The 144179-nt window shown below is 32.5% G+C and overlaps 11 protein-coding genes across 17 annotated transcripts; 5 read left to right on the forward strand and 6 right to left on the reverse strand.

Moving 5' to 3' along the window:
- Positions 1 to 944: 944 nt before the first annotated feature.
- LOC143348969 (uncharacterized) lies at positions 945 to 14426 on the forward strand. 2 transcript variants are annotated; one of them, XM_076779772.1, is made up of 2 exons: positions 945 to 1142; positions 10806 to 14426. In XM_076779772.1, exon 2 carries the CDS (start codon positions 10806 to 10808, stop codon positions 11034 to 11036), a length of 231 nt encoding a protein of 76 aa, XP_076635887.1. In that variant the 5' UTR covers positions 945 to 1142; the 3' UTR covers positions 11037 to 14426. The 2 variants fall into 2 exon arrangements, with proteins under 2 accessions (XP_076635887.1, XP_076635895.1); XM_076779780.1 differs by lacking the exon at positions 945 to 1142 and adding an exon at positions 5342 to 5449.
- Positions 14427 to 15594: 1168 nt separating this feature from the next.
- LOC143348706 (uncharacterized) lies at positions 15595 to 77085 on the reverse strand. Of its 2 annotated transcripts, none has more exons than XM_076779265.1 (8): positions 76290 to 77083; positions 45483 to 45707; positions 43511 to 44088; positions 27094 to 27274; positions 25317 to 25451; positions 22786 to 23269; positions 21404 to 21659; positions 15595 to 19333 (listed from the first exon to the last, which is right to left on the reverse strand). In XM_076779265.1, the coding sequence occupies exons 2-8, from the start codon at positions 45703 to 45705 to the stop codon at positions 18974 to 18976; spliced, it is 2217 nt and encodes a 738-aa protein (XP_076635380.1). In that variant the 5' UTR covers positions 45706 to 45707; positions 76290 to 77083; the 3' UTR covers positions 15595 to 18973. The 2 variants fall into 2 exon arrangements, with proteins under 2 accessions (XP_076635380.1, XP_076635390.1); XM_076779275.1 differs by having other exon boundaries at positions 19156 to 19333; positions 21418 to 21659; positions 76290 to 77085.
- A 22541-nt stretch (positions 77086 to 99626) lies between these two features.
- On the forward strand, positions 99627 to 101477 carry LOC143351500 (methionine aminopeptidase 1D, mitochondrial). Of its 2 annotated transcripts, none has more exons than XM_076783047.1 (6): positions 99627 to 99953; positions 100279 to 100518; positions 100586 to 100777; positions 100887 to 101037; positions 101103 to 101213; positions 101287 to 101477. In XM_076783047.1, the coding sequence occupies exons 2-6, from the start codon at positions 100351 to 100353 to the stop codon at positions 101475 to 101477; spliced, it is 813 nt and encodes a 270-aa protein (XP_076639162.1). In that variant the 5' UTR covers positions 99627 to 99953; positions 100279 to 100350. The 2 variants fall into 2 exon arrangements, with proteins under 2 accessions (XP_076639162.1, XP_076639161.1); XM_076783046.1 differs by lacking the exon at positions 99627 to 99953 and adding an exon at positions 99974 to 100210.
- A 97-nt stretch (positions 101478 to 101574) lies between these two features.
- Positions 101575 to 103075, reverse strand: Prosbeta7 (proteasome subunit beta type-4). The gene is made up of 5 exons (XM_076783048.1): positions 102881 to 103075; positions 102276 to 102482; positions 102061 to 102207; positions 101793 to 101991; positions 101575 to 101723 (listed from the first exon to the last, which is right to left on the reverse strand). Exons 1-5 carry the CDS (start codon positions 103009 to 103011, stop codon positions 101634 to 101636), a joined length of 774 nt encoding a protein of 257 aa, XP_076639163.1. The 5' UTR covers positions 103012 to 103075; the 3' UTR covers positions 101575 to 101633.
- Positions 103076 to 104461: 1386 nt separating this feature from the next.
- Positions 104462 to 106563, forward strand: LOC143348087 (uncharacterized). Of its 2 annotated transcripts, none has more exons than XM_076777918.1 (2): positions 104462 to 104552; positions 104757 to 106563. In XM_076777918.1, the coding sequence occupies exon 2, from the start codon at positions 104961 to 104963 to the stop codon at positions 106470 to 106472; it is 1512 nt and encodes a 503-aa protein (XP_076634033.1). In that variant the 5' UTR covers positions 104462 to 104552; positions 104757 to 104960; the 3' UTR covers positions 106473 to 106563. The 2 variants fall into 2 exon arrangements, with proteins under 2 accessions (XP_076634033.1, XP_076634042.1); XM_076777927.1 differs by lacking the exon at positions 104462 to 104552 and adding an exon at positions 104581 to 104649.
- Positions 106564 to 110315: 3752 nt separating this feature from the next.
- Positions 110316 to 120144, reverse strand: LOC143348820 (putative chitinase 2). Its single transcript, XM_076779466.1, has 8 exons — positions 119915 to 120144; positions 116227 to 116424; positions 114973 to 115132; positions 114803 to 114899; positions 113546 to 113752; positions 113271 to 113468; positions 110926 to 111054; positions 110316 to 110852 (listed from the first exon to the last, which is right to left on the reverse strand). The coding sequence occupies exons 1-8, from the start codon at positions 119976 to 119978 to the stop codon at positions 110592 to 110594; spliced, it is 1314 nt and encodes a 437-aa protein (XP_076635581.1). The 5' UTR covers positions 119979 to 120144; the 3' UTR covers positions 110316 to 110591.
- Positions 120145 to 122159: 2015 nt separating this feature from the next.
- On the forward strand, positions 122160 to 123384 carry LOC143351492 (protein KTI12 homolog). Its single transcript, XM_076783032.1, has 5 exons — positions 122160 to 122358; positions 122445 to 122706; positions 122777 to 122915; positions 122994 to 123056; positions 123185 to 123384. Exons 1-5 carry the CDS (start codon positions 122196 to 122198, stop codon positions 123380 to 123382), a joined length of 825 nt encoding a protein of 274 aa, XP_076639147.1. The 5' UTR covers positions 122160 to 122195; the 3' UTR covers positions 123383 to 123384.
- LOC143351491 (carnosine N-methyltransferase) lies at positions 122909 to 126935 on the reverse strand. Of its 2 annotated transcripts, none has more exons than XM_076783030.1 (7): positions 126700 to 126935; positions 125955 to 126180; positions 125426 to 125583; positions 125144 to 125284; positions 124904 to 125066; positions 124607 to 124840; positions 122909 to 124537 (listed from the first exon to the last, which is right to left on the reverse strand). In XM_076783030.1, the coding sequence occupies exons 1-7, from the start codon at positions 126804 to 126806 to the stop codon at positions 124367 to 124369; spliced, it is 1200 nt and encodes a 399-aa protein (XP_076639145.1). In that variant the 5' UTR covers positions 126807 to 126935; the 3' UTR covers positions 122909 to 124366. The 2 variants fall into 2 exon arrangements, with proteins under 2 accessions (XP_076639145.1, XP_076639146.1); XM_076783031.1 differs by having other exon boundaries at positions 125973 to 126180; positions 126700 to 126933.
- Positions 126936 to 129368: 2433 nt separating this feature from the next.
- Positions 129369 to 137196, forward strand: Pip4k (phosphatidylinositol 5-phosphate 4-kinase). Of its 2 annotated transcripts, XM_076779978.1 has the most exons (9): positions 129369 to 129784; positions 130733 to 130830; positions 131288 to 131398; positions 132342 to 132524; positions 133099 to 133237; positions 133301 to 133600; positions 133666 to 133841; positions 133914 to 134056; positions 134125 to 137196. In XM_076779978.1, the coding sequence occupies exons 1-9, from the start codon at positions 129647 to 129649 to the stop codon at positions 134310 to 134312; spliced, it is 1476 nt and encodes a 491-aa protein (XP_076636093.1). In that variant the 5' UTR covers positions 129369 to 129646; the 3' UTR covers positions 134313 to 137196. The 2 variants fall into 2 exon arrangements, with proteins under 2 accessions (XP_076636093.1, XP_076636103.1); XM_076779988.1 differs by lacking the exon at positions 132342 to 132524 and having other exon boundaries at positions 129374 to 129784.
- A 185-nt stretch (positions 137197 to 137381) lies between these two features.
- Positions 137382 to 142795, reverse strand: LOC143349063 (kinesin-like protein KIF23). The gene is made up of 15 exons (XM_076779963.1): positions 142549 to 142795; positions 141785 to 142354; positions 140826 to 140996; positions 140560 to 140758; positions 140362 to 140500; positions 140100 to 140299; positions 139917 to 140021; positions 139756 to 139841; positions 139551 to 139681; positions 138864 to 138967; positions 138702 to 138806; positions 138480 to 138626; positions 138149 to 138418; positions 137828 to 138064; positions 137382 to 137749 (listed from the first exon to the last, which is right to left on the reverse strand). Exons 1-15 carry the CDS (start codon positions 142557 to 142559, stop codon positions 137561 to 137563), a joined length of 2664 nt encoding a protein of 887 aa, XP_076636078.1. The 5' UTR covers positions 142560 to 142795; the 3' UTR covers positions 137382 to 137560.
- Positions 142796 to 142910: 115 nt separating this feature from the next.
- On the reverse strand, positions 142911 to 143703 carry LOC143349852 (uncharacterized). The gene is made up of 2 exons (XM_076781442.1): positions 143548 to 143703; positions 142911 to 143322 (listed from the first exon to the last, which is right to left on the reverse strand). The coding sequence occupies exons 1-2, from the start codon at positions 143632 to 143634 to the stop codon at positions 142963 to 142965; spliced, it is 447 nt and encodes a 148-aa protein (XP_076637557.1). The 5' UTR covers positions 143635 to 143703; the 3' UTR covers positions 142911 to 142962.
- Positions 143704 to 144179: the final 476 nt, after the last annotated feature.

Below are 144179 nucleotides of genomic sequence, written 5' to 3' on the forward strand. Positions count from 1 at the left end.
CAATCCGTAAGTTTTACTTTCTAATTAGAATAATTTCGCCAAAGAAGGAAAATCTAGGACGTCGAGTTATTAAATAAAATTGAAATTGAACCCCCAAACACATTTTATAAGAAATTCTCCAATTTATATCAATATACTGTACAATAATACAATTTATAAAATTAAATAACCTGTACATTTTACTTTCTAATATCAATAATTTCTCCCATAAAGTAGAAACATGGACATTGACCTATTACATAAAATCGAAATTCAACCCCCAAACACATTTTATAAGAAATGTTTCAATTTACACCATTAAATTATACAGTATTACAATTTATAAAATGAAACAATCCGTAAGTTTTACTTTCTAATTAGAATAATTTCGCCAAAGAAGGAAAATTGCGGACGTCGAGTTATTGAATAAAATTGAAATTCAACCCCTAAACACATTTTACAAGAAATTCTTCAATTTACACCATTAAATTATACAGTATTACAATTTATAAAATGAAACAATCTGTAAGTTTTACTTTCTAATTAGAATAATTTCGCCAAAGAAGGAAAATCTAGGACGTCGAGTTATTAAATAAAATTGAATTCGAACCCCTAAACAGAATTTTAATAGAAATTGTCTTTTGCGAGTAAACAGTGCGAAACGAATCTAGCACGTGCGCGTGGGGGTCGTGTAACACGCGAGGGAAGCGAATCGTTGGAGCTTTAAAAATTGTTGGCACGCGATCAGTGGCCGGAAGCGAACCCTCGGTTCGAGGGAGTCTCCCGGGGGTCACGAGGGTACGGAACGAAAGAGGTGGGTTCCCCGGTTGTCTACCGAGCCCTCCACTAACGTTTTTCCCCCCCATATGGTCGACACATGTGGGTTCCTGGCCTAGAGGAAGGGAAGGGGGCTGGGGGACGGTGTAATCGGGGAAACCAGCTGATGGTCGGCGTTTGTTGGCCTTCTTCAGTTACTCTTGGACCGTGCTGTGCTTCGAATCCGCTTTCGCGGCGTTCCATCGATCCAGCTCCGATTTCCCCGATACGTTCCTCGGCGAACCACCGTGAGAAACGGCCTTAACCCGTTGGTTAATTGGATCAGGACCGTGGAACGATAAGAAGGAGGTAAGAAGAGGGAGAAGAGGACGCTGCCGATCGCAAAGGTGAGTTCTCTGCTCTCACAATATTTCTTACGGCGACGGAGACCATACGCGTTACGATTTTTCCCGATATAAAAATCATATCGTACGAGGATTTCTATAACACTAGACAGATAGGTCGGACAGAACATTTCAATTCAATATAGAATCTTTGTAAAGGTGTGGCGATTAAATTACTAAAAATATGGAAGAACAGAAAACTGAAGCTTTTGTTAACTTCTAACGCTCGAGAAAGGTGAAATCTTTTTAACAGTGTGGAGACTGGATTATTAAAATATAATACAACAGAGGAGTGAAGCTTCTGAAGCAGAGTTCGGATTTATTCACGAATAACGATTCTTACAAGTTTTCTTAAAGATATTGGTTTAAAAAAGTCCTTTAACGAATTCTAATTTACGAATTTTACAGATGGGACATAAAGGGATGCTAGTTTATAGATTAATCAGATATTCTCATTCTTTATTCGTGAATAAAATTCGCTCAACTCTGTTTTGAGGAATATCAAAATATATACTTCTTTATGTAAAGTAGAACTGTAAATAATGTTGCTTACGGTTAATTGTGCCTCTTTACTGCGATGTAGCGACAGTTTTCCGTTTTTAGCAGATAAAAGCCAACAATGCATTATACTTCTACACGCGCCATTATAGGAAGAACGATCGAAGGAAAAGTCCTGAAATATTATTTTCTATGCGAACTTTTTCCTAAAATATACTATTATATATCAAATAAAATAACTCCAATATGTACACGAAATATTAAGTTATTAATGGAATACATCAAATCTTCATAAATCAATCAATCAATACATCAAACTTTCATACAGTACATACTTTAATATTTAATTATTCATTAGGATACATAAACAGAAATTCTGAGTAAGCACAAGAATCGATAAGAAGAAAGTATTCCTATATCTTTTTTCAAATAAATATACGATATTAATAGCAATTAATATTTTGTAGGACAAATATTATTTATAATGACTTGGAATCGTCTAAGAAAATATCTAAATTCTTTGATGGACAATATACTTATCTATATAAAAATTTCGAACAACGAATAGGAGAAGAATGAATTCTTATCTGTTCGTCGAATAAAAATTATTATTTAAATTATAGATTGGAATATTTCACAGTAAATAAGTGAAAATTATGCGATCGTTTCAGTTATTCCCATGCATGTTAATGAAATTGATCTGTGGAGGCTGTGGAGGAGTTTACGAGACATATGGTGTATTATATAATAACCATTCTCTAACTCAGTGGTTCTCAAACTGGAGTCTGTGCACTCCTGGAGGTCCACGAATGTGTTGGTAAAAAGAAAGCATACTATGATGGAATAAGAAAAATATTTGGTGTAGTAATTTATTATTATTAAGCTCTTCTAACTTAAAGCACTAAAACATTTGATTCTTCTGTAGGAATTTTTTACTCGAACATTAGTATTATCAAAATTTGCATAATTATTTACATACTCATCAAGAATACACTTTTTTTAAAATAATGAATTATTAATGTATTGGAAAAATATGTTAACCGAAGGACTTTGTTGAAAAATATACCTGTTGATACGATAGAAACAATTGACATAGTTTCGCAGCATCATCCATCTCATTAAATTTATGTTTGTACAATTTTTTTATAATTTGTTACAATATTCAACTCTTTTTACTATGCTTTTATGAAAAATAATAATACATTTCTCATCTTTAAGGAGACAATTTGAACTAAAAACCAAGTAATATTAACTTTTTTAATTACTATTCAATAACTTTATTTATTTGTTAGGCTATAACGAAAAAATAGATAATTATTTTGAAGGTTTTTGTTTGCGTTCAATTGTTGCGACATCTTTAATATATTCTAACCAAATTCGTTTCTTTTTTATGTCATTTTCTTTTAAAATTGGATACAAAATTAGATAACGGGAAAATAAATAATTATTTTGAAGTTTTTTGTTTGCATCCGATTATTCTGACATTTTCAATATTTTCTAACCAAACTCGTTTCTTTTTTATGTTAATTTTCTTTTAAAATTGGATAATGGGAAAATAAATAATTATTTTGAAGTTTTTTGTTTGCGTTCGATTATTGCGACATCTTCAATATATTCTAACCAAAGTCCTTTCGTTTTTATGTTAATTTTCTTTTAAAATTGGATGCATAAATGAAATGTCGCGCAAAATGACAGAAAAGAATAACATTTCACGTTTCCTCAACCATTCGATTACTTAGCCATCTTGATTACCTTCGAAACTTACAATGAAATTCTAGATATTCGTAGAATCATTTGAAAACCACTTTTAAACGACCTTGTTTTTCTCTTCAATATTCCGTGATCGATGTGCAATGAAAAAGAAATAAAAAAAAAGTTGCTCGAAGTATAATAAGTTCGTATAAGTAGCGAAAGACCGATGAAATTGATGTTCCATTTCCATTTTTACGCGATATTTCGAACCATCTAAACTTCTCGAATACAAGTTTTTGAGCCGGCCAATCTAACGCGTCCGCGTCCGCGAATTTTCGAAGAAGATAAATGTTTATCGCGGTACGGAACGGAAACGGAAAAAGTTAAAGTGCCTCCCGAGTCTTTCAAACTTTCAGCCGGCGCTCAAACTTCCCTAACATAAATAGAAGATGGTAACTGGAACTTTTTTCCAGCCATAAAAGTACGAGATCGTCAGAATCATTGTTCCCTCGAACGACGAAAAGAAACTCGGTCAATATTTCCAGTGTAAAGCAGGCAATTCTAGAGGACATAAAATTCATCTAAGAAACTTTTCCCATGAAATACAATTCTCCCAAACTGCCATCCTGTTAACTTAGCTTTCTTCCAAGTAATTACGACACGTCCATTTGATAAATACAATCTTGAAGTATAAAGCTTTCAAATCGATTCGACCGAAAATACTTCTGCATTGATTCTCTATTTTCTTTTTCAAATAAAATGAATGTCTCTTAAAATCGTTCACTCTACGGTGCAAGAATAATTTTATTTATTTTAAAATGAAGATTTAATCAACAATTTTTTTTTATGAATCAGTATAATTTGAAGGGGGGACAGAATTCAATTTTATTTATTTTATAATAGAATTTAAATGTAATAATAATTTGACTATATTTTAGTTTGATTTGAAAGGAACTGAGTTTTATTTTATTTATTTTGTAATAGAGTTTTAATATAATAAGATAAATTAGAATTATTCTATAAATCAATTGAACTCCTATTTGTAAGTATTATATTTTCACTGTAAAGAATTTACTCGATATATTTCTGTCTGTAAAATGTAACAATCAAAACAGTAGATTGAAATTGATATACGAGCAACTGAAAATATTTAATATACAGACTGAGAGCTATATATTTAATACTATCAAAAATAGAAGAAAATATCATAGAACAATTGTTAATGCAACTGCACTCATTATTAAAACGGCTTTATATTATTTTTCTTGCATATCATCGTAAAATTAAACAATTTACGAAATGCTTCAATTTCCTTAATAATACATACACTTAAGCTTTTATTGTCCCCACGATCTCATCAAACATTTGTAATCATATTACCATAACACTTTTACATGTAGAATCTATATCTCTAACTATAGGAAACATTCGATTCAAACGATTCCCAATTTTCTTATTGATATTCGAAATAAAAAATAAAGTAGTTTCAGTATTCAAAATCTCTATTATTTAAAAATGTATTTTAAAAGTCCCCTTTCCAAATAATAAGATAAAATAACTTGTTCTACTTCGAATAACGAACCCACCGATTATTTCTTATTTTCATTTCAAAGAAAGTTTGCTCAGGCCTGCGTGTATCGAACGATTCGATCTAAAGTCGTACTTGGTTCTTTCTTATCTGGTATTCGCAGTATTGATGTGGTATTTGGTTAGCGACTGAAGGTAATAGTAAGTGGTGTTGGCGTTAGTTTCGTCAAAGTGTAATGCAAAGGCCGTATTTTGGCCATTGAACCCTCGAGGCCGCGGCTGGCACAGGGGTTGAATCTGGCGAACGAGGGATGGGAATCCTTACTAACAGTGTAATGCCGAGTATTGATTTCGGGGACTGGCTTTAGGCTTGTGTTACATGTGTATACATGCCGTCCTACAAACATCGGTCAACCTGAGCAAACGTTTCGAGATCGAGGCCCGTGATTAAACTACGGGCGTCTCCATCGTGTCGAGCAAATTACAGTCGCGCGAGGGATTGCTTACCAATTAGTCGGATAAGTGAAAAAATTAGAAAGGCTCGTTGTGATTTGTTCCGTAATTAACTATACTTTCGCATCGAGTGGGACAAGGTTTGAGAATTTTACAATTTTCGTATACTCCGAAGGTAGAATACCGAAGACATTTTCGAATAATATACTCAAACACATGTTAAATTTTAATCCATTACAATCTACGTTCAAATATAATCCAAGTGGAACAGGACTTAAAAATAGAATTGTCTGCTTGAAGAATTTTACAATTCCTTTGCACTTTGTTTCGTAGAATGATGAAAGTACTTTCGGATAATATCGTTGTATACATGTTAAATTTTAATCCATTACAATCTACATTCAAATATAATCCAAGTGGAACAGGACTTAAAAATAGAATTGTCTGTTTGAAGAATTTTACAATTCCTTCGCACTTCGTTTCGTAGAATGATAAAAGTACTTTCGAATAATATCGTTGTATACATGTTAAATTTTAATCCATAACAATATACGTTCAATTTTAATCCAATCTTTAATTATAATCAATGTAGAACAAGACCTAAAATAGAATGATCTGCTCGAAGAATTTTATAGAATAATAGACATGCTTTCCGAAGAACGAAGTTATACAGGGTGTTCGGCCATTTCTGGGAAAAATTTTAATAGAGGATTCTACAGGCCATAATAAGACGAAAATCAAGAATATCAATTTGTTGATTGACACTTCGTTAAAAAGTTATTAAAAAATTAAATTCAAAAATTTCAAATCATACTGAAAAAATTATTTTTAGTTGCAGGGGTCAATTACAATCATTTTTCGTGAATAGACATACCCCCGAAATACTACGTACTTTCGACAAAAAAATTCAATAGGTGGAGAAATTTTTTGGGAAAATTAAAAAATTTCGAATCATTCTGGAAAAAATATTTTAAGTTGCGAAGGTCGATTACAATCATTTTTGGTAAATAGACATACCCTCGTAATCCTACGCATTTTTGAGAAAAAAATTCCTTACCGAAAATCTAATCTGAGGCCAGAAATGCTACCCTGAAATTTCATGTGTATGTATTAAACGTCATAACTTTTGAACGGATTGGACAATTTTAATGTTTCAAACGGCAAACAACGCGTATTTTGATGAAGAATATGTAGAAATTCTAACAATATTGAGAAAGTCGTTCCTTGATCCCGTGAAATTGAAAAAACTCCATAAAAATGGTCCACTATTCAAACAGCCATAACTCCTGCAATAGTGAATATATTTAAATGAAACTTTTCCCCAAAGTAGAGCTCATAGGTGCCTACAAAAAAGTATTAGACAATTTTTCTTTCGGGCATCAAACAAAATTATTAAAAATCAAAAACGGTCGGTGCTTAAATGTTTCAGTAAAAAAAAAAATTTCGAATTGTTATGGAAAAATTATTTTCAGTTACAGGAGTCAATTAGAATCATTCCGAACACCCTGTATATACATATATAGGATATTCAATTGTAAATTCAATTTTATTTGTTTTAAGAATTTTACAATTCTGTTGTATTTCGATTGTAGAATGCTAGGGATTATATGGTAACATTGTAGCTAATTTTATCAGGGATTAAATGATGTACTAATATTGATTATTCAGCATATCAGTGTGTCACTTAACTTCTAATAAAGTTAACGAAATGTTAGATAAATTGCAACTAGGTTCATCAAGAATCAAATGACACACTAATATATGATGATTAATTGCAGCTATTTTCATTAGGAATCAAATGACATATTGATGTTAATCAATTGCAGCTAAATGGACCAGGAATCAAATGACACACTGATAATGATCTATTGTTGCTAACTTCATTAGGAATCAATCGAAGTATTGAAACGATTCATGAACATCAGTACACCATTTTATTCTTGATGAATCTAGCTGCAATTGATCATTATCAGAATGTCATTTGATTCCTGATCTGTCTAACTGTAATTTGTCAATATCAGTGTATCATTTGAATCCTAATGGAGCTGTAATGTTTACGAATTTGTGGAACAATTTCCCTCAGTGACACAACTGATTACTAATTAACTGTTGTGCGAAAAGTTTTTTTTATTAATTTAGCGGATCATTTGAGTATAGGTAACATTTTTTCTATATTTTAAAAAAATAAACTATAAAATATATAAAAAAAAACAAATTTCTATCTCTTGAATATATTAAAAAAACATTGTTTATTAAGTTGACGTTAAATTGAAGTTCAATGTGCCCTAAATTAATATTCAAAAAATCACGAAGATATATTTTGGTATTTTTTTTTTAACACAATTCAAAGTTGACAAATATTTAACATACAAAATTGGGACGAATTGTTAATATTGTAAACAAATTAGTTTGCACTTTGAAAGGTACTATGTTACTAAATATAACTTATAAAAATCAAATTAAAAACTCAAAGATTTGGAAAATGATACACGTTAAAAAAAAAAGCGTTGAACAATTGAAGAATGTATTTTTAACCTACTTTTACGGGAGGAATTGTCTTCTCCTCGATCAATTTTAATTTAGAAACGAGCTCTATTGCGATACAATGTTCACGTTTGACCAAGAGCACATATCGTCTTGTAAAATTGGTGTGAAAGTGAATTTTAATGGAACTCGGGGCTACAAAAAGCAGTTGGGGCGATTTAGATTCTCTTTTTGATCCGACGATGCGTGACTAGAAAGCTTAAGAGCTTGCACTCGCGGGGTTTAGCGAACAAGTTATATCGCGTGAAATTGGACACTTTCAAATACCATTTCGGAAACGAAACATGGATATTTTGTAGCCTTTAGTGATGTTTAAACGTATCTCGAAAACCTATTAAAATGTTAACAATTGTTGATTTTATAGGTATTTGAAACATAGTGCCAATTTTTCTTCGGTAAATTATAACTGTTGAACTAAGAAACTAATCAGATTATGATCTTTTTGTAATCCCACTAAAACAGTCAATTACATCATACAAAATTTTTCTTCACAATTTTATTCTATCTTTTCTTATTAAAACAAGTCTATAATCAAGTCCAATTAGTAAAATTACTCTGCAGCAGGGCTTGAATGGAACTGTTAAAATTTTCAATTATTTATCATTTTTTCACTTTTAACTTTACGGTTCTAAAAAACCTGTTTCATATCCAATGAAACTTATATTTTATATATGTAAATGCACATAGGCAAAAAATTTTTATTTTTTCGAAAATGGGAGAAAGTTTTAGTTAAACAGTAACAGTTCTGCTTTGAAAAGGTTCAAGTTCTTTGAAACTTTATCGTTGAGTATTACAAAAGTAAAACACATTCTAAATAGAATTCTTGTTGTGTACAGTCATTGCTGTTCGGCCACCCGTGGAAAAAATTCTAATGGGAGATTCTAGAGGTCAAAATAAGACGAAAATCAAGGATACTAGTTTGTTGATTGAGGCTTCGTTAAAAAGTTATAGAAACATTTCCGGCCACACAGTATATTTTCGGAAAACAATTTTTTTCTCGAAAGTGCGTAGGATTTCGGGGGCATGTCTATTGACCAAAAATGATTGCAATTGACCCCTCCAACCGAAAATAATTTTTCCAGAATGATTTAAAATTTTTGTTTTTCGTCGAAAAATTTCAGTAGAATATTCCTGGTCAAAAATTATATTTTCAGTAATGAATTTTTTTCTCGAAACTGAGTAGGATTTCAGGGGTGTATCTATTGACCAAAAATGATTGTAATTGACCCCTGCAACCGAAAATAATTTTTCCACAACGATTCGAAATTTTTTTTTTTACCGAAAAATTTAAGCATCTACCTCTTGTCGATTTTTCTTAAAAATTCGTTTTTGATTTTTAATAATTTTGTTTACCGCTCTACAGAAAAGTGGTCTAATACTTTTTTGTAGGCACTCATGAGCTCTACTTCAGAAAAAAGTTTCATTGAAATATAGTCACTATTGCAGGAGTTACGGCTGCTTGACAATTGAACCATTTTTATAGGGTTTTCCTCATTTTACGAGATCAAGGAACAACTTTTTCAATGTTGTTAGAATTTCTACATATTCTTCATCAAAATACGCGTTGTTTGGCGTCCGAAACATTAAAATTGTCCAATCCGTTCGGAAATTATGACGTTTAATACATACGCGTGAAATTTCAGGGTAGCATTTCTGGAGTCAGATTAGATTTTCGGTAAAGAATTTTTTTCTCGAAAATTCGTAGGATTTCGGGGGTATGTGTAATGACCAAAAATGATTGTAATTGACCCCTGCAACCGAAAATAATTTTTCCACAACGATTTGAAATTTTTTTTTTTACCGAAAAATTTCAGCAGCTACCCCCTTGTCGATTTTTTTTTAAAATTCGTTTTCCATTTTTCATAAATTTGTTTGACGCTGTACAGAGAAGTTGTTTAATACTTTTTTGTAGATGCCCATGAGCTCTACTTCCATACTAAATTTCAATGAGATCCATCGACTATTGTAGGAGTTATGGCAGTTTGAAAATTGGATCATTTTTATGGGGGTTTCCTCACTTTACGGGGTTAAGGATCAACTTTTCGAATATTTTTGGAATTTCTACATATTCTCCACCAAAATATGCGTCGTTTGTACTTTGAAACATTAAAATCCTTCAATTCGTTCAGAAGTTATGGCATTTTAAAGATACGCATGAAATTTTGGGGAGACATATCTGACCAGAAATTACATTTTCGGTGAGGAATTTTTTTGTCGAAAGTGCGTTGGAATTCGGGGGTATGTGTATTCACCAAAAATGATTGTAATTGACTCCTGCAACAAAAAATAATTTTTTTAGAACGATTTGAAATTTTTAATTTCGTCGTAAAACTGCACCTACTTGAATTTCTTTCTCAAAAGTGTGTAGAATTTCGGGGGTATGTCTATTCACCAAAAATGATTATAATTGGCCCCTGCAACCGAAAATAATTTTTCCGTGAATGATTTAAAATTTCTTAATAACGAAGTCTCAATCAACAAATTGATATTCTTGATTTTTCCGTGTTATTTTGGCCTCTAGAATCTTCGATTAAAATTTTTTCCAGAGATAGCCAAACACCCTGTATATATACATATAGTAATCAAATTTTTAATGATTCAAATTGGCTCAGACCGTAAATCTACTTTTCGCGCGATGTGTAAGTCGGAATTATGAAAGACCTTTCTTTGGCCTCAGCTAACAAATAAAATAACAAGTTTGAACATGAATGTTTACGCATTAGGTGTTTTTAGAATTCTAATAAGAACTTTCTTCATGAAAATCATAAATTTTATGTGTTTAAAACAATTAACTGTTAAATCATTTTATGTGTTAAATTGGCTCAGTTCGTAAATCTAGTGTTAAGTGGATATCTATGGTCCCCATAAATGCATAAACATCCGCAGTCTAATTATGACAGTGAATATGAAATTTTTGACTTGTTTGTAAAAGTGTACCGCGTAAAATTACAGATGATACCAGACACGGAAAGCGTTTGTCAGACTTCGGAAGCTGCGGTCAGGAGTACGGACGTGTATCAGAAGATTAAGAACACGCCGGAAGGGGAAGCGGCCTCGGTGACCGCTTGGAAGCGATATCAGCAACTGGTGGCGATCGTCGAGACCAGGGGCGGAAAGTTCAACCGGAAGTCGATGATCGAGGCAATCTTTCGCGGCAGCGACCTCGTCTACGCGAGTCACTGATCTCAACGACCAACAATCCATGCAATTTTTCTTTACCAAAGCTAACAGAATGTCTTATTTGTACAGTGGCGTAGGAACATTGATTATTTAATTATCCAGCGGTATGCACTATTATTTTATATTTAACTACCGCTGTGAAAGAGAACGACGGAAACACGTTAGGTCAGACTCGACTGTTTAATTACCAATGGTATTAATTATTATTGTAAGTTCGAGTCATTATTGACGCCGTGCTAGGAAATTTCTATCGAAAGACAATGACGGAAATATGTATTCTTAAATTAGATTGTTTGTTCTGGCACGCAGCAGCGGAAGAAAATCGAAACGCAAGGCTAAATGGTACCAAAGTAAGTATTTCTCGTGCGACAGTCTCCGAGGGGAGGCCTCTGGAGAAGAAAAAGAAGCTTTTAATTCACGGTGGTAACCGCGTCTTAATTTTTAAGCGATTACATTCAAGCAGAAAAAAAGATTCGAAACAAAAGTGTTTACGATCGATTCAATAGATCTTGTGTACTATTGAATCATAGTGACAAATTGAACGAAATAGAGATACACACTTGAAATTAACCCTAAATCGATAGGGTGTTTATATTTCGCAAGAAGGGTAAGATAGCGCCATGTATATGTTACTAATAATATAATTTCCAGGTAAAACAAACATATATTAATTAAATTCATTGTAATAATTATTAATCGAATAATTATAGCAACGAATTAAACTTCAACGATGGTTTCACAGTCGGTTTAGAAGGCATTGCGAAATTATTGAGGTCACTAATGACGCCATCTTACTTTTTTAGAGTAAATGATGTGTTCAGAATGTAGTCTGAATCGCTTCGAATGTACGATACAAGTTTGAAATATTATTTAACTCTATTTCTACCGCGGTGTTACGAATACCTATTGCCTTTGGGTGTAAATGACTCTAGAAATAATTGTTAAAAGAAATATTTTCATAAAGTCAAAAGGTCAATGAGGCAAAAATGAGTAAACTTAGGAAATAATTTCAACTTAACATTTTAAAAGATGTCTCTTGATACCTTTGGTAGAAATAGCATCCAAATCAGAATTTCTTGAAGGTCTTAAAAATATTGAAAATTTTAAACAATTTTATAATTCTAATATATTGTGGACTGATTGATCGTCCGAATATGTATAATGTTTAAACAGTGTAATGTGGACTATAGAGCAAATATCCCAGCCAGAATCCGACAAATTTTATTCATGAATAACAAATACAAATTTTAAATTCGATATTTGCAAAGGTGATGATTTATAAAATCATTAGAATAGATTTAGAAATAGGACATAAACAGTTGTTAATTCAGGAATGAATCTAATCTATTCATTATTCACGAATAAAATTTGTCGAACTCTAATCTCAGGCATATAAATATTTCCTCATCTGAATAATAATCCTCGATTATGCGACCTGATGTTTTTAAAGTATCAATGAACTTATTATGTCACGAGATCTTTTATCTAAGCTTGTATTACATAATCTATATATTGACCTAGAAACGTTATTACGATATGTTATTTACATTTATACAGCAATATTATTATTATCGTTTAAACAAGAATTACAATTTATTTATTTACTTACTTGTTGCTCTAAGATAATCTAAAATCACACATTAGGTCGGACAATCGAGGGACCACGGTATTCGAATAATGATATTAAAATACTTATAAAATATTCGAATTGTTGCTGCTGTACACATAATTTATGAACGACGAAAGCAAAAAGTTAATCAAATGTATGTTCTTCGTCTCTGGCGTAGAGTGTAGATCAGGGACAGGCAACATTTTTATTCAAATGAACGTCAATCCGATACTGGCAAAATGAATATAAAAATTTTCAGATATACAGGGTGTTTCAGATTTGAATGGCCAGACTTGAGGTACGAAAAACCATGAAACAAACAACACTTTTCCTCTGAAAGTATTTAGAATTTATTGTCTTCTAATTACAAGACTTAGAAACGAATAAATTCAAAATATCTCTGATTTCATAATCAAACTTATATTCAATTTAATGCTGAAGAAGAATGTTATCATTATTAAATTTGTTTTTGGTGCTCCGTTTACAGTGCAAATTAATAAACATACTAGTACGTTTCTAAACCAACAATGTATAGAAACAGAGATATTTCGATATTAATCGCTTTTAAATCTTATAACTTTAGAAAACAATGTATCCTAAACGGAGCCATTTAATTACAAGATCTCATAAATATCTCAAAAAGGAATAAATTGTAAATTTATTTCTAAAGACTAAAATTCCTTTAACAATAATAATTTTGATATTTTAAGGAACATTTTAAATTGCAAATTTAAAAATATTAATTGTTATTAATTTGAAATGAATATAATATCTGTATTCTAATAAAATTATAATATTTGATAATTTCAAGTTATAATAATTACAAATATATAACTTATAATTGTTTTATAGTTCTATATTCGTGTCTCGGCTCTGGTCATTTAAATCTACCCCGTAGAACAAAATGGTCGACAACGAATAAATGAAACTCGAATCGTTCGATCGGATATAATCCACGAATAATTGTTGTTGCACGTTCAAAAAAAGTTTTGCCTGTCACTGACGTGGACCGAACAATTGCAACATCCGTTGGAGCAACAATTAATATGTTTCTTTTTTGTATCGAATCGAAAGCATTCCATCGCTCATAGTGTCGTTGCGCAACGAACAGCTACCTCTAAGTTTTTTTATCACCGATCCGTTTCTACGTCACTGATGAACGTAATTAGAGATACGATTAACGATGCCAAACCGTGTATTGCTAGTCAACGCGAGCGTAATAAAACGCAGTGTACAATTTAATTAGATAATTAAGCGACGATTAGGGGCTATCGAAGGGCGTGCACGTAATCTCTGCTCCATCGAGCTCGTGTCGATTAATGTTTCGAGCTCGTGTCTGTCGGGAAAAAATACCGATACTCTCTGTACACGTAATACGTAATAATTATAGTCCGTTGGATGCGCGAGGAAGTTTTACGATCGCCTTTGAACGCGATTCTAGTTAACTGAAAATAATTAACTGCGCCGAAGGCCGATCGAGATTCGTTATTTTTACGACGAATATGTTTTTACTTTAAGAAGAAGCGATTATTATAACCGATTCAGTTCGAACGAGCGCAATCCATTTTCGATCAACGTATCGGACCTTCAATGTAACAGAATTATGATAATTTGTATGATACATAATATATGCAACAATTTACCGGAGTAAATGTACCAATAATAAGTGGCCAGGCTGAGACAGCAGGTCATTATATTATAAATACTATGCATAAAATTTATGTTATTCTAAGTTTTTTGCACGCAACAAGTAGATTGTATTATTTTTTATTAAAAAAAAGTTTTGCAGTATACTATTTTTGCTTTTATTACGCGTAAACCGAACAAAAATTTCGATAGATACGTTTGCACCAATACGTTAAAGTTAACTTTCGTAGCCTATGGTTAATAAAATTTTTGAAAGGTTGATAAAACGTTTGATAAAAGGATGGAAAGAAAAATAAATTACTTAAAAACTATTTGCCATGTAAATAAGTAAGTAACTTTTTCGCTTGATGTATTATTTAAGTCTATTGCATTGTAACTTGATGGAAAAAATATTATTTAACATACAGGGTGTTCGGCCACCCTGAGAAAAATTTTAGTGGGAGGTTCTAGAGGCCAAAATAAGACGAAAATCAAGAATACTAATTTGTTGATGTAGATTTCGTTAAAAAGTTATTAACGTTTAAAGTTCCGCCCGTACTGAATTTTTTTCTAGAAAGTGGGTAGGATTTCGGGGGTAGGTCTATTCATCAAAAATTATTGTAATTGACCCCCGCAAACGAAAATAATTTTTCCAAAACGATTTGAAATTTTTTAATTTTGTCGAAAAATTTCAGCACCTACCCCCTGTCGATTTTTCTTAAAAATTCGTTTTTGATTTTTAGTAATTTTATTTGACGCCCTACAGAAAAGTTGCGAAATACTTTTTTATAGGTACCCATGAGCTCTACTTCAGAAAAAAGTTTCATTGAAATATATTCAATATTGTAGGAATATTGGCTGTTTGAAAATTTGACCATTTTTATATGTTTTTTCTCATTTTACGGGATCAAAGAACAACTTTTACATTATTGTTAATATTTCTACATATTCTACACCAAAATACGCGTTGTTTGCCTTTTTAAACATTAAAATCGTTCAATCCGTTCAGAAGTTATGGTGTTTTAAAGATGCGCATGAAATTTCGGGGAACGATTTCTGGCCTGAAATTAGATTTTCGGTAAGGAATTTTTTTCTCGAAAATGCGTAGGATTTCGGGGGTATGTGTAACGATCAAAAATAATTGTAATTGACCCCCGCAAACGAAAATAATTTTTCGAGAGCGATTTGAAAGTTTTTAATTTAATTGTTAATAACTTTTTAACGAAGCCTCCATCAACAAATTGGTATTCTTGATTTTCGTCTTATTTTAGCCTCTAGAATGCCCCATTAAAATTTTTCCCAGAGGTGGCCGAACACCCTGTATACATCTAACTTTGGTCACTTTCATAATAATTGACACAATTTTTTGCCATCTTTTTTACAACTTTGCAATAGTAGCATTTAGGACACTGAATTTTAAGGACCAAAAACGAGTTTTGGTGACCTCGAAAATAGTACATTCGTTATTAAAATGGTTACCTGCTTCTTCTTTTGTAGAAAAATCTAATTTTTTGACCTATTAACACACTCTTCTTTATTATTCCACAGCTATAAGGGATTAATACATAAGGGATTAATGGGATCCACCTGTTGCCACGTACACATATATTTAATGAATTAAATATTACCATACAAATATACAAGGTATATACAAAACGATCTCCATACAATACCGGGTGGGCGTTTCTAAAGACTATGTTACGTAACAGATCGCAAAAACAATGAGGGCATATTTTACAAATATTTTACACGCATTTGCATTTTCCGTTTCGACTCGCGTTCAATATTTCTTCTCAATAAAAGGCTATTTGTTCGCAAATCTTTCTCTTTTCCCGAGATACTATTTCTTCGGAAAATTCCATTTTACGAGAACGATAATGAAATTTATTCGATTAGTAGCAAATAGTACAAAATTAATTTTCAACCAGCATACGAATTCCCGAGAAATTAAATTTGAATTCTACGTTTCTCGGGAAATAAAAATTGTCGCGAAATCAGAAACGCGTTCCTTTCGACTAACACCTTCTCGGCAACGCACAGTAAATACATCTACCATGACCATGCTACGTCGAAACGTCATTATAGATTGTCCAGCTTAACACTATTTCTATCAAAGGTGTCGAAACACACCTTTCGAAATTGTAATTTAAAATTGTTTTCTAAGCTTAATTATTTGTCCTTTATAAAATGATACTAAAAATAATTTTCATTAGCAATTATCAGTCAAAAGATACCATTTGGTCGAATAAAACCGCAGTAGAAATAGCGTTAAACACGAAATCAACGGTATTTATAAATAAAATTTCATCGATTTATTTATTTAATTCGTAGCTTGACGTTCGACGAAAATCTCGCACAATTGTCTTCGACGAACTGCAGATGATCGTGCAAGTATGTATTTTTCATTGAAAATAATTAGAAGTTTAACAATTTAAGAACTTCAAACACACGTAATACATATTTTTTTAAATCCAAGAAAAATATCCCAGTGAGCCATAATTTTAAACAAGCAGTAAAATACATGCGGAGAATTCTGCTGGTCTAGGAAAATCGATCTTCCAAATTAAAAAATTTCAAGACACATTCTACGTGTTTTTGAAAATAAAAAATAGAAAAAATATATCTAGAAATTATTTGTTAAGTTTAATAATTTGTCCTCGATTGACTTTCTGATTTTTTCTACAATGATTATTAAATTAATTTTATTGTTTTTCAAACATTTCCACAGCTATTTGGGTCAAAATGCATTTTAAAGAAATAGCTATGCATAAAGTCACGAAAGAAACAGTGAAACTACTTAATTTTTTCAAATAAAATTTGTATTCTACTTTCTGCTATTTCAACGCTATGGCGCGTCCTAATATGGACAACTTGAAGATGTTTTTGTAAGAATTGTTTTTGATATACATCGACAATTTGTACGGACTAAACAGAAACAGTATTTCTTGTGCATTCCTTGCATAAACATCCGCAGTTTAATCATAGCTTTCATCGCATTAGCGCGAGCTTCAAAGAAGCGATTCATATCGGACGAACGCAGAAAAAGGAAAGAAACTCGATTAATTAATGACTTCTTCAGCTCGACCCGTTGCGCTCGCTAACTTTCCAATTCAACTACTTCCGCGTGGCAGTTATATAATTTTCTAGATCTCCGCCATAGAGGAACTGCAGGAGATTAGCTCAGATTTCTATCGAGGTTATATCCTTGCTTTCCTAACAACAAGCTTCCTTAATTTACGAGAACACTGCACAGTCTTTCCGTCGAAATTCTACGAGTCTCGACAAACGCTATTCCGCCTAAAATTAGATCCACAAGTTATTCTTTCGGATTAATAATATTCTTACAAGGTCGATCATAATTTTTCTATGAAAAGAAATTTACAAATATACTTTGTACAGAGCTATCGTTATTCCGATAGTTCCAATAGTTTATTCGCTTCATCTTTTAATCAATCGTCGTACGACTCTTTTGACAAAAGAAACTTTTTCAATTTAAAAAAAAACCACTAAATACAGTCTTTCCATTATTCCATAGAAATACTACAAAATTTGTCAAGTTACTCCTAGATACAAGTCCAACAATTGATTCATTTGTTTTTTAAATTTAACAATATTCGAACAGGGTAGATTTTGAATTTTCTAAGAAAAGAAGCTTTCTTAATCTACAAATACAGGGTGTTCGGCCACTACTGGGAAAAATTTTAATGGGAGATTCTAGAGGCCAAAATAAGACGAAAAATCAAGAATACTAATTTGTTGATAGAGGCTTCGTTAAAAAGTTATTAAGGTTTAAAGTTCCGACCATACTGAATTTTTTTCTAGGAACTGGGTAAGATTTCGAGGGTAGGTCTATTCATCAAAAATTATTGTAATTGACCCCCGCAAACGAAAATAATTTTTCCAGAACGATTTGAAATTTTTTTTTTCCGTCTAAAAATTTCACACATTCTCGATTTTTTTTCTCGTAAGTGGATAGGATTTCGAAGGTATGTGTATTCACCAAAAATGATTGTAATTGAGCCCCGTAACCGAAAATAATTTTTGCAGAACGATTTGAAATTTTTGAATTTAATTGTTAACTTTTTAACGAAGCCTCCATCAACAAATTGGTATTCTTGATTTTCGTCTTATTTTGGCCTCTAGAATCCCCCATTAAAATTTTTCCCACGGGTGGCCGAACACCTTGTATACTTTATACAGACCTTCCATTGTTACTCCATGCAAATTCTACGAGTCTTTGCAAACTACACCATCTAATTATGGATCCAGTAATTAATTCTCTTCGTCTTCTAGTCGATCAACGTTCTTACGACTCTTTTAACAAAAGAAATTTTCTTAATTCGTAAGAAAATTCTATACAGTCCCTCCAAAACCTGTCCACGACCAGACGTAGGCCCAACAATCGATTCACTTTGTTCTTTCAGCAATGTTTTCACAAGATCAGCGTTAACTCTTTCAACAAAAGAAGCTTTCTCAATTTACAAAAAAACTCTTTCTTCGCGCAACCAACATTTTTACAGAATCGATGCCAACTGTTCTAACAGAAGGTACCTCCTTACTTTACATGAACACTTTGTACAGTCTTCTCGATGCAATTTACTCGAATATACAGCCAGGATATAAATCGCGAGCGGTTCGTATAGACTCGGAATCGACAAATGTGCTCTACGATACGCATGGGTATTGAAAAATGTTAATGGTCGCATCATATGAACTCCGTGACGAAAATCTTTTTGAAATCGGGCGCAGAACCGCCGATGTCGTGCCTGCAGATGTCCCCATTGTCCAGGTAACTGACTCCCGAATTGGTAAGGATGCTCTTCAGGCTCTCTATCGACAGATCGGGCAGTTTACCGTCCACGGTCAGCTTATCCAAGTCGTTCATCGAGTAGCCAGGCCCTATCCTTTTCTGCTTTAGGTGATAGGATTGTATGCTCGGCTTCGTGTCGTCCGTCTTGCTCCTCCTCTCGTCGCGGTCGTTCGTCCCGTTCTCGATGATCCTCGGCGTGAAAGATCGCATGTTGACCTTTACCTCACTGGCTCTCTTCGAGGGCAACAGCTCCACCTGCAAAACAGGACGTTCTCACGATCCTCGTTGTGCAACTGCTCACCCGACGAAAGGCCAATAAAGTGCTCGACCGAGTAATTCCTAAGTTCTTCGCGCCTTTCAGGATAAATACACGAGTAACGGGAGGATCGAACCGATTTACAGGCTGACTGGAAAGTGTGCATCTAGGAGATGCGTGTTTTTATACTGGAACGAATGTGACGGTAACCCGGTGCACAGGAAAATAGCTGGGAAGATCTTTGTACAGCAGTTTTTGTAGCCTTGATCTCTGCTTAATCCATTTATATCATTCACACACAGTTCACCTTTAAAGAAACGTTCGCAGGAGGTTCAATTCCACACAAAACGAGCATGGTAAATTAGTATTTATGTCTACGTTTTCGTGGTAATTGTCTAAACATTGTATTTTCTACTATTTTAGAAGTCTGAAATTGTTACTTTAAGTATAAATGGGCTGAAACGAGTTTTATCTACTTAAAGGAAGCTAATGGCATCGGATACACAGTATTCAAGTATTATTTCACGCAAAATGAGTCGACGAAATTTTGTGGATAAAGTAAATTAGTATTTCTGTCTACGTTTTCGTGGAAATTATCTAAACATTGTATTTTCTAATATTTTAGAAGTCTGAAATTTTTACTTGGAGTTTAAATGGGTTGAAACGAGTGTCATCTAATTAATTTTGGAAGTTAGTATGATTAGATGCACAGTATTCAAGTATTATTTCACGCAAAACGAATCGACGAAATGTTGTGAATAAAGTAAATTAGTATTTATGTCTATGTTTTCGTGGAAATTGTCCAAATATTGTAATTTCTACTGTTTCAGAAGTCTGAAATTTTTACTTTGAGTATAAATGAGCTGAAACAATTGTCATCTAATTAATTTAGGAAGCTAATGGCATCAGATCCACAGTATTCAAGAAGCAGGAAATTATAGCAGGATAAGTAATCGCCCAGGTATTGTAATTTCTAATATTCGTGAGGTTTCGAAATTTTAATTTCGGCATAAATGTATCGGAATACGTGTCGTCTAGACGATCCAGGAATTAGATGTGCAGTATTTAGTCACGAGATCCTGTAATTATTCCCATTACACGGATAGGATCGTGAAATTCCTTAATGATGCATTGTGATGCGATCGGTTCTAAGTTTCGTGTACATAATATCTCATTAATTCAGTTTTGGAGCGAGTGTACATGGACGGAGTATTCTGTTCGACAAGATTACGAGGTAAATTGAGGAATTTATTATTCAAGTATTGCACAGTACTTGGCAAGCATAGATAGCTTGAAGATTAATCGAAAGATAAATGAAACGCTTAGATAGTTAGACTACCTGTTAACTCTTGACAATATTCAGGAATCCATAGTTAAAATTTCAATTCTAATTCCGTGAGAATCTTAATTTTTCAATGAGAAAATTGCCATTTAAATTGTAATTCCGTCAGAACCTTGACTTTTCAGTGAAAAAATTACTATTTAGTAGACTTTACGAACCTACGTTTTATGAGAAGGAAGACGATGACAGTTTAAATTATAATTTTATCAGAACTTTAATTAAAAATTACCATTTCGTAGAGATTTCGCAAATTCACGTATCATAACAAGAAAGATGATTATTGCTTTAATTTCATCAAAATCTTAATTTTTTGTGAAAAATTGTCATTTCGTAAAGGCTTTGCCAATTTGCATACTATAAAAAGAAGAATAATAGTAGTTTAAATTGTAATTCCATTAAAACCTTGACTTTTCAGTGAAAAAATTGCTATTTAGTAGACTTTACGAATCTACTGTTTATAAGAAGGAAGTCGATGACAGTTTGAACTGTAATTTTGTCAGAACTTCAATTCTTCAGTGAAAAAATTGTCATTTTGTAGAGACTCTACGAATCTACGTTTCACAAGAAGAAAGACTACTATAGTTTAAATATTAATTCTATCAGAATCTCAATTCTTTAGTGAGAAGGATGCCATTTGGTAGAAATTTCGCGAATTTACATAGTCTAAGAAGGAAGAGATGATTACAGGTAAACTTCGTGACACAGAGAAGAGCATCAGGAATGTTACCTTAGTTCCCTTACGTTGGAAATATTCAAAATCGTCGTTTGCCACGGTGGTGACGGAGCAACAGCTTCTGCTTCGACTTCTGCAAGAGCTCATTGTGTCAAAGTCCCCGTTTTCCATATCGCAGCTCTCGTCGTCGGAGGTTTCGTATCCGTCTGCACCTCCCTGGACCTCTTGTTTTTGCGCAGTCTGTTGCTCTTTCCTCTGATCCTGCTTCTTCAAATCGTACGACCTTGAGTCGAGGATTGGTCGATGATACCTAAGAACGTGATCAATCTTGTCAAAACGAAGCGATTCCCTCTCGTGAACCGCAACGGCTGAGTTACGTTAGCTTCAAACGATAGAATCTCGAATTTTCTTTCAAAGAAGAAGTTGGATAGTAGTTTCTAACGTAGTGATTATAATTTTACGAAGTTCGAAACGTGGGACCAACTAATTCAAAGCTTTCTGTCAGGCGTGTAAGGCGTTATTTATAAAGTAATGAACTTGCAGGGTAGAAGTAGTAAGAATTAGAATCGAAAAAACTGATTATTAAAGTAACATGACACGGACTTTGAAAGTAAAAAACGAAGGGAATTTTATTTAATACAGTCGAGTATCGGTTTAAAAGTTTATGAAAGAAATATTAGGAGAGATTCGTAAGTGCTTTAGTCATAGTATTTCTGCATTATTTAAAGGGAACCTAAAAAAAGTTATACTAACAAAGTGTGATGACCTTGATAAAAACACATTAAAATTGTCCAAAACTGGTGACTCAATTTTAATTAAAGAAGATCTTCAAAGTACTGCTTTGTCATTTCTCACAATAACTATCACTTTTGCTTTTTACATACAACACTGGCACATCTAGAGGAGCTCAAAAAAGGGGGGGGAGGGTTGATGATTATTCAACATTAAACGATTTCAAATAAACGACAACCAAATATCAGAATTCTTTCTCATATCCACTATTGATATTAATATATCTCACATTCGATACTTCAATTTTTACACAAAAAAAAAAAATTTTTACTTTTCGATACCATATATAATATGTTACAGGGACACGATCGGCTAAAGCAGCGATTCTCAACCAGGGCGATAAATTTTTACAAATCAACATAGTTTTGCGTATATTAGTTTTTCTCGTTTTAAATTCGAAAAATAAAGAAAAATAAGGCTTCGAATCTAATGAAAGGAATCGCCAGGAATTAACACTGTCTCGATATTGTGTCTCATCGGTAGATCGTTGTTATTTCCATAACAAACACAAGGATTATATTAAATAAACAAGGTATGTGAAATTAATTTACGAAAGGATCGTAGACAAGAGATTAAGAGAAGAAAGCAATCGAGGAAGAAAGGTTGAGAATCGCTGGGCTAAGGACTCGTAGACGTGTGCTCACGATTGGCATCTAGCATGATCGAAGCTCTGATTTCTCCGCAGGGCGATTCTAGGGTAGCGCTGCTGCTGTTCCAGGTTATTATCCAATCCCACGATTAAATTCTCCAAACCCAGCACGCTCCTCGCGTGTCTTCTCGGCGGTTCCTCTCGTATCTCGTCCAGACTTTTGGTAAACTTATGTTTGCTGCAGGGATCCTCCAGCTGGACAAGGTTCTCCATGTTCTGTCCAAAGACGTCCGTGCTACCGATTTTCCGGCGACAGATAGGCAGCTCCTGGAAACTCTCGTTCGGTCTTGGACGCTTGCTTTGTTGTTCGATCGTGATTTTTTTCGGTGCTTCGACCGTGTTCGCGTCCTGACGCGGCTCGAAAGTTGAACTGGTGATGGACGACAGCTCAGCGGGAAGAGAAGCGTAATTGCTATCCTCGTTTAGGGACTGCGTTCTGGGATAATGCTGTATGCCCATTGTGATGGTTCCAGTCTTTCCTGCAAAACAATTTTCCTTTAGGACCCACGTATTTGCAACGATAAAGGAAAAGATAGGAACGTGAGACTAGACACATGGGCGAATTTATTTCAAATAGTAATTTAAAAATAATCGTTTCGAATAATGTTAATTAGTATTTTATATCATTAGCCAATGATCCTTCTTCGACAAAATTTGCAGAGGACAAAGTATTTTCAGCATTATCGTTATTGTTTTGATCTGGAACAAAACTTCCTTTCAAACACAGCATTCATCTTTAAAAAATCATGAAACTCTGAATAAATCGTGTTGATGGAAACCATGTAACTAAAATATGTAGATTATTAAACGGTCGAAAACCCAGTCAGATGCAAATAAAATTAATTTACAGTATTGTAAAATCTTTAAACGAAAATTCTGTTTATAATTATAAAAATATACAGTATACAGGGTGTTCGGCCACCACTGGAAAAAATTTTAATGGGAGATTCTAGAGACCAAAATAAGACGAAAATCAAGAATACTAATTTGTTCATGGAGGCTTCGTTAAAAAGTTATTAACAATTAAATTCAAAAATTTCAAATCGTTCTGGAAAAATTATTTTCGGCTGCGGGGGTCAATTATAATCATTTTTGGTGAATAGACATATCCCCGAAATCCTGCGCATTTTCGAGAAAAAAATTCTTGATTTTCGTCTTGTTTTGGCCTCATGAATCCCCCATTAAAATTTTTCCCAGGGGTGGCCGAACACCCTATATATTTACTAGTTGTTAGCTTCAGTTTTTAACGAAATACATAATTTATATGCCACATTTTATCTGATTACTGACCTTGTTAATCATTTCCAAGTTCATAAAGATTGAATTATTACTATTATCATAATTAAATTCACTTATTTGAACGGAAACTCCGGTTACTTAAGTGAAAGATTAGAATTAATGGGAATAATCGCACTTTTAATATATGAACTGCTTGTCCTTCGTCATATACAGTGAACGTTCGATATATGATCGATCTGATCTACTGCATAAATGCCCGGTGTTCATCCCCACTACTGAGACTCTTTTCTACTTTCGACAGTCGACGTGGGATATTTCTATAATTGAAATCGATCCATCTACTCCATAACCGTCTGGCTTTGAGTCCCAATTTCCGGGTATGTATCCACCTTTTATTGTAAATGGAATTCCGCTGTATATCAATTTTTTAATTTAAACCTGTTCTCGGATTTTCTAGGGCAAAAAATAAAATTCCTCTACTGCTTCTATATAAAGACTTATATAAAAGAAAGTTTTATGAAGCGAACCTAGATTGATACAGAACTTTATATTCTTGCTTATAGCGCGCAGCAAATGTAGAACAAAATAAAGTTTCCGCTTGAGTATCGACATTTTCTAAATAACAGTCAACGGAATCGATCGCGTTCTATTTGATCGAACGAACATTATAACGGGTTTGGCGAGGAAGCGTTGCTGGTTTCTAACTCGAATATATGTTTTTTGATAAAAGGAAAAATTCTTTAAATATTATATAGCACTGTCTTTTTATAGCTTTATGTATAGGATACTTTATATAAACAAGTAACTGTTAGAACCAGTACAGAAATATTCTACGTACTTTATTTAACGATTCTATGTAAAAAATAATATATAGTTTCCTATAAAAACGAATAAAAATGAATGTGTCACGCTAAATATCGTCCATCTGTTTTTATTTGTAAAACTTAAACATTAATTTAAAAATTACGTATATTTAATATTTTATCGAAAGTCCTCTATTAGTTTTTACAGCTTTTAATCTGTTATACGAGATTTTCAGTATGATTGCTTGAAATTTGTATACACTGACCAAATGAAGAACCAAATACATTATTTATGAAACACCAATTAACATTATTTGAAATGATTATTTTTAAATTATTATTTGAAATAAATTTTGTCCAGGTCTGTTCGCAGATACAGTTGCGTGAGTTATACCTATTTTTCAGTTTGGTTATAACAGTTAGATATCCTGAATAAATAGGTACAATTAAAATACTAAAAAAGTAAGTGGAAAAATTCATTTACCTCTGTTCTGATGATTATGTAATCGTCCGTAGAGGCTTCCGTTAGTCAATGGAAACTTTAAGCCATGATTTAGGTTCAGCTGCAACTTGTACTCGGCGTCCTGCTCGAAATGACGAAACTTGCCGTCTATACCACCTGAAATGGAAGTATAACAGAATTTTTGTCTATGAAAATACTCACGACCTATTAACGCGATTCAGATTTTCAAAAGCGAAGAAGAATCATTTTATAATATCTTCACAATGAGAAGTTATTCCATTAATAATTAATTGACCATTTGTCAATTTGGGACACAATCAGACAGTTTCAGATACAATCAGCAGTAGTAATCTTTCTGTTTTTTCGTAAATTAATTAACAAACGATACGATTAAGTATTCCTGATATGTACTTAAACTTAAATTATGTCAACATACATTTCTATATCATTCTTGAATTGTATTTAATATATTCTATTTTTTTTATTACGAGTTCGTTTCGATCATCTTTATTAAAAAGAAAATTGACTGCTGCTATTTGTTGCTAATTACCACCTGTTTCGATCACTGAAATATTTTTTAACGGACAAAAATGGCAAGAATAATCAACGTACAAAATTATCATCAAATGTTTTAATTAAAAAATTCCAAAATTTGTTTAAAGATGGAATTAAAAAGTTGACGGATAGAAAATAGTCGTAGAAAGCGACGATACAAAGTAAACGCATGTATTAATGAAATTTAGTGTGACATTATGGGATTGACAGCGTGTTAGTGGAGTGCAAGGAAAAAATGAATCGCAAGAGTAAAAGGGAAATTAACCGCGCGGTATGTGGTTAGCCTGATTACGAGACTGCGGCTTGTAATATAATTAGTATTTCTACTTGACGATGACGGGTCGATGCATCTTTTGCAGCTGATTCCCACGCGTGCAGCTGTTCGTGAATTTTTCATTCTGAAATCGATGCCATCCTCCGACGCAGAAATACCACGGAACAAGAGAATCCTGTTCCATCGATCGTATTACCCGATTAGGGCATACCAAAAATCGTTTCTCGATACTTGAACTCACGGTAGAGGAAGTGCAACATATTTAGAATTCCAAAGTATTAAAACAACCACTGATATTATTTAATTTTTAACACAGCAAATAACAGAAGAATTTTTATATTCTCGACTCGATCTGCAGAATAAAAGAGCTTCGATTTGCAAAAATTAAAGTTCAAAGATTCAAAACTTTAAAGTTTTTATTATCTACTCGTTTGCTCGATAATTCTATGATTTCGTATCAATGTGTCACCGTTTCAAATATAAACATATTACTAATACCGAAGATAATGTAATTTAGAACATTGTTTATTCGTCATGTAAATTACAGTAACGATAGTAACATTAAAGTAAATTTTAGGGCTTATTGACTTTTGATTTTTCGTTATTACTGCCAATTTGAAATATAAAAGTTTATTAATTTCTCTATCATATTATACAATTTGTTTCTATTCTCTGCTATAATTTTTCATTTACCTTGAAGAGACTGGTACTTCAAACATATTGCACTTCCTCTAGAATAACATAAATCGGTGGTGTCAAACATGACTTACCAAATACAATTTTTAAAAAGCAGCAAGGAACCAATTATTGTTCAAAATATGTTTTCCTATAATTTTGCATTATCAAAAAATCACATTGAGTGACTCGCAAGAACATTTTGTTTGCTATGATTTGTTTCGACGAGTGTTTTTAGTTTGATAACAAGGAACTATAGTTTTCATGCATCGATTTAATAATATCCAGGCTTACCGTGCGACAATCTTCTCGCGTGATCTTGCTTCGTGTAGACCTTGGCTACGTACCGACAAAACATTTTGTCGAAGAGCGCCAGGAACACTGGTAACAGGGTATCTTTCACCAGGGGTAACCAAGTCGCGAGATTTTGGGGTGTACAGAAATCCATGAGGAGCTTTGGCATGATGGATATCACCTGTGAACGAATAACCACGTTATTCGAGTAAATTTTCATACAAATAATCCTTTATCACAAACTGCAATAACAAATTGTCTCCGTTGAATTCATTAGAACCCCTTAATTGAAGGTCGAGAATTTTTTATACAAAATCTACTGGATTAACCCTCGGACAGCAGTATCAGTGGGTACATTTTGTCCCAAAGTCTGGATTTTATTACAAATTTTGCACTATTCGTTCAACTCTTTGAAAATCAAATTCATCTTTATATTTTAAAGTACGTGATTTTGTTGGTTTGATAATCGATTTTCCAACTACGAATTCCATAGAAGTCCGTCAATTATGCGCGAAACATATGTTAGTTGACTTTTCAGATCATAGGCATTTAGATGTAATTAATGATATTGCTGCAACTGTTTCCCCTGACAAATTATCACCATTATTATATGAATGAATATATGAAATTACCATCAGCTGCTTAGTATTCATATTATACTTCAAACGTATGTTCGAACTAATAGTCTCTATCAAACAAAGAACGTGGTACGATATATGAACGAAAAGTATACCGATATGCTTTATGAATTGGGTGTATGCAACGGAAACTTAGTGAAAGATACAATGATTATTTTACTACCTAGGTTTAATGTATCCTTCAATCGCATTTCAACGAGTCCTGACATTGTATCGTGTGCATAAATATTACACCGTATGATAAAGTCGAATGAATTTGAGGTGGATTTTCAATTAACACTGCTACTTTAAATCGATTTTATTCTATTCACTTTATTCTTCCTTGAATTATTTTATTTTTAATAATTCTTCATCTATTTTATTTAAATATTAATGGATCAAGTAACCCTTTAAGATTTAATAGAAATCGTTGTAAAATTTCATTTCATTTTATTTATTAATTTCATTATTATTATACAATTTTTTTATTATTTAAGAGACCCAGCCAAGTTTATTAGCAAACCCAATAATTACATCTGAACATACTAAACCGGAATGATTTCTTTATTCGCATATTCTAAGCATTTCTAGGCTCACATTAGATTTTCGATAAAGAATTTTTTCCCCGAAAAGGCGTAGGATTTTGAGGATTTGTGTATTCACCAAAAATGTTTGTAAATGACCCCTACAACCGAAAATAATTTTTCCAAAACGATTTGAAATTTTTTGTTTTCGCTGGAAAATTTAGACACCTACCCCTTGTCGATTTTTCATAAAAATTCGTTTTTCGTTTTTAATAAATTTGGTTGGCGCTGTACAGAAAAGTTGTTTAATACTTTTTTGTAGGTATCCATGAACCCTAGTTTCCACAAAAATTTCAATGAAATATATTCACTATTGTAAGAGTTATGGCTGTTTACAAATTGGACCATTTTTATGGGGTTTTTCTAATTTTGCGGGGTTAAGGAACAACTTTTGGAATATTTTTGGTATTTCTACATATTCTTGATTAAAATACGCGTCGTTTGCATTTTGAAACATTAAAATCGTCTAATCCGTTCAGAAGTTATGGCATTTTAACACTAAACCTACCGGCACTTCATGTATACCCATTCCTACCATGATCGGTCAAATGACCTGTCTTTCTTTCTCTCTTTTACAAGGCAACGTACTTATAATTTGTGCATTATATGTATAGAAACTTGTGTTTTGATGTTTATTCGTAAGATATCCTTCTTATTTATGTTAAAAAGATTTTTAATTTTCATCGGATAGAAGATAAAACGCCCTTGAAAAGGAATTTTGTTCCAAGTCGATACCGTAGTTAGTTCTAGAGAAAACACTTATTTAAGAAAAAGTACTGGCTAGTAATTACGCAAACATCTTGTATTTAAATTTAAATTAATTTTCAATTAAATAAACAATTTATAATCTAGTTTTATCGTACACTAGTCGTACGATCAGTAGAAATTGCTGAAACGTCTTTGGGTATGTAGCGTCAAAGTAAATTTCAAAATAAACATAGAAGATAGCAAAAATTATAGTAGGTAATATGATCATTAGGTAGAGGATGAAATGCCCTTTAAAACGAGCGTTCGAACAAATCGATAGCTTTATTAGTTCCGGAGATATAGCGATTTTAGTTTCAAGTCGATGCGGTGGCTAGTTCCGGAGATAGAAGCGTCCGAAGCGTTTGCTTACGTTTCATTGAGATCAATGAACACGCGCGCGTGAAAATAGTAAACAGTGCGTAGTAAATTCTTGGAAATACTACGCCCGGCTCTAGGTCACTTGATCACGAGTCACGTACGAGACAAAGAGGTCCAGCGCGACGCGTCAGACGGAGACAGAGATAGTCAAATTAAGAAAAATACCCCTTTACATAAATTACGATATCTCAAAAACGAAAAGTCGGATCGACAAAAACCAAAAACCATTTTAAAGAGGAAGCTTTGTCGCTGCCAACGGTGGCTCAATTATGAAGAAAATATTAATAGTTTCGAAACTGCACGTAATTAAAGTTTTAGTATTTTTAATGTGCGTTAATAGCCTTTTCTAAGGTGGAGAGCGGAATTTAAAAAATTACCTTTTACATAAATTACGATATCTCGAAAACGGAAGGTCGGATCGACAAAAACCAAAAACCATTTTAAAGGAGAAGCTCTGCCGCTGCCAACAATGGCTCAATTATTAAAAAACACTAGTAGTTTCGGAACTGCACGCGTCTAAAGTTTAACTATTTTTAATATGCGTTGTTAGAGTGTTCTAAGACAGTGGAAACTAAAAATTCTCTCCTTTCGTCTTTGCTATACATATAGTTCCTATATACATCGGAAATTAACCAGAATTTGGTACCAAATTTTGTCCAGTTTTTTACAAAAAACCATAAATCATTCAACCGGTCAGATAACCGGTCATGGTAGGCAAGACAGACTACATATTTTTCTCAGAAAACAAACAATAAGAATGGAAGTGGATATTGTAAAATTCATTGTACGTATGCTATAAGAAAAGTCGTGAAGTTAAATGGCGCTAAAATAATATTGTGTGTTGGAAATTCTCAACGAAATTTTAAAAACGGTCATTTAACCGGTCGCGGTAGGTTTAGTGTTAAAGATACGCATGAAATTTTAGAGACATTTCTGGTCGGAAATTAAATTTCCGGTAATGAATTTTTTTCTCGAAAATACGTAAAATGTCGGTGATATGTCTATTCACAAAAAGCAATTGTAATTAGCCTCCGTAACCAAAAATAATTTTTTCGAAATTATTTGAAATTTTTTAATTTCACCACCTGCCCCCTATCGATTTTTCTTAAAAATTTGTTTCTGATTTTTAATAAATACAATCATGGGTAATGTAGTAATACAATTTATTAATCAAAAATAAAATATATAAAATTGCTGCTTTATTCGTCAACTGTTTAGTATCGACGTCACTGCTGGATGCATATGGCTGTGATTTCTTTGTTTGTGTGAAATATATTCCGTAACACTTACCGAAGAATAGTCGGGGTTCGAGTATTCGGACAGTCCGGATAACCGGAACTCGTATACCCACATATTTTGTATCCTTTCAACTAACTTATACGATGTATATATTGAATACATTCTGTATTTTCAAAGTGAATGCTCATTATATTTATTAAGCGAATCCATGGACCTAGTTTATTTAAAATCAAATTTAAAATATAATACTTCTCAATCTGTATATATGGGTGACATTTTCACTAAGGAGGTGAGAAAATTAATTCTCAAGATTGAATATGTTAAAAAAAATAAATCTAGATAGGACTCTTGAATTTTAATTGTCTAAAAACAAAATTTCGGTTTCGAGGGCAATTTGAAGAGTTTGGTCTAACAGTAAAACCGTTAAATAAATTTTATCGAAACGATTCAAACAAAAACAAGATTTCCTGAGCGAATTAATTTTGATCGCCTGATGGCATATCGCAAACAGGGGAAGCTTGGAAGATTAAAGTCCTGTGAGTTTTGAGTTTATGCAAAATATGCAGAAATATTTGTACTTAAGTTTAATAAAAACAATTTCGGTAATAATATTTTGTTTTTTTATGCGATGCAAATGAGTTAGTTGGATCAGATTCAGCTTTCCAAATAGGATCGCGAGGGATGTTTTCCCCGACACGCATGACATCGATCTATTTATCGACGACGGCCGCGTAGAAATCGTGTCAGGATCAGTCGCGGCTTTCGCTGGGCAAAAAGGAGCGGAATGCAACTGCATCGCATGCAGCTAATTGTTCGACTCGTCAGCCCTGGACGCGTCGATAAACAACCGACGCGTGCGCTCCTGTAATTTCGCAGGCGCGCTAATGAAACGAGAGAGAGAACAAAGAGAGAACGTGACGAGGGAAACGTCGAAACGTCGTTGGTCTTACGTGTCCGCTATACTTTCGATTTTAATGATCCACAATTTCCACAGTGAAAACTCCGACTCGGTCGCGCTTTCAAAAGCGCGCGCGTTTCGCGCCAGAGACCCACGGGTTTCCTCACGTGTTCCATGCACGTAACATGGACGACATTTTCGTCGTAACAGCGCACCAAGGGAACCGTAATTGTCGTTGATCGTGTTTAAAAATTCTTTTTCGTTTTAATTTTGGAAAGGGAAACAAAACATCGAAATTGAAACTAGAACTACCGACAATTATAGTGTATTTATTTGTATCAAAGAAATTAAAACAATAGATACCTGACGAAATGTATAATGCAATGGAAATGAGTACTTATTCATTCTCTTATAGAAAATTACGGTAAATTTTCAAAAATCCAGTCGCGTAAATTTTTTAGAATTTGTATTAGAAATTACGGTTGGGTCATTTTGACTGCTTTGATAGTTCTAGTGTTAAAGAAAATAATTATTATATTAGATTGGTGCATATAAAATATCAGATTTCATAAAAAATGACTACTCTCGGTATATGTAGGTATATTAACACTACAACTACCGACAATTATAGTGTATTTATTTGTATCAACGAAATTAAAACGATAGATACACGAAGAAATGTATAATGCGATGGAAATGTGTGTTTATTCATTCTCTTATAGAAAATTACGGTTTTTCAAAAATCCAGTCGCGTAAATTTTTTACAGTTTCTATTAGGAAGCACGAATGGGTTATTTTGACTGTCTTGGTAGTTCTACTGTTAAAAAACGCGATACACTGCGGAACGAAAATATAGCATACTTTGAAATAAATCTAATTTTTCTTATACAGGGTGTTCAGCCACCCTTGGGAAAAATTCTAATCGGAGATTCTAGAGGCCAAAATAGAACGAAAATCAAGAATACCAATTTGTTGATGGAGGCTTCGTTAAAAAGTTATTAACGTTTAAAGTTCCGCCTTTATTAAATTTTTTTCTCGAAAATGCATAGGATTTCGAGGGTCTGTGTAACGACCAAAAATGATTGTAATCGACCCCTGCAAACGAATATAATTTTTCCAGAATTATTTGAAACTTTTCAATATCACCAAAAAATTTCAGCATCTACTCTCTGTCGATTTTTCTAAAAAATTAGTTTTCGATTTTTAATAAATTTGTTTGACGCTGTACAAAAAAGTTGTTTAATACTTTTTTGTAGATACCCATGAGCCTTACTTCAGAAAGAAGTTTCATTGAAATATATTCACTATTGCAGGAGTTATGGCTGTTTGAAAATTAGCCCATTTTTATGATGTTTTTCCAACTTTACGGGGTTAAGAAACAAGTTTTCAAATATTCCTGGAATTTCCACATATTCTCCACTAATATACGCATTGTTTGCCTTTTTAAACATTAAAATCGTCCAATCCGTTCAGAAGTTATGGCATTTTAAAAATACGCATGAAATTTTGGAGAAACATTTCTAACCTGAAATGATATTTTCGGTAAGGAATTTTTTTCTCAAAAATGGTTAGGATTTCGAGGGTATTTCTATTCACTAAAATTCAGAAATATTTTTTCCAGAACGATTTGAAATTTTTTTTTTCCCCGAAAAATTTTCCAGTCGCTATGGAACTTTAAACGTTAATAACTTTTTAACGAAGCCTCAATCAACAAATTGGTATTCTTTATTTTCGTCTTATTTCGGCCTCTAGAATCTCTCATTCAAATTTTTTCCAAAGGTGACCGAATACCCTGTATAAACCATTCAGATTACAAAATTTCTTAATTTTTAATCGATTTATGACATAATTATGTATCTGATTCTTTCAGACCGATTATCCAAAAAATCGATTATCGAAACGTATTTATCTTCGAATTCATTCGGATAATCGACGCTCTATTGTATATGGAAGTTATCGAATAATATTCGTGGTCTTTGATAATAAAATAAAATTCAGATTTACGTCATGACAGTTGTAATATATGTATACATATGTCAGTAATTATGAAAGTGGATTACGGAGTCAAAAATTTAGAAAAATTAAATGTGTCGTTTATTTTGTGATACGCCGACCTACATTATGGAATACGAGGAAGAATATTAAAAATTATTGACCTAGACTAGTTCATAATCATGCTAATTGTGTGTAAAGTGCAAATTGCACTTTGCAGTTACATACTGAAGAAGAACTGAATGTTACGATAGCAACGCTTGCGACGACTGAGATACATTAACAGTTCGCCAACGAAGATAAGTCAATTTTCACCTGTATTCTGTCTTTGTTATCAGAAAATTAATAGATTGTTTCTATTATCAGCGTTAACATGCAACGCAGTCATTTTTGGTTCGAACGTTGAACATCGAACATCGAGAAGTAATGAAAAAACTATTCTGTCTTCTAAAAACCGTTTGCAGTATTACACAATGGCAATAAATATAGTAAAAAATATGACGAACGTTTAGAATATATTTGTGAAACCCATGCAGTCGACGTGTCAAATATTTTGTGCAAAAATCGTGGAAATATGCAATGAAGGGTACAGTTGTGTTTGTATCGAATACTTTTTATAGAGATTTGACTTAATTTTGTGGATAAATCGTAAAGTTATAAATATGTATATTTTCAAATAAAGGTAGAAATTCGTTAGGTCTGCCATTCTACTGAACTTTGGAATTTTTGTTCGAAACACAATAATTTGTCTGTAAAAATATTTAAGATTTAAGCATTTCAGGCTAGATTCTGATTATCTCAAACACAAATACATATAGCCTACATATTATTCACATCCGATATATCCGTGAAATAAACTTATTCTCTACGTTGGCTAATTTTATGTAGTTAAATAAACAAAGTCTGATCTTCCTTTTCTAAACAGAAAAAATTCTATATTTGTTCTATATTATAAATACTGTTGCAGAGTGTCAATCTGACAATTTAAACAATTTGCTTTTTAAAAAAACCAGAAATAATCTTTTTCCGTGCTCAGACTAGAGCAACTCCTTAAACCAAACAAAGAAAAGTGAAAGTTTGTTAATTCGTCGAGCAACGAAATTCGTGTATACGAATTATATAACAATATTTCAGAAACAAGATTTTCACGATACATTCTAAATTTTTGCATAAATATCTACCGTTTTCTGCTCTCAATTACCCAACGATGTAATTTTGATTCTTTCGCGAATGAAAGAAGAAACAGAGTCTCCCACCGTTGCAACCTTCGTTTTTCAACCATCGTAATTAAATCTCAGACGATACATTTTCTGCTCCAAATGTCTCGATAAATACGGCTGCCGTGTACTTATAGCGCATATTTTTTCTCTCTCTTATCCCTAATGTCCGACCCTACTTCCATCGTTTTCTCTCTCTCATTCGCGAGTTTCACCAATCAACTGCAGTCGCGAACTCGTGCTGAATCCGTAACTAGCATGTTCGTTTTACTTTGCTTTAATTGTTCGAGAGAACGCAGGCGTCACGCTGCACGCGTCCGAACATCGTGTAGAATTTGATCGATTTTTAAGGCATGTATCTGGGTGAACATCTTAGTTTCCCTTTAATCGAGGTCGACTCGATCGGACGCCATTTGTTGCGATCGTTCAACGGGACTAAATAGACTTTGTCAAAAAAAACCAAGCTTAGAGCTTGTAATAATTTACTCGTAAAGAAACATGATCTTTAAAATTTTCCTCCTTTCTAGGTCCCTTCAATTTAAAATTAAAATATAATATATAATTTGATTTCCAAATTGATAAGTATTCGTTTCTCGCTTCTAACCTGTATAAATAGGGTACAAGCAACGATCTTTATGGTGTTAAAATTCTTTGTTAAAGTCTAAATGTTTCATATTTCAAGTTTTTAGTGTACTATCAGTTTTTTCCTCTATATTTGGTTAATAACAGTATTTTTTTAAATAAAATTAAGTAGGACAATGCAATTTCGTTTTATTTTATTCATATATAGGGTGTTCGGCCATCCCTGGGAAAAATTTTAATGAGGGATTCTAGAGGCCAAAATAAGACGAAAATCAAGAATACCAATTTGTTGATGGAGGCTCAATTAAAAAGTTATTAACAATGAAATTCAAGAATTTTAAATTGTTCTGGAAAAATTATTTTTGGTTGCAGGGGTCAATTATAAGTATTTTAAGTGAATAGACATATCCCTGAAATCCTACCCACTTTCGAGAAAAAAAATCGAGTAGGTGTTAAAATTTTTTGGCAGAAAAAGAATTTTTCAAATCGTTTTAAAAAAATTATTTTCGGTTGCAAAAGTCGATCGCAATCATTTTTGGTCATTACACATACCCCCGAAATCCTACGCATTTTCGAGAAAAAAATTCCTCACCGAAAATCTAATTTCAGGCCAGAAATCGTTTCCCGAAATTTCATGCGAATCTTTAAAACGTCATAACTCCTGAACGGATTGGACGATTTTAATTTTAAAAAACGCAAACAACGCGTATTTAGATAAAGAATATGTAGAAATTGCAAAAATATTCGAAAAGATGATCCTTGACCCCGTAAACTGAGAAAACCCCAATAAAAATGGTCGAATTTTCAAACAGCCATAACCCCTACAATTGTGAATATATTTCAATGAAACTTTTTTCTGAAGTAAAGCTCATGGGTACCTACAAAAAAGTATTAGGCAACTTTTTTGTAGGGCATCAAACGAAATTACTAAAAATAAAAAAGGAATTTTTAAGGAAAATCGACGGGGGGTAGGTGCCTAAATTTTTCGACGAAAAAAAAAATTTCAAATCGTTCTGGAAAAAATATTTTTGGCTACGGGGGTCAAATATAACCATTTTTGGTGAATAGACATACCCTCAAAATCCTAACCATTTTCGAGAAAAAAAATTCCTCACCGAAAATATAATTTCAGATCAGAAATGTCTCTTCAAAATTTCATGCGTATCCTTAAAATGCCATAACTTCTGAACGGATTGGACGATTTTAATGTTTAGAAAGGCAAACAATGCGTATTTTAGTGGAGAATATGTAGAAATTCCAAGAATATTTGAAAAGTTGTTCCTTAACCCCGTAAACTGAGGAAAACCCTATAAAAGTGGTCCGATTTTCAAACGACCATAACTCCTACAATAGTGAATGTATTTTAATGAAATTTTGGGGGAGAAGTAGAGCTTATGGGTATTCATAAAAAAGTATTAGACAACATTTCCGTACAGCGTCAAACAAATTTATTAAAAATCAAAAACTAATTATTTAGAAAAATTGACAGAGTAGGTGCTGAAATTTTTTGGTGAAATTGAAAAGTTTCAAATAATTCTAGAAAAATCATATTCGGTTGCAGGGGTCGATTACAATCATTTTTGATGAATAGACATACCCCCGAAATCCTACTCACTTTCGAGAAAAAAATTCGTGTAAGTGGACGAATTTTATTAATAATTTTGTTAATAACTTTGTAACAAAACTTCAATCAACAAATTGGTATTCTTGATTTTCGACTTATTTTGGCCTTTAGAATCTCGCATTAAAATTTTTCCCAAGGGTAGCCGAACACCCTGTATGTAAAAAGATACATACTTAATAATAAAGAAAATACAATATCAAAAATTAGGCGTGTTATTCCAATGCTTCGCTTTCGCAAGATCCACTTATACATTGCGTCATCTAATTTATGATCAGTTGCTGTTTTTAAACTATTATCTAATTCCTGTTGAAAATTTAACAATTTTAATTCACTACTTTTATTGTTTCTAGTCGTGAATCTTCCAATATTGTATTCTTTTGCTAAATTAGAGGCACTTTTACTCTTTTTTAAACGTTTAATAATATCCAACTTTTTTTCTAATTTCAGCAGCACTATATTTCTTTTAACACTCATCGTATGAGTGAAATCTATACGTATGAACACACTAAATTCAGACAAGATATTAAATTCGGTCATTTAAAGGATACGTGTCCCACAATATAAACATTGTTAAATACATAGCTAAAATACGTACATATTTTACTAATTCTATATTCGGATAATCGGTCTTTCGAATTATCGGCATTCAGATAATCGACATTCGGATTATCGACGCTCTACTGTACTTTTAATTTAAGAAAGTTTATTATTCATGACTTTTCACTTCACTCGAGTGTTAAACATGCTGGAAAATTGAGATCTTTGAAGAAGTGTAGTTTCTCAAGATAATACATTCAACAGATATTCCATTAACAGAGATCATCCTCGGATCACGCGAACAAATAAAAACAGAAATTTAATTCTGTTATGGTGAATAATTCAATATAAAAATAGATATCGCGAATATAACAAAATTAAAATAGTATTTTATCGTGAAACGCATATTTTTAGGTCTCTTTTGGTAATTTTTTGACGAAAAACTATACAAATTTTTTATACAAGTAAAATATCAATAATTGAACACAGTAAAAGAAATGTTATGTTATACTTTCCATGATTTTACACGAAAACTGAGGAAAGACTTTTAATTCAAACGAATCTCATAATAGCAAGTAAACACTAAAATGAAAGAGAATAGTCAATAATTTAAAAAAATATGAAACAAACAATGGGTTTGGACAGGGTTTTGAGATTTTGCACATATATTTTTTAAACTAATTTCTTCAAAGAAAATTGATCTTTTGGAATGTTTAACTTTAAACTTGTTAATATCAACCGAATTTCACACACTAATGGAGCTCAGCCGTAGTAAATAATAAAAAACAACGTGTTTCAATTTGCACGCTAATTTGCGGCATGAATTATTTACGAAACGATATATTGAACTTTCGCGATGATAAAAATTCTCGCAAATCGGCTCACGAAACTGTGTATAGAATAAACAGAAAAATAGTTACGCAACGATGAAAGTTCGGACAGATATCCTTCAACTTATGTAAAAGTTAATATCGCCGCGAGAAGGGTTGCAGTCGCTTAGGAAATCGCAGCTGTCTGAATCTACATGAAATTATGCGCAAAATGAATTACATGCGAGCAGTACGAGCGGTTCGAGATTACGAAGTTTTAATTCGCTTCGTAACCAACGGATACGAAATCGAAACTAGAACCTTAATTAGAGAACACAACGACTTTGGAACGTGACGTGCATGCGTGCATAATGCCTATACAGGGTGTACCGAAAGCAACTCTCTCTAGGAAAGGGAAACCTCGAAATATCGTCCCATTAACACAGTGAAACTGTTCACGGACGATCTAATAAAATTTCCAATTTCACTAGGCCTTCTCACCGTTTAAGAAGAGATCTTAGAAAGCGCAGAAGAGGAGAAGTGAAAAGTAAACGAAGAGTAGGGTAACGGAAGCTAATATGGAATATTTGTATATACAAAAGTAACAATTATAATTATAAACGTAACAGGTCGTCTTTCGATAGTTTCTATTTTCAACAATTTATTAATTAAACTTTATTTCTAAATACGAAACTGTACGTATTATTATTGACAAAACAAGAGAAAGTAATTTTGGACCCACTCTATAACTAAGGGTATAAATTTTGTTAAAAATTGTTTTCTTTTTACTCTACACTATTCCTACACCAATTGATTCAACGTCGAAAATTGCAAAACAGTACAAATTTTAATCGTGAGATTCTGTCTCGATAAAATTCTTGACCTGATAGATTTCCTTTCGCTGATTTGTTTATATTCTGGATCAACTAGCAAGATCAGAATTTACCAAAAATTGTAAAAACTTGAGAAAACGTTACCAATGCAGTTAACAAAGTGACAGGCAATTTAAAAACATTGCTGATTCTAAACTTTGCATTTCGAACGAGTGAGGAAATCTAGAGCAAAAAAAATCATTAAAAATCGGTACAAATCTTTGCCAAATAATTAGGCATAGAACATCGTTAATTACCTAATAATAAACGAAATTTTCTTTTGGAGGAAATCGACCAAAGTTTGATAAAAAGAAATTTATTAACAACATGAAAAAAAATATTTTGCAGCAGCTTGTCCATCACGAAATAGTAACTTAATGGGAAAAATTATTTTCGTTACAATTGGCTACGAAATAAATTATTCTTTATAAAAGACTTATACTTTAATTCAGCCAATTTTCCCTAAAATGCATAATAATTCAGTGTCTACGCAAATAATGTCAATTTGTACGACAATCCTAGGAAAGAAAAAAAAAATAGTTTAAACTACAAGCAATAAAAGGGTTAACAACGAAAAATATTTATTTTTTTGACCTGAACTGTATATAATTAATTTTCAATTATTGTCGTTCCTCTGAAAATCGAAGGATTATAGCTGGAAAGTATATCTTTAAACAGGTTAGCAAAGACTGGAGGAAGTGTTAACCTACTGGTTTTAATCTGTTTTATCTTCATTTCGATGTTTGCAAATTGAATGATATTATAATATATACGCATTGCCTGACAAATTAAATTCGAATCCAGATAACCCAGATTTTCAAAACTGTCTGAAAATCGAATATCATTTTTGCCCCACTTTTTCCACGCTCCATTCATGGCAAGTTGTTCGAACATTTGCAATGCTAAGTAAATGAACCCAAGATTCTTTTTGTCTCCCGCGAGCATGCAGATAAATACTTGATATATTACCAATAGAAACGTACCTCTGTAACACTTACTTTACCGTCTGGAAACGAACATCCACACGAATCCTAATTTACACAGTTGAAACGCGACTCACCGTAATTTCCAATTCGTTATAATTGGAAACGAATGCTTGAAATCGCGATAAAAAGAACACAGAATACATATTCTTCTCTTTAATTATATTTTCTACTATTTTCGTTCAGAAATTTACCACCTTTCACGCTATTTATTTCGACCAAAAGTTGTCTTTTTACATCCAATTAAAAATTAACAGTAGGTAACAGGTCCAACGAACAATCTAGAAACTACAATTTATGCTGTTTAGAAATCCAATCTACTATTCACAGTATTACATTGACGATTGTCAAAACAGCACGTTTCCTGAACTGGAATTCTTTTGATTATCTGTCATTGAGAAACAACTTAAAAATGAGATTTTTGTGTTATTTTAAATATTGCTAGATAAGTTCGATAACGTACAAATAATTCGTACAATATTAGAAAATGGAATTGTGCTGTTTTTAATTCCCGAAGAACGAGTAAATTATCGAGTAAACTCAAACAGCGGAGACTTCAACGCCAGCACGAGAGCAACCTGATTCAATGGCGGCCACTGGGCGCGATTATAAACAGAATACGTCACGCAGTCGATTATAAATATTCACAAGGAAGGTCAGGGGAGTTTCTCCTGCGATCATTTTACCTGTCGACCGAATCTTAATCAAGTTTGACATCGAGGTCGTCGTCCGTATTAAGCTCGCACTTTCGAATATTTCGACGCGTTTTCGCGTCTTCTCCCTTCCTGTTTCTCTTTGGATGCGACGCACTATAAATATTTATCAATCATAAAATACAATAAAGTGTCACGCACGCGTATATTAAACAAATCGAACGTTCGAAACAGCACGAGATTTTCCTCTGTCCAACTTTCTCGCCGCTGAACGGAATTTCGGCGTAGAGAAAAGGGAACATGATCGGTGACTCGTCAACTTCCGGATAACAGGCATTCGAGCCGGTTTCCTGCTTACGAGGGGAACCCTTTTCACGCTCCACGACCTTACGGTTCGTTTCATGCGAACAATGATGCAAAATTCTCTGATCGACAATAAGATTCTATAATTTTATAGTATAAATATTGACTTCACGGAACAGTTTAGAGCAATGTTTCCCAACGTGTGGCATAGGTCCTATAGACGTGGACGATTTTAAAAATTTTGGAAGCAATTGGAAAATTATATTGCATGAATTTATAATAATGTCTTGATTAAAGAACTTCTTTACTCGAGGCATAGAGATTTTATAATTATTGATCCTAACCTGTAAGAGGCAAACAGAAATTGTCACGTTGGATAAAAAACATTATAGAATCATGTTCTTTAAATACTGGATTAGAAATACAAGTAACCCGTACATAACGGATTGCATTTCTTTATTAGAACCATATTTAGTACAGATTTGCACGATTTACACTAATGCAGCACTTAATACGGTAAAAAAAGTTTAATTCGTAAGTTATAATTCATTAAAGAACTTTTTAAACTGACATCCAGTTAGTATGGAAAAATTAGTTAAAGAATGAATCTACAAGTTTTATTCGTTAATCGCGAATAAAATTACCTAACTTTGAGATCAAATTAGTTCAATTAGGACGGAATTTCTCAAGCAGATTTTTCTTTCTCTGAATTAAGAAAAACGACAAATGACTCGTTTTAGAAAAACAATACATATATCCTCGATTGTTAAAATTCTCGTAATTATTTACTGATTTTTATTGAATATTGTTCGACGAAATTATTTTCAAATGCTTCGACCTATTTCTGAAGTTTGAAATGAAATAGAATACCTACTAAAATAGAATATTCAAAGCTAAAATGCAAATTTTTTATTTTCACCTCCGAATAACAAAATAATAATTTGTAGTTTAATCGCGCAGTTTGGGTGTGAATTAAACGATCGCATTATTAGGAAAGAATTGCGGTTATAATAAAATTTAATGAACGAATTATGTAATGGTCACGCCAGAGTATTAGAGAGCGGCCTTGTAATCGCATATTTTTAATCGTTTCCGAACGATAAGCAGAAATAAGTTATATCCGCAGGTTTTAGACGCGTAACATTGTCACGGCTCGCTGGTCGCCTGTTATTTAGTGGATTAGTACAAAATACGCTACATATGGCTGAGTCACCTCGATCGAAACCACTTTAAAACGGATTTAATAAATGTCACGTTTCTCGCTTACCACAATAAATATTGTAAGGTAACAATTATCTGGGGAAAATCGATTCGAAAATAATAATTAACTCTCGTATATAGGCCGCACATGTTTTACTATTTTTCACTTTCAACTGCAAAAGCCTCGTACTAATTCTTACAACTACTATCAAGAATAACTAACGTTTCTGCTTGCGTATGTGATAGTAGAGACCAATCGTGAAACGAGTATCAATTTATTGCAGCGATCATAACTGTTATAACCAAAATAAAGAAAAGTTATAGGATAACCACTAATTATATTTTGAATTAAAGTGTTTTTAGTTACAAATATTTTTTTTTAATATATTTTGGTTGCTTGAAACGGTTAAGCTACTAGTTTACTCTAATTTTCCCAGTTACGATTCTTTTACGTTACTAATAATAGTTATCAAAAATTTGAATGAAAAATCGTACTATTAACAATGGTAAAACGTAAATGGTAACACAAATTTCCATTTTATACCGATTTTCAAAAAGAGTTGCCCACAAAATTTAGTGTACACTTTCAACTGTATACATTATATTTATACGTAACAACACATGTACATACGAAGGGTGTTGTTGAATGGAACTTGTGTTGTCTGACTTTGTAGAATATTTAAAGAATCACGTGCATTTGTCAATAACTAACAATTTCAAAAATGTTATTTTTAAAATAGTATATCAATTAACACTTTTAAAAATAGTCAGGTCTGGTGTAAAATAATAATCTAGCAACTATTACTGGGAACAGAGCTGGATAATATTCCTGGAAAAACTATTTCGAATACTATTTTAAATAATACATACTTTAAAATTAAAATAAAATAGTATTTCAAATGTGAAATGTAATTTTAGCAAGTAAAATATTTTATTTTGATAATGTAAGACTCTAGCATGAAATAAATATTTTATTTTGATAATTTAAAAGATAAAATGAAATATTTTATTTTGAAAATTTAAAGCACAAAATCAAATACTTTCTTTTTAAATTTTAAATAATTATTATATTTCGAATTGTCCTTAGCCTGAAAATAAATTGTGAAAATGATTAACGTAATGTAAAAAGAGATACAGTAAGAAACCAAAATATTGGGGAAGATATCGAAGAAGGTAGCTTACCAAGATAGGTAAATGTTGAAAGACGTAGCAGACGAAGAGGATGCTGTAAATGGTGGATCTCCCGCTGGCCTCGTCCACCTGGACTCTCTTCTTCCTGAGACAGGCTCTGCTGTTGGTAGACCCGCTGGTGCAGGACCCACTGGAAGGATCCCAGTGCTGAGGATGACATTCGAACGCCCCGGAGGAGTTCTTCGAACTGGTCTCCGACAGATCCGACACTGACTTCAGCAGTTCGGCCTTTCGTGTGCGACAGACGCTTCTGAACAAAGCTGCCAGCAAGCTGATCAACGTGGTCAACAGTAACAAACACCGCAGGGAGTTGACGAAGACGCCATATTTCATGGAAATCTCCTGGGCCATGAAGACGCAGAATTCCGGTTCAAAGTTCAGGACGCCCGTCACACCGACGCAGGCACCGATCACGCTGAGACTGACCAGGTGATACTTTAGATGGTTCTTCGTGAGGCGTAGACCCTCGTCTCTGGTGCTGATCGCGGTGAAGATCGCGATCGAGGTTAACGTCAGTTCCTGGAGGATGCTGGACGAGTTCAGCATCCAGACCAGGGTCGAGCAGAACTCTGCGAATTGAACGAAATTAACGCTATATGCGAAACGTAGTTGGCTGATAGTAGATAAAAAGACCTGAAGAGGAAGTTATTCTGATGGGCAATTAATTCGAATGAAATAGTAGTTGAAAGTGGTGGGAATTCACGTGAGAAATTTGATATTGATTAGAAAGATTACGTCAATGTCTGTAATGTAAGTTAGTAATGTCAATGATCGAAACGTCTTCGATTAAATAAACAGTGTATACTAGTTGAGTTAACGAAATAAATACAAGGGTTGATTGATAAGTCTTGTAAAATATATTTGACATAAGAGGAATTAATGAAATCCATGATTTCCAAGAACTCCAAATCCCGAATGAAGTTTAGAGCTTCCTTTACTAATAATGACCATAAAGTTCCTAATAGTCAAAAATAGGGAGATCACGTCCCTATCGTAAACGCAATCACGTTGAGATTCTATTTGAATCCTTAACAATATGGCTTCCGGGTGGATGCCGCGTTTAGGTTCAGCCGATCGTCAATGTTTCGCAAACGCTGTAACGGTTGCTATCTGTATCTTCAGGGCTATTAGGCTCTGATGGCAAAGTCCCATGTTTTCAGGAAGTCCTTTTATTCGCGTGGTCACTGACGTGGAACAATGCGTCAGCCAATCAGAGATTTTTAATAGATCAGCTGAACCTAGACGCGGCATCCGGCCGCTAAAGCCTCAAATCTCGTATTACACAATGATATTTATAGGCATGTTTCTAATGTAAACTATCACATTTCACATTATGTAGAAATTATAAATAGCAATAGAATCTTTATCAATTGAAGGGATTAAAAATCAGATAATAGGTTTAAGTCTTTGTTTTTTGTCTTCCGTTTTAACCGTCATTGAATAGTACGATAATTACATAGGGATATTCTTCTAACAATTTGATGGAGTATGTACTGTATGATTATTCCGTTCTACATACTATTATAATGCATAACGGCAAATATATACTGCCAATATGTTCAATAAAATGTACAATAAATTGAAAATATAACGTCCAATCCTCGTAAATAGAGGAAGACATATTCACTATTACACATATTACACTATACTGTAGACCTTACAAACAACAATTTTGAATGATTTAAAGTATGAAATTCAACTGCATTTATCAAACTCCTATAGATCTAATTCGAATTTTCTCAATGAAGAGGAAATCAAAAGGGCCAAGAAAGTTGTCAAACCTAACACATCAGATTAAAAAGAAAATGGTATTTATGTCCCTGTTAGACATTAGCAAAATGTTCATGCAGATGGAAGTTATTTTGTACAATATAAATAAGTTTTCTAAAACTAAATAGTGTTAAATTTTCTTTGTAAAATTCAACATTTCATTCGCAGTAATCTAGTAGGTTTATTCTATTACCTCCAAAGTGATTAATCGGCCGAATGAGAGTAAGGATCGCGTAGAAAAGGAGTCCAAGCTGATGCGCGAGACTCTCGGAGAGAATGGCCACCGTAAACACATCGACCCTCCTTTTCGCCGAAGATGGCTGATTTTGATAGATCAGCAGCGACCATGACAGTAACAGGATGCATATCGGTGAACCTACGTAGGTGGGCAGCCATTCTCCTACCTCGCTTCGCATCTCTGAAAACAAAAATGATATGTTGATGGTATGCTAAAAACTGCAGAATAACCAGATTTTCATGTTCGTTTTACAACATTCTACATATTTTAAATTTGTTTTTTGCAAAGGATCAACCTTTTCCCGCTGATACCAGAATTTCTAGTTTATCCAGTTTTGTATAAGCCATCGAGTTTCAAAGCGACCTTTTGCTTTCGAGAATTACTGTTTCACAAAGAAATTACAAGCATTATTTCCTGTGTGTAAACTCAGATAAAACATTAACATAACTGCGGAAATAAATGTTAAAAAAAAATTTTATAAAGTCGAAAAGTTGATCGAGAAAAAATGATCAATCTTATGAAAATAATTTCAAGGTTAAATTTTAAAAAGTGTCGTTTGAAGAATTTCTGTAAGTCTTAAATATTTTCATAGTTTTGGGGCGAATAATGTTCCGGAATTTGTATTCCAATATATTGCACACCGATCAATTATCCGAATATTCATAGTATTTGAACAGGATGATGACTATTTCGAATAGTCCCAGTCAGAGTAAGTAAATTTTATTCACGAATAACGAATAAAATTTTTAGATTTATTCGAGAACTAACATTTTGACTACAACTTTATTCACCAAGATATTGTTTTAAAAACTCCTCTAATAAATTCTAATTTACAAATAAATTAAAAAATGAGACAATAGAAGTTAATTCAGAAACGAATCTGATATTTTTATTCTTCGTTCGCGAATAAAATTTTTTCAACTCTGTACAAATTACAATTTTTGCGTATATTTTCAGAAAACATCAAATTTCTATTCGCTGTTACCTAGTAAAATTGATTTTAAATGCAGATTAATATTATACACAATGTTTATTATGTAAACGTATGTTTTGTTTTACTGTTATGGAAGATGAGCAACTGAAAAAAGAAATTTCGGTCATAAATAATGATTATCACGTAATATAGAAATTTAAAAACCAGTATTCTTTAATCGTGTTGTTTTCTGGGGAACTTGTTTTTAGACTTTATGATTATTATTCTCAATTTAAGGACTTTTTTATAACTTCCACAATTTTTAATATTCTGTATCAAACAAATTTATATATATTCTTGAAAAATGAATAAAAATGTGAGCAAAACTCTCGTCGAAAAAATTGTATAGTTTATTTGTAAAAAATATATGAAAACAGGTTATTTTTTCGACCAAATTTATAGAAAATCCCTTTCAAAAAAAGAAACTATGACACTTTTGTATCAGACATATCTACATGGTTTTGGCCTGTATTTAAAAAATATACACAATTTTTTTTATATAAAAAATATTTAAAAATATTGAAAATACAGTTGTTTCACGTATACTTTCAGAAAATAAAATTAAAAAAAACGAAGAATCGTTTATTAACAATTTATATCGTATAAGTTCTCAAGATAGTTTTTTAAATTTCTGGTTAAATAGTACCCTAGATACGTCCCAATTTCCATGAAAGTGTTTTGTCAGGCAGAAAGCAAAGCAGAAATCGAACGAAAGCGAGTAATTGTAAGAAGTCGTGAGGGAACATTTAATTCCCGGGAAATTGCAGTCTGAATGAAGAGATTCGAAGACAAGGTTCCCAGTGAGATTGGTAATACCTTAATCTCGATGAAAGCTCCTGCAATTAGCGTCGCACGCGTCGAATTATTACATCCCTGTGTCAGGGAATTATTGTTAATCAACGCGATGCAACGTGGTAAGAGGAAGCACGAGCATCGTGACGCCACGAGGGAAATGTCAACCGTGAACGAAGAAGAGGACTCTAGTTGAAGAAGACGACATCGAGCCCTGCAGGAAATTTTTCTTCCTCGTTCCATGTATTCAGCAGCGGTTTCTCCGCTTCTGGTAGCGCGCTTCTTTCACTGCACTGGCCGCTGCAACTTTCTATTCCGCGTGCAGTCGTGGTCTAATTTATTATTGGAAGCCATGCCGGCGAATTCCAACAAACCGATCTCTTGGGCGAAGAATGTTTTCCAGAAACATTCGATCACTAAATTTTTACTTTCGTGCCGACAAATTTCCGAAGAAAAATCTTTAAATACAATTTAGAAATTTGCTACTTTTTTCAATAAATTGTAAATAAGGTGACAATTTAATGTGGGAATGTTTGAGATAATAATTATATAAAATCACTTTTAATTTTGTAATTTTTTTTTTAATTCACGAAGATATGATTTTTCGAATACAATTGGGAAATTTCTTGATCACATAATGGAAATATAGAAATTTATACATGTAGCATGTGCTTTTGGAAAATAGTAAGTAAGATGAAAATTTTATGTGAAATGAATAATGAGAACATAATGTTAACATAAATAATTTTTAATTCTTTAACTTTCAGCCATAAAGTTGGAAATGAAATTCCCTAATATAATATGGAAATTTGTTAACCTTCTAATGAAAATACATAAATTAATTAAAGTAGCATGTATCTTTTACACATAATAAGTCAAATGAAAATTTAATGTGGAAGTACTTAAAATAATAATTATATAAGGTATTTATCAACTTCGTAACTTCTTTTCCTTTACAAAGATATGATAGAAATTTTCGAATATAATTAGAAAATTTCTTGATTTCATAATGGAAATGATAAATTAATTAAAGTAATATATGTGTTTAGTAAATAATAAATTAAATTTAATATGAGAAAGAAAAGATAAAAGGATTATGAGCACACAGACAGATGGCCTTAAAAATAAAGGAAATTAAATTAATCATTTTATTATTGCGTACTATTTATGAAATATAATTTTATTCTTCAATAGTTAATTATATAAAACCATTTCTTGTTACATCTGTCTTAATAATTAATATTAAATAAACACTGGACTTTTTATTTAGTTTTGACACAAATCCTGACACGTTTATAAATTTTAATTTGATCCAAAACTTGACCTTAGTACAAATCATCGAATCAAAGAACAAATAATATAAAAATTGTGTAATAAAAAAAAATAAAAAATAAACTTAAAATTAAATTATCTACTTTAAGGGTATCTTCTAGTAATGCATGTCAAAAAATTTTATATGTATCCGCTAAAGATGAATAACAAAGTGAACGAAAAATTCGTATTGAAAACTCTCACGGTTTTTTCGTAAAAAATTCACAAAGAATGCCAATGGTGCCGTCTAAAAGTAGATTGTTAGGTGAGTGAGAGTGGAACAAACACAGTAAAACTGTGATAATATCGCACGCAATATGAATGAAGATTTAAAAATAGTTTTATAACTCAAAACTTGACTTTTAACTTTTCTACTTTTATACCTTTTTATTTTTTTAATATATTAAAACTAACTATATAAATACAGCAAAAATGGTATTTTCTACTAAAGGAATTCCTCCAAAAATTCGAGATTAACATTGTTTGGGCGAAGGACGTCGTATTCCAACGTTTCAAGAAATTTATGTTTTCTTCACCTTTTTCACTCATGTTCCATGAAAGAAAATATACTCAAATATGCTTAGATATACGTGAGAGAACATCAGCTGACGGTACCTAAACTGTCATAGTGATGACACTTTATTATAACAGGAGATGGCAATAAAAAACGATTCTATATGAAAGGCAACTTTCTGTTTAAATTAAGCATACCGTTATTGTCACACGAAGTGTTTGAATAGAAAAACTCCATGTGAAAGACGACAAACTATTATTGCGTTATTTATTCTACAAATATGAAATGTAAAAGTAGTTGTTTGTTCAGAAACAAGTTCTATAAGATCGTAAGGCAAATATCCATCGAATAAAATAATTTCAAGGCTATACCATTTAATTTAAAGCGATTTTAGACAATTTATAGTATTTTAGACAACGAGTATTTCAATATTGCTTTCAAACATTCTCAATGATATTCCATTTAACGAACTTTGTCTTCTTTTTGGCGATCCACGCGAGGTGGGATCGAGGAAAGTTGACAAAAGAAAGCAGGGATCAAATCGCCGAGAGAACTCGACGGTTTCCCTCGAGCACGAAGAACGTCGCTAATAGCCACGCATTAAACTCGATGATTTCTGTATTATTTCGCCAGATGCTTCAACGAAACGATTGTTACGCGACAAGGAAATATCCCTTGAACTGTCAGTCACGGACTCTCCTCAGAAGTAATCTCTATTCAGGAAGAATTCGCCGGGGTTGGTCGAGGTTTCTAAAAAAGAAACGACCGAGACGAACCTCTTGCAAATCGTTGTTGAAGTTTCTAAAGTAACTACTTTCTCGTGGTCCTTATCTCGAATGCAAAACTAATCGAAAATTATAAACGTGTATCTTCGATCTCTTCCGAGCGCTAGTCAAACCGCCTTTTCCTCGTTCGGACGCTGCGCAACTTTCACGCGCAGCTAACGACCCCGTACAAGTTCGCGCGTTCAAACGGGATTTTTTTTTTCTGGAAAATTATCGGCGAGGGAATTTCAAAATGGTCTCGCAACTGTCCGCGGGAGAACCGGTGGCAATAATCGTTCGCGTTGCTTGCGTAACTGGTTTAATAGGTGCGATTGGCGCTGGGAGATATGGCGGGAAAAATCTCCCAACGAATGAAATACTTAAAGGTGAGTGAGTATACGACTGACAAGGAAATTAGAACGAGAGTTATAGTACAATGAAAATTTCTATAAGAACGATTAATTGACAAATATTGATTTATTCTATAAACTTTTATTAGTTATTGTACAGAAAGCTTACGAACAAACACAATGTATTTATTGTGGAACAATGTATGTAAAGAAACTCGCGAGTTTTCAATTTATAAACAAAAACACTTTAATACTGTCTAAGTTAAATACAAGGTTTGTATAGAAATAGTAGTAATAATTTAATCGCTTCTGGTTTTATCACTAACATTGGAAATGCTACAACGAATGAAATACTAAAAGATGAGTGAGTATTCGACTGACAAATAAATTAGAACGAGAGTTATAGTACAATGAAAATTTCTATAAGAACGATTAATTGACAAATACTGATTTATTCTATAAACTTATATTAGTTATTGTGCAGAAAGCTTACGAACAAACACAATGTATTTATTGTGGAACGATGTATGTAAAGAAACTCGCGAGTTTTCAATTTATAAACAAAAACACTTTAATACTGTCTAAGCTAAATACAACGTTAAAAAATAAAAATATGTGTATAATATCCATACACACATTTAGTAATATACAAATGATTTTCCTATGAAACTTTATTACTATCGGTCAACATTTAACACCTAATCTAGTATTAGAATATCCAGAACTCAATAGAATGATTTACTAATGATTTACCTACATTATTTGTTCCAAAAGTCATGAGACTATTTTTTTAAATGAGGTTATAAGAAATCAAAGTTACGAAGGTCAAAATTATTTAAGATACTATTTTTCAATCATAGGTAATTATTACACCGTAGCATTAAAGACCCATATACGTAGAATTTAAAATATAGTAATTTTCAACAAAAAAAAATTTGTTTACATTTCGCGATGTTTGTAAAAAATTCTGCAATTATTCATATAATCACTAAATTTGTTTTGGGAGACTTCTATATATGGAGAATTTATGTTATTATATTTTTCTTAAATGAGATTTGTGGAAAAAGAAGATGAAATAAATTGATACGTTCTAAACTAACACAGGGAGAATTTTGTAACGATAGTGTCCGCTTTTTTGTGTTATGAACATTAGATTCGCAAATAAAGTATCTAAAAATTGCTGGAATTAGAAAAGAATAGAATAGAAAAGAAGTCTACCCAATTATTCTGTTAACCCAAACATAATAATCTGTGTTATAAATGTACGCGAAGAAATCTGAAATTAACATATAATTAAAAATATTAGTTTGAAAAGTGTCGGATCATATAAAATATCACAAAATTTATAAATCGTTAAAACACTATTAAATGAAACTGAAAATACGCAGAATTGAGAATCGAGTTTTATAAATCCTTTATTGATTAGGCCAAGGAAACCATTCGAACAATTTTTTAATTAATCAAGGTCTTATCTAACGACTATTAAATATTTAAAAAATACTAAAATGTCACAATTCTGAGATTTTTGTTTCTGTGAGTGTACAATACCTACTTTTATCGCAATATAAACATCGAGAGATTGAGTTTCAGTTTCCTTCTATAGCAGTCTTATTTTTTGTCCTACTTGCAAATATTTTCAATACTCGACTGCACGTGTCAGGATTATTCTGAAGGATAAATTATACGTCAGAGACGAGGTAGAGTGTCAAAGACGATATTTTCAATGAATGTTTGATTTACGAAGCACGCGACGCTATTAATATCTTAATTACCTATCTGACGAGCTCCTTGAAACTTCATATTATAATTAACTTCTAATACGAAAGTATTTCATTGAGTATAGTTACATAATACTATTAAATGAGACTATATATTTTGTGTGAAATTTTATCAACAGACTGGGGGTGTTTATGCAAATGCATATTTTTATAAAAAAACGAAAACAAAAACAGGTCTTTCATCAAAATTTATTTCATATTTTACATTTTCGTTAATATTATTATATTTACGTGGAGTGTTTGTAGCCGCATGCAATTTGAACAATAAGTATGAAAAGTGATAGAATAGTACATCAAAACACTATTGGATTTAAGACATAAAATTCAATTTAATATTAACAGAAAAGTGTCAACAATTGATTTCTAAAAATGTATAAAAATTACTTATTAAGTGTAATATGTATTATAACTGATCGAGGCTTTAAATTCTTCATTGTAGCTAAGTTGTTAATCGCAAAAATAATATTAATTGTAATTTTCAATTTATATTATGTTGTTAAATCACAGTAACACGTATAAAATATTTTTTACAGTTTAATAAAATATGATGAAATTTTATTCATCGATCTTTACTAAGGAATTAAGGATTACCACGTTATTTGTTCCAAAAAGAAGGCAGGGTCTAGTTTTGACATTTTTAAGTTTTTGGAAAATGATCAGCATTGCGTTACCACGACTTAATATTTTACAATTTATTAACCACGTTGTTAATTTCGAATGATTTTATTATATAATACTTTCGACCATCATTACACATGGTTCTTTAACCTATTAAGAATTTTTGGAGAAACTCTAAAAATATATGGGATGAAACATTAAACTTCTTATTATATCTATTTGATGTAGTGCAAATAAATATAAAAATACTACTTTGGAAAGTCAAATTATTATACTTTTCCAAACATAATAGACTAAAAACAAATTACTAATTCTTTTTTTAATGTTATAGTAGTCTGGACCATTTTCAACGCAGTAAATGTATATTGTACATTCTATTTGCACAGTTAGCATATTTTACTTATATACATATACATATACATTCTCAGTCTATTTATCAATGTAACTAAATATTATTTCCTATTGAAATAATTTATGCAAAGAGGAAAGCTTACAACGAGGTTCGAAAGAGATTAAATTAAATATTACTTCCTATTGAAATAATTTATGCAAATAGGAAATCTTACAACGAGATTCGAAAGAGATTAAAACAGTCCACGAAAGATTAGCCAGCATAAATAATCTTTAGAGCATATGTCCTCCTCACAATTATATTTGTCAAAAATTCGTCTTGCTTAATGTTTGTTAAACATTTTCTTTGATTCTAGATTGCATACAATTAGTATAAACTTGAAGGTACGTTTTATTAACAATAAATTCGTTTGCATTGAGTCTTGTTATTTTGAGTAATAATTAGATACATTGTTAGGTGCAGAAACTTGCAATCCCTCTGTACAAATACACCCCTGTGGTTCGCTGAATCTCAATTTATACGGCTTTCAGTCAAAGTGAAATTAGTCTCTAGTAACGTGGATCAAACCAGTTAGAAGCCACAGAAACCAGGTTAATTTTCCTTCCACTGATAACAATGTCGTTCGAAGAAACCAGTCTGAAGATCTTGTCTTTATTATGCGCGGCTCTTTTGCCCGATGTGAACATCAGTCTTCCTGCCGTTCATGCCGGAAGTAGGTTACACGAAGAAAGTCTACGGAAACGTGCTCGGCCGTATGGCGGATACTTAAAAAAGGACTTCACTTTCACGATGAATTTCGGAATTTTTATTTCTCGGTCAAACGTTCAAATTCTGAGATATAAGTTCCGCAGTTTGATACCAATCAATCCTTGGAACTGAAAATCTAGAGTACAGAATCTAAGAGAATCTATCGTTAAAATACCAAACCTAAGAAAATTTTTTATCACCAGAATATCCAAATTCATATTATATTTTATATTATTTTTATGTAAAATAAAATTTACATTTCTTCCTGTATTAGTTAAAATTCCTTTTTGCATCATTTTCGAATTTTTAAAAGTTTCTATTACTTATAAAAATAAAAATAATTAAATACTATATACGTTCTTCGATGAAACAAAATCGTTTGAATGGATTGTCCGTGTTATTAATAGAATGTAATTTGCCAACATAAAACGAAGTTTAAATTAATTTAAAATATCGTCATTTAATTTCTTTTCAGTATTATATGTTGTTTTAATTCCTTGCCAATTTTTTAGACAGTAAGACATAAATATTAAACTGTGATCGTTTTCAATATACAGGGTGTTCGGCCATTCCTGGGAAAAATTTTAATAGAGGATTCTAGAAGCCAAAATAAGACGAAAATCAAGAATACCAATTTGTTGATAGAGGCTTCGTTAAAAAGTTATTAACAATTAAATTCAAAAATTTCAAATTGTTCTGGAAAAATTGTTCTCAGTTGCGGGGGTTGATTACAATCATTTTTGATGAATACACATACTTCCGAAATCCTACCCACTTTCGAGAAAAAAATTCGAGTAAGTGCTGAAAGTTTTGAGTGAAAAAAAAGACTTCCGAATCGTCTTGAAAAAATTATTTTTAGTTGCAGGGGTCAATTGCAGGCATTTTTGGTCAACAGACATACCCCCGAAATCCTACTCAGTTTCGAGAAAAAAGTTCTTTATCGAAAATATAATTTCTGGCCAGAAATCTCTGCCCGAATTTTCATGCGAATCTTAAAAACGTCATAACTTCTGAACGGATTGGACGATTTTAATGTTTAAAAAAGCAAACTACGTGTATTTTGATGAAAAATATGTACAAATTGTAAAAATGTTCGAAAAGTTGGTCCTTGACCCTGCAAAATGAGAAAAACCCCATAAAAATGGTACAATTTTCAAACAGCCATAATTCTCACAATTGTGAATATATTTCAATGAAACTTTTTTCTGAAGTAGAGCTCATGGGTACCTACAGAAAAGTATTAAACAACTTTTCTGTAGGGCGTCAAACAAAATTACGAAAAATGAAAAAGTAATTTTTAAGAAAAATCGATAGGGGGTAACTGCTGAAATTTTTCGGCGAAATTGAAAAGTTTCAAATCACTTTGGAAAAATTATTTTGGGTTGCGGGGGTCAATTACAATAATTTTTGGTGAATAGACATACCCCCGAAATCTTGCGCATTTTCGAGAAAAAAATTCAGTACGGTCGGAACTTTAAACGTTAATAACTGTTTAACGAAACCTTCATCAACAAATTGGTATTCTTGATTTTCGTCTTATTTTGGCCTCTAGAATCCCCCATTAAAATTTTTCCCAGGGGTGGCCGAACACCCTGTATTATAGGTCAATAAGTATAGAAACATTTTATTTGAATATTACAGGCCTGATAGAATGATATTCCTAAGCCGATATACTAATATATTTGGTAATCTTTAATAAAAAAGAAACATAGCTTTTTGATAGATTTTCCCTTCCACTTCTTAATCTGAAACGAAGATTCGAATGTTTCTCTGAAATGTTGCGATAAAAAAAAAACTACAAAAATTCTTTAGATTCTATTAAAAGCCACTACGTAAAGCAACGAATTTACAGCCTTTCGTTTCTAAAAGTCATACGTTTCCCTCGGAATATTGATTACAATGGATCACGCAGGAAAGAACACATTCGAACTGATTGCTTCCTAATCGCCCGTGTCGAAATACTCGTAAACGCATACATGTGGAAAGAACGTGTTTCTAACCAATACAGTGTATGAATTATGGGACGCAACGGCGAGAGGTGTGTCGTTCGATTAGGCTGGAATGTTGAGAGGTGTAGCATCGACCAAGGTCGGAAAAAAATGCTTGCTGGTGCGAAGCCACGCGAGATCAAGAGGGAAGACGTTTATACTAGCGAAGCCTGACCTTGTTTCGGTCGGGGACGCTCGAACCAGTTCTCAAGGAACAAAATTCCTGGGAGGAAGACTTATGGAAGAACCCATTCTTGGCCCTGCAAGGATTCACGAACGACTAGAGGACTCCTGAAACTATAGAAGCTACGCAACACAGTTATTACATTCTATAGAAACGGTAATGGAACCAGAAAGAGGGAACTCTGGTGTCTACAGAGAAAACGAATCTATTATCTGAGTTTTAATCGCTTGTAACGATTAACAAAACTTAAAAATTCCTATTTTTATTTATAATTTCTCAGGTAGGAGCTTTTTGATTGAAATACATTAAAATTTAGACCCTTGAGCTGGAAATATTACGTAATATTTATGTTTTGGGATATTATACCGAATATCTATCGTAAGACATATTCGTAATCAAGAATGAAATGTTTGAAAAAAGATTTCTGAAAAAAATCGGAGTTATGTAGAAAGTATTACTAGGTTAAAAGATCTATAAATAGATCTGTATGGATTTACAAATGGCTAACTAAAGTGTTAGCTTCTTGAAACCATAGGAAACCTTGAGAAATGAAAATTATATTTTTTAGAATGGATTGAGCACTATTTTTGGATTCTTATATCAAAGTAGATCTATTAGAGGATGTATCTTTAATCATGAAATTTAAATGTCCTTTAATAAAAGAATATGAAAATTTTTAGAAGATCTATAAGAGATCTTGCAGGAATTTGAAAATCTCTGATAAAAAATAGGATACTAAAAAATATGAAAAATATAGAAAATCAGAAGTTGCATCCTGCAGAACAGTATTTTAATATTAAAGAATCTAAGATCGAGAAATGTCTGTTACTCTACCTTTCCTAGATCTTGGAAGAATTTACAAATCTTTTAATAGAAGATTTCTGAAATACTAAAAACTTTTAAAAAGTAATCTTGCACTCTGTAGAAAGCGAGGAGCAGTATTTTTAGAAAAAAACCTCCAAGTAAAGTTAATCAATCCAAAGAAAGTGTATCACTTTTTTGAATTTACAAAGGCATACTTCTGATAGATTTTAAAGAAAGTAATGCTACGGTAAATGGTAAGTCATACTAAAGGTGTGTGCAGTTCCTCCGTGACAATGTACTAGTTCACACGGTTCTTGTCGTGAATGCTACTAGCATGATGCTACAATAAAAAAATGTGGACTTGACGAGCTAACAGTAAGTCATCTACCTTATAACCTAGATCTAGCTCTTACCGATTATTATCTATATTAAAAACCACTCGCAATAATCAATACATTATTTTTCATTGGAATTCTAGTTTCAAGCAATTAAATTTCAAGGCAATGGAGAGGTCAATTGGACATAATTAAATCATTTTGAATATTTCTTTATTGGTGTTACGCATCTCAACTTCGTGTCATGAGAAATGTATTAAAGCAGAGGGAGACTTTATTGAAAAATAATAAGCGATTATTTTGCAGAAGACCTTTCCTAGTAAAGAATCCTTAGGAGTCTGAGAACTCCTTAGAAGTAAAAGTTACATTCTCTGGAAGGTGCAGTATGCTGAGTAAAATAGAATCCTACGTACGAGGGGTATTAAAAATCTCCCAGAGATTCATAAATTCTTTAGAAAATGAAGAATCGTTAAAACCAATTAAATTCATCAAAAGCAAAACTTAAATTTTACAAGAGTCGGTATTAATTATTTCCAAAGTTAGAAAATCCAAGGATGATGTAAATATATTCAAAATTCATTTAAAAGATTTACCAATCTTATACATTGTATATTTTCCGTAGAGCGATCTGTGCAAGTTTTCATCCATGGTACGCATTCTTACGTCTCGGCAAGTCAGGACTTCCAACATTGATTTAAAAAACATTGATTTAGCTAATATTAATAAATGTATATTGTACATACTATTTGTACATTTAGTACATTTAACTTGTATACATATAAAGGGTGTTCGGCCAAACCTGGGAAAAATTTTAATGGGAGATTCTAGAGGCCAAAATAAGACGAAAATCAAGAATATCAATTTCTTAACTGAAGCTTTATTAAAACTTTATTAAAAAACTAAATTTAAAAATTTCGTATCGTTCTGGAAAAATTGTTCTCAGTTGCGGGGGTTGATTACAATCATTTTTTATGAATACACATACCACTGAAAACCTACGCACTTCCGAGAAAAAAATTCTTTACCAAAAATCTAATGTGAAGCCAGAAATGCTTCCCTGAAATTTCATGCATATATTTAAAACGTCATAACTTCTGAACGGATTGAAGGATTTTAATGTCTAAAAAAGCAATGAACGCGTATTTTAGTAGAGAATATGTAGAAATTCTAAAAATATTGGAAAAGTTGCTCCTTGATCCCGTAAAATGTGAAAAACCCCCTAAAATTGGTCCAATTTTCAAACGGCCATAACTCCTACAATAGTGAATATATTTCAATAAAACTTTTTTCTAAAGCAGAGCCCATAGGTACCTACAAAAAAGTATTAGACAACTTTTCTGTAGAGCGTCAAACAAATTTATCAAAAATGAAAAACAAATTTTTAAGAAAAATCGACAGGGGGTAGCTGCTGAAATTTTTTGGCGAAAAAAAATATTTTAAATCGTTCAAAAGAAATTATTTTTAACTAGAAGGGTTAATTACAACCATTTTTTGTCATTACACATACCCACAAAATCCTACGTACTTTCTAGAAAAAAATTCTTTATCGAAACTATAATGTCTGACCCTAACATTTCGATTCCCCTGAAATTTCAAAAAATTTCAGATTGTTCTGGAAAAATTGTTTTCGTTTGCGGGGATCAATTACAATCATTTTTGGTCATTAGACATACCCTTGAATTCTTACCCACTTTGGAGAAAAAAATTCGAAAATGTGTGAAATTTCTCGACAAAATTAAAAAATTTCAAATCGTTCTAGAAAAATTATTTTCAGTTGCAGTGGTCATTTACAATCATTTTTCGTGAATAGATCTACCCCCGAAATCCTACCCACTTTCTAGAAAAAAATTCAGTACGGACAGAACTTTAAACGTTAATAACTTTTTAACAAAGCCTCCATTAACAAATTAGTATTCTTGATTTTCGTCTTATTTTGGCCTCAAGAATCTCCCATTAAAATTTTTCCCAGGGGTGATCGAACATCCTATACATTTCTTATATGCATGAACAATGTCAACCTATTTATCAATGTAACTAAATATTATTTCCTATTGAAATAATTTATACAAATAGGGAATCTTAGAACGAGGTTCGAAAGAGATTAAAACAGTCCACGAAAGATTAGCCAGCATAAATAATATTCAAGAACGTTATTGTAAGAAACATTACATAGAAATGGTCTATGAGATCCATTAGACTGGCAAAAAGTGGTCCATAGGGAAAAAAAATATCTGACCGTATTTTTCATTTCTTTACTTGCTCGATCGTATAATGTGTATGGAAAACTTCTAGAAAACATATATTGTAACCATATGTTCGTAATCTCATCCTACATAATCATCAGAAATCTCTTCGCGTTTCCTTAGACGGGATATTCGAGTGCAAATGGTCAAAATATAACTCTCTTCGAGAGTTTCTTTCGGCTGATAAAAAAAAATTTACTGTTCGTGGTTTAAAAAAAGCACGATAAGGAATTGAGGCTCGCGTACTAGCAGCGTGATTGGTTGGATCGTAGGGAACAGCAATTCGCGCAATTACCTTACGGTGGGATGAAATTACGTTTCATGATTGTGACCTTTGGCCAATTAGAGCCTTCTCCATCCAGCAATCAGCCGGCCTACGTGAAAACGATATCTGCTGTCACGAGTATCGTGCCCCCCCGGTAAAACTGGATGCTCTAACTCGGTCATGTGAAATTCTGTCGCCCACTCTAATCGCCGTGTCTCCGTTCCTCTTTCGACGCGCGAGGTCGCCATACTTCTCTGGCTCGCGATCGGAACGTCCCCGTCTCCATCGAGCTCGGAAAGGACGCTGGCCTCCACCTTGGAACTATTTCTCACGATTAATCACCGATCCTTCGCCGGGAATTTCGTTTTACGCTGTTGCGATCGAGATACGCCTCCGGGGATCAGGATCTTCGATTAGAATGCAGGAATGCTCGGATCCGGTTCGTTCGAGTCGAGCTTCCGTTTCTGGATTTGGAGATCAGAGAAACTAACTCTCGAGAAACTTCTTTGACGATCCACTCGGACGAATACCACAGTTTTTATTTAAGTACGTTGCTCTTAACGCGAGTACCAGTGGGTCCCGAAGTTATTTGTGATAATTCATCTTCAACCAAAATGCTACGAGGAAAAGTTTAAAGCGCAGAAAAAAACACGAAAATAGAAGTACATATATCACAATACAAATTTCCCTGTTGGAGAGATAGACTAGTATTATAATTTTCATAATATTATAATTTATTAAGTTATTCCTGTACAAAGCATTTAACTCTTTTATTCATAATAATTTCGTTCACTGAGTACACTGAATCGTTCACAAGAGTATAAAAAAAATTTTTGACAAGTAAATGTACACACCAAATTCCTTCGCATACAATTCTTATTTAAGAGATAGAATCAATACTGTAATATTATACATATAAAGATACAACTGTAAAAAATAAAAATATGTGTATAATATCCATACACACATTTAGTAATATACAAATGATTTTCCTATGAAACTTTATTACTATCGGTCAACATTTGACACCTAATCTAGTATTAGAATATCCAGAACTCAATAGAACGACTTACTAATGGCTTACCTATACTGTTTGTTGCAAAAATAATGAGACTATTTTTTTAAAAGTTACAAACGTCAAAATTATTTAAGATGCTATTTTTCAATCATAGGTAATCATTACACTGTGACATTAAAAACCAATATACGTAAAATTAAAAATATAGTAATTTCCAACAAAAAAAATTTGTTTACATTTCGCGATGTTTCTAAAAAATTCCACAATTATTATACTGCGAGCACCAGTGGGTCCCGATGTTAGTTGTGGTTCACGTGTTGTTTATAATAATCATATTTGCATAAAACAAAACGGTTATGAGCGAAACACTCATGCACGGAACTTAAACATTAGAAATGACTTGTATTTCGAAATAACAAGTGTTATAATACAAAATTGCATTTCCTCTATAAATGTTTTAGACTAAACCGAAGATTTATGGAAAAGCAAGGACAATGGAAAATATAAAATAGGAATAGATATCCAATAATCGAGCAAACATCATAATAAGTTTCTTTTGACAATTCTTATACAACTTATAACTTGTGAAGTATATTTACTTTTCGAAAAAAAAGTTTTTAAACTATACAGAAATTTTATGAGTAACTTCTGAAATCTTAATGAAATCCAAAAATTTATATAAATTCCGTGAGGGGTTAAAATGACTACTCTCGGTATATGTAGGTATATTAACACTAGAACTACCGACAATTATAATGTATTTATTTGCACCAAAGAAATTGAAACAATAGATACACGAAGAACTATATAATGCAATGTAAATAAGTGTTCATTTATTCTCTTATAAAAAATTACAGTCAAAAAAACCCAGTCGAGTAAATTTTTTAGAATTTTTATTAAAAATTATGAATGGATCATTTTGACTGCTTTGGTAGTTCTAGTGTTAGGTTAATGCATATGGAATATCAGATTTTACAAAAAAAATTTAAAGTCACTTTTATAAAACAAAATTGTATTAATTAAAATTATTCTTATCTGCATAAATATCATTTGTTTATGACTCTGAATTTTCAATAAAATGTACAATTTTTTTCTTTGACATATACAAAATATAGAAGTGTACGAAATAGTCTACGAAGAAATGTATAAGTATATATTTGTATATTTTTGGCCAGTAATGTACATCACTTCGACGATGTTAAAAACTCGAAAACATTTTCTATTTTACAAAATGATAGTTCGAGCCTTTAACGCGTTGACTTTCAGACCAAATCTAAAAAATTGTCTGCGAGCCCAAAGTTTTCTTTTGAACGATTGTCGATTAGAAACTAGATAATCTAAAATTAATTAGAGTACAGTTGTCCCTTAAAATATACGATTTCGATTATACAACGCTACATGCATTAAAATTAAAACAAAACGCAGAAGAAAGGTTGACACTATACAAAAATATTTTGAAAGAAACGCAAAAAGAGATGTGTCTAACTAAAATTATGAATTTATAGTTTCCGGTTAACAGAGATTTGAAGTGTGGAGGGAGAAAGAGAGAATGTATTTCGAGAGATAACTGTATTTATTTTTGTAACCTTATTGAAATTCGTAAGTCCTGTTAGATTAATTTTCTTTAACATTTCATCTTAACAATTTCGAGTTTAGTTCCTTATACACGCTAGTGGATGATTTCATGTGAAAAAATAAGTCGAAAATGTGGAATAAAAAGTTGGAAATTAATCTAGTACGCGTGCAATAGACTCTATTAAATGGAATATGGCTTGGACATCGCTGGAAGTAGAAATAGCGAGTAATTAACAGACACGTCAGACAAATTAAAGTTAATTAACTCGAAGATGAAGCATTGAACGAAAGCATTTTATTCTGCAATTTTCGATTCATTTGTTCACGTAAAATCACCTCTTTCTCGGTTCTATGGTTACTAAGACCTTGTTTACTGCAAATCGATTGGAAAAATGGCGTCGTACGTCGTTACTGCTCTAATCCCCAAAATAACCTAACCACGATCCCGAATATTTCATATATTCTACTTTATTTTGGAAATAATACATTTAACAATCTCAAATTTGTTATAATATAAATTTCAAGCTCATTTAATAATGTCATCGATCATATACACGGCCTGAACGGAAAGTCGCGTAATAACGGTGCTGCATTCGCCGTTTTAAGGGGTTAGACAACTATACAAGGTTAAACGAATCAATTTAAATAAAATTGTTCTGCCTAAGTATAATAGAAGCATCCAAGAGTATTTTCCACTTAGACTCACGCGGAAACTTGAAAAACATAGCGAAGAAAATTTGGAGTTTTGAATCACTAAAGAAGAAAAGTATTGTAATCGAAAACAATTACGGAAAAAGATGTTTTAAAAAAGAAATTCTGTTTATAATGTACAATGAAATTGCAAATTCAAGTTTCGTGTTTCTATCCGAAGATCTGACTACGTTTTAACCAGAATCGATCCGTGGATAAAGATGTTATCTCTTGTAATTTCTCCAATAGATATTCGTTACAGATAAAAGTTCTAAGAAATGTTTTAAATAAATCTTAGAGAGAATTTAATCTTTCGTGGAAACGTCAAATAAACAATTTCTATATCGTAGATCGATTTAAATTAAATGAAATCTTATTCCATGTGTACTCGTTCAAATTAATAACATGCATCGCAAATATTTTAATTAATATATTTACGAAGAAACAGTCTTATTTAAATAATCGTTATCGCCGATTAAAAAAAGTATTGAAGACATGTTCGACAGTAGAACGCGTCTCTTGAACGATCAAAGACGAGAAATCTTATTGTCTGAGAATGTTAACCTTAACGGTGGACTATGCGCATCGTTCAGAGTATGACAAACGTGATTGCAATTCCAAGCGAGACATTTAAAACAGGCAACCTGAATAACATGTCTTTTGGCAATAGAAATAATGCATCAGGCCAACTTGGTCTCAAGAAAAACACAATTTTGTTTCATGGTTTTCTAGCTGAAAATGTAAATGAGACGGAAGATCAACTTTTTTTTCAATGGAATGAAAAGTTTTCTTTTATAATCCATTAGAGTATTTTAAAGTGCGTACAATGACCCATGAGTAAAGGACATTGAAGGTCATTGAAGGTCAACTATGAAGAAAAACAATTTATTTCGAAGTAATGAACATCCTTGTTTTTTTAATTGTTCATATGTTACTCTTGTATTTATTATAAATTCTGAATATTATTTTTTTCTATATAAATATTAAGCATTACTGCAATTTATTAAAAATAATCCATTGTTTTTTTCAACTGGAAATTTTAGCATTAACATCCGTACACGCTCACTAGTGTAACAATATAATCTATCCTCATGACACCTAAATCGTCCATCTTAAGCGGTCAATTACCATTTTAGCGACGCTTCGATTCAGCAAATCGACGGGTTTACCGTTAGAAATTTACCTAGACGGAAGTTCTCCGATCGTTTCGATCCACTCTACGCTCTTTCATCTTAAGCCAAGAGTACTCCGAGGTCCATTCACTTCTACCTTTTCGCGTTTATATCTTTTCCATACTTTCCACGCATACAATTAGTGCTACAACATCGAATTTAAAGTTCCGTGCACGAGTGCTTTATTCGTAAACGGTCTGTTTTACCCAAATGTAATTATTATAAACGTGGGACAAAAACAATGAAATATATTTAATTTTCGAAACAAATACGTAAACTGTAATTTTATTGAAAAAGGAAATCAAAAGTTCATCTAAATTCTGTAAAGGAACAAAATAATCCCTCTTGATATATGTATGTTAGAAATAAAGAGCCATTTGTTTCTGCGCCACCTAGAGTTCTTTTGACTTATTACTTTTGTACAGTGTGTCTCTTGTCTGCAACGAAGCCTCGTCTTCATTAAATGTGTGTTGCTGAGAGGAAGCCGAGTTTTGCTCATTTGAATCTCCAAATTCCCACAATGTAGATATAGTATATGAATTTTATTTTTTAATACAAAGAACGAAAGAAAATTACATTATAAAATAAATCATTTATATAGTTCGATAAGAGACATAAAAAATTTCAGAAAATAAGATATGCCACAAATTGTTATAACAAATGAAAAAACAAGTCACTTCAACACTTTTGGTAGATCTAGTGGTAATGAAGAAATTATATAGAACTAATATTTGAATATTTATAAAATGTTGAGTTTAAATACAGAAGTATATTCCAATACCTGGCCATCGATGAAAATATTAATTAATATTAAGCATATGCTCCAAGTAGGAACAATATTTTAACTAACTTATATTATTTAGTCATACAGCTTTATCCATTAAAAATTATATCGACAAATACTTACTACTACTGGGAAAAAATTTAATACAGGATTTTAGAAACCAAAATAAGATGAAAATCAAGAAAACCAATTTGTTAATGGAGGCTTCATTAAAAAATTATTAACAATTAAATTCAAAACTTTCAAATCGTTCTGGAAAAATTATTTTCGATTGCGGGGGTCAATTACAATCATTTTTGATGAATACACATACCTCTAAAATCCTATCCACTTTCGAGAAAAAAAATCAGGTAGGTGCTGAAATTTCTCGACGAAAAAAAATTTTTCAAATCATTCTAAAAAAATTATTTTCTGTTGCGTGGGTCAATTACAATCATTTTTGGTCATTACATATACCCCCGAAATCCTACGCACTTTCGAGAAAAAAATTTTTTACCGAAAATATAATTTCTGACCAAAAATGTCTGCCCGAATTTTCATGCGAATCTTTAAAACGTCATAACTTCTGAACGGATTGGACGATTTTAATGTTTAAAAAAGCAAACTACGCATATTTACGTGGAGAATATGTACAAATCGCAAAAATATTCGAAAAGTTGGTCCTTGACCCCGCAAAATGAGAAAAACCCTATAAAAATGGTCCAATTTTCAAACTGCCATAACTCCTACAATTGTGAATATATTTCAATGAAACTTTTTTCTGAAGTAGAGCTCATGGGTACCTACAGAAAAGTATTAGACAACTTTTCTGTAGGGCGTCAAACAAAATTACGAAAAATGAAAAAGTAATTTTTAAGAAAAATCAATAGGGGGTAGCTGCTGAAATTTTTCGGCGAAATTGAAAAGTTTCAAATCACTTTGGAAAAATTATGTTGGGTTGCGGGGGTCAATTACAATCATTTTTGGTGAATAGGCATACCCCCGAAATCCCATCCACTTTCTAGAAAAAAATTCGAGAAGGTGTGAAATTTTTCGACGGAAAAAAAAAATTTCAAGTCGTTCTGAAAAAATCATTTTCCATTGCGGGGGTCAATTACAATCATTTTTGGTCATTACACATACCCTTGAAATCCTGCGCACTTCCGAGAAAAAAATTCGAGAAGGTGTGAAATTTTTTGACAAAATTAAAAAATTTCAAATTATTCTGGAAAAATTATTTTCGATCGCGGGGGTCAATTACAATCATTTTTGCTGAATAGACATATGCCCGAAATCCTGCGCATTTTCGAAAAAAAAATTCTGTACGTGCGGAATTTCAAACGTTAATAACTTTTTAACGAAGCTTCCATCTACAAATTAGTGCTCTTGATTTTCGTCTTATTTTGGCCTCTAGAATCCCCCATTAAAATTTTTTCTAAGAATGGCTAAATACCCTGTATATACCTGTATAACGAGTTTTTGTTAATTCCTCAAGATTTAGCTAAAGAGGGAGTATTCGCTTGTTAAGAAAATAATTGTTATATTAGGCTGGTGCAGTATCGAATTTCACGAAGAAATATTCAAGCCACTTTTAGAAAACAAAATTGTATTAATTATATCAATTTTCATGTGCTTGAATACCATTTTTTTTGTTTAAGAAACTAAATTTTCAATAAAGTGTACAAGTCATTTTTACCCTCTTGGTTGATCTAATGTCAAACAACTTTCTACACCGCTACTGTAGAATTGATGCTAGGAATACTACGAAGGTCGTTCCATAAGTCCTTAGAAAAAGATAGAAAAACAAATTATTTTAGGTAGATTTTTTTTTATTTTTCAACATAATCTCCTTTTAACTCTATACATTTTTTCAAGCGTATCTCTAACATTTTTAAGCTATTTAGAAAGTAAGATTTCGAAAGGTCCTCAAAATAGGCATCTGTTAGGGCGGTGACCTCCTCATTAGACGTGAACCGTTATCCGCCGAGTCATTTTTTAAAGTTTATAAATAAAAAAAAGTCACTGGGGGCCAAATCCGGCGAATACGATGGATGTTGTAATAATTCGAACTTTAATTCCATGATTTTAGCCATTGAAACTGCAGAGGTGTGCATCCGTGCATTGTTTTGATGACTAAGTTCCTTGCTTCAATCAACAATAAAAATGAAACCATGTGGTGGATATAACTAAAACTTTGAAAGTTGTCTAGTGAGTCATGATGCTTACTAAAAACAAACCATTTTCGATGCTACGAGCGCCAGCACTTGGATTTTCTAAGGACTTATTGAACAACCCTCGTATTATGAGGACTTATAAACGTTGGGATGTCGTAACGATCGCACGAAATAAAAATTTGAACCTGAACAAACGTAATAAGTTGAATGGATAATAGCATGGCGATTGAAACGGTAAAATTGCATACACGTGACAAGGTTCATCAAAGTATTAGCTGCGAAGGATCGCGGATAGACGAAGATGGAGCGAACGAACTACAACACGGTTAATGGTAACTCAAGCGAATTAGATCCTTCTAATTCGAGTGTTGGCACTCGTGCCAAGCGCACGGTGTTGGGGTGACTGCATCGTCGGTTTCAAAAGTGGGTTACGAATAGCTACGGGAAAGTAACCGAGAGAGCCGATCTGTCGCGTCGCCGGCAAAAGATTAGGTGCGGCCGATTTGCATCGACGGTTCGCGTCGGTTCAACGTGCCTGAGTCAATCGTCTCCGGCGATTTATTTATTCATTATACGTATAGAACCGATTTCGTATACAGAAACTAAATAAAGAGAAGAGACAACGCGCGTATACAGGGTGTTCCGTTATTCGCAACACAACCCATGAGGAGCTGATTCCTCGTAAATAACAAGAATTTGTTATACGAAACTTCGATTTCAAGAAAATCGAGTTTGAAAATATACAGGGTGTTCGGCCACCCCTAGGAAAAATTTTAATAGAGGATGCTAGAGGCCAAAATAAGACGAAAATCAAGAATACCAATTTGTTGATGGAGGCTTCGTTAAAAAGTTATTAACAATTAAATTCAAAAATTTCAAATCGTTCTGGAAAAATTATTTTCGGTTGTGGGGGTTAATTACAAGCATTTTTGGTCAACAGACATACCCCCGAAATCCTACTCAGTTTCGAGAAAAAAATTTCTTACCGAAAATCTAATTTCTAGCCAGAAATGTCTGCCCGAATTTTCATGCGAATCTTTAAAACGTCATAACTTCTGAACGGATTGGACGATTTTAATGTTTAAAAAAGCAAACTACGCGTATTCTGGTGGAGAATATGTACAAATCGCAAAAATATTCGATAAGTTGCTCCTTGGTCACGCAAAATGAGAAAAATCCCATAAAAATGGTCCAATTTTCAAACAGCCATAACTCCTACAATTGTGAATATATTTCAATGAAACTTTTTCCTGCAGTAGAGCTCATGGGTACCTACAAAAAAGTATTAGACAACTTTTCTGTAGGGCGTCAAATAAAATTACTAGAAATCAAAAACGAATTTTTAAGAAAAATCAACAGGGGGTAGGTGCTTAAATTTTTCGACGAAAAAAAAAATTTTTAATTAATTCTAAAAAAATTATTTTCGGTTCCGGGGGTCAATTACAGTCATTTTTGGTGAATAGACATACCCCCGAAATCCTACTCAGTTTGGAGAAAAAAATTCCTTACCGAATATCTCATTTCTGGCCAGAAATGTCTGCTCGAATTTTCATGCGAATCTTTAAAACGTCATAACTTCTGAACGGATTGGACGATTTTAATGTTTAAAAAAGCAAACTACGTGTATTTTGATGAAAAATATGAACAAATTGTAAAAATATTCGAAAAGTTGCTCCTTGGCCCCGCAAAATGAGAAAAACCCCATAAAAATGGTCCAATTTTCAAACAGCCATAACTCCTACAATTGTGAATATATTTCAATGAAACTTTTTTCTGAAGTAGAGCTCATGGGTACCTACAAAAAAGTATTAGACAACTTTTCTGTAGGGCGTCAAATAAAATTACTAGAAATCAAAAACGAATTTTTAAGAAAAATCGACAAGGGGGTAGGTGCCTACATTTTTCGACGAAAAAAAAAATTTTTAATTAATTCTGAAAAAATTATTTTCGGTTGCGGAGGTCAATTACAATCATTTTTGGTTATTACATATACTCCCGAAATCCTACACACTTTCGAGAAAAAAATTCGAGAAGGTGTGAAATTTTTCGACGGAAAAAAAAAATTTCAAATCGTTTTGGAAAAATTATTTTCGGTTGCGGGGGTCGATTACAATCATTTTTGGTGAATAGACATACCCCCGAAATCTTGCGCATTTTCGAAAAAAAAAAATTCAGTATGATCGGAACTTTAAACGTTAATAACTGTTTAACACAACCTTCATCAACAAATTGATATTCTTGATTTTCGTCTTATTTTAGCCTCTAGAATCCCCCATTAATATTTTTCCCAGGATTGGCCGAACACCCTGTATATGGAGTAGTGTCTAATTGTATTCGAATTGAACATCGGTATGAGTCAACCAAATCGTATTCAATCGTTCATGTATAGGACAAAGTTTTAATTAAAATTATCACAAAAACGAAGCGTCGTAAGACAAAATTTGATTCTACATTTTTGCATATTACAAATACTTGTGAAAGATGGTTTCAACGGTTCAAGACTGGATTTTGACGTAGGAAATAAGGAACGCGTAGGAAGTACTGTTAAAAGAAAGTTTAACCCACTTGACGAACGAACTTACAAAACAACTTGGAATAAGTAAAGTTGCAGTTTGGAAATGTTTAAAGTAATTTGGGAAGATGTAAAAGGAAGAAAAGTGAATGGCACATGTTTCTGTGTTATGTCGATTCGAGAAAAGAAGTTGCTATAAAAACGGATATATTATGACAATCCTGGCTATAAAAGAAGGTGATTGGATGCAAATGAACCAGTTCGACAGATTCCAAAACGCAACATTCATGGTCACAATGACCTTCTCTGTGTATGGTGGGATGAGAAGGGTGTAATTTATTAAAATCTGTTGAAGTCTGATGAAATCGTCAATGCAGAATACTAATGCTAAGCCGCAAGTTGCCAAAAACACCACAGAGATGATATCACGGTTAGGATAGGATGTTCTTCCTCGCCTTGCAACACAGTTGAACACGTTGACTGCCAAACCAAACCTCTCAAATTGTCCACGAAAACGATGCTTTCTTTATAGACAATTGGAAACTAGCATACCCACATTTTGTAATAAAACTTATTTTTACAGTTAAAATTCAAGAGTGCTATCTAGATTTACATTCTTTAATATTTAATCTTAAGAATTACTTTTTTTAACTCCTTAGAACAAATTTATGTCACCCATATATGAACGGATACAAAAACTGAGATATTGAATATCTTTTGACATGCATTTTTAGCTTTTGTATCGCGGAATATGTGCAGACATTTCACGAATCAGACTAGAATTCGTTTAGAAAATATTTTAATTTTCAACAAATGCTCGCGAAGAGTCGATTTTAAAGAACACTTCAAAAACTACAATAAAACGAGAAAATAGATCTTCTACCAAAAAAATGGGAGAAAATTAGAGAGCCGAAAGATAATATTTTAAATAAGTATATTCAAACGAAAAATTAGCAGAACTTAGTTAACGACCCGATAGATTCCCAGCCTATGGATGTGAAATCTGATGATAGTTATGATCATATTTATCCATAGAAAATGAATCTTCTACCAGGAAAATGAGGGAAAATTATCGAAACTGAAGGATAATATTTTAAATAAATATATTCAAACGAAAATTTATTATTTAACAAAATAAGAATTAAGGGTTTCAAAGATATATTGTTAGTTTGAAAATATTTAATTTTGAATAAATTCTTGATTGTAAATAAAATTATGCAAAATTGTTTCAATACATAGAATTTATACCAAATTAGATACCCAATTTATTTATATAGTTAAATTATTATGAAATGGCTTTATGATTGGAAAAAATTACGATGTAATGGTCACCAGTGACCATCGTGGCAATCAACATGCTGAACAAGATATGTGCGATATTGTATGTTTTTACATTTTATTTTGTAGACATGTACTTAGAAACAATACATTTTCGATATCCATAACATTGTAAGGATGTTTTCTTTTGGGTTAACGTCGAAACGGTCCGCTGGGCTCTGAAAGGCCCTGTAGGTCGGAAAATGAAAATGAATAGAAAATTTAGCATCCGTTTTGCAATTTCCGGTGGTCAACAACCGTACAAACAGTGCATCCAACTTCCAACGGTCCGTTTCGGAGCATCGCGAGCGCGGAAAGAAACTCGATACGATGATGGGATCGAGGAGAGAAGATTCCTAGCCCGCAAAATAGCCGTTCTTCCCTGACCTCGAAACCACGCGGAACATAGACAGCGCGGTTGCGTCTGCTAAGGAATTTGGCACGCACCTTCCTCGCAGAAGGCGGCCGCGCGAGCGCAAAAACCGCACCAATGATCGAAGAGGAACTCGAAGCCGTACCACGGACGGCCTAAATCGCTTCTTGTCGTACAAAACCAGTCGGCCTATGGATAAATATGATCATAACTATCATCAGATTTCACATCCATAGGCTGGGAATCTATCGGGTCGTTGACTAAGTTCTGCTAATAAACTATTGAATATTTCTGTTTTCGTGCAATATTTTGATAAAATTTCTAGGATATCTCTAAACGGGAAAAAATGGTATGACAGTCATCGTGTTAAAGTCTAAATTAACAAGTAACAAGAGTAAGTTCTGCTAGTATGCCAATAACAAGTAATTTGTCAATTATAAATCAATAAACAGTGATCCAAAATACATTGTAGGGACATTGAAGTATGGTAATGGAGTGATGATAGTGTGGGCATCGTCTCACAAAGAGACAAAAATATTTGCAAAAAATTTCGCAAAGCAATATCGCAGAAGAAAATATTACTGTTTTTCTATCGAGAACTTATGGAAAATTATTAAATGCAACGTACAGAAGCATTAAGAATGAAAATTTGAACGATACTTACACTAGAATTGAAACACAATGAAACATTTTAATAGAACATTGTGCAAAATATTAACTTGTTAAGACCTTTTTGTTGCTTGTGCTAAAGAAAATAAGCCTCTCAAATACACTGCACATCTAATAAGTATTATGTGGACCATCTAACAGCTGTTGTCGCGACTGATTAATAACATGTCCGATCTAGATTTGTGCCAAGTTTCATTAGTGTAATCACGGGCGTTTGAAAGTAGTTCTTTGTCGAGCATAATCTTCGAATATTGATCATGAAATTTTAATTTAAAACGAGGGAAACTTTAACGGAAACGATTGAAATGTAAGAAAGTAAAACAGTAATACGATCGAACATTTCTCGCTTGTATAGATAGTCCCAAAGTGAACGAGAAGATGTTGACGAAAACGTCATTGAAACAGTTCGTCTACTTTTATAAGTAATTCTCTTTTTGCACTTCTTCTCAAGTTAAAATTCCGCTTGAAGGAGCGACATTTTGACTCCATTAAAGATATCTACAGCAATACAACACGTGAGCTGAATAGTACTTAGAATATTAACTTTTAGAAAGGAATTCAGTTGTTATATGACTTTGATACTCGGTAAATAGGTTTAAAATAATATGTCGTAGGCTAAAAAAGAAAACTTATTTTTTTTACAGTTATATTCTTATGAATCTAGTCTCGAAACTTCGTAGATGCACCTTGTCTTAAATTGAGAAAATAGAATATCGAAGGTTTTATTATTTTTATTAAACGACGAATTGTTGGCTATTTAATATAATAATTTATCAGAAATGCAGTCGTCTCAAAGTTTTATCCGCCACTATAAATGGCACCTTCTCGACTCCTAGTACTATCGCAAGCAAGGGCGTTTTCTCTCGGGTCTTTTCATTCTGTTACGAATCTATTTTCCTTTTGGCAACTCGTCCAGCGACTAGACACGGTCCCACAGGTAACTGAATCAAGTAGTCCAGACGAAACGCTAACGTCCGACGAATTGGGGTGCCGGGTCGAGACGAAATTAGAATTCCACCGCGGAACGAGCGCAATTTCGAAATTACAGTACACCGGTCTCGGCACATCATCCGATCGAGGACTGCATTTACATTGTTCTGCTCATTGAGCGAATTAATGCACCGTTCGTAAGCCAGCGCAAGGACGCGAGGCGGAGGCGTCCTTGATATTCCTCGAATCATTTCCCTCGGTTAACGAGGAAGGGAAATAAAAAGAAAACGCGTTCGACGGTTACTCGAATGTTTCCATTTCTGAACAACGTCCCGAACTAGAGGTTCCAACCGCCGATTCTTGCTGGCATAATAGTTGAGCAATTTCGAGGTCTATCGTTTATAAGAAGAATGAGAATCGTCAGCGACAGACAACAATTTTTGCGCGAAACGTGCGACTATGAAACTGTTAACACTCGATGATACATGAAGTGTCATCACTTTACAGTTACTCAAACTCGGTACGTGGCAAAGTCATAATTAATCCCCGAACAGCGGATGCAGCTGTCATTTTGACCCAACTGTTGTGTCGTATTGCTTGTTGATGAACGAAAATTTAATCGACCTATCGAGTACCTGTATATAAATAGATTTTGTTTTGAAGAACTTTGCACAATTATTGACAATAGAATCCTTAAAGTGTTCCATGAATCGGCAGCCTTTGTATTATACAGGATGTCTCAGGTTGTAATGGCTAAACTTTGTCAGTGTATTCTCTAGCAGCGTTTTTTAACCTTTTTACACGGACACCTTTAGCCAGTCTAATGAAGCTCGTGGACCTTTCTATGAAACGTTCCTCGAGTTGTCGAAAATTCTAACTTGCTCAGATAGAACCTAACAGCTCAGAAGGAACATCAAATTATATTGGACAGGAAAGGATCATGGATCCACGTTCAATTTTAATATCATCGAGATAAAAATATTCGTTAAAAGAATTCTGTAGTACTTCCAGGTGTTTGAAAACTTCGTTTTTTAAAAGGACATTAGTTAGAGCCTTAGCATGTACTTCTATCAGCATTTCAAAGTTTCCAAAGACCTCAAGCTTATAATTTCTTTGTATAAAACATAGTGGTAAGTTCAGGATAGTGAATCGAAAGATTTATTTCAGTTTAATAGCTATCATAATGTCAAGGTATCGAAAAGATAAAATTAACGTATAACGAAACTATATTTAAAATTTCTATGCGCAAGTTCAAGGATCCACAGATATCTATCTACGGTCCTTCTAAGGTCCGCGGAACACAAGTTAAGAACTACTGTTTTATAGGACTAAACAAGACAAGAATGTTATATAAACACAGGTCGTTAAAGCTTTATTAAACAGTTATGAAAAAAATACGAAATACGAAGGGAACGGTATTGTATTGTAGGATACAATATATAATAAAATGAGATCGACAATATTTACAATTAGTCTGTTTACGAGAGCTGTGTTTATTATCTGAGGCTATCGAACTATTAGCAAGTAATTAAAATGTACATGTATCATTTACTGTGATCAGAGTTAGGAAAATTTTATTCGCGTCTAACGAATACAGATTTTAGATTGTTTCGTAAACTAACTTCTATTTATATTTCATTAGTAAATTCATTCTTAAATTAGAATCTATCAATGAATTCTTTAAACTAATATTCGGATGAACAAAGTCGTGGGCAGAAGCTAGATTACAAGCAAACCTAACATTTTTATTCGTTATTCGAGAATAAAATTTACCCAACTCTGACTGTGAGGAAATTTCAATTGTCATGGTTAAGCTCATACTTTAGTTAAAGTTTAGCCGTTAAGATCGCCCAATCTTAAAATAAACTTTGCTTTTATCTGTAGGGAACACTACAAGAAAAAGTAAATTAAACAAGAATAAATCCGCGTAATGAATTAATACTTAAACTTAATATTCGATCAAATGAAACAAAATAAAAATAAAATTCTGCTGATCTGTGTCTATATTGTATAACAACAATTGTAAATCCGATACTGTTTTCTTCTATATATTCCTCATAACTGTTTAATAACATTTTAAACGATCTATACTTATATAATATCTTTTTCTTATTTGGTTCTATTTTATATATTATAATGTTCATTACAGAATCTTTTGTAAAGCAATTCAAGTAAAATGTAATGGAGCTCAGATTAACCTTTGGACTACAGATAATTTTTCTCAAAGAAATTATTTAAAAACTAGAATTTATAACGTGTGAAGGACATATTTATTGACTCAGTATGATTAGATTGAATAGAAACAAATAATTATTACAAATTGTGTTCAAAATGAAGACCGTCAGCATCTAAATATTTTTACAATCCATCTGTAAACGAATTTTGCATATAACTTAAGGTTTCTAAAGTGATACTCCCTACACACTTCCATAATACGTTCATGCATATCTTCAACTATTATCCGTGTATTCGTATAAATTTAGATTATTTTCCATAGAAAGAAATCCAATAGTTACAGTTGTACCGACACTCCGCAATATTTAAGCTAAAATATCTCCTAAAGTATAGATTTTACGGTATGGCTTTATACTTCCTTATAGAGAACGACGAGCTAAAAAATATATGATTCCATTTAAAAACACAGACTTGACACATACAAATATATTAATTACACCGACTAATAACCGCCTCTAAACCATTCATGTTTCATCAAAGGTCTTTTTCAATGCAACCAGCAGTTTCGAAAATATTTCGTATATTAATAATATATACAGGTGAAAATATTTCAATGGTCTTTTTCAATGTAACCACCAGTTTCGAAAATATTTCATATATTAATAATGTATACAGGTGAAAATATTTCAAAGGTCTTTTTCAGGCAGTTTCGAAAATATTTCGTATATTAATAACATATACAGGTGAAAATGTACATAAAATTTGATACATAATTGAGGAGTATTTATAGGAAACAATGTAAGTACCAATGCATTACTCGAGATATAATAAAATATAAATTCCAGCAATACGTTCCTAATAGAGAGAGACAAAATTATATTTTAACTTTTTATATTTTCTATACTTCGATATTCTTAAGTAATTTACGAACATACAAGTTGGCACTTACAATATTTGCAGATTTAAATTAATGGTACCTTCGGTTCTTTCTACAACTAAGATATGGCACATATAGACTTTTCTCCAAATATCATTTTTTCACAAACTTACATATTATTAATCTAAGAAATAAAAATTTTTGTAATCCATTTAGGTTATTGGAATCTCAGTGACATGTAACGACAAAAATAAATCAAATATTGTCTACGAAGACACTACATGGAAAGTTAATTACTGGTCAAAATGACCCTACACTCATCTATCGCGTCCATTTCGAACATCCGTCACTCGAGGGTTAAAATATGCCCCCTCGAGTCACGACAATAACGCCTCGTAACTGTCAAATTTGTCTTCTTTTTTGCGTTCACGAGCTTGGCTATCCAATAAGAAGAGAATCGTACGCGAGGGAGGGGGAAAATACGATATCAGATACTCACTGCAGAGCGTCAGTGATTATGCGGAAGGATCGTTGCCGTGGAATGCAACCGCATCGCTATCCGTGAGTCTGTGTACGCGCGCGATATCCTGATCGATCGAATCCTCGCAGCCTGGCGACGAAGCGATTTCTATGTTTTTGCTTCCGTCTCTGGCATCGTTGGCCTCCTCCTTCCGCTCAGACTGTCCCCTCAACGATCAATCGAAGCGCCTCGAGATCGATTCCCGCGTTCCGCCGGCGACTTTGCATTCGATTCTCACTGAATATTCTCGCTACCTGTCACTGGTTCTTATCGAATCCACACTGGACCGACGAAATCCACGGTCGATCGAATTAAAAATAACAATCCGCGAGCGGATATACTCTAGATCGCATTATCGATCATTTCTCCAAAATTTACACAACGTTCTCAGTCTCCTTCTATCTCTATTCCGTCGATTCGAAACTTTCACTGTTTAGGGAGCGCGTAGAATTTCACTGGGCCTCGTTTCCCGTTACAATATGGGCACCGCGGTGCTCCGATTAATCGCGATACAGAATCATTGGATCGACGACGGGTCGTGGACACTCGCGAACGATCGACAAAAATTAGTTTCGATGTGGTTTAATTGATGGTCCACGAAGGGAAGAAGCGCGTACGGACGGCGCCGGCTGCGATCGAGCGTGCAATATTGCCGCGATGAAGTCCGGACCGGGACTGACTGGCCATAGGATTCATTTGGGTCAGCGGCACAACGTAGTATAGCGAAACCAGGGATCCGACTATACTGTCCGTTCCACGGCGAAGTGAAGGTGCTACCGCAAGACGAGGTATAGCACTGATTCTTAACCACTGTGCTGTGGCGCACCACCATGGCGCGAAGCCAGCGGCACTGTGCCGCGAACGTTTGACGAAGGAATCTACAATACGCGATACACGATTAAACGCGATACTACTTTTTCAATATTACCATGAATACAACCTAAAATTTATATTATATTTTCCTACAATAACAGACCCTATGTAATGAAACTAAATGTATTTGTTTTGGACAATTACTTACAGTTAAGGACAAAAGTATTGCGTTGTTTGAAAAGTAATTTCGTTTTTCTTCTTTGTGAAAAGCAACAATGTTTTTATAATATATAAATATTGACGAAGGAATCTACAATACGCGACACACGATTAAGCGCGATACTATTTTTTCTATGATGATGAAATTTATATTATATTTTCCTACAATAACAGGCCCTATGTAATGAAACTACATGTACTTGTTTTGGACAATTACTTACAGTTAAGGACAAAAGTATTGGGTTGTTCGGAAAGTAATTTCGTTTTTCTTCTTTGTGAAAAGGAACGATGTTCTTATAATATATAAATATTGACGAATACGCGTCACACGATTAAACGCGATACTATTTTTTCAATATTACCATGAATACAACTTGAAATTTATATTAATTTTCCTACAATAACAGGCCCTATGTAATGAAACTATATGTACTTGTTTTGGACAATTACTTACAGTTAAGGACAAAAGTATTGCGTTGTTCGGAAAGTAATTTCGTTTTTCTCCTTTGTGGAAAGGAACAATGTTCTTATAATATATATATATTGACCAAGGAATCTACAATACGCGACACACGATTAAACGCGATACTATTTTTTCAATGATGATGAAATTTATATTATATTTTCCTACAATAACAGGCCCTATTTAATGAAACTACATGTATTTGTTTTGGGCAATTACTTACAGTTAAGGACAAAAGTATTGCGTTGTTCGAAAAGTAATTTCGTTGTTCTTCTTTGTGGAAAGGAACAATGTTTTCTTATAATATATAAATATTGACGAATACGCGACACACGATTAAACGCGATATTATTTTTTGAATATTACCATGAATACAACCTGAAATTTATATTATATTTTCCTACAATAACAGGCTCTATGTAATGAAACTACATGTATTTGTTTTGGACAATTCCTAACAGTTAAAGACAAAAGTATTGGGTTGTTCGGAAAGTAATTTCGTTGTTCTTCTTTGTGGAAAGGAACAATGTTTTCTTATAATATATAAATATTGACGAATACGCGACACACGATTAAACGCGATATTATTTTTTGAATATTACCATGAATACAACCTGAAATTTATATTATATTTTCCTACAATAACAGGCTCTATGTAATGAAACTACATGTATTTGTTTTGGACAATTACTAACAGTTAAAGACAAAAGTATTGGGTTGTTCGGAAAGTAATTTCGTTTTTCTTCTTTGTGAAAAGCAACAATGTTCTTATAATATATAAATATTGACCAAGGAATCTACAATACGCGACACACGATTAAACGCGATACTATTTTTTCAATGATGATGAAATTTATATTATATTTTCCTACAATAACAGGCCCTATTTAATGAAACTACATGTATTTGTTTTGGGCAATTACTTACAGTTAAGGACAAAAGTATTGCGTTGTTCGAAAAGTAATTTCGTTGTTCTTCTTTGTGGAAAGCAACAATGTTCTTATAATATATAAATATTGACCAAGGAATCTACAATACGCGACACACGATTAAACGCGATACTATTTTTTCAATGATGATGAAATTTATATTATATTTTCCTACAATAACAGGCTCTATTTAATGAAACTACATGTATTTGTTTTGGGCAATTACTTACAGTTAAGGACAAAAGTATTGCGTTGTTCGAAAAGTAATTTCGTTGTTCTTCTTTGTGGAAAGGAACAATGTTTTCTTATAATATATTAATATTGACGAATACGCGACACACGATTAAACGCGATATTATTTTTTGAATATTACCATGAATACAACCTGAAATTTATATTATATTTTCCTACAATAACAGGCTCTATGTAATGAAACTACATGTATTTGTTTTGGACAATTACTAGCAGTTAAAGACAAAAGTATTGGGTTGTTCGGAAAGTAATTTCGTTTTTCTTCTTTGTGGAAAGGAACAATGTTTTCTTATAATATATAAATATTGACGAATATGCGACACACGATTAAACGCGATATTATTTTTTGAATATTACCATGAATACAACCTGAAATTTATATTATATTTTCCTACAATAACAGGCTCTATGTAATGAAACTACATGTATTTGTTTTGGACAATTACTAACAGTTAAAGACAAAAGTATTGGGTTGTTCGGAAAGTAATTTCGTTTTTCTTCTTTGTGAAAAGCAACAATGTTCTTATAATATATAAATATTGACGAATACGCGACACACGATTAAACGCGATATTATTTTTTGAATATTACCATGAATACAACCTGAAATTTATATTATATTTTCCTACAATAACAGGCTCTATGTAATGAAACTACATGTATTTGTTTTGGACAATTACTAACAGTTAAAGACAAAAGTATTGGGTTGTTCGGAAAGTAATTTCGTTTTTCTTCTTTGTGAAAAGCAACAATGTTCTTATAATATATAAATATTGACCAAGGAATCTACAATACGCGACACACGATTAAACGCGATACTATTTTTTCAATGATGATGAAATTTATATTATATTTTCCTACAATAACAGGCCCTATTTAATAAAGCTACATGTATTTGCTTTGGGCAATTACTTACAGTTAAGGACAAAAATATTGGGTTGTTCGAAAAGTAATTTCATTGTTCTTCTTTGTGGAAAGGAGCAATGTTCTTATAATATATAAATATTCACCAAGGAATCTACAATACGCGACACACGATTAAACGCGATTCTACTTTTTCAATATTACCATGAATACAACCTGAAATTTATATTATATTTTCCTACAATAACCGGCTCTATTTAATGAAACTACATGTACTTGTTTTGGACAATTACTTACAGTTAAGGACAAAAGTATTGGGTTGTTCGGAAAGTAATTTCGTTTTTCTTCTTTGTGGAAAGGAACAATGTTCTTTTAATACACAAATATTTTACTGAATTATGTACTGGCCATTTTGATCCAACACATTTTACCATCTTCCTGGTAGTAGCATGATTCCATGCTCATAAAATTTCTGATCTTTATTTGTAAATCACTGATGCAAGTGATTTTTTATATCGTCGCTTTAAGTAAATGTTTTATCATTTAAGAAATTTTGTAAAGACTGGAATAAGTAATAATCGGATGGTGCCGGATCTGGCGAGTATGGTGGGTGTGGTAGCATATCCCATCCAAACTGCAATAGCTTCTGACGAGTTACTAAACTTGCATAAGGTCTAGCATTATCATAGTGGAGCCCAAATGTCGAGCTTTGAAACGAAACTAAATCGTCTCATGTGATCACAAACGGTCGTATTCGACAAATTTAACCTCTTAACGATTGTGTTGTTAATCGTCGATTTGCTTCAACCAATAGCTTTATTTCGCTTTCGTTGGCTTTAACTGGCCATCCAGAACCTGGGGTATCTTCCATATCGAAATTGCAGGAACGAAATTTTGCGAACGGGTTTTGACACTGTCATTCTGTTAAAACATCTTCTCCAAACACGTCACACAATTTTATTCTTGCTCGAACAGCATTCTTACCTTTTCGATAATAAAAAAGTAAAATATGCCGAAAATGCATACAAATTGGTATTCTTGATTTTCGTCTTGTTTTAGCGTCTAGAATCCCCCATTAAAATTTTTTCCAGGGGTGGTCGATCACCCTTTATAAGTTACTGATCCACTTTCTTTGCTTTAAACAGATCATACTATCTTTTAATGAATTTCGTTTAGATGTTAATATCAGCTGAGCAAAACTAAATAAACATTCCACAGGTACAGGGGATAGTATTCCGGTATTATATTTCAAAAATAGATTCTTAATTGTAGGGTATTTTTTAAGACTTTAAAGTGATGTATCATTGTCATTGAGATACTGAAGCAGTTCCATTTCGATCGAGTGCATACTACTTGTAAAATTAGATGTAGATGAAACATTTCAAAAATTAAAACATTCTCGTTCATTATTAATAACATAAGGATATTTCCATTTCCTGCGCATTCCACAAATTTTATTATTTTTCTTTTAATAAACGGTACTTTATTGTCTTCCTGATTTTGATATAACCAACGAAAGTTTCATTTTACATGACATATCGTTGTAATAATGTAATCAAGATCTCTAATAACTACAGCGAGAATAAAAGCCATAAAATTTTAAAAGAAAACAATTTTAATGTTATACGATGGACTGTACATAGAATCCTTAAAAGAAGTCATAGTTGGACAAAAGTTAGTGACTGCGCCTAAATTCGAAACAACACAAAATTACCAGATTGAAGTAAACAAAATTTGAAGACCCTATGCTAAGACCCTATGCTAAGACCGATTTACTTTTTTAATTACACCGATTTCGGGTAATTTTTTTACACGAAAAAGAAATTCAATCTTGATGGTACAGATAGATTTAACTTATACTAGCAAAAACGAAAATATTCACATTTTTCGAAAAGAAACTTCGGTGGAAGAAGTTTAACGGTTATGGAGAGATTTTGTATTCGTGGTATGCTAAATCTGATTTTCCCATTCAAAAGAATGGACGGTACAGAGTACACGCCAATTTTACAAGCCAATTTATTACCGTTCCTTGAAGAACACAACACAATTGAGTCAATATTTCAACGAGGACATGGTTTGAAGCAAATAATGTTAATGTTACGCAATGGCTAGCACGCTCACCCAACCAAAATCCTACAGAGAATATTTAGAGTCTCACTGTTAAAAATGCTTATACAAAAACTCACCAATTTTTAGGGCGTATCAGAATTTAAGAAATATAACAATTACAACTTGTAATGAAATTCGGAAAGAAATTTTTCAAAAACTTATAGCACTCCGAAATTATATTTTTCAGCTAATAACAAATAAAAAAGGTCCTATGGAATTCTAACGAATCAAAAAATATAATATAAAACAATTACAATCATTTTTGGTGAATACACACCCCCGAAATTCTACGCACTTTCGGAAAAAAAATTCTTTACCGAAAGTATACAGGGTGTTCGACCACCCTTGGGAAAAATTTTAATGGGAGATTCTAAAGGCCAAAATAAGACGAAAATCAAGAATATCAATTTCTTAACTGAGTCTTCGTTAAAAAGTTATTAAAAAATTTAATTAAAAAATTTCAAATCATTCTGAAAAAATTATTTTTGCTTGCGGGGTTCAATTACAATCATTTTTCATCATCGTACCCACTTTCGAGAAAAAAATTCGGGTAGGTGCTGACATTTTTCGGCGAAAAAAAAATTTCAGTAACACTTCCCTGAAATTTCATACGAATCTTTAAAATGTCATAACTCCTGAACGAATTGAACGATTTTAATATTTAAAAATACAAGCAACGCGTATTTTGGTGAAAAATATTTAGGAATTCTAAGAATGTTAAAGAAATTGTTCCTTAATCCTGTAAAGTGAGAAAATCCCCATAAAAATGATTCAATTTTCAAACGACCATAACTCCTGCTCTCACTTCCTCTTGTGTTGATTTCTGTAACTTGTTGGTAATGTTGCGAGTGACACGAAAGTGGTAATGGAGCTCTAGAGCCTCAGAAAAATAGGCCAAAAAAATTGATTGGATGTATACTGTTGGTAATTTGAAATACTGAAATATCTTGAGTAATAATATTGTACAATTTGTAATATCGCGAATAATAAGAACAATTGACCTGTTAACGATTACTTTTTCTAGACGAACTTTGTTGTATTCTGAATTTTATTATACACAATAATACAATGTCCTAACTTGTAGCACAGACGAAATATAAGATAGTCTATGCATCTTATGAAAATTGATATCACAGACCAGGTATACGAGTAGATTTTACACCTTATCGGCTTTCGTGGCCTAGTCTGTCTGCCATACCGACCTGAAAATCCGAAGGTGATTTTAACATCCTCTTCTGATGGATAGCGGTCAGTTGAGAAACTATTCACTGAATTAGTATTGATAGGCAGACAGCTGTAGTGTGTGCGTAAATACATGTGAATTGACTGTGGAAAGGATTAAAATTCATTTCTAAACCCGATGGTAACGTTGTGAGTGATACGAAAATGGTAATGGAAATTCATTTCTAAACCCGATGGTAACGTTGTGAGTGACACAAAAATGGTAATGGGGTATCACCACAGACGAGGTATACGAGTAGACCTTTCACCACAGACAAGGTATACGAGTAGACCTATCACCTAATGTATTTTTTCGGCCCGATTCTCTGGGGCTCTAAAGCCCCATTACCATTTCCGTGTCACTCGCAACGTTACCAACAGATTTCGAAATGAACAAAAGAGGAAGTGAGACAGAAAATAAAATTTCAGAAATTGTATTATTTTTTAACGAAATGAAAGCTGTTCGGACCATAATTGGGCATTAATCGATTAATTTCATTGGAATAATCAATCGATTAAGGTTATTTAAAAATTTCAAGATTATTAAAATATCTAAGAATGTATCTCATTGATACGTACACCGCAAATCTTCTATTTTTTATTTTAAATTGTAATACATCATTTATTTAAAAAATAACTCGGCAAAAACGTATTTGCGACTCGAAATCAGTATTATCAAACCGCGTATCAGGGGCCCCAGGAACTCCTCATTCCACTTTTGCACACTATGCCCAATTGCGTATACGTGAGCTCGTAAAGTTTCGGAAGAGACGAGAAGAACAGGCTGATACTCACTTTCCTTCTCGCTCTTGCATCGTTGACGTCGCTTACATTTCTCGAAAGCAGGCCTAGCATCGCCAATCGCCACACGTTCGAATCGTCAGTAAACGGCAAAAGCCATCGTGACTGACAGACCTTACATTTCTCGAAATCGGACCTGAACGCTTTTTGAAGATTTATTGACTTTCCATGCGAAGCGACCATGCACTATATACAGGGTGTTTGGCCACTCCTAGGAAAAATTTTAATAGAGGTTTCTAGAGGCCAAAATAAGACGAAAATCAAGAATACCAATTTGTTAATGGAGGCTTCGTTAAAAAGTTATTAACAATTAAATTCAAAAATTTCAAATCGTTCTGGAAAAATTATTTTCGGCTGCGGGGGTCAATTACAATCATTTTTGGTGAATACACATGTCTTCGATATCCTATCCACTTTCGAGAAAAAAAATCGGATAGGTGCTGAAATTTTTCGGCGAAAGAAAGACTTTTGAATCGTCTTGGAAAAATTATTTTTAGTTGCAGGGGTCAATTGCAAGCATTTTTGGTCAACAGACATACCCCCGAAATCCTACTCAGTTTCGAGAAAAAAATTCCTTAACGAAAATCTAATTTCTGACTAGAAATGTCTGCCCGAATTTTCATGCGAATCTTTAAAACGTCATAACTTCTGAACGGATTGGACGATTTTAATGTTTAAAAAAGCAAACTACGGGTATTTTGATGGAGAATATGTACAAATCGCAAAAATATTCGAAAAGTTGGTTCTTGACCCCGCAAAATGAGAAAAACCCCATAAAAATGGTCCAATTTTCAAACAGCCATAACTCCTACAATTGTGAATATATTTCAATGAAACTTTTTTCTGAAATAGAGCTCATGGATACCTACAAAAAAGTATTAGACAACTTTTCTGTAGGGCGTGAAACAAAAATACTAAAAATGAAAAAGGAATTTTTAAGAAAAATCGATAGGGGGTAGGTGCCTAAATTTTTCGACGAAAAAAAAAAATTTCAAATCGTTCTGAAAAAATTATTGTCGGTTCCGGGGGTCAATTGCAATCATTTTTAGTGAATACACATACCCCCGAAATCTTGCGCATTTTTGAGAAAAAAATTCAGTACTGTCGGAACTTTAAATGTTAATAACTGTTTAACGAAGCCTTCATCAATAAATTGATATTCTTGATTTTCGTCTTATTTTGGCCTCTAGAATCCACCATTAAAATTTTTCGCAGGGGTGGCCGAACACCCTGTATACATATAAAGTTGTATAGCTTTCGCCGTATACCTACTTTTTAATCATATGGGAAAATTTTAAAATATAAAAAAATGTAAGAATACTGTAGAATTTTTGCAATGGAGAATTATTGAAGGAAAATGAATTGATTATATCCATATGTATATATCGGACACATCCCTCGCAAACACGCTGCAAACAATGAGAAGAAAAATGCCAATCTGTCTTTTTTAAAAACCCTGCAATTGATCTTTGGCTTGCAACTCGTCCTCTTTATTTAGCAATTATTATAAACGTAGACTCATTAAAATTCGTAGAAGTAACAAAGTCATAGTCATTTAAAGGGAAGAGTACCCAGCGGTTAATAATCATATCAGAAATTTTAAATGCGTTTTTCTTGAAACCATTTTTTTGAAACTGGCTGACATAATATCACAAATTCAAATTGATTAATGGATTTGAAATTTATAGAAACATGCCTGTAAATATAAATTAATTGGAAATAAAACAAGTTAATCTACATTCAAAGAAGAAAGGCTTGATGATGAATGGAGAAGACTGAAGATGATTTTTCAAGTGTTTGAAATAAATTGTACATAAAACAGTTAACTACAATTTATCCCTATCTTCTGCAATATAGAAAAATTTTATATTGTATATTTAATTTTTATTTTGATTTTAATTTCAAGCTTTAGCCTTTGGGTGACTACGTGGGGCAAACAAAACACGCATGCTGTTGCTAGGGGTCGTGTCTTTTTATTTCATACAGAACCTTACAACTCTCTCCGTTATCCAACTAACGCGTTTCGCGTTTTCGATCGCCTCGCTCGCGTTTCTGGAAAACAAAAACCGATCTCCTATTTCGGGGGAACGTCCATGCGTCGCCGTCCAACCATTGTTGCCGTGGCGAAATCGACTTTTTCACCTTCGCCTTCGAAAAAGATTAAGTAAAAGAGTTTCCTTCATTGAAAGAAGAAAAATTTTCCAGTCTTTTATTTTAATATGATTGATTTTAACGAATCAGCGTTTTTTAAATTGCTAAACAAAGAGGACAAATAGGAAAGTATTTCCAAATTTTTTCAGATTTAAAAATTTAAAATTACATTGAAATTCATTCGGTTGTTTAGATTCAATTGCATAAATAGTATAAATATATGAACGCACGTCCATAAGCATAGTAAAAAAATGTCTTTTTTTTCATAGTTAAAATATGATTAGGGAGTCTTGAAACGTGTATTTCCGTAAAAAAAAATTTTGAAATTTTGAAATTTTGAAATGTTTTTTACATTATGGTATTTTGCTTATATGCGCATACATAGGTCGGAAAGTAAAAAATGCCTGGGCAGTCGAGATTCGATATCGCATGCCAGTGATGCTAGGTCGAATTTCAGTTGTGTTCAGAGCAAGAAGGGTAGACTCACATTCGCCGCCTTTCTCGAATCCCCGAAGCTATACGAAACGCCAGAACTCATATAAAAGGTGGCTGCGCATTGTGTCTGTAAGTGGAGGGGCAGTTTCCTTTGGCCACAGGCTTGCCGTCTGATAATACTGCACTGCCAACTCACATGTATTTACGCACCCACTACAGCTTTCTGTCCATCAATACTAATTCAGTGAATAGTTTCTCAACTGACCGCCATCCATGAGAAGAGGCCGCTAAAATCACCTCCGAATTTTCAGGTCGGTATGGCAGTCAGATTCGGCCGCGAAAGTCCATAAGGTGATTGGTCTACTCGTATACCTCGTCTGTGCTTTCACCTAATGTATTTTTTCGGCCCGTTTCTCTGGGGCTCTAGAACCCCATTACCATTTCTGTGCCACTCGCAACGTTACCAACAGATTTAGAAACGAACACAAGAGGAAGTGAGACAGAAAATTAAATTACAGAAATTTTATTATTTTTTAACGGAATGAAAGCTGTACGGTTCATAATTGGACATTAATCGATTAATTTCATTGGAGTAATCAATCGATTAAGATTATTTAAAAATTTCAAGATTATTAAAATAGCTAAGGATGCATCGTAATGATACGTATACCGCAACTCACATGTATTTACGCACGGACAGCTTCGAGAATTCAAGAAAGAAGGCGAATGTGAATCTTTCTTTCTTGCTTTCGAAACAGCTGAAATCCGAGGTAAAAGACTAGACCTATCGTTAGTGGGATGAACGCTATCGCTGTACCACGAGTGTCTTATAACATAAGATACTCTCCTCCAAAGTGGAACAAACTGTTAAAAAGACCATGCATCAAATTGTAAGGGGATCCTCGTAAAAAGGCTTTAATCTTCGTAATGGTTTTAATGGGTCGATTAATGGCTAGTTTATGGTCATTGGTGGTCAACAGTGAGGCTGACATTAAGGTCAGCGGTCCAGTGAAGATGCAGAAAGGGTCAAGAGATGAGAACAATCGAAATAGCATTGTTCTCTAACAGTTCTTATCTCTTCATGTTGACACTGTCTCCCCACTCTTCGACTTCCCCACTGGAAGGCTACCGCTGGACAAACATTCTTCAGTTCCTCTGGAGCATCCAGGGGAATCGGGTCTCGCGAGCCTACGTCAGGCCATTCGTGGAGCGGTGACCACTGGGGGAACCAGGAGTGACCAGGAGTGACCAGGAGTGACCAGGAGTGACCAGGAGTGACCAGGACTGACCAGGACTGACCAGGACTGACCAGAACTGACCACTACTGACCAGTGCTGACCAGTGGAGATCCGATGACTGACCACTACTGACCACTACTGACCAGTGCCGGACCGTGATGACCACTGGAAAGAACTATTTTAAATTGCTCTCCCCACTTCTATTTTGTTGTTTGATACCAATTCAACGTTATGAAACTGTCTAACGCTTTTGCTAAATTACGAATCGTTTCTTATGTTACAGCTGGACCTCTGGTGCTGCTTCCTTGGTAATGGTAACTAATGCTCAACAAGTAGTAAGTTCACTTTACTTGTTTATGTTATTATCACAGAATTGACCAGTTTATTTTATTTGTTTGGTCATAATTCGGTGTTGTTTTACTGTCCGGTTTTATCTGCTTATTATGTGTTCCTCCTCTATTTCTACTTCTGCCTTATTTTTTGTTTGTATATTATTTTATGTATTTTGTTTGTATATTATTTTATGAATTTCGATGTCACTAATTAGAATAAGATTTTTATTCTTGGTCTATTTCGCTAAGATATTTTGTTTAATTCTTGGGTATTTTCATTCTTTGATTTCATCGTTGGATTTTCAATTCTGCGTTGGATTTTCAATCTTTGTTTCTGTTCGTCTTTGAAATTTGTATGGTTCTTCGGACAATTTTTGAAGTCATTTGCTATTTTACTTCGACATTATACTCTCGTTACGCAAGTATAGGTAGAATACTTTGTTCCTAACATGTGTAAATTTTGTACATTTCCTTAGGTAGGTCTAGCATCGAGAATCTTATAGATTCTCACTTTTAGGTACATCAGCACGACTAATTATTCCATCGCTTCGTCTAGTTTGCATGGTGTTTATTAAATTTCCTTTCGTATATCACTAATATGGGTATCAATTTTAGTTTCAGATTATTCGCAGGGACATCGAGGGAGTACGCCACATCCGCCGAGGGACATTTAATTCTAAGTCTATTAGATTTAAGCTTCGTCGCGAATCTTAAAATTAACGTCGAAGATTTCTTTATTGCACATATTTTCGCGTTTTACCAAGCAATTATTCAATAAGTAGCTTCTCGTTTTCTCGTTCCCTCGTTCCTAGCTTCGGTCACCGCTGTTTCATCGATTGAAACATGTGATCGGCCGTGTATCTGGTCCGAAAGATCTAATCGCCTTCCCTTGGTAAGCTTGATTGAGGGAAAACGGCACTTCGCTGGAAGGTGTGGAGTTTCCGTATTCTGCGGAAACGCATACCTTCCAGCGGAAGTCGACCCTGTCTCAGGTACTCTCTCTTTGTCAGACAGCCTAAGTCGGGTCCTTCGGGCTCCCGGCGGGTTGCGTTGGAGAAATGGAGACCTCGATTCGGGGTTGCAGTTCTCTGTTTTCTTGTTGAGATCGAGTTAGCAAGGGCAGTAGGTTCGATCCTCGGATCCGCTGCACGGTTCAGCGTCGTGTCGCGTCGCGTATCCCACGATTTAACTTCATCCCTCTTTTTAACCATATAATTGCTTGGTACAACATCCAAGGAACTTTGTTTCCTTCTATCGTCCGAATTTTAGATTCAACTTGACTAGACTTGAGCTTCGACGTTAATTATAAGTCTCTAGTGTATCTGCGTATGCCAAGTAATTATTTAACAAGTAGCTTCTCTCGATTCGTTCTCTCGTTTCTTGCTTCGGTCACCACTGTTTCGTCGAACGAAACATGTGATCGGCCGTCCAGTTTGTCCGAAAGATCTAGTCGCCTGCCAATGATAGATCGATTTCTAGAAATAGAAATCAATCTACCAAGGTTAGTGTCGATTCGATCCGAAGATCTGCTGCACGGTTCAGCATCGCGTCACGTCGCGTCTCCAACAATTTAGCTTCATCCCTTTTTAAACAAAATAATTACTTGGCATGACTAATCTAATTTCTAAGGATGTAAAAGGGAGATCGATGGAACTTGGATTCCATCTATCTCCCTTCGGGTCTCCATTCGCAGCAACCTCCTCGTGGTGAGACCTGGGTAATAATATTTACGTTTAATTAATAATCGTATCGCTCTTAGCTGGGTAATGCAATTATTAATTAAAAACTAAATAATATTAGCAAATTGGCTGCGATCCGCCTTGCATAGGTCATCATGAATATAGAGCTTCTTCGCTAGGTTAGTTTTGATTCTCATTGATTCATCAAAGATTCTAGAGCATTGTCAGACGAGGTATACGAGTGGATCTTTTACCCAATGTATCTTTTCGACCCATTTTTATGAGGTCTCGAACCCCCATTATCATTTTCGTGCTATTTATAATATTACCAACAGATTTAGAAATGAATTTCAATCCCTGCATAGTCAACTCACATATATTTATGCACACACTACAGCTCTCAGCCCATCAATACTAATTCAGTGAATAGTTTGTCAACTGACCACCATCCATGAGAAGAGGGTGCTAAAATCACCCCTGAATTTTCAAGTCGGTATGGCAGTCAGATTGGGCTTGGGCCATTTTCGTGTCACTCGCAACGTTACCAACAGATTTAAAAATAAACACAAGTGGAAGTGAGACAGAAAATGAAATTTTCTTAACGTTAGTATTTTTTAACGGAATGAAAGCTATACAGTCTAGAATTGAGCATCAATCGATTAATTTCATTGGAGTAACCAATCGATTAAGATTATTTAAAGATATCAAGATTATTAAAATACGTAAGGATGTACCTCATTGATAAGTACATCGCAAATCCTCTATTTTTTATTTTAAATTGTAATGTATCATTTATTTAAAAAATAACTAGGTAAAAACGTATTTGCAACTCGAAATCGATGTTATCAGACTGCACACCGGGGCAAAGAAAGTATTGGAAACTATAAGGAGAACGCAGCCATTAGCTCATATTATTTGCTATGTAATTAATATAATTATTAATTACATAGTAAATAATAATCCCCAGGTCTCACCGCGTGGAGGTTGCTGCGAATGGAGACCCACCCTAGCCTCGCCCCAACCACCCTACCTTTGGCGAGGAATTCGAATACCTATCTAAGAGAGAAACTACAGGAAAGTTAGAAATGAGTGAGTTCTTAAAAGAACTACCCAATCAAGAGATGAAAAACCTAACAAAGTGTCAATACATGTGAGATAGTCCACCACATGTTTTCTGGAAACGAAATTGGAATGTGCAACTGCACGTACGAACTCTGATGAAGAGATCGAAAACCTAACAAAATGTTGATACATGTGAGATAGTCCACCACATGTTTTTTAGAAACAAAATTGGAATGTGCAACTGCACGTATGGACCTTGCACATTAGAATACTAATATGTACCTTAATAGTAATCATTCATACTTAAATGTGCACACACTTTTCGGTAATATTTAATAGAACGCCGGGGAACACTTCTTTATCTTATAATCTATATACATTTGTACTTATATTCTAACGCAATTTGTAGAAACGAAGAAATACGAGGAAATATTTTCTTCTTGGTGTCTTGGTTAATCCCACGATGTTTTTCTAAAACATACACTCATATCCAATAAATACAACTCATACAAAACAAAGAAATATAAAGATATTTTCTTCTTGGTGTCTTGGTTAATCCCACGATGTTTTTCTAAAACATACACTCATATCCAATAAATACAACTCATACAAAACAAAGAAATATAAAGATATTTTCTTCTTGGTGTCTTGGTTAATCCCACGATGTTTTTCTAAAACATACACTCATATCCAATAAATACAACTCATACAAAACAAAGAAATATAAAGATATTTTCTTCTTGGTGTCTTGGTTAATCCCACGATGTTTCCCTGAAACATAAACTCATATCCAATAAATACAACTCATACAAACCAAAAAATATAAAGATATTTTCTTCTTGGTGTCTTGGTTAATCCCACGATGTTTCCCTGAAACATAAACTCAGGCAATAAATAAAATTGTATGAAATATTTCCCTAAGAACGATCAAGTCTGAATCCATTTACTATTTTCAATTTCATTGTTCAATGTTTATGTACCCTGTAACAAAAACTTGTCCAAAAGATTAGTAGCTGAAATAAAAGTGTATTAATGGACACAGAAAAAAAAGAAGCTTCCACGAGTAAAAATTGATATTAAAAAATTCAAAAGCATAAATATTACGCAATTGAAATTGAATGAAAAGTTAAACTCGTCTCAGTGTTAAGATAAATACGAAATAGATTGAAAATTTTATTCATTTATCACCGTAGATTTTATTTTTCGTTTCGTTTATCAAATGAAAAATTTTTCAAGTCGTATACATTGCAATAATTATACTTTACTGTATTGAAAATTAAATTAGGTTCGTACAAACAAAGCAATAACGAACAAAAATTTCGATTCCACGCAAAAATTAATTCTCAATATGAAATATCGAATTGCAATTTGCATATCCTTTCGATGCAAGCATTCTATTTTCCATCAATTAAAACAATGATCGCGAACAAACTTTGATTTATGCAAAGAATACAGAATATTTATAAAAAATTCACTATTTATAAATAACAATTGGGTTGCAAAGGTTATTATATCCCGTAAAAATTACCAACTCTAATAATGAATAATTAGTGATATAGGTCTACAATAGTATATTGGAATCATAAATTCAATCTACAATAAAATTAATCATAATATAGCATTTTTAAATGCATCACAAGTCTGTGATAAAAATGTATACATAAAAGTTATAAATTTGTACACGTTATGAAGAATGAAACAATTGGTCTATTTACAACAGTACTCTCAAGCAGTATTTCTGTTGGGAAATATACATATAAAGAAAAGATATATGTATTTCAGATAGTTGGATTAAACGTTCATTCGTCTTAAATTCAAACAACCCGTGAATGGACCATTCTTTCTTTCGCAACACTAATTTATAATATAAAAAACTAAACACGAGTGGTGCTTGTTATTCGTTAAATGAACCACACAGGGTTCCTTTATTAATTAAATCGCGTGCACCCATATTCAATCATGCGCAACACTAATTTTAATAACGACGTTGAGCCATTCGAGGCTTTGCAGAATCCCAGCCAGCTTCTCGATGATCCTGGGTGCAGTGGCCAGCGTTTTGGTCAACTTTTGGGCATCGAATCGCAACTCTAATTAATAAAAAACGCGACAAGTCGAGATCGCGACGCTAATTTATAATATAAAAATTCCAAACGCGATTTATAACAATAAAAGCAAACGCGAATGGTGATTATTCGCAACGCTACCCTGAAAAGTAAACGCGAAAAATAGTAATTCGCAACACCAAGAGCAAACCGATCGGTTCATTCGCAACGCTATTCTTAAATAACAATAAAAGCAATCGCGCATGGAGTTCGCAACACTAACCTGAAAAGGAAACGCGAAAAATAGGAATTCGCAACTCTACAAGCTTAACGCGATTATTATATTCGTAACTCTATTTTTAATGGAAATATATTTATGTTTCGCAACGCTAATGCAAATCGCGTTGCCCAAAAATGCTGGATCGGGTGCTGGCGTCTTCAGTTGTAGCTACAAACATACATGCATGAAATAAACTAACTACTTCAAGTTACTTCAAACTACAATAGAGTGGCACATATGGGGATGAAGTTAGATATTTTAAATATCGCAACACTACGGGGCAACAACGCGATAAATCAACAATCGCAACGCTAATTTATAATAGAAAAAATTCCAAATCGCGACTTGTAACAATAAAAGCAATCGCGAATTGTATTTATTCGCAACACTACCCTGAAAAGCAAACGCGAAAAATAGTAATTCGCTACTCTAATAGCAATCGCGTTTACTAAAAATTCGCAACGCTATTTTTAAAGCAAACGTCCGGTTCCTAGGTTTGCATAAAAAGCAATCGCGAATCGTGTTTATAAGCAACACTAACATATCAACACGATGAATATTTGTTCGCAACTCTACGAGCAAACGCGAACATTGTATATTATTCGCAACTCTAACTTTAATCAGGGGTTAATGGTACATGTACTGGCCACAAAATAAACTAACTACTACTAGTACTACAATTGGGGTAGAATTTGGGCATTGAAAATATCGCAACGTTAAATAAAAAATCGCACGATTAATCAAGATCGCAACACTAATTTATAATATGAAAATTGCAAACGCGGTTGATATCCATTATGTGTACAAAAGAGTAAAAATGCAACGCGAATCGTGATTGTTCGCAACACTACCCTGAAAAGCAAACGCGAAAAATAATATTTCGCAACTCTACGTGCAATCGCGTTTATCAATCATACGCAACTCTATCTTTAAAGCAAACGTTCAGCACCTAAGTTTGCATAAAATACAATCGCGAATCGTTTCTAGTCGCAACACTACCCTGAAAAGCAAACGCGAAAAATAAGAATTCGCAACTCTAAATGCAAACGCGATTATTGCTTATTCGCAACTCTATGTATATCATAACCGCGAGTTGCCCTGATGGCTGGCATGTATGGTGCAATCATGTACCAGGTACATGCATACGTGAGCCAGCCAACAGAATACAGGGGAGGGATGGCTGACATGTATGGTGCAATCATGTACGAAATACATGCATACGTGAGCCAGCCAAAAAAATAAACTAACTACAACTACAGACGAGTTAAGTGACAAAGTAGTAACAGGAATGACTTTCCATCCTCATCCAAAGATGAAGATAAAAAGCCATTTGTTGTAGCCCATTCTTGAGACAGATTGTCAGGGCCTCTTCAGCTCATCGAGAGCCTTTTCTTTCTTCGGCGGCCCTGCCGATGCCTGAAACTTATTTAAGACTTGGCTCGAGATTTTGTGCAATACGTAGTCTTCCAACAATATACGAATTGTTGGTCAAGCATACGTGGTGAATCTCGAGCGGGACGAGCGTTTCGTAAGGGACCTAATCGCGACCGCGAGCGCGAGAGAGCGACTTTAAGAGTCGCGCGATTCGAAGAGTCGAAACTAAAGTCGAAAGAAACAGCATACGCCGTTTAAATCAGCAAGATTTCTACCCTCGAGATCATAACTACAGGAACAGAACTGCCACGCGGAAACGCGCCTACCCGAATTACTAATGTGGACAGTCCTGCCCTGACCCTACCTACTTAAATATAGCACACATACCAGAAAGTTACCTACCTACCTAACCCTATATTTAAAAAATTGCAAAACTCAGTTAAACAAACAATCACTCCACGGTTCTCATTCTCAATGTCCGGGCGCGACCTAAACTAGAGAGAACTCCCCGGGGTTCCTCCGACACCCGGACATAACTGACTTCATTCACACTCTAATTGTGGGCATACAAGTTTCTGGGGTGGACTGACAAGGGCTAGTGATCTTTGCGTACTTATATTATATAGATAAACATTTGTATAGAATGTTTTAATATATGGAATCTAGTCTTTAATCAAATGTATGTATGTACCATTATGGAGAATTGAAAAATATTAAGATTGAAATCTATTAAGATCAACAATTTTTCTAATAAATGGTAAATTGAAATTTGATATTATTACTGATAAAAATCTAATGTTATAAAATTCTGTATGTAAATGACAATTATAAAAATATCTGAAACGACGCACTTCCACAACCTAACCACAACACACACATGTGGACAGTACGTCGCGCACGATTCACTAACCAATGTCAGTCGTCGATATGTCGTTGAATTGTTATAAATAAAGTCATCGTGCCCCGTTGCCTTCGCTCATGCAAGTAGCACCTGGGCGTGTGCATGAACTTAGGCAACGAACACGGAAAAATTAGTCTGAAAATCCTGACTAGAACAATTGGTTAATAGCTAAACGATATTTGGTATTTAATTTTTACTTAAAATGACTCGACTTTTTATATGTAATATATCAATAATAAAATACGTTAATATTGAAAAATATTATTATTCAAAAAAACTGTTATGATTGAAATTTAATTACTTAAAATGAAAGACTTTAATTAAGATTTCATGATAAAATAATTTACTTTAAAAATTGAAATGAATTCATTAAATTGTTATTCAAAATATTCAATTATCCTTGGTCGATTCTGTCGTCAAAGTAAATTTTTTAAAATATGAAACTAGTATAAAATACATGTTACTTTGACTAAAAAATCGAGCTGTCGCGAAGTGCCTTCTTGCACGTTAAATACATACGATGTATTAATTAAGTAAACGATCAATATTTAATAATTTATATTAATGTTGTAAATGTTATTGTACAATATCATATTATCATTCATATTCTACTCGTTCATGTGATAAATATAATGTTTTCACATTAATTAATTTTCTATTCAATCATGTAATTCATACAAAGTTAATAAAAATATTTCATATATTTTATAAAAATTGTGTTATATATATTTGTAAAAATTTTATAACAATCATAATGTGTAATATTTATTTGTAGCATTAAGAAACGCGAGTGCAAGAAGACCCTAAAACCTGCTCTAAAAAATATAACAGTTGATGTTACTACTCACGGGTATTGAAAATACCCGCGGTCGCTTAACTCGTCAAAAATAGCAAGTATACAACTGGTCACCCGTGTTGGTTCGGATCTTTCATCCTACAACATGGTTGGGGACCAGAGGAACACAAACAACATGCGACTCACTAATGATGACTGGAAGTTCTCGAAGTCATCCATCAGTCAGCATGGTCCTGCTGGTTAGGTTCAGGTTCAGGTCCAGGATCAGGTCCAGATACTGTAAGAAAAATGCAAGAAAACAATTAAAATTTATTGTTAAAATTATAAAGATTTTTAATTAACAAATTTGAAAGTATAAATTTATACTTACGTTGTTTGCTCGTGGTCCACCGCCCGATACCCCCCCCCCCCCCCCCGGGTACTGCTGCTGGTTTCCGGAATGAAGTCCAGAGACTGTAAGAAAACTGTAAAAAAAACAATTAGAATCTATTCTTAAAACTGTAGAGATTTTTAATTAAACATTTGAAAGTATAAACTTATACTTACATTGTTTGCTTGTGGAGCATCGCCCAATAGTCCTCTTCAGTGATGCACTGACTCTAATTCCGGTAACGAGGAGTTTAAATTTCAAATTGAAAGAATAATTAATTTGATTAAAAAGTATTAAATTAGAGTACCGCGACCGAAGATTGAAATCGGCGAACAAAGGATTCTATTTTCGCGATTCAGAAAACAAGGAGAGCCACGATGCTCTGGAAGTAATTTAAAACTGCGTAAGAAACACTGATGCTATTATCGCGTAACCTAACACGAAAACGACTCAGGGTCACTTTGCCCCGAGAAACAAACTTGTTGCTACGCACAAACACTGAATCTACCGGCCGCATTGCGCGCGGCCAACAAATTTCCTGGAAAGAAAAACCTGAAAAGAAAGGGACAGGAGACAAAAAATACAACAAGCACACGTGTGCTTTTCCTATCAGTTTTCTCTTTTCTTTTTCTTACTAGAGTTCAACAACAGAAACACTGCTTTATATAGTACTGCTGTCTACACAGTTTGTCACTTAAAAGGTTAATGCCACGAAGACGAAATATTCTCAATCAATGAGAATTTCAACGATAAAATATTATCTACAATTTATAAATATTATATCACAAAGTTTCATAGTTAGAGTTGTAAGCATGATTATGTTTACTTTATCGAATGTTCGGATATCCCGTAATTTTTATAAATAGTCCGAAATTTGCAAGAATTAAAATTTGTTGGTTATTTATGCTTGAATAGCATATTCCAACTACGCAGTTACTAAGTTTACTGAAACTTGTATCGAAATATATAGGGAAATTGCAATTACAACAATTCATAAAGGAATATAAACAATCAATTAAATAAATAACGCTCGAAAATATTCAATCGCGATCAGAATACAGTTAAATATAAATTATTCCAATTTATCGTTGATATCTACCGACGCCATTTCTGTATACTTCGATATATATCGAAGTGAATAAAAAGTTTGTTAACGATTTTCATATTTTATCTTAACGATGACCGATTAGAAAATTATAATCATGCTTGTAACGAATGATTTAATAAAGAAATAAAAATATATAAATATTAATATGCCCATTAATTTTTGTTATAGTTGTTTAAACGTTACCAATATTCCCTCCAAAATTTGTCGAGTTGCCTGCCATCTATTATGGTGTCGTTTACGCGCCAATAAAAGTTCCCATGGCGTCGAATTTCAATCAGAGACTGTAACAGAAATAAAATACAAATTAAATCATAATTAAACAATAATTGATAATAACGAGGAAATATCAAAAGGTTAGAAATACGTACTTCGTTGGTCGCAATACGCCGACACGTCTTGACATGTTTCAACACGTCTTGTATTTCGAAAAGGAATTTCTTGATTTCAAATTCCAATAGAGACTGTAACAGAAACGAAATAAAGATCCACTAAAGAACATAAACGATTATTATAATTAAGTAATGATTAAATCGAAACCGTATTGCAGGAGATCGTAATAAAAACACGAGTAGTAATAATAGAAGAATAAACAGGTTAGAATTACGCACCTCGGTCGCGAAACGCCGGTACGTCTTGACGCGTCTTACTACGTTAATCGTCAGAGTACAAATGGCGACACCTCGGTAACGCTCGCGAATTAGTTGGCGGGGTGGGGAAAGAGCCGATGTCTCGCGAAGCTTGTTATTCGAAAAGGAATAGAGATGCCTCAGATAGAATCTGCGGATACGCGACTTCCTAGAACAACGTAAATACCTTGACTTTAGAATTATGTATATTGATGGATGGCGATATAATATACATACAAATTAAATATAACTCACACTTTTGTCGATTTATAGTAGCAGATGACAAGATTCTTGAATTTGTTGACATTATTCACTTCGATGATTACATGCAAATTATTTACAACTTTAACTAATCAAAGAATCGCGAATAATTCGTACTTCTCAACTCATATGCATTTACACACAACTAGCCTGTTTGCCTATCCCACTAATTCAGAGTTTCTCAACTGACCGCCATCCACGGGAAGAGGCCGCTAAAATCACCTCCGAATTTTCAGGTCGGTATGGCAGTCAGATTGGGCCACGAAAGTCCATAAGGTAAAAGCGCCGACGAGGTATACGAGTAGACTGCCATACCGACCTGAAAATTCGGAAGTGATTTCAGCATCCTCTTCTCGTGGATGGCGGTCAGTTGACAAACTATTCACTGAATTAGCATTGATGGGCTAACAGCTGTAGTGTGTGCCTAAATACATGTGAATTGACTATGCAGGGCACTATGCAGGGATTGAAATTCATTTCTAAATCTGTTGGTAATGTTGCAAATGGCACGAAAATGACAATGGGGTTTCAAGACTCCATAAAAATGGGTCAAAAAAACACATTGGGTGAAAGACCTACTCGTATACCTCGTCTGTGACAATACTCTAGAATCTTTGATGAATTAATGAGAATCAAAACTACCCTAGCGAAGAAGCTCTATATTTATGATGACCTATGCAAGGCGGATCGCAGCCAATTTGCTAATATTATTTAGTTTTTAATTAATAATTGCATTACCCAGCTAAGAGTGATACAATTATTAATTAAACGGTAAATAATATTACCCAGGTCTCACCACGTGGAGGTTGCTGCGAGTGGAGACCCGAAGGATCAATGGAACTTTGATTCCATCTATCTCCCTTTTATATTCTTACAAGCTAGATTACTAAAGGTAATTAGTAATCTCTGTTAGACACTAAGGAAGTTCGTCGTCACTATTGTCGATTTCGATGCACTCAATTATGCCCGATCTGGCCACACTGGCCACATTGCTGTAGGTTGGTTACTGACCAATCGTAAGAACCAACGAGGAAACTATTAATTTTTATTAACGAATCGCTTTAAATTGTTAATTGTATCGTGTATAGTTATCTATTCAATTAAACCACATTTTAAATTTAAAATAAAATGAACCAATTAAGTTTTTAAATAATATTTCATATATTTTCATTGTAATGATTTCTAATTACAAATAGTTTTATTTATAATTTTCAGCCGTTACATTTTGTCCATAATTTATAAACTAATTCCTATCCAATATAAATTCTCTGTCAAAAGTATTATTAAACAAGACATAATTATGCGTATGAATGTTCGGTATGTTTAATCCTTTATTATTATGACGTCAGTCAATTTAAAACATTTTAAAGGTTACATCGTTTTATAAATGAAAAGTATCATGATAAATCTTTCTGTGTGAAAAAGACATAAATTTCTATTATAAAATTATTACATATAAAGCCTCAATTCGTTAAATTTTATGGAAAGCAAAATTAAACGACGAGAAAATATATCATACACATAGTTATCGTAAAAAAATGTTTTTCAAAAATTTTTTTAAAGGAAAATCAAATGTACGTTATTGCTAAAAAAGTGTTTGCTGTTCATAGTCATTCATCTAATCAGTGTGTTAATTGTTTAGTTACCAACGCGTAAACTTATAAACAATGTCTTTGGGAATTATGAAATTGTCGAACCATGGACAGTTTCTGAGATGAGAAAAGTGCCGTCGGGTATATTTAAACCATCTTACAGTGAATCGTCTATACCCAGAGAAGGTCCAAAAAAAGCCGAAATTAAAGACAAAAATCAAATAAAATGTATGAGAGACAGTTGTCATTTTGCCAGAAAAGTATTAAATTATATCAAACAGTATATAAAGGTACTTAATACGCGTTTAACATAAAATTTAATCGACTGTTTCATTGAGCTAGTAAATTTTATTTCAGCCTGGCACAACTACAGACGAATTAGATGTAATTGTGCATGAAATGATTATAAGTAATGGAGCTTATCCCAGTCCTCTTAATTATCGAGGATTTCCAAAATCAATATGCACTAGTATTAATAATGTTGCATGCCATGGTATTCCAGACAGCCGACCCCTACAAAAAGGAGACATATTTAATGTCGATGTAACAGTGTGTAGTATATTTTTGACTTATGGTAGAATATTGATTATTCAAATAACTGTATAATGTATTTATGTTAGTGTTTATTTTTAAAATTGAAAAGTTTTTGATCATTTAGGTATATTTAAATGGATATCATGGAGATTGTTCTCAAATGTTTGAGGTAGGAGAATGCGACGAAGAAGGTAAAAAATTAATAAATGTAACTGAACTGTGCTTAAGACGTGCTATTGATATTTGTAAACCAAATGAAAGGTTTTGCAACATAGGTAATCATGGCAATAATTAAAATACAGTAAAGGAGATTCTGTATATATTTCCATTTAATTTTCAGGAAACATTGTTGAAGAAACTGCAAACAAGCATGGATATTCTATAGTTCCAGCATTTGCAGGGCATGGTATAGGTACTTACTTCCATGGGCCACCAGACATCTTGCATTTCTGTATGCTAATATTTTCATCTTTCATACATAGTATATTAAAAATACACAATTTAATGTATTTTATTATTATTAGCAAATGATTCTCCTGGGAAAATGCTACCAGGAATGACTTTTACTATCGAACCAATTTTAAGTCAAGGTAGCCACGAGATCGAAATTTTAGAAGATGGTTGGACCGCCGTCACAGTGGATAATTCACGTACTGCTCAGGTAGAACATACCATTTTAATTACAGATACTGGCTGTGATATATTGACGCGTTAACTTTTTAGAATATTTATTTTTATATATGCTTTTTGTCCTTGTACAAAATTTTGTTGTCCATAATAAATTATATTTATGAGAGGTTAAACAATGATACTTCTTTTAGACTTATATCGTAAATATTTTTATTAACAAAAAGTTCATTCATATTTATCTTTACATGATAGCAGGTCCCCAATAGCTGTCTAGCGTTAGTGGTCCTTGTATTTCAGTGCCTCCCTCCTTTGTAATTATACCAAGTTGATACTAGAGACAAAAAAATTAAATTGTCATGCACTTTAATACTATATGGTTTCAATATAATATGTAACTTACTTTTGGAAAAGAACGCGCATCTCTGTAAAATAGAACCTGCATTACTTTGTGTATGAGTTCTATTGCTTGCTCTTTCGTCATTTCTTTATTTTCTTCGTGAGCTTTTCTGAGAATAGGTGTTGCCATATATGCACCATATCCAGTTGCAATTACTGGATCGCTATAAGCTGTGCCAAGTTTATCCACAGTACCCAAAAACCTATATAAAATGTTTAAATAAATGTTACATGTACAATTGAAACATAAAAAGAAAAAACACAATACTTACAGTTTATCACCTTCTATGCCACCAATAATGAAATTATTCCAAAGTGGATCATACTCTGTTCTTTTGTTATACATTAATCGTGTTAACCAGCAATAAAGAGCTTTCGGTTTTAAAGATAAACCATCATCCAGACAAGTTTCCTCAAGGCTATAATACATAAACACATTATAATTTGAGAACTGTAAAATACAAATAAAACGATAATGAAAACGTACATCTTTTTTTCAATTTTACTTTTAAGGAATTGGTAATCAGCATAATCTCCTCCTGCACCAAGAATGATGTTTTTATTTACTTTCATTACTCGTTCAAGGTTTCTGAACCTAGCTAATGATCCATACGATCCAAGAACATCTGCTGCTATAAGAATACCATCTTTGAATTGAATTCCAATTACAGATGTACCAGTTGTTATTGGAGCCCTATGAAAAGGTAAAACCAATTCCAATTAAAAAAATTCATTTGAAGCAATACACTAAGATATTGTAATTTGTTCCCTATTTTTATCAAAATTTGCAAAATGTAAGTGAAAAGATTATGTTACTATTTTCCCCTGTATTGATAGATTTGTCAAATATAAATGTTCACAAAAAAAAGCCACATTGATGAACATATTAACGTTGAATGATATTAAGGTTAGAAATACATTGAATGACTCGAAATATAAACAAAACTTGAAAGATTTATACTTTTCACGAATTCTTTTATGGAAACAAATGATGAGATAAATTTTAATCGTTTTAAAGGGGTTCCTAATTTACATTCATGAAAAGCGACATGACATGCAATTTTGTAAGAAAATTACAACTAAGAGTTTTACTGAGATCTTTGAAATCCTCCAACGTCGGATTGTGTAGAACTTCCAGGAAAATTGTAAAATTCACCGGGTGATGGTCCATTTTGCCAAAACGGTGCAGGAGAATACCAATCGCCTGTATTAAGAAGCGCCATGTTTCTTGTATGTATGTTTTAAACAGTTTGAAATGTCATCCAGAAGAAGCTCGGACTCTAGCCACACTGTTCGGATGTGTACCACGTTTGCATGCTTAAAAAAAGTTCCTAAAAACGTGCGTCCCATAGACAGAGTTTCATAACTAATGATACTACCAAACAGATGTTGATTAAGGATGATCCTTGATATTTTAAATATTTATGCAATTTTATCGTTTAATTGAGAAATATTAAATTTTATACTCATAATGACAGTACTTTATTCGAAATTTAGGTATCTTAAGTTTCGTGTTATTAGGTACATGTCATGTTCTCCCTAGAGAAATTGATTTCACGATATCAAATTCGATACGATCGATGGTCGAATACTGTCTTCGATGGTTCGATAATTAATTCATTGTCAAGTTCTTGAATAAGGCATATATTTAATAGTCATATTAATTTTGTTATTTTCGAATTAGAGTGAGATGGACTTTAGATACTTTAGGTTAGTAATCAAGTTGAAGTATTAATGATTAAATATAAATATCATTTAAAAGGAGATTGAACTTAACATCTTTATTGTCGATTGGTAGCTGTTTAAGTTCCGTTGGTTATTCTTGTTTTGTACATTTACGGTTATTAAATAATTTTAACGATAATTAATTAATTTGATTAATAATTTGTAGTATCATAATTTCTTTTATTAATCAAGTACGAAAATAATTTCCGTATTATTTAAGGGGATATGTTTAAAAAAAAAACAGTATCATTGTTATGTATTTATATTTTCTATTACTTATAACATAACTCTTATGCTATTACGGGTTTGCCGAAGTTTATCCTTTTAAATGCCTTACACGATTCACGGTGTTGGGTTCATCTGTAACCATCTGTAATGCGTCTGAAAATACGTGTTTTGACAAATTAGCAACAATGTGAAGCCAAACAAATGTTTTTAGCGCGAAAATTTTAACTTCTATTGAAATAAATCAATATTCATTTATTTAGTTCATTGAAATATTTATACTAGTTGAGTTTCGCGCTATGTGTCATGGATATAGTGACTGATATCGATTTTTCTAACTGCGTCCAGCGGATTGTAGGACCTACTAATAACCTAATTTTGGCTTGTGAATTATGTACTATGTATTGTTTAATTACAAATTCGGAAAGATTTTCAAGTATGTTATCTAATTCTCACATCTTCTTTTGACTTTTTCTTTTGCGTATGGAATATATTTACAAGTTTCTGGTTTCAATATTTAACCTAACCCAGGCCTATCATGTATCGAATCTACAATACATTCTTGTATAAACGAACCAATGAGATTCTTTCGCAAGTCATGTGGTGTGTTATTAGAAGTCGTCTTTTAAAAAAATCACTAGTTTGGGCACCAATAAGATGCTTATATAAAATTATATAGTGATATTTTGTTTTTAACGTGTGCACACAGTTGTTTTCTCAACCAATCAAGTAAATGTTCAAAAAATTTCAAACTCAAATTCGTTAACGTATACATTAACCGCATCCCGTGTTTTCGAAGAGTAGAATATTTAAGGTAAGACACAATTTCTTCCCAAGAATAAGCTTGTTTCCAGAACTGTAACGAGATTATTAAATGCACAAATGATTGGTAGTATGATATTATGAAGATGGTATAAATTTTAATTATTACAAATATATTTTGAAGTTACATATAAATTCTGTCACGTACGAAGTATGTAATATTTCGTATTTTATTTATATTTATGTCTCTTTACAGATTTTGTTCACATGTTATCCACTTAATACCAGTGTGTTGTAATTTCCTCGTAATTTTATTAACTAATTGATCACTTTTTAACAATGGACGTCTGTACTACAAAAAAATATTCTGACAAATATAAAACATAAACTAAAATGGACCAAATGAACTAAAAAAATTTATTAACTAATTGATTAGTACACTTTTTAAGACTTTTTAAGAATGGACGATTATTGTGCCCCTCAATGGACAGACTTTACGTGCAGTCCGCAATTGCCATCTGATAGTTATTTTGATACACATATCGAATATGAAGCACATGAACCTTTGAGACAATTGAAGTCTAACTTGAAATCCAATTTATCTGTATGTTACAAGAATGATAGTATAGATAAATCAGCAAATACAGAAACACATTTCAATGATAGCTTAGAACCTGTACAAAATGCTAAAGATAACATAACATATTTTATACCACATGATAATAAAAAGCATTCTGTGAAGATGAAAACTGAGAATAATCTAAGCAAAGTTATGAAAAACTTTGTGAAAACAGAATTCAATGATAGCTTAGAACCTGTACAAAATGCCAAAGACAACATAACATATTTTATACCATATGATAATAAAAAGCATTCTGTGAAGATAAAGACTGGGAATAGTTTAAGCAAAGTTATGAAAAACTTGACACTGGATGAAAAATCTCATAAAATTGGTTGTGCATCGAACGTGTGGCAAAGACAATCTAAAATGTGTAAAGGCATACGATCGCAGCCAAAAGTACTCACGTGCCAATATCGCAGGCACAGTGTAGTAAAGAATCGCAGACGTTCAAGCAAATTTATAAGTTTGGCAGAGGCAGTCTCTAAATTTCAGACTAATACACCGCAACGATTTCGTACAATCAGTAAAACAAATTTAAAGCCAGGTCCTTCGATAAACTTGAAACAATCCCAAATGAAACTGACTCATCCAATTTCTCCAGCACTAAGAAGCATGCAGAGAGTAAGACATACTAATATTTTAAGTAAAGAGGAACGTGAAACCTTACAACTTGAAGAAATGAGGAAACATAAAATAAAAGCAAACCCTGTACCACTTAACATTTTGAAAGCTCCATCCACTCTAAAGAAAATAGCAAAAAAGCCACTTACCATTGCAGAAGAATCTCGTGTAACTCGGCCGAAGAAAACGCATCACGCATCGGATTCAGAAATAAATCGAACACAACATTTCATGAACAATAACGTAAAAGGTGCGGAGAAAAAATCGGAAAAACTAAAGAATTTACAAATTCAAGATACCAATAAAATAAAAGTCGAATTTCGTGCAAGACCCGTACCAAAATTTTTAAAATCGGTAAAACCGGTTGAAGAACAATCAAGAACAAGTGAAGAACAAACTGTGAAAAAACGAACAGTAGTTTCGCATCCGTTTAGTTTTGCTGAAAGAGACAAATGTCTTGCTCAAAAGAAAAAAGAATTTGTTAAACAAATGCAAGAAAATGATAAAAAGATACAAATATTCCGTGCTAATCCTGTACCAAATTTTAAGGAAGTCAAAATAACAAATGTAAAGAATGCTGCTAAATCAGTTACAACCAAACAAATAAAAAGTAGCAACAATCAAGAGAATAAACAGCCAAATATTCGTGTTCCTTCAATTGATACAAAAAAGAAACCGACAAAGCAGAATATTGTAAAGAATATTAAAAAGAAGGAACACGCTTCTTAAATTCCACTTACATCTGTATCCAACTTAAGATATTTACTTTATAATTATTTTGAGTATATGTAGTGAGTATATTATTGAATATATTAATATTTTCATGTATGGAATATTATTTTTCAGATATAACAAATATTTAAATTTTACATGTATGTATGTCATACATACATGAATAGTGCAATCAAGCTCTGAATTTTAACTAAATGTATCTCTCTCATTCTTTGTAATTCTTTTTATCCAAACTAAAAACATCCCTTTTATTTAACTGTATCGATTCTATAGATAAATAATATTTTACGTAATTTTAATATGTATAATGTCTACTATAGTAGAAAACACGACCGATGTATAATAATTATTTCAATGGTATTTTATTAAATCACTTACAATAAAACATCATAGTAATCTCATATAAACATTCTAATTTTTTTAGTCTAAATAACCATACCTTTTGAAACCCTTTGTATAGATCTGTAATTATATGAATTGTTTTCATAAAAAAACAATCTATCTATAATCATCATTATCTGGGAGCTGATCACGCTCAAAATCTAATCAGACCTTAAAACGAGAACATAAAATTTAAATGTAAAGTTTCATTGAAATTCATTCAGCCGTTTAGACACAATCATATTAATAGCATAGGAACAAAAAAAATTTCTTTTTTTTAAATAGTCACAATATGATCAGGGGGTCTTAAAACGCATATTTACGTCGAAAAAAATTTCGAAAATTTTTTTTTCATTATGGTACCTTATACCTTTACATAGGTTAATAAGTAAAAATAATGGAGCAGTCGAGACTTGGAATCGTATGCCGATTATTGCGAGGTCGTATTTCAGCTGTTTCTCTTTTACAAGAACAAGAAGAAAAGGCTCACATTAGCGTTCTTTATCGTTTTCCCGAAATTGTGCGAAGTACCGAGCTCACATACAGGTGGCTCGTGCGGTAATATATGCCTGCTATCCCCACCATTGTGTTAGACGCTAAGGAAGTTCGTCGTCACTATTGTCGATTTCGATGCACTCAATTATGCCCGATCTGACCACATTGTTGCAGACTCCTGCCTGCGGCTGTCGTGTGTGAACTGTGTGAGTGCCTTCAGTCTCTTCAGAGTTCAGTCTGTTCCTTTTGTACTGTGTTATGAGTTATGACTTATAATACGCGTATTAAGTTATCATTATCTTATTGAACCTATCAGTTGTGCAAGATTGTTGTTTATATGAGATGAGGTCAGACTGATCTGTGTATGATAGTGATAAAATGTATGTATGAATGCCTTTGATGAATGAAAATTTAATTACGGTGTATTTTACTTTCAAATTTTGGCCATTGAGGGTAATACTTCACATTTAAATTATATTGTTTCATTAATATTAAAGAAACTTACAGTAGGCAATAAGGAATCAAAAAATGATCTGTCTTCATTTAATGTTTCATGATTTGTTGTTGGTTATGGATTCGATGGTGTAGGTGTACATATCCATAAAATTTATTGTGCTCCTTTTAAATTTTGTTTGCGACAGCGTTTTAGAAGTTGTTGACTTGTATCTTGAAAAGTTTATCCATCATTTTTTACAAAAGTTATGTTATCTATGGATAGACTATTTTGGAATATCGTTTTTGATTCATTTTCATAATTTGTAGTAAACTGTGTTGTTTCTCTTAATTTACTTAAAGAAAACAATTCTTTTGCATATATTTACTTTTTTATCATATCAGTTGACTGTCCAGATTTAGATTTTTTTTCTTTTACTCTTCATAAAGGTATCTTTTATATTTCATTATTATTTATATGATTTTTCAACTGTAATTAAAGTTCACATTTAAACATCTTTATAGATACTTAGGAATTGGCAGTAACTTTATAGATCTGCATTACAGTTTCAAAATTAAACATTCTACAGTTGGTGTAATTATTAGAAAAGTCTGTAAAGCTATTTGGATTTATATGAAAAAGAATGTTTCCCTGTATTGTCAAAAGACAAATGATTAGAAATATCAGAGTTTCTAGCAAGTTGTAAATTTTCCAAATTGTTTGGGGGTAATTGATGGGAAGCATATAGAATAATCAAACTTGGAATGTTTGGACCCTTGTATTATAATTATAAGAAATTGTTCTCAATCATATTATTTGGAATTGTTGATCCAAATTATATGTAAGTGAATAAGAATACCTAAGAAGTGGATAGAATTGCTAAGTATGTCATTTGTGTTTATGGATGACAAAGCTTTTAACCTTATGGTGGCAATATGTTAACCAATGAAAAACCCATTTTTAATTATCAACTAACATAGGGCTGTAGATTCACGAAATGTGCATTTGGTATTTTATTCAAAAAATGAAGAATTTTCCATAAACTATTAAATGTAAACTTCCTTTATGCTAAATACATTATAAAATATTGCTGCATTCTTTATAATTTTGTCAGAAATAAGTTTATAACAAATTAAAAATTGTAGAGGTTTAAGACACAGAGGTTTAATTGCAAATAATACAAGAGATACTGTTGTAGAATATTTTATTAGCGACAGTGGAAAAGTACCCTAGCAAGACTAACACATTTAATACATGTACTATAATAAATTTGACAGAATTAATGTAAAATACATATGCATATCAAATTTTTGCAAGTAAATAATTCTAATAAATAATTATATGTATACATAATACTTGTTATTGAAATATGTATATGTATGAAAATGAGGAATGAAGTAAAAATCTTAGATAGCAGTTTACTCATTTTTAGGTTTCTCATTGAAATTAATATAGAATTTCTTGCATATACTGCTCCACATTCAATCTTTTTTAGTTCTATCAGAATATGTTTCGCCTCTATCGTCCCATATTTCAGGATATTTTCTAAATGAAAATATCAATTTAGTAAACAATACAATATTCAAAGAATTCTCAATCATATTTTTGAAATACGTAAACAATAAAAAGATGCGTCAATTGAGTTCTATGATAACGTACGAACTAGCAAATGACGTGCGTTCATTGCGATTCCACAATGTTGTGACTCAGAAATTTGATGGTATAAGAATTATTCTACAGACATAATATTTTATTGTCAATTACATAATGATTTTGAGCCACAGATCGCGTCTAATGTTTTAATATCTTTTTATCAAACTTTTATCTTTTAATGTTTTATCGTTATCGATTGTGAAGCTAGGCAAGATTTCTGGCAATACTGTACTAATTTGAAACTTATACATGTACAGGGTGTTCTGTATTATTAACGGGACATTGTAGAGATCAAAACAAGACGAAAATCAAGAATATCAATTTATTGATGGAAGCTTCGCTAAAAAGTTATTAACGTTTAAAGTTCCGCCCATTCTGAATTTTTTTCTCGAAAATGCACAGGATTTCGGGGGTATGTCTATTCACCAAAAATGATTGTAATTGACCCTCATGACCGAAAATAATTTTTCCAAAACGATTTGAAATTTTTTTTCCCGTCAAAAAATTTCACATCTTCTCGAATTTTTTTCTAGAAAATGGGTAGGATTTCGGGGGTATGTCAATTGACCAAAAATGATTATAATTGACCCCCGCAACCGAAAATAATTTTTTCAGAACGATTTAAAATTTTTGAATTTAATTGTTAATAACTTTTTAACGAAGCCTCCATCAACAAATTGATATTCTTGATTTTCGTCTTATTTTAAGCTCTAGAATTTCTCATTAAAATTTCTCCCAGGGTTGGCCGAACACCCTGTATAAGGTGGCGTTGCTTGAAACATAACTTACGTTACAATTATTTAGCTTATTAGAATCTACGAAGTTTCTATTGCGATTTTTCAATTCAGTACGAAACAATAGGAGAATAGTGAAAAAGTATGATTTAATAAGTACATTTCTATTCATCTATACACATAAGTATACACTTTCTTACAAAATTGTCCGTTATATGGTTTCTTTATGAATTATATACACGGATAATAAAAACTCTAACAGTGCATAGTCACTAACAAGATATTTGTTATAAGTCGTACCTATTACTATGATATGCATCGTAATAGGTGGTCAGTTTTAGAACTCTTTTCAGATTGCTATTTAGAGATCACGAATCAGTCCTCAGAAAGTATCGAATTTTTATGAAGTTTTTGGTATTTTTACATCTTTATTAATATTAATAATAATATTAACGTAGCTTTATATAAAGATATTTGCATCGAAGAATTCTTTGCAGGTTTGTTTGGTTTAGTAGGTGTAGTTGAATTCTCAAGGACAACGTTGATCGATCGCATCAAGGGAAAAGTGTTGTCTGTTGGATCCAAAGAATCCTTCAATGAGGCACAATTGCCGTGAAAATCATCAGTGTCAATGCTCCAAATCATCACACCAGCTAGTTTCAGTTTCATCGCGTATTCCACCTGAAAATGTTCAATAAAATTTACAGCGATAGTACTTAACAACTGACGCAATTCCATGCTGTAAAACACAAACCTTTGCCTTCATGCTAATCGGATTATCGTACACGATAACGTGATCGTCTTTGATTGCGTAAGGTGTGTTACTCTCAGTATCCCATTTAGTAGTCCAGTTTTTCGGATTGTGTACTATTTCTTCGCAAATCTACCAAAGAACATAGTATATCAGTTTTAAATAAAAGTAAAACAGTTTTGAAAATGAAATTCTAGTTTAACTAATGTAATTGTGGCGCTGCTTCGCTGCGTTTCGTCCGGACCTGCTAGCGGACTCATCAGTAAGGCTTTCTAGCAGGCCCTGCCTTAAAAGACTGGGATATTGGGAAGTGTATACAGGGTGTTCGGTCACCCCTGGGAAAAATTTTAATGGGAAATTCTAGAGGCCAAAATAAGATGAAAATCAAGAATACCAATTTGTTGATGAAGGCTTCGTTAAATAGTTATTAACGTTTGAAGTTCCGACCGTACTGAATTTTTTTCTCAAAAATGCGGTAGATTTCGGGGGTATGTCTATTCATCAAAAATGATTGTAATTGACTCCCGTAACCGAAAATAATTTTTCCAAATCAATTTGAAATTTTTTTTTTCCGTCGAAAAATTTCACACCTTCTCGAATTTTTTTCTCGAAAGTGCGTAGGATTTCGAGGGTATATGTATTCACCAAAAATGGTTGTATTTGACCCCAGAACCTAGAAATAATTTTTTTAGAACGGTTTGAAATTTTTTTTTTTCGCCGAAAAATTTAGGCACCTACCCCCTTGTCGATTTTTCTTAAAAATTCGTTTTTTATTTTTAATAATTTTGTTTGACGCTCTACAGAAAAGTTGTCTAATACTTTTTTGTAGGTACCCATGAGCTCTACTTTAGAAAAAAGTTTCATTGTAATATATTCACTATTGCAGGAGTTATGGCTGTTTGAAAATTGTACCATTTTTATGGGGTTTTTCTAATTTTACGGGGTCAAGGAACAACTTTTCGAATATTTTTGTGATCTGTACATATTCTCCACCAAAATACGCGTAGTTTGCTTTTTTAAACATTAAAATCGTCCAATCCGTTCAGAAGTTATGACGTTTTAAAGATTCGCATGAAAATTCGGGTAGACATTTCTGGCCAGAAATTAGATTTTCGGTAAGGAATTTTTTTCTCGAAAATGCGTAGAATTTCGGGGGTATGTCTATTCACCAAAAATGATTGTAATTGACCCCCGCAACCGAAAATAATTTTTTCAGAACGATTTGGAAAATTTTTTTTTCACCCAAAACTTTCAGCACTTACTCGAATTTTTTTCTCGAAAGTGGGTAGGATTTCGGAAGTATGTGTATTCACCAAAAATGATTGTAATTGACCCCCGCAACCGAAAATAATTTTTCCAAAAGGATTTGAAATTTTTTAATTTAATTGTTAGTAACTTTTTAACGAAGCCTCCATCAACAAATTGGTATTCTTGATTTTCGTCTTATTTTGGCCTCTAGAATCCCCCATTAAAATTTTTCCCAAGGGTAGCCGAACACCCTGTATAGCAATCGAGGGGTTGGTCGAGTGCTTGTGAGAGCGCGACCCCTCTGGTGGCGAGCATGGGAGGCGACGTCACATAATGTTTTTTATTTCGTAGTCGTTTTTTTATAGAAGTAGTTTCAAGCTCCAGAAGTAAAAACTAAATTTTTAAACTAAAATAGCCACAAGAAGAAACACTGACAATATCATTATACATAATCATTACTTTGTATCCACATATTATTTAGATGTAAACCATGTAACCATGAAACCTGAAATTGTTTTATTTCAGACAGATCTGTGCAAAATTTATTTCAGTTAATTAATAGTAAATTGAAATTTTATTTCACAATTGATAAATTATTTCTCCAAATAACGTTTAGAAAAAGCATTAAATAATATATAGGAATAATTGCAGTAAGTGTGCAATAGTATCATTAACACTAATTCTTCCCCTCATTCATCATTTTTAAAAGCTTCAAACTTAAATGAGAATAAATGACATCACATGTGAAAGCTGATTTAGTCTTTCTACATTTCATAAATAATAATGTTTAATAGCAATAACAAACACAAACCATAACAGTGAATCGGTTTTAAGAAGCGTAGTAATAATATAAATAGAGGCGAAGCATATTAAGAAACTAGTTATTTTCGTTAAAATCAAATAAGAAATAACAAATAATTTATTCCGCGGAATGATAAGTAAATTATTCAATTGGAAATGCATTAATTCATTTTCCATACAAAATGCTTCATGAAACAGTGGTATTATATTTTGGAAATTTTCAAAACGCCCAGGTCTGATTTCAAGCGATAGAAGCTTAATTGGATAAATAGAAAGACATTTTGAAAAAGGTGTCGTACCTCGTTGTATCCCATAAAACCTTTTTCACCGGTGTAAGGACCCTTGAATCCTTGCGGCAAACATTGTTGATTCATAGGACTTTCTTGGGGGGAGCTTGGTTTAGTAGCCAATATGAAGGTCCTTCCATACATAGGTAAACCTAACACTAATTTGTTTGGAGGTACTCCCTTTTGTAACAAATAGGTGATCGTATCTTCCTAAAATGAAACGTCTTATGTACTTGCATTCTTGACAGAGTGTCCATTGTTTATTATATCTCTTCGCACGTTCTTACTACGTTAAGACCATCTTGGCTTCTCATCGGCGAATTCGGAAGCACCTTCATGTCCCACGTACCATGATAATCATAAGCCATCACGTGAATGTAATCTAAGTACTTTGAAATTTCGGGAATATCGTATGCTGCATCGATGGTTTGTTTATTGGCGCTTATAGCTGCGGTCAATTGATAGTTCGATTCCCTGAACGCTTCTTTGAGTTCCTAATAAAAAAATATACGTAATATGTTATATTATTATAAAATTTTATATATTAATTTTATATATTAATATATAATATGTTATATTATTTATGTGTAAGCTTCATCATTCGAGACACCTAATGTTTTCCAATCAAACAAATTCGGTAAACCTGCATTTTAGTGACTTTGCTCTAAATTACCATATTTTTTTCGATCTTTCCAAAAAAGGCTGTATTCAGCTTCAGGAGAGCTTAACAAAACAATGTACTGATACTATTCTTTAAACAAGAAAATATAAAGTTGTTCAAAACTGCGTAATGTGTGGACCGATCTCGATAATTTCGAAGTAAGTAAGACCGGTGTAAGTTGATACACTTTTCATTTTTCAATTTTTGCAAATTTTATTTGAATCACTAATCTAATAAAAAGTATTCCTAAGTATATTTTGACTCTTTATATTTAAACACCACGTGTAAAAATTAAAGGAAGTGCATTACAAAATAAATTTGAACTGAAAAATTGATGGAAAAACATAATTGATTCATTCAATGCCACATTGTCTCCAAGTGATTCTTGACGCGAATGGTACTCCACCAAGTATTCATTTTTTTTAATAATGGTAAATAGTTAAGTGAATAAAAGCTGTACGTTCAATTTTATGCCACAAAAATAAGTTATTTTTATTTGTTTTTCCTTAACTATTGTTTAGGTGCAGACTTAATTCTGCGAGTAACTGTATGTGTGTTGTTAACGCGTTGCATTTGCAAGAGTTACTCAATGAAGTACAGTACTAACAGTTTTTGCAAATAACTTAAAAAATATCATACTTCAAAATCGTCAGGATCGGTCCACACATTCTTCATTTTTTTATCATTTTGTTTCTTTGTTAACAAAAATAGTAAAAGCATATTACTTTTTCAAACTCCCACGGTTTACATTTTTTTTTAATGTTAAAATACAGTCTTTTTCGAAAGAACGAGGACTTTTGTAAATAGAGTTCCGTTAATACTATTTAATTGAAATCTACTAAATATTACGATCTCTGTTTGCAATTATTTTATAAAATCACACCTTTACGAGGGAGACGAAATTCTCTTTGTCGCCCGGCGATCCTCCGCGTGCTGCGGGAAATTCCCAGTCCAGATCGAATCCGGTGAAATCGTATTGCCTGTACAAAACAGAATTCATCGTTCGAAGGAAATTTCATAAAATATAAACGATCTTTAATTTATATTCTGTACCTGAGATAAGTGACCACACTATTGACGAATGTGCTCCTTGATATGGGCGAAGAAGCAAGTTTAGAATAGTTTTCGCTACCTTCGTTCCATCCACCGATCGCAAGAGAAACTTTCAATTGAGGATACAATTGACGAATTTGTGTCATTTTCTTGTAGTCACCTGGTGTAGATCGAAACGTTTATTGTTCGTTATCCTAACGTCAACACTACAAATTAAAACTTATTAACGCATTAAATGTCATGCCGCACAAAGAGAAATTAATTTACGAATGAATCTAAAATTTTTATTCGTTGTTTGTGAATAAAATTTGTCCAATTCTGATATTTACCGAAGGCCTTTCAGTATGTGAAAAAAAATGGAAAAAAGAAAACTGCCATCAACGAGCTTAATTTAAAAAAAATTGTTTCCGTTTGAAGTAATGATATAGTGAGGAAGTTAATCTATACAAAGTGACTAACATATAATATAGAGATACAAGCATACGATTTCACAATTTTTCCCGTATCGTTGCGCAATGTATTAGTCACTTTTCATAGTAATTTGATGACTGATGTATAATCTGTATTAATCTGTATTAATATAAAGATGTACTTCGATAGGTTCTATGTAAAACTTATTTACGAAGAAAATAAGCTATTTCAATTTAGATAACAATACTGCAATAAATTACAAATATTACTATAACTCATATAACTTATAACTTCACTTCGAGTTAAACGGTTTATAATAAAAAAATTCTGTCGTTCAAATAAAATACAAAATCACGTGGTATTATGGACAAGAATAAATGTTTAAATTTATTATAAAATAATTTAGTGCAAACTGCTGAAATAATTAAGTTATACAATAACATGTTCAAAAGTTTTTCTTATTCATTGCATGTAATATTGAAATGAAAAAGTAAACAGGTTAATAAAAATTAGAAACTGAAAATATATTAATTCCTGTCGGGAGGTAAAGTTGTTGAAGATCTATGTATAACTTACTTATACTTGCTTCCACCGCAAAAGCATTAATGATATAATTTGTTGGAAATTAAATATAAGAACTTTTTTACTCTATACAAATTTTCAATACACAAACATAACTAAGTTTTATTTGGATATAAAAAGTATAAAGCCGCAGGTAACTAATCGTGTATAAGTTAAATACACAGATTCAGGTGTATTGAACGTTGCAGACATTAAAATGCAGATCATACACGTGTACCGGTGTACTCGAATACTCGTAAAATAGATACCTCTACTATTTACCATTGTTGATATCCTTATAGGGATCCAGACTCTTGATCGTCCACGTTGTGTCATTTAAGCCGGCGAACGCATATATGAGGTGTGTGCAAAATTTAGGTTGAAGATCTTTTATTCCGAATTTTCCATTGTTTGGCCGGTATGAGGCCCAGGAAGCGACGTAACAAGCCACAACCTTGTCATGTTTTGGCCTTATTAAAGCTTGTAAAAAAATCGTTAAGTATTAGTCGATTATAACGATATTATAAGTGTTCTGTGAAAAATAAACATTCCTCGTGCGTCATTCTATAAAGGGTGTTCGGCCATTCCTGGGAAAAATTTTAATGGGAGATTATAGAGGCCGAAATAAGACGAAAATCAAGAATACTAATTTGTTGATGAAGGCTTTGTTAAAAAGTTATTAACGTTTAAAGTTTCGCTCGTACTGAATTTTTTTCTAGAAAGTAGACAGGATTTCGAGAGTAGGTCTATTCACCAAAAGTTATTATAATTAATATCCGCAACTGAAAATAATTTTTCCAGAACGATTAGAAATTTTTTAATTTTGTCGAAAAATTTCACATCTCGAATTTTTTTCTCGAAAGAGGGTAGGAATTCAAGGGTATGTCTAATGACCAAAAATGATTGTAATTGATCACCGCAAACGAAAATAATTTTTCCAGAACGATTTGAAATTTTTTGAAATTTCAGGGGAATCGGAATGTCAGGGTCAGACATTGTAGTTACGATAAAGAATTTTTTTCTAGCAAGTGCGTAGGATTTCGTGGGTATGTGTAATGACGATAAATGATTGTAATTAACCCTCCTAGTTAAAAATAATTTTTTTAGAACGATTTGAAATTTTTTTTTTCGCTGAAAAGGCACCTACTCCTGTCGATTTTTCTTAAAAATTTGTTTTTAATTTTTAATAAATTTGTTTGACGCTAATGTACTAATCTAATACTTTTTTGTAGGTACTCATAGGCTCTGCTTCAGAAAAAATTTTCAATGAGATACCTTTACTATTGTAGGAGTTATGGCCGTTTGAAAATTGGACCAGTTTTAGGGGGGTTTGCTCACTTTGCGATGTCAAGGAACAACTTTTTCAATATTGTTAGAATTTCTACATATTCTCCGCTAAAATACGCGTTGTTTGCTTTTTTAAACATTAAAATCGTCCAATTCCTCCGGAAGTTATGGTGAATTTTTTTCTCGAAAGTGAGTAGGATTTCAGGGGTATGTGTATTCACCAAAAATGATTGTAATTGAGCCCCGCAACGAAAAATAAGTTTTTCAGAATGATTTGAAATTTTTTAATTCAATTTTTTAATAACTTTTTAACGAAGCCTCCATCAACAAATTGGTATTCTTGATTTTTGTCTTATTTTGGTCTCTAGAATCTCCCATTACAATTTTTTCCAAGTGTGGCCGAACACCCTGTATACATATGTATACATATGTATAATATCGCCTCCACCTATTTCTGAAATTGCTTCGACGAACGTTGCAAGCCTGGTCATTAAATGTTCATAGATTTAACTAAATAAATTTTCTCGTAAACGTGAAAAACAGAGTTTAAAAATAAGGAACAAAAATGGAGCAGATATTGAATGCACTAAAAAGATGCGATACAAAGAATAGACTGAAATAGATGGTTCCTTGTGAATATGTTAAAAGGCGTAACGTTATTAACAAACCAGCCTCCGTTATTTTTATATTAAACTATCATACGAAAATCGTGCAATTTGTAAACGAGCTATATATGTACTTCGACTTCTGAATAATGTTAGAACCTACTATGTAAATAGATGTTATACATTTCTATTTCATCGAGTCTCAGTGTTTCCCACTTTTGCCTGCAATGCGCTTAATAATAAGCCGATCCCTAGACAATGTTCATGTCGCGGACCCATGCCAGCGAACATTAGCGAGGAATCACTGTATAGTACTGTGAATAATTATAAACTAATGTTTTGTTCTGTCTACTTTGTTCCAGAAAACAACTAATTATATTAAAATATATTTATAGTTAGTATAGTGTATGTATAGTAAACGATAATTATTTAGGATAGGGGGCATCTCACCGATTTCGATGATTTTTAAATATGTTACAGAACTCAACATTCTGAATAAGTTTGTATTATAGATACAATCCCCGCTCGTCTTTCTATTCCAAACAAATACTCAAGACTGATAAGACAGTGAATATTTATGAATTCAGTCATGATTCGGGCTATCTTTGAAAATTGTTTAATAAAACGTTATTGGTTATCAGAGACGTTAGACAACTATCTTTTACCTTTTATAATATCAATATAAAACTTGGTTTTAAAAATTCGGGATTAAGTTATTACCATAGTCATGATTTAAACCCTGCATCAAGCATCTATGTGAGAGAAAATTTTATGATCAGGATAAGCCATCAATCGATATTTTTAAACTTAAAAAACGAATGGAATTTTTTAAAACAAATATTCCAAATGAAACTTTAAATTAATTAATTACTAGCGTTTCTAAAATTAACCAAAAAATTAAACTAAATGCTCAATGTAAAGTAATCAAAATCAGTAGTGAGTTTATATTTTTCACAACCTAAAATACAATTTTAACAGAAAATACTATTTCTTCTCAGATTTCCGACGAAGAAAACTTCTATTTATTACTCGCCCTTCTTTTTGTATCATCATATGAAAATTCTCAATTTCTTCAACTTTCGTTGTAATGTTATGAAGAATGTAGAAATATGATTGAGTTTATAATTATTCACAGCATTGTATTTTAACTTTAGAAATTTAGCGAATTTTTGAGCTCGGCTAAAGGAAAGAACGTTTTAATCATGCAACCAACACTTTCAGTACCGCAACGAGGATCGTACACGTACCACTCTGGACTTTCCGTCCATGCTGTTTCATATTTTCGTTATTAAAATTATCGAATATTTCTATTTTTCACACTAGAATTCGACCAAATGTCGAGGACATCAAATCCTTCTTTTTTCATTGATTTAAACAGTGCAATTACAATTATTTGTTAAAACAAGAATTTTTGTTCTATTTCATATTACATCTTAAACTTTGCACCTTTTTCCTGATAATAATAATTTTTGCAGTTCCATAAGTATCGTAAGTCACATGTAATTGATAAAATTATTACTCTCGATCCACGCAGCGCAAACGAAAAGTTCCCAAAAATTTGTTCGGCATTAAACTTGTTAATAACCGTAAATCGTCGACGAAATTATTAATTAATCAACGACTAACGCAAGAAATCGAAAGTTAAATCGGTTTGTGTTTCTCGAGGAACGAATCGGAGGGTCATTTCTAAATGTCAGATTTGCATTGCACAAGACATCGAAGAAAATGTCAACACACATTCCAGACTTTCTTTAGTATCGCTTCTGGACGAATGAATTATGAAATTATTAAATAAAAATGTACGTGCTTTCGTCGCTCTTCGTTGGGTCAGTCATAATAATTTCGTTTGGAAACGTCATAGGAAAATATTACTCCGAGGGGAATAATTAAATATTAGTTCAGCTCGCGATACCGTATTGAAATTATAAAACATTTCATTTAGCGACGATCGACAGACACGACGAGTCCTTTTGGACGAAAAGGACTCGCTAAAACGCGAACAACGATACTATTGCAACTTCTAAAATAGTTTTTTTTTAAATAAATGAGTAATATTGATTGTATCGATAAGTACTTACATAGAGTGTTGTTGACAGAAAGAAACAGTATCGCGAGTAAAGATAAGAAACCGCACGCCTTCATTGTTGAAACCAATGCCGGGTTATTGGCCAAGTATCTACCGATTTGCCAGAGAAAATACGCGAGATGCGTGGCCGGGAACTTGCGACGTTGTCGATTGTTCGGCTACCTCTTAACCAATCCTATTCGAGCATTGACTTAGATTAGCTTTCACTTGGGTTAAAGCCACAGTACGGTACTCCATCCTGGAAAAGAAGGGAGTCCATCGGTGATGGTGTTCGGGAAGAGGACGGAGATAGAACCTGTTGCTGACAAATATCTGCGTGTAGTACACGTACGTGCATATATGTGTGCAAACGTACTATTCCGAAAAATGTGTCATGTGCGTCTATGGACAAGCAAGAGTTGATTGATACGAAATTGAAATAATTTTTGAATCGATTAATTGCACAATTTTGAAAAGCAACGGTACAATTCTTGCATTTCATTAAGCTCTGATATGTCTCATACTTTTACTCAAGCACTAAATATACAGGGTGTTTGGCCACCTCTGGGAAAAATTTTAATGGGAGATTCTAGGAGCCAAAATAAGGCGAAAATCAAGAATAGAATTTATTGATCGATACTTCGTTAAAAAGTTATTAACGTTTAAAGTTGCGTCTGTAGAATGGCAATCTGCGAACAGCTGTGCGCGCGCGATAGTGGCTCTCATTCAGCATGAGAAACTCTACTTACTGACATATCGACAGCCTCACAGTTTTCTGAGTGAGAACCATTAGCAGCTGTTCGTAGGTTGTAGTCTCACAGACAGAACTTTAATCGTTAATAACTTTTTAACGAAACTTCAATCAACAAATTGGTATTCTTAATTTTCGTCTTATTTTGACCTCTAGAATCTCCCATTAAAATTTTTCCCAGGGGTGACCGAACACCCAGTTTATGTAACTTTTTATTCAATGTATTTACAAACCTATTCCGATATTTACAAATATCATTTTTTGAACAAGATGTCCATCCTGTATGCTATGCATTGTCCGATAAACGAGTTTTAAGAAGAGTTTAAAAAATGTGTCGGGGAACAAATGATTTTTCATTAAAATCTTTTCTTATTATTAGGGAACTACTTTTCTTTTTACTACAAAGGGTAGTAGAAGGAGGTCAAAAATTCCCCCAAACTAAACTGTACGTGCAATAAATTATTCGATAGCTTATCCAAAGGAAACACTTTGAGCTAATTTTTAATTCGAAATCTTAAGGGTAGTAAAGGGGTGATTTCTCTTGTCTTATTGCATACAAAAATTTGGAAAGACTCAGAGCTATTTTGGATAACGAGACACATATGTGGAATTTTTTCAGATTTTTAGAACGATTTGAAATTTTTTAATTTAATTTTGTATAATTTTTTAACGAAACCTCAGTCAAGAAATTGATATTCTTGATTTTCGTCTTATTTTGGCCTCTAGAATCTCCCATTAAAATTTTTCCCAGGGGTGGCGAAACACCCTGTATTTTAAAGGGCTTCGAGATTGCTGGAAGTTTTTTGATTGTAGGTCCGAGTCCCTTTTTGGATTTAACTATTTGTTATATTTATTATTTCTTTTTTTTCAATTGCTAACTATATAACAATGATCTATATTCACTTATAAATGTTCTGAAAGTATTTTAAAAATATATTTACCTGAAGTATCTATAAAAATAATTTTGAAGTGCTTTTTGAGTAATTTGAGTAAAAAAACAATAGGTTTTATGACAGCACGCTGTTCAAAATGTCTCAAAGGGGACATTATTTCACGAAGTTTTACTAGATTTTCTCACGTTAAACTTGTAAATACTTTTAATCGCTCTTCGGAAAGTGTAAAATTATCTACTTTATCTTTAATATTATCATTGACTTTTTTTTAGTTAATGTCTAGAACAGCACCGATTTCCTTTAGGAACATATAATTGTTCTACATTGATAATATGTTTCGATGACCCACAAACAAAAGAATAATTCTGAATAGAAATGGTACACAATTCTATGAATGTTGCTGTTGTATACTAATTTATATAGTTCACAGATGTAATGATTATATTTTGGCAATGGCATTAATAAAGTTATAAGTAACGAATAGAAATATGAAGATAGCTAAAGTAGAATTTAAATTTTCCTTCATGAATATTTAGTTCCGAAGCACTTCGCCTGTGGCGCTACGAAGGGGTCAGAAAAATTATGAGTTCCTTACTTACGTCTGTCTGGTTGGGACATTTATGGTAAATTGTCAAATCTGAATTTGTATAATGCCGCTTATTATTATAACTGGTATACCTTGTAGTGGTAAAACAAAACGGTGTAACGAATTAAAAGAATATTTTCAGAATAAAGCGGGAAAAAATGTAGACGTAATTAATGAAATTGATGTTGTGATTAAATCTGGCTATGATAAAAATACATTTTACGCTGGTTAGGTTTCACCTTATGTTATTTTTTATTGCAATCTTTACGTTTCGATAGGAACAAATTCAAATTGTTGTTCCTATTTACTGCAGATTCTAAAAAAGAAAAAAGTATAAGAAGCGATATAAAGTCTGCAACACAGCGAATGCTAAATGTAAACGATGTATTAATAATCGACGGTAGTAATTATATTAAAGGATATCGTTACGAAATTTACTGTATGACAAAATTATACAAAACTCCTCAGTGTACAGTACATTGTGATATACCAATAGAACATGCTTGGCTGTGGAATGAAAGACGTCCAGAATGTGAACAATATAATAGAGAAATTTTTGATGCTCTTGTAATGAGGTAAATTAGAACATTACAGGAGAGTTCTTTTTATTGCAATATAATAAGACGTGTATAATACAATGTACAGGTATGAAACCCCGAATAGTAAGGATCGTTGGGATTCACCATTATTTACAATCTCAGCAGAAGATGAATTAAAATTTGATGAAATTTATGGATCGCTATATAAGGTGAAAGCACCAAAACCCAATTTAAGTACACAATGTGTTAGTACTTTTATCTCAGTGAATTAGACTTTGTTACCATTCATTCCAAATTTATGAAAACTTTTATACATATTTCAGCCACCATTAGCATCTACAAATTATTTATATGAATTGAATTCAGTAACACAAGAAGTTGTCAATGTAAGTTATTCAAAAATTTTTATTTCCTAATCAATCATGATAAAATCTCTTATGATACTACAAATGATAAGAAATCATAAATAACACAAGTACGATAAATTATAATTTTCGTGTTTTCTTTTATAAAGGCCATATTGTCAGCCAAAAAGTTAGGTATCGAAAACGAATTTAAGATACTTGACTATAATTTAACAGTGCAAAACTCATGTACGGAGGGACAACTTATGAGATTACGAAGACAATTTCTAACTTATAGTAAAATGCAACAAATTGAAGTTAATCAAATTGCAGCATTATTTGTACAGTATCTTAATAAAAGTTTATAACCACGAAATATGTTGGTATTATTTTTTTCATTGTCTCTTTCTGTGCCATAAGTGCTTTAAAGCAATATGATCTTCTAAAAGGTAATAAATATATGAACAGAATTTTCCATCGTGTATGTTTTAATAAAAAATTATATTAATTACATTGTTAGGCCTAACTTATTTTATAATTAATTTTGGCCTGCATGTTTTCTGCATTACAAGGCAAACTTTCTTTTTCATAGTAACATAACATCAGATATAAACTGCTCTGAAATAGATAATTCAATTTGTGCGACTTTTTATAGCCTAGCAAAAATATATTGAAGAAAAAGTAAAAGAAAACACCAAAATGAAAAATATCAGAATTTTCAAATTGTATCTTTGGGGTACTAATATTCGTCAATTTGAGACAAAACTAGACAAGGCAACGCTGGTTTCTGCAAAAACTTGTAACTATTCTTTAAAAGATATATCTGACACTTAAATCAAATTTTTCTATAAAGCAAACGAAAGAGAGCTTTGCAAACAGGGGATATTGCATAGTAACACATGCAACAAATCTAGTTCCTTTTATTTTATATTATCACGATATTTGGTAAATAATTCAAACAATAAACGTTAATGATTATGCTAAATTACTATTATTGAACTAAATAGGGAAACTGCAAAACTGTTATTATCGAAGAATATTCGTTATTTTGAATTAAAATCAACTTATACGTTGATGTTTAAAAAAATAATTATACCATTTTATTATTCAATTTGTTCACAATAAAGCGAATTTATTTAGTTACTTATAATGAAATAAAATTTTTGATAAAAAAATATCAGTTTAGTCGTTAAACGTCTTTAAAGATTTCCGTTTCCTTTCTAAATTGCCTAATATTGACTTGTATTCACACAGTATAACAGCTTTGCTTTCGTAGTTATGAAACTATTATGTAATGCATTTACAGTTATATCAATGTTCCTTACGCGTTAAACAGATCAGGTCGTCGATAGTTAATTTTCTTGTTCTTGTATACCGTTACTTTCAGAGCCATTTCTATGACTCGTATCGTGATCTATGCGTCTTTTAGGTTTTCGACAAACAAAATATACGCTATTATATTCACATTGTAACATACTGTTAACATTTTGCGCATAGCGCGTTCGCACGTGTGTTTCTTCCTTCTGAAAATACAGTAAATACAGTAAGATTAAGTTAAATAGTATTGTTTACAATACCAGAAAATTAATTACTTCTAATTGAAAGCCAAATCCTTGAATTACATTGCGAACAACATCATAACTCGGTTCTATTGAATCTTCCATCGGCATATCGCTAAAGTGATACAGTAATGGCCCAAGATTTATCCATACTCCTCCAGGTTTCAGAATTTTATAGATTGTTTCGATAAACTGTACAACATTGTTCGCACAATCTATGAAAAAACATGTTGCAACACAGTCCCAATGATTGTCCTCTGTATAAACCTATAATGTAGAAAACGAATTCTTATTACATTTACTTTTCTTCTTATGTATCATGAATCCCACCTCTAGAAAATCTCCTGCTGCCATTGAAAATTGCGCGTTTTCTGGAAGATCGCTAGGATTTACATCGGGAAAGAATACAGCTTGAGTTTGATGTTCTGGCTTTAAATTGTTCATATACTGATGTACCCAAGGATGTACTTGGTATGAATTTACTCCCCTACATCTTAAAAATAATAGTTATTGATAAACTTCGTTTTATTTCGAAATATTTGTTAAAAAAAAACCAAAATTTATACTCACTTGTTTAATACAAAATGAGATGCAAAAAGCATAAAAAGAGAAAATTCATTTCCTTGGCAAGTATAACCGCGTCGCGCAATTTCATATGCAAGTCTCCCTAAACCTGCTCCAGGTACTAGTATTTGCACTTCCGACGGTGTACTGGAAATTTACCTATCATTTCATACTTTTCTGAACAATGGTTTAGTATAACACAGTAGCTATTCTAAATGTCAACAGCTATTCTGGTAGAGAAGATTTTATTTCTATCCGAATTATTCATAAAATTTGAAGGGTTCATACCAATACTCTAAGGGAAATTGATTCAAGATTTCATCTATAATAGGTTGATAACATGCTGTGCGTTCTTCAGTTCCTTCCATGCTCCAGTCACGGACCAGTTGTTTAATTGTAGCTTGAACCTTTTCCTGATCAGCCATTATTGGACGAGGATTTAGTGTCTGCAATCAGACCTACCTATATTTTGTACAATAGAATATATAGTTATGAAAAAAGAAGCTTGTTAAGATGACAAGAAAAAATCCAAGCTTGAGAAATAGATCCAAAATTTCTTATTAAAAATATAAATCGTATAAAAAATATAAAGAATTATTTGTTTAAACAAAGTTGATGGTTATACTCTACGAAATATAAGAAAATGATTGTATTTATTACTTGATGGTAATTTTATTTTTTAACAAAGTTAAATAAAATATTAATCATTTTGTAACATTAATAAAAACGGTTTCTTTTTATTTAATGAGATTAATAAAAATATTTCATAATGTTAAAAACATGTAATATTGTACAACAGAATATACATGCCACACACCATGTAAATTTTTCTTACACTGTCAGTTTGTGCACTAGCTGGGCTCACATTTTCAAAAATATGGGCCACATCTTTTATGATGAGTTTTATTATTTCATCATTGTTCTCAACACATCTTTTAACTTCTTGCAGATGTTCCCTATATTTTGACAGAAGTTTCTGATGATGAGCTGGGAGTGATAACAAATAAGACTCTGTTCTTTTTACCCTTGATAACGAGTGATTTCTGCAAAAAAAAAAAAAATTGCAAAATAAAAGATACTTATCATAGAATTATATTTACGGAAAATATTCATTATACGTTTCTGTTATGCAACTATTAGTTGAAGACTAATACTGATTTCAGGAGATCAACACTTGACAAATTACATGTAGCCACATCTGATTGTACAAATCTCAAAATCTTTAACACAATTTGTGTTGAACACAAATCATTGAACATTCGTTCTACGAACATCGATTTAATAAGAGTATACAAATCGCGATTTCTATGATTATAAGATAAACCACGAAACGTTGCAAATAAAATATTACGGTACAGCACTATATCATCGAAGGTTAAGCAATATCGATGAAAATATTAAACGACAACCGGAAAATCGTGAACGGTATTGTACCGAGTTATCGTTGGCGTATTGTACAAAAGAAAAAATAAAAAATTCAGGGTAATAAAGATAAAAGGAAATCGTCAACTCGAGAATTAAAACGAAGCAAACAGAACGATTTTTTGATGAAGTTCACTAACTTGTAATATTTGAAAGCCGACACGATGCGTTGAAAGTGTTTCCTTTCCTCTTCATCCTCGTAATTGTCGTGCATCTTTCTCGGATAAGGATTCGTCATTGTTTCCATTTTTATATTCGAACGTGGAGCTCTATATTTTAATGAAATTTTTAGAACGACGTTCGGTGGCGGCTTTCTTAGTGCACGCGTTACGACCCGTTCACATTGTTATATTGAATCTCCCTTTAAGGCTAAATCACACATTCACCGATTTTACTTATCGCAAATGCATTAAGATACAATTTCTATTAGTATGTCCAAATAATAGGAACGTTCTTTTAAATAGAATTACAAGAAAATTTATAACGTTTATCTTGTCAAATTTCACTTAACATGTCGTAAAACAATAAATTATATTATTTAATAAAAATATTGATATTAACAATAATATAAATGCTGTAAAAGATTATACAGAGTGTTCGGCCACTCCTGGGAAAAATTATAATAGGAGATTCCAGAGGCCAAAATAAGACGAAAATCAAGAATACTAATTTGTTGATGAAGGCTTCGTTGAAAAGATATTAACGATTAAAGTTCCGCCCATACAGAATTTTTTTCTCGAAAATGCGCAGAATTTCGGGGGTATGTGTATTCACCAAAAATTATTGTAATTGACTCCCGTAGCCGAAAATAATTTTTCCAGAATAATTTGAATTTTTTTTTTTTCGTCGAAAAATTTAGGCAACTATTTATTCCCCGTCGATTTTTCTTAAAAATTCCTTTTTCATTTTTAGTAATTTTGTTTGACGCCCTATAGAAAAGTTTTCTAATACTTTTTTGTAGGTACCCATGAGTTCTACTTCAGAAAAAAGTTTCATTGTAATATATTCATTATTGCAGGAGTTATGGCTGTTTGAAAATTGTACCATTTTTATGGGGTTTTTCTAATTTTACGGGGTCAAGGAACAACTTTTTCAATATTGTTAAAATTCCTACATATTCTTCACCAAAATACGCGTTGTTTGCCGTTTGAAATATTAAAATCCTTCAATGCGTTCAGGAGTTATGATGTTTCAAATATTTACATGAAATGTCGGGGAACCATTTCAGGCCTCACATTAGATTTTTGATAAGGAATTTTTTTCTCGAAAATGCGTAGGATTTCGGGGGTATGTGTAATGACCAAAAGTTATTGTAATCGACCCCAGCAGTCGAAAATAATTTTTTTAGAACGATTTGAAAATTTGTTTTTCGTCGATAAATTTCACCTACCTGAATTTTTTTCTCGAAAGTGGGTAGGATTTCGGGGGTATGTGTATTGACCAAAACTGATTGTAATTGAGCCCCGCAACCAAAAATAATTTTTTCAGAATGATTTGAAATATTTTAATTTAATTTTTTAATAACTTTTTAACGAAGCCTCAGTCAAGAAATGGATATTCTTGACTTTCGTCCTATTTTGGCCTCTAGAATCTTCCATTAAAATTTTTTCCAGGGATGGCCGAACACCTTGTATATTCTATTCGCTTTGATCTTGCGTGACCTTCGATAATATCTTATAACATATCATAGAATTGATCTTGATACTAACTTTTATAAAGTAAACCAAATAACAAATAAATTGCTACATAAAAAAATTGAAATCTGAAAATATGAAATTTTTTGTAAATATGAAAAATAAATTTGAGTCTATATGCACACGAGCGGTATATTGTCGTTATGTTTCTATGTTTTTTTTTGTTTTGTAATTAAAAGAATGAAGATAGACAAGACTAGCCTTCCTATGTCTGCCTTGGTTGTTTTCAATTTCAGGTAAGAAAAAACAGAAACATTTACATCTAATTGTAAGCTTAAATGTCTATTCGGCAATGATCGGTAATGTTCGGTAAATTTAAAATTGTAAGCGCTACTTCCGAATGCTTGTAAATGCATATTCTTTTTACAAAATGTTATATTTTTTTAAAATAAATCAGTTACTTTTTTGTGCGTCAAGAGAATATTTTATATGGCTGAAAATATAACAACTGTAAAGAAAAGTTATATGCTGCTAGTTTCTGTTTATCAAAATTGAAATGTTTTTAAACAAAAATAAAACTTTAAAAATACGATTGACTTATAGACCTTAATTTATAATTCACATTACACTGTTCAAATACTACGTATATTTAGATGCTTAATCCGTGCTTAAAATATACGAATTATATTTGTTGAATATTTGAATTGCTGAAGTATTTGAATATTCGAATATAGGAATAATTCGACAAATAGTTCAATCCTGCTATCTGCAAGAAACTACTGGATACTTGTGACTTGAACACCCTGTATACTGCAGTAACGCTTATATCGGGAACCACATGAAAAAAGCTAATAGTAAAAAATGTAAATTGCCTTAAAGTATCAAGATAATTGTATCAGTGATATGGTTTAAAAAATGTATAAAAATTGCTTATATCGAACTATGGATCTTTACGACGCACTGAAAGTTATAGTTTGAGATATAATCGAAGGAAAACACTCGTAGGCATAAACAAACTATGCATCGATATTTCGATGATATATATTGAATGTAATCAAATTTAGTTAACTATTCTGTGAAATAATTAGCACGAACGTAACGTTGCAGCAAATTTACGGGTGAAATTTCTTTGCCGTGATTGGAAACGGTGCCAAGGCGCAACTCGCATATCCGCAGAGTTTCTATAGCTGTGGTACGGTTGCAGGTAGGATATGGCTCTACTCGCCATTTTTAAAAGGGGCTCAGTCGCTAATCAACCGCGGTCGGGTGCGTTTGGTATTTCACGGCGATCGTCACCTCGTATTTGTGCGCTTTTTTCTTCCGCATCAAGTCTCACGGTACGAGGCAATCCCGCAATGACGACAGTGTAAGAAAGTTCCTGTGAGTTTTTTCGTTGTGTGTGCAACAGAGGTGTTAGCAAAAGGTGTTCGTAAGTAAGCACCAACGCGAGAACATGTCCAGTGCGCCGCAAATGTCCAGTGGACTTAGCAAACTTAAAAAGAAACACTTTCGCGTTAAACATCAAAAGGTTAAGCTGTTTCGTGCGAACGAACCTCTTCTTAGTGTTTTCATGTGGGGTGTCAATCACACGGTGAGTAATAACGTATTTATGTGTGACAGTATCGTACGTCATCGAAATGCCATTTTCCATGTTCGTTCTTTCTTAAAACTTTTAATAGAATCCGGAAATTTAGGCGAACGTCGCGGTGTATTTTACCGTGTTTACAATTGTTCGATTTTCTCGTGAAGTTCCCCTCGATTTGAAAAATATTTTAGCGTACACAATATATTCGATCACCTTCTCCTCGTAGCCAGCGAAGTATTAATTTTCTTCGTGAATTATTATACATTTGTCTTTGCAAAGCACGCAATGACGCAGATTTTTTTGTCAACGAAGAGATCGATCGTCAAAACATTTACGTTTCACTTTGTGTATCGTTTATTTATGCGTTTAAATCCGTTATAATTGTTTTATGTTTATTTATTTTAACTTCAATTTGAGTTCGATTAAAAATACTTTCGTTCGGTAAATGTTGCCCGTTATTAACGTCACTGTCAGATTAATGAATTGATTATACAATCAAATTAGTTCTTTTAACGAAGTCAAGTAATTAAAATTAATTATTTGTGTAGTTTCACATAACTGAAAAAAACAAAAATATTCTTTCTTTTTATTGCTTTGATGTTTTAATAAAGTTTACATATATGTTTAAAGATAGGTACAAGATGAAGAATTAATTATAAGAAAATATTATCGGTAACTAGAATTTTTGTCCGTTCAAAATGAATTGCATTAAAGATTATTACAAGGAAATATGTATCAACCTATTCCTTATCCATTTATGGATGATGAAATTTGTATATATAAGTGCTTGATCTTGTTACATATAGATTATATGATAAATATTATCTACAGCGAATAATGTATATGCATATAGATATACATATCTCATATTTTCATCTAATAATTAGAGGTTGCAATAGAAACTTGTTTAAAGAAATTATTGTCACACAAATATTATATTTTTATGTATTGCAGATAAATGAACTTAGTCATGTTAATATACCGGTAATGCTCCTGCCAGATGATTTCAGAGCTTATAGCAAGTTGAAAGTGGATAATCACCTTTTCAACAAGTGAGTTCTATACATTATATAGCAGCGTTCCCTTTAGTTAAAAATTATTTAAAACGATAAGAAGGTAGAAAAAAGCGAATTTAAATATATTTAACAGTGGCGCAAAGCACTAATTCAACATACCATCTAATCTAGAAAAGAAATCATTAATGTAAAATTAAAGCAAACTGCAGAGGTGGCCTATTCTAAATATATATCTAAATACTGAATTAGTAGGTTGGTTACTGCTTTTAATAATAGAATCAATGAAGGTCTTCATGGTCCAAGATTACGATTAACAATACAGATATGAAAACTTTTATTTGCTAATGTGAAAGCAAGCATTACTTTTCGTTTTCACAATTTCCCTTAAAATTTATTGAATATTCAAAAATGTAAGAATTTTAATGAGATTTATATATTTTTATTTTTTAATAAAGAATTTTAAATATTCATATATTTAATTTGTTTGTTTTAGAGAGAATATGCCCTCTCACTTTAAGATCAAAGAGTATTGTCCGTTAGTATTCAGAAATTTACGGGAGAGATTTGGAATTGATGATTTGGACTATAAGGAATCAATGACAAGGTAAAAGATAGCTTATTTTATACTTATATTTTTCAAGCGTTTAGGTACTTAAAATTTTATAAATTGATCGAGAAATACATATTATCGAAGTCATAATAAAACCCAAGATTTATTTGCAATGTACTTTATGAATAAAAAACAACCTTTAATTTATTTCTCAGATTTCTTTTTTTTGTTGATATTACACTGCATGCTAAAAACGTGTTATGTTTTGGGAAGGCTTTCTGTATAAGTTGATAACTATAGTGCACATGTAAAGTATCCATGTATGTATTAAAATAATTAGTAAATGTTTCTTTATTCTTTCTGCTACAAGGCACGTTTATTTATTTATAGAACATTGCAGATTTAGGGGCTTTACTTGATACAACCTTGGAAGAAGATAATCTACGCAATGACACATAGGCAAATCATTGTAAATGAAAACTTTATTATGGTATTTAATATCAGTTTGAGTCATGAGAAAGATATTTTGTTATAATATTAGTAACATTTTGCATTTAATGAAGATGCATATTTTTTGTGTTTGAATACCTATTCTAATATGTCTAAACGTTAAAGAAAATTTTATAACATTACCTGATCAAAAAGTTTTAAATTATATTTGAAAAAATAAAGTAAAGTAAATATTGGAAAATCGAAGAAAATCAAAATATAATAAAATAATGTCCTTTCTACAAGGCATGTAAACAAAAGTGTATTACTAAATAATAAGTTGATTTTGTGACTAACATACTTTTTATCTGCAATGAAGTTTATATGCAATATATCAAGTAATATGCAGTTTTTAAAGTACTATCTTGTACTTGTAGAAATATGATTACATGAGAAAACAATGAGTTAATTTCTTTCACTTTGTCGTATGTACAAAGTGTATTTTTCATTTGAAATTATCAAATAAACCTGCTGATGGTAAATTGTAATACAAGAATTTTGATACTAGATGTCGGGCATTTAATCCTTCGCGAACAGAGAGGCATTCGGATTTGACTGGGAAGGCTCGTGAATTGGTACAGCGCTCTGCTACTGCTCCTTCTATAACCCTTTCTCCTCCTCCTGTTTTCTCACAAATTCCAGTCCTAAATAAGCCATTTCGTTCCTACAGTTTTAAGCCAAAGCGTCTGAGGTTAGCCAGACTTGATTTTTCATTTTGTGCGTGTTGCTTGTGGCTAACACGTTTCCATGAGTTTTCTCATTAAGGACAAAGAATTACTTAAATGAAACAAAGCACATACATTAGTTTATAGTACTGTCTTATCATACACAAAGAACATATTTATTTATATATTCCTACAAAATGTCACAAATTAAAACCCTCAAAATTACATATAATATTAGCATGCATTTTTGTTTTAACTTGACATACTTTTAGTTTTTGCAGTGTATAATATTATAAGGTTCTTTAAGTTTTATGTGATTGACTGTTAAATGTCATTTTCATGGTTTTGTACCAATTCTTTTTTTTTTATTTATTCAACAGAGTGCACAATATAATACATAAATGATAGTATTGTAACAAGTGAATTATTATGCTTAATATTTATATGGAAAATTAGTCTTCTTTTTTTTGTGCATGTTAAAACGTAGTTATAATTATTAAAATAAAAAAAACTTATGTAAACAAAATTGTTTTTAATACAAATTTGATATATTTTAAGATCAACGATGGGAATAAGTAAATCGTGTTATTATTTTTTCAGATCACAACCAGTACTGGATGATTCTTCTGGTAAAAGCGGTGCGAAATTTTACCAATCATATGATAAATTGTTCATTATTAAAACTCTTACAAGCGAAGAGGTAGAAAGGATGCATTCGTTTTTAAAGCACTATCATCCGGTATGGAAGAATTTTTATTGCGATGTGCTTCTATATTTTTAAGACTAATAACATTATTTACAGTATATTGTGGAAAGGCATGGAAAAACTTTGTTGCCCCAGTACCTTGGCATGTATCGTTTAACGGTAGACGGAGTAGAACATTATGTTGTTGCTATAAGAAATGTATTCTCGAATCACTTAACGACTCATAAGAAATTCGATTTAAAAGGCTCAACGGTAGATCGCGAGGCGTCCGATAAAGAAAAAGAAAAAGATCTGCCAACTTATAAGGATAATGATTTTGTTAAAGAGGGAATGAAAATTTATATTGGCGAAGATGCAAAAGCTAAGCTTATAGAAACATTATCCGCGGATGTTGATGTGAGTTTTCTTCTTCTTTTATTGTATGTTATTGTTCTGCGTTAATAATAAAATTACTATTACAGTTCTTAACACGATTACACCTAATGGATTATTCTTTACTACTTGGTTTACATGATTGTGCAAGAGCCGAACAAGAAAATAGAGAACGTGCAGAGAGAGAGGAAGAAGAGGATAATCACGAAGATGAAGAGGATAGTGAGTCTGGAAGTGGTTTAGATTCACGAGGTCCAATGGGAGAGTGAGCATCATTTAAAAATTATTTAAAAGATATTTGATTATCGATATTTGTAATGTTTATTCATTCCTTTAGTCGTGTGTGGGGTTGGAGTGGTGTTGCTGGTATGGCAACACCTCCTGAATCACCACATGCTCCATTAAATCGCGACGCGAGTCTTCAATATGAAGATGCAATAATTCCTGAGTTAGATATTTATGCAATTCCTAGTAAAGAAGGTAAGTAATTATTTGCTCGACTTACGTTTTACTGCTGAAACTGACATTTGAATGGTATTTTGTTTTAGGCGCACCTATGAAGGAAATCTATTTTTTAGCCATAATTGATGTGCTAACCCATTACGGTGTCCGTAAGCAAGCCGCTAAGGCAGCTAAAACAGTGAAGTACGGTGCTAATGTTGATGGTATATCAACCTGTGATCCAGAACAATACGGCAAGCGATTTATAGAGTTCATGAGCAAAGCTATAGAATAAGCTCGTTGTTCGTTGTTGCTAAGCTTGTAAATTTGGACCGTTCGTTCGAAAGTCGTAATGATACTGTCGCTTATACTACGTTTATTGCGTTAATGGAAAAGAAAGGCTTAGTACATCGGATGTTTATTCTTGCACTTTTGATGTTTGACCACAAAGATTGTCACTTGGTCCATCAGTAATGCCTTTACTGTCGAATATCTCAGTATTCCTTATGACATTTATAATGGGAGTTAGAAACGTAACAAATGATTGAATTTCACGGATTGCCATTCTGAGGAGACCTTTCAAGAATTTTTTTCACGGGAATGTTTGTTAACTTCTATAACCAATGACATATTTTCTCAGTATTAGCTTACAACTTTTCTATAGACACGATCGTTGAACATTGCGGTTTTATTATTTTCATTTTTGCATCACTTTATTTGTACTTTCGAAACGCAGACTATATTTTACGTACATTGTGTGTACAGACCAAGATATATAAAGGCCTCTATACAATTTCAAAAAAATTTACCTTTTGTGCTGATTGTTTCGTAAAACGATACTTGACATTATAATCAAGTTAATATTTCTTATACGCAAATGTTTGTTGTACATCTATTATTTCGGTATTCTAAACATTAGCATATCGGCAGTGATAACAAAACTGTCTATTGTACGTTGTTATTGGTACAGATAATGTGCTATAAAAGCTGTGTTAATTACAGTCACACCTGACAGTAAATTACACGTAATGCTATTTTACTGGGAAATATGAAAATTAATGTTGATGTTACACATAATAATCTCAAATGAAAAGCGATTTAAATGTTTCGCAAAAAAAGCCTATTACCTATTATAAAGAATCTCTCCGGTTTCATAAAGAAGAATCATTATACTTCTGGTCTAGTGTTTGTGGTATTATCTGGAATGTTTAAATATTCGAGTTAGAACGTAATCGCTTTTACGACGAGAACTTTTGTTTCGGTAGGTCTAAAGAGAGGAGAGAAGTAATATATTATACGCGCAGAAGGTACTACATACATATTACACACATACACACATACATACATACATATATATATATATATAATAATAAGAGTATCAAATTTTAAGAATTATGAGTAAATGTTAAAATGTAAATGTCACCCCCTCGGTCGTTTCAGTTACCGTGAGTCCGGTGTTTAGATCATCGATTCGCTTAGTTCGTGAAATATATTTACAGAGAACAAAGCGAGTCGTATGTATTATGCACGATTCATGTCTCCTTTTACTCGCGAAAGTGTTCAAAGTTAACCACGTGTTTCGATTACAGAATTTAAGTAAATGAGAATGGCATATACAGGGTGATCGGCCACCTCTGTGAAAAATTTTAATGGGAGATTCCAGGGGCCAAGATAAGACGAAAATCAAGAATATCAATTTATTGATCGAGTTAAAAAGTTCATTTCGTTAAAAAGTTATTAACCTTTAAAGTTCCGCCTGTAGAACGACAATCTGCGAACAGCTGCGTACGCGTGATAGTGGTTCTCACTCACAAAACTGTAAGGCTGTCGATACGTCAGTAAGTAGAGTTTTTCATGTTGAATGAGAACCACTATCACGCGCACGCAGCTGTTGGCAGTTGCCGTTCTTCAGGCGGAACTTTAACCGTTAATAATTTTTTAACGAAGCCTCGATCAACAAATTGGTATTCTTGATTTTCGTCTTATTTTGGCCCCTGAAATCTCCCATTAAAATTTTTCCCAGGGGTGGCCGACCACCCTGTATATTCTTTTTTTTTAACGCATTGAGAACAGGACGACGACTTGTTCCTTTCCTAAAGAGTGTACGATTGAACCAAAGTATATTCATATTCTTTTCTCGATATAAAATTAAGCAATAGTTGTTTGATGACAATATGCTAGTTTTTGTAACAAAATATATATGTATGTGTGTATATATATACATATACATGCTCCCTTCACACGCGCGCGTAAACACTCACACATACACATACCAACGATAAATCGATTAGTAGCATTCGATTCTCAATGCGTTAAGACTTCAGCTGCACAAGAACTCGCTTACCAATTTCTATACAGGATAACCTTATTACAGCTTCACTTTTTTATTCGATGAATTTATTATCTTGCAACAAATAGCTTCTAATGGGCAATGTTCTACTATTTGTACTGCGTAAAAAACAAAGGGGAGAATGCATCGTCGCATAACACTCTATCTCTAAATAATCTAATAATCGATTTTTTATAATTTCTTAAAACTTATCATAATATAACGATTAATTACTTTACTAATTAAGGTATTCATCTAGTCTCGATACTTTGTATGATTTTATACGTTGCCAACACATCGGGAGTCTAAGAAGTAAACAATGAAAATGTAATTCATCTTGTCGACGACACTGTATCATACAATAACAATATCAGTTGCAAGAGTACGCTCAATTTCTGTAACGTTGTAGTTTCTATAAGATATAAAATATAACTTGTTCTGTCGACTTGTGTTTAATGCTACACGGTAGCAAATTTTTTGAATATATATTTTTTTTTTTACTATTGTATCAACTGACTTGCAAATACTAAAAGCAGTCAGAATTTATGATAAACGTTCGTTCGATTATCGAGTTTAAAATCGACAAATTCGAAAAACCGCTTTTGTAACTCAATTGTAGAAAAAAAAAACAAATAAGGATGATTTTTCAATTTAGATTTTTGTAATTTGCACCGTGTAGAAACAATGTACATATATATTTACCATTTTGCTGTTGGCAATACATATCCAGGCTTCTGTTGTCCTAACGTTTGTATTATTCACGGAGTCTGTGTTGTATAAGCCACAGGAAATAAATGGACATTTAACACGATTCGGAATTATAAATAAAAAAAAAGATATTAAAAAAGAATATATTGAATTTTATTTTATAATAAGCTGCTCAGGAATTAGTTTTTTTTAAGCAACAGATATTTTGCGTAACAATATCCACTAAACTACAAACAGTTAAATTATTTTTCTATTATTAATACAATTTGGTAACAGAAAATATATATTTCGTTGTCAAATTAAACAAAAATGTACTAAACGTAAATTTCTATACTTATAATTGATTTGTACTTTTCGTTATTGCATAAAAAAATGAAGAGAATTACATCTCTTCGCAACTTTGGTTTTACATATATACTATGTACTTAATTCTACTTTTAAAACAAGTTTTTGTTAAGTTTCACGAGTGAAGTGAAATAACGCATATAAAAGTTTAAGTAATATTGCTAAACACGTGGTTTCTTCAAATTATTTTTTTCTGAATCGCAGTAATCCGTTCCAGTAACGGAATCTTTATTTTCTGAACTTGTAAAACCACTACGTTTTCTTCTTACAACGGGAGACATTTGTTTTAAGTGTTCCATATCGTTAAACACAACTTGTGCACCTCCTCCACTAGTTGGTAATATATCACCCTACGATGTAAAACTTATTTACAATTTATACCCTATTTTATGAATATACTTACGCTCAAGAAAATTACTAATACTGACTTTGTAAAGTTTAGTTTCAAGTTCACCGTCTGCATCCTGCTCCTGTGCAATGAGGCAATATCTGGATGCTCTATCCGTTATATCCTTCGGATCTATTAATTGTGTAACGCTTAATTTATGTCGTATTAATGGTTGTAGAATAGTCCCAACTGGAACTAAACCAGGAGGCCGATGGTCGAGCCATCTATCTGCACTCTGTGACCGTCTGTATCGCAGATTCACCACTGGAATTTTTTCCTAAAAATTGTCACAGAAAATAACTTGACGTATTTGCAGGAGTATGTGGTAAGAACGTAAGGTAATTAGATACTAAATGTTTACTTTTCTGCTTAATCGGACGTCGTTATTATTCTCAAACTTAACAGTAGACACAGTATTTCCTATAATTTTTGGAGTGTCTGTCATACAAGATATACTTTCTGAACCACTATTTGAACTAGTTGCAGGTTTGGAAGACGTAGGAACTTCAGCATCATTTGTTGCTGAAATTGTTTCCTTAGATTCTTCTTTCTCCTTAATGTCAACATTATTGTCGTTTACTAATATTTGTTTCATTAATTTTAGTTTGTCCTCCTTCTCCTTCATTTGACACTAATTAAATATTTACCAAGGTTAACAGCCATATGAAATGTATGCGAACATAATCAAATACCTGGAGAAGTTCACGTTGGCGGCGTAATTTACTTTCCAGTTCCTTACTCATTTTATCAGTTTCTGCTTGAATTTTATTGCTGTATTTTTCTTTAACTCTTTGTTTATCTATTTCACGTTGATTTATTATCAGATCTTTGTTCTTTAACTACGGAGAGAGTCTGTTAATTTTTTACTCAACAAAAGATAGAAATAAGTCATAAAATAAAATGTTAAAAATTACTTCTTGCTTCATATGTCTGATTATGTCGTTCGCGCTATTTAATCGGTACAGTAAAGTATCGATTTGGGCTTCCGTTTTACAGATATGAGATTCCAAAGTAGATATCTGAAATATTTCGATATTAGTAATTATCATGTTTATAATACTCATTTAAATACTTACTTTCTTCTTTTGCTGATCATTCGTTGCTTTTAATGCAGAATTTTCAATTTTTAGTGACACGGTCTCTCGCTCTATTTTTACCAGCATATTTCGGAAGTTACTTTCTAAAAAAATGAATTTTGTGTAAGCTTTTTTTCTGGGAAAATGAATATACAGAGTGCTCGGCCGCCTCTGGGAAAAATTTTAATGGAAGATTCTAGAGACCAAAATAAGACGAAAATCAAGAATACCAATTTATTGACGGAGGCTTCGTTAAGAAGTTATTAATGTTTAAAGTTCCGCCTGTACAGAATTTTTTTTGTCGAAAATGCATAGGATTTCGGAGGTATGTGTAATGACCAAAAATGATTGTAATCCACTCTTACAACCGAAAATAATTTTTTTAGAACGATTTGAAAAATTTCAGCACTTACCGAATTTTTTTCTCGAAAGTGGATAGGATCTCGAGGGTATGTGTATTCACTAAAAATGATTGTAATTGATCTCCGCAATCAAAAATAATTTTTTCAAAATGATTTGAAATTTTTTAATTTAATTTTTTAACTTTTTAACGAAACCTCAGTCAAGAAATTGATTTTCTTGATTTTCGTCTTATTTTGGCCTTTAGAATATTCCATTAAAATTTTTCCCAGGGGTAGTCGAACATCCTGTATATACATCTAAAATTAATACTCCGATGAAAATTACGTTTTTGTCTCAAATCATCTTGTAAGACGTTTCGTTTTTGAATACGTGTTTCCAGAAAGTGCATCAGCGTCGTTATTAATTCGTCATTGTGCGGACTGGATAAGTCCATATCTGGAAATGGACCTCCAAGACTACAAAAAATACTTGTATAACAAAATAATGTTGTTATTATAAATACATAAATAGTAACAGAAGACGAATGTACCTATATACTAAACCTAAATCAACTTCTAAGTCACCAGCAGCTGGATGGCCGGCACATTCCAATCTATTCTTTGCTTCTTTAAATATCTATGCAGGAAAGATAATGATAATCAAATACAAACTAGTTTAAAAATATAATGTCATAAAAATTAAGTTTCTTACTTTATTGGCTTGTCTTCTACCGGGTATATATCCTAAATCTAATTTCGGAGTTGCAGAATTTGTAACTTGCACTTCTTGACTAACTTCAGCAAATTTCATTACTTGCTTTATGGTAAAGACATTGTTAGCATGAAATAAACGTATTTTGTAGATTATTTAGCTTTATAAAAAATAAGTACTCACGATAGTTTCGTCATAGTCATCAACACTAGGATTAACGCAAACGATCATTCTCACAGCTCCTTCACCGTCGAAATAATTCTTGAAAAGGTGTGTCACTTTAGAATCTCGATAAGGGACTATTTTAGTCGTATTCTGGATTTGGTTTTCGCGAAGTATCTCCAAGCATGTTCGCAATGTCATTAATGAATTATTTATATTTCCTATTTCAATAAATATGAGTTATGCACATGATAATAAAATGATTAATATCTGTGTTGCTTACCTGCTTCTCGGAGTCGTTGACCCGTATTTTTGGAACGATTTGTACGTTCACTTCCAGCTAAATCTACTAAAGACAACTGACTGATACAAACAACTCGTTTATCTTGAACAATTTGTTCACCTTCTCTATCTAATGGTGCCTGGTAGAAGATTAATGTAATAACTATAAGATTACAATAATATCGTCGATTTGTCTTACCTGTACCAGTCTTATAGTGAAAACACTGTGAGATCTACTTGATTCTGCATTAAGGGCTGTATATGCGATATGCCTTTTATGCTGACCTAGCTGAAATACTTCAAACGCTTCCTCCGAATTTTTAACTTCTACTTCTGTACATCCATGAACATACATGTTTCTGTATCCATCTTCACGAATAATTTTACTCTGTAAAGTTCTAAATTTCCCAAATTTTGTCATAAATCTTATAAAATGTTAATTATTTTTCCAGAAAATTCACTCACTTTGCTTTACCCTCATTGTCCTCCAGTAAATCGTACACACTGTTATTATAAATTTCAACGTAAGTTATAAATACAGCATACACGTTATCCTCATCAATGAGTACAGTTTCTGAGTCACTAGTTTGTATTAAGCCATTTTTGTTATTATTATCCTCATCAATTAGTTTTCGCCTTTAGAAAATATAGAAGATATTAGCTTTATACTAATAAGAAAATATTAAGACTTGTTACCCTCAAAATTGCATCAAGCCTTCCATAAGGCTGTATTTTTAGGGGTTGCTTCTGGTTTGAATCTCAATAGGGCCAATTTTATTTTTTATATTACTTGTTAGTGCTTTTAAAGCAATATTTTTACATTTACGTTTCAGATATTATTTTAAATTTTTTTAAAGTCACTTTCCGCTATTTTACATTATACTTTCATAAATACATAAATCAATAACAATTTTCAACATAATTTCTTTTCTACATCTACCACATTTTACAGTTAGTTATGTTATTATTACTATCTTACATTTATAAATAAAAAATACAGAGATATTGTAATGAATACCCAACATTTTTGAAGTGTCACCTCAATTTTACCTGCAGGATTCACTGTTAAATTCAAAATGTGAATGCGATCAATTATTTTTTACTTCATGCGTACACTGTCATAATGTTCTTCGTTTGGATCATTTTAGTTTAAAAGTATGATAAAAAATTATAAATAATTACTTTGGACAAATTTAAAACAATATCTAACATGTAAATTATGTTAAAATATTATTTTAGAAACACTTTATGCATGGTAAATAGTAATATAAAAATTAAGGTCTGGCCTACAGGGGTTTGATATTATTAAAGTTGGTGTTTCAATGAAAAATACCCTTATATGCAAAGTTTTCAACAATTCTGGGAGGGGTCAAGTCTTGATATTCTTTGATAAGCATAATTCTTTATACAATAAAGGAATATACATTTTAGGGGTTCTTCCATTTTGAGCTACTATAAATCTTTGAAGTTCATTTTGTCTATCTAACATTGCATCAGTTTCAGATTGAATATCAAATCCATTCAACTTGTCTGGTTTGAAGATAAACTTCTTGGTCTGATAGTTTGCTATAGCTTTAAAAATAACATTCAAAGTACGAGACATAATGCCCGCATCATGAGGATTGCCAGACATAGTATATGTTTTACCACTTCCAGTTACTCCATATGTGAAAAGTAAACTGTTTTTACCACTTATGAGATTTTCTATCAGTGGTAACGCAACAAAATTAAACACTTCTTTCTGAGAAGCATTTGAGTCAAAAATATGGCTAAAAGACACTTGAATAGCTCTGTTCGTAGTACGAATGTTTGTTACAGATTCAGGCGATGAGATAACTAAGCTTGAATCAGAAATAATCTTTATACATGATATGTCGTTAGGATGAATCATTGGTCTCAAACGACAGAAGACTTTAACAGGTTCCTTGGACATCTCGTTATCACATTTTGGACGGTTTGCGTGTTTTTGTGTGACAACAGGTGGTCTTGAATTCCTAAAGCATTTGAAAAAGTAAAATTACTTGAATATAATCATAAAGTACACGTTTATATAAAGTGAAATTTTGTCAACGTTAATACTATTCTTTCGCGGAAAGAATTAAAAATTTCTGAAGATATTAAAAGTACTTTATTATTATGTAAAAATCTGAAGCTTGGAATATAAATTAAACAAATAATGGATACTTACCCGGATTTCATGATGAAATCGATATGGTCGATGAAATCTATTGATTATTTCGTAAAATTATTTAATTGGCTTTTACGATTAATTTAACATTCTACTTCTTACAACATGCATTTGCCGTTGCACACGAGTTATTACCTATCACTTTCAAAATTCAAACGACTGTAGAATGAAGTTCGTAACTAAATAGGTTTATGCTGAGATTCTATTTAAAAGGACAGACATTTTGATTCGTTCTTGTAAACTTGTCCAAAAAATTAGTCAAACTTATTTGTTGCATCGAAAACGAAGCATAATGATATTAGGAAAAAAATGTAAAATTCAGATCTATAAAAGGAAGTTATGTAAAGGAAATAAAATATATATTAATAATACAAATTTTATTTAAATTTACATTATATACATTTATATACATTTTTATTTTTTATTTTTTATATCCTCTCTGTTATGTGTACCATCACAAAAAGGTCTGTTCGATGTTTGCTTGCAGTTACACAGCCAGTAAGACTTAGTTTCTTTAACACTGAAGCGTATAGGTCTTAGCTTAATCTTAAGATGAATATTTTTGTGAGTGCCATCGCAGAATGGTTGTTTATGACTCTTGCCACATAAACACCAAGAATAGTTTTTACCAGCTTCGCAGGTGAATTTGAAGGGTTTATTATCATATATAACACCATTGTCGACTTGATCATTTGCACTATAATATTGTTTCAATTGATTTTCAGGTATTTCCATATCCCCTTCCTTTTCCTTTTCCTTACTATAATACCTAACCTGTAATTATTAAATTACGGTCAGAATACCACAAAAAAAAACAATAATAAAATTGTAATGCAATGTATTAATTTGCTGTTAGTGTTTCTATTTACTATTTGTTATTAAAATGTTATAAATTAGGTTAAGACAACGTTACGTTAGATGAAAAAAAAAAATTGAAATACAATGTTTGGTATTTTTAACTCGTTAAACAATATTCGACTTTATATATTAATAACTAACATTTTGACATCTGTAAATGTTAAAATATACGAATCGTGGAATTTTGTTTAACACAGTAACTCCCATTCTATTCAACGTTTTGCACATAGATAAATAATAGTACTATCTATCTAGATATGTACTTCCACGGATTTTCGTGCATCTACTGTGCTGCAGGCGGTATTTCACAGAATTAAACGAACGAGAAAAAAATGTTTAAATTTACATTGTAGTTACATTTGTTTACGAATAATATTTAATTTTATATTATCTTTAACTACTAAGCGTTCTTACACATTACACGATTTTTATCTTTTAATCTAAATATATTTCTATTCTTGAATTTGCACCCCACATTTCGAAAGGTCTATCATTTCTAAACAACGCTAGATGGCGCTTATATATCAACCTTGTGGGGATCGGCCATTAGTTCTGAGGCAGAAACTGCGTGAGTGTCGTGCGTGCACGAGGCTTGCAGAGAGGTTAGAGAGCCGACACGTGGAACGTAAAGAATAAAAGTGTTTGTTACAAATAGCGGGGAATCTCTTATTTCACTTCTTCTGAGAGAGAGACAGCTGATCCTGCGTCAACACTTACTCGTCCAGGGTGCCTAGCACCCATAACCTCAGGCCTTCTGGTGCTAAAAAGTCCAA

The sequence above is a fragment of the Colletes latitarsis genome, chromosome 2, assembly GCF_051014445.1.
Source record: "Colletes latitarsis isolate SP2378_abdomen chromosome 2, iyColLati1, whole genome shotgun sequence".
In the NCBI taxonomy this organism is placed as follows: Eukaryota; Metazoa; Arthropoda; class Insecta; order Hymenoptera; family Colletidae; genus Colletes; species Colletes latitarsis.

Coding starts and splice junctions, on each gene's coding strand:
- Prosbeta7 (XM_076783048.1), bottom strand. CDS start 103,011: ATGGCGCTTCTTAATACAGGCGATTGGTATTCTCCTGCACCGTTTTGG. Junction 102,483..102,880: donor GGAGGATTTCAAAGATCTCA/GTAAAACTCTTA, acceptor ACCTTTTCATAG/GGCTCCAATAACAACTGGTA. Junction 102,208..102,275: donor AGTAAAATTGAAAAAAAGAT/GTACGTTTTCAT, acceptor TATGTATTATAG/CCTTGAGGAAACTTGTCTGG.
- LOC143351491 (XM_076783030.1), bottom strand. CDS start 126,806: ATGGAAACAATGACGAATCCTTATCCGAGAAAGATGCACGACAATTAC. Junction 125,584..125,954: donor GTGTAAGAAAAATTTACATG/GTGTGTGGCATG, acceptor GTCTGATTGCAG/ACACTAAATCCTCGTCCAAT. Junction 125,067..125,143: donor TCTCATTTTGTATTAAACAA/GTGAGTATAAAT, acceptor ATTATTTTTAAG/ATGTAGGGGAGTAAATTCAT.
- LOC143351492 (XM_076783032.1), top strand. CDS start 122,196: ATGCCGCTTATTATTATAACTGGTATACCTTGTAGTGGTAAAACAAAA. Junction 122,359..122,444: donor TAAAAATACATTTTACGCTG/GTTAGGTTTCAC, acceptor TATTTACTGCAG/ATTCTAAAAAAGAAAAAAGT. Junction 123,057..123,184: donor TAACACAAGAAGTTGTCAAT/GTAAGTTATTCA, acceptor TCTTTTATAAAG/GCCATATTGTCAGCCAAAAA.
- LOC143348969 (XM_076779772.1), top strand. CDS start 10,806: ATGATACCAGACACGGAAAGCGTTTGTCAGACTTCGGAAGCTGCGGTC.
- LOC143348087 (XM_076777918.1), top strand. CDS start 104,961: ATGGACGATTATTGTGCCCCTCAATGGACAGACTTTACGTGCAGTCCG.
- LOC143349063 (XM_076779963.1), bottom strand. Junction 140,997..141,784: donor AATGGAAGAACCCCTAAAAT/GTATATTCCTTT, acceptor TATTTTCTAAAG/GCGAAAACTAATTGATGAGG. Junction 138,807..138,863: donor ATGATCAGCAAAAGAAGAAA/GTAAGTATTTAA, acceptor GAAATATTTCAG/ATATCTACTTTGGAATCTCA.
- LOC143348706 (XM_076779265.1), bottom strand. CDS start 45,705: ATGCGAAGCGAGGTAGGAGAATGGCTGCCCACCTACGTAGGTTCACCG. Junction 25,452..27,093: donor CGCGAGAAGATTGTCGCACG/GTAAGCCTGGAT, acceptor CTTCCATTTCAG/GTGGTATAGACGGCAAGTTT. Junction 19,334..21,403: donor TCCAACGTAAGGGAACTAAG/GTAACATTCCTG, acceptor CCTGTTTTGCAG/GTGGAGCTGTTGCCCTCGAA.
- Pip4k (XM_076779978.1), top strand. CDS start 129,647: ATGTCCAGTGCGCCGCAAATGTCCAGTGGACTTAGCAAACTTAAAAAG. Junction 130,831..131,287: donor GATAATCACCTTTTCAACAA/GTGAGTTCTATA, acceptor TGTTTGTTTTAG/AGAGAATATGCCCTCTCACT. Junction 133,842..133,913: donor TCACGAGGTCCAATGGGAGA/GTGAGCATCATT, acceptor TCATTCCTTTAG/TCGTGTGTGGGGTTGGAGTG.
- LOC143351500 (XM_076783046.1), top strand. CDS start 100,175: ATGTTTTTCAAAAATTTTTTTAAAGGAAAATCAAAT. Junction 100,211..100,278: donor TTTTTAAAGGAAAATCAAAT/GTACGTTATTGC, acceptor TTAATTGTTTAG/TTACCAACGCGTAAACTTAT. Junction 101,038..101,102: donor TGAAAGGTTTTGCAACATAG/GTAATCATGGCA, acceptor TTTAATTTTCAG/GAAACATTGTTGAAGAAACT.
- LOC143349852 (XM_076781442.1), bottom strand. CDS start 143,634: ATGTGCAAAACGTTGAATAGAATGGGAGTTACTGTGTTAAACAAAATT. Junction 143,323..143,547: donor ACATTTACAGATGTCAAAAT/GTTAGTTATTAA, acceptor TAATAATTACAG/GTTAGGTATTATAGTAAGGA.
- LOC143348820 (XM_076779466.1), bottom strand. CDS start 119,978: ATGAAGGCGTGCGGTTTCTTATCTTTACTCGCGATACTGTTTCTTTCT. Junction 113,469..113,545: donor GCCAAGATGGTCTTAACGTA/GTAAGAACGTGC, acceptor GTTTCATTTTAG/GAAGATACGATCACCTATTT. Junction 111,055..113,270: donor GTTTTATGGGATACAACGAG/GTACGACACCTT, acceptor GTTCTTTGGTAG/ATTTGCGAAGAAATAGTACA.